Source organism: Chanodichthys erythropterus, chromosome 14 (genome assembly GCF_024489055.1).
Source record: "Chanodichthys erythropterus isolate Z2021 chromosome 14, ASM2448905v1, whole genome shotgun sequence".
Lineage (NCBI taxonomy): Eukaryota > Metazoa > Chordata > Actinopteri > Cypriniformes > Xenocyprididae > Chanodichthys > Chanodichthys erythropterus.
This window is the reverse complement of record NC_090234.1, coordinates 45,899,479-46,043,657: the sequence shown is the minus strand read 5'-3', so window position 1 is coordinate 46,043,657 and position 144,179 is coordinate 45,899,479. Positions and strand designations below refer to the sequence as shown.

Here is a 144,179-nt window from a genome sequence, read left to right as displayed (position 1 = left end):
AGCAAAGAACCGATGAAAATGCCCTTCATGTTGCTGTAGGCCTCTTGACAGCCTCGAAGACCATTTTTCTCTTTGTCTTATCAAGTTTGGAGGGATGCGCTGTTGTTGATATTGTCACTGTTGTGCCATACTTTCTCAAATTGTTGATGACTGTCTTTACTGTGTTCCATGCTATATCTAATGCCTTGGAAATTTTTGTGAAGCCATCTAAAGAAGCAACTAAAGAACATGACAAGACATGGCACTTTGCCACATAGCCCTGGGGCCTGTACCATGAAGCTGGATTAGCTGGCTAGCCAGGTAAGTTTCAGATTAGTTTGCGCCAATCCTGGGTTTTGGGTACCATGAAAGTAACTTGACTTTTAGCGGTGTTCATCACCATGGTAACTTGCGCTCCACGACTAACCTGCTCCGGGGCAGGTTATGTTCTGGTTTAGAGATTTCAAACTGAAATTGAACCAATCAGATGTAAGCTAAGTGACACTGACACACTCAACACAATAAAGTCACTCCCCCAGTTTCTCTTCCTATAGTAAAAACACTATATAGTAAAAACAAATGATGATGAAATTGTCTGGTTTTAATGATAATTACTTTACTTTAATGATAATATGATTTGTATAATTATATGATCTATATGTTTTATTAATCCATTACACACACGCATGTTTAGTTTAACAGTTGTTATTAAGCATTTAGTTTCAATGAATATTAATATATACAGATCATATGTAATATGAATAAGGTGTAAATATACTCTTTAAATATGACTACATGTGACCTTGTATGTTTGAGTCTATATCGCTATAATCAACTATATAAACTAACTTCACAACTTTCACTTGCACCGATAGAGAAAGATAATTTCTTTTATTTGTCCTCTTTCACAGAAGTATTTTCCATTAGTGTAAATGCATTTAAATTCTTCATTTTCAGCAAAAGAGTTTTGAATCGCACTGGCTCTCTCGCGAGAAGTGAATCATAGTTTATCTCTGTTGCAAGGCATGTGATTGGCAGTTTGGCACTGATGTCACGCATTCATGTGCACGCACTCCACAAACTCAGGATCAAAGCCTGAGTTGACAGAGAAAGTTGATGATCGGCATCATGGTGCCAACAAAGAGGGATTGGAGTGGTTTGGTTTTGTCAACTCGAAACTAATCCTATAACCCTGAGTTTATTCAACTACCATCATGGTAAAGGCCCCTGGTGTTCTCCTAGCTGTCACGTTGCCAAACATGTTGGTGAACCAATTTTGGGAGTTGGACATGGCAGTCTGTCTCACATTTCAGGCTGAGATTGAGAGGTGACGTTGTTGCAATTTATCTTAAGCCCCATAGTTTTTGATAAAGCAAAAAGGTTGATGGACAAAACAAAAAGTACACACAACTGTATAATAGAAACCTACAGAACAGTATCTGGACCAGCATAGTGGAATATAAGTGGAATATAAAATAAATAAGCATAAGCTGGTGAGTAGCATTCAACAACACACCATATGCTGGGTAGCAATGCTGGTCTTTGCAACAAGCTGTTTATTTATTTATAGTTTGTTGGTTTGTTATTTGTTTGTTTAGCATTATACTAAGTCCGTTATATACTTTCTCATGTTCTTGTTTTGTGCTGTTACACACAAGAGTCTTATTTTCTCTTGAAGCTAAGTCCTCCAGCTTGAAACTCTCCAAACACATTTCTCTGTGGGTTCTGTATGAATTATAGATGAACGAACATTTAAACAACAGAGCACTGTCCCGTAATAGAACACATTAGAGAGTCCTCAACCCTATAAGGTTATGTACTTTTACCAGAAATTCTCTCTTTTGTATTCACTTCATCCCTGTCTCTCAGTCCATGTCTATAAATTTTTGATGTTGTTGGAAGAGTAAGAGACCTGGTACATTCTACTAGCTCCACTGTTAATATCCTTATAGAAATTATTTAAACGGTGAGCTAATTTAGTTTGTTTTCTTTTGTACATTATAGACTTTTTGCTTTCTATTGTTTCAAATTAGCTTCAAACTAGGTTTGTCATGTTCGTTTGTATAAACAACACGGTAAATACTACTTCACCATCTGGCATATTGAACACTCAGAACTTTTTTTTTAACATGTACCTTATCTTAAACTCAAATCTCAGTCAGTGACAATGAGTCATAGTGTCCTGCTGGACTAAGATCTCATGCATCTGTAATGGTCAGGCAATTAACCTTTAATCCATTTCACCAAGGGGGAAAATAAAAGGAGCGGTTTGTGGAAGGGGTTCCCATTGGAGACTCTTTACTGGATACATTAAAGTTCTATTTTCTTTCAGACCAGTTCTGTGTTTCTTTAAAAATAATCCACGTCTTGATGTATACTGCCTCTGCTGATTCTGAAACCAATGAGATTGCTTGCTCAGCATTTAAATAGATAAGTGAATGGGCTTTTATTATTCCAAATCACTAAACAATGTCTCTTGCAATTGCAAGAGCAATAATTTTAATAAGGTAGCCTAAAATTTTTCTGACAAACAAATCACTCACAAATCAGAAATTAGCAGCACAGCAATTACTGACACAGTAACAGGTAGGCTATTTAAATAAAAGAACGAAAAATAAATTAACAAACTGTAATAAATAAAGAACACGCCGTCACAGTAAAATTGCACGTTTGAGTTTTAACAAGCTCGCAGTAGATTCATTTTGATTGATAATAATGGGTAAAATGGCTAATACATTTTGTTTCTATTATTCTATTTTCAACAATGTCAAAGCAATGCAGCTTAACCCAAAACACAAGCTCATGCGGTTGTGCGCTTCAGGCAGAGAATTCTCCAGTTGCAGGGAACACATTGTTAGGCTACGAAGAATCAAATATATTTAAGTATAACAAGAGACTTCAACATTCCATCCTATTAAAAATGGTTTGGCTATATAAGATAATTGTAAAATTATATTTCGCCAGATTTTAAGTGTAAACATATTGAAGAGCGAAAATTGAAAAAAAATTGACAATCGAATACCAACCCACCAAACGAATATGCGAATAAACGGATATTTGGGTCCAGCCCTAAAGATTTGTATGTTACCCTGCGGTTTGCTGTTTGTCACATGAAAATACTTATGGATGCAATGTCTATTAATGCATCAGCATATTTTACATTCATGCTTTTGTGTTGGCTTGTATTATGGCATTCTATTTTTTTTCCTGCTTTTTTGCATGATTTATGTGTCTGTTCATGCAGCAGAATATACATGTTCATAGCTAGTCCATACTTTCTCTGCAGCAGCAGCCTAATGCATGTGCGATGGTCATCTTTGGTGTCAGCTCTAGCGTAGGCATCGTGGCGGGCTTGGGCTCCTTGTCTGCGGTGGTCTCTGGCATAGGCTCCGTGCAGGGTGTGGGAGGCAGCTGGCTGGGCTCTGGATCTGGAGTGGGGCTAGTGATGTCCTGCTCTGCAGGGAAGATGGTGAACTGTGATCCGTTGTTCACCAACAACCACTCCACAAATGTGGCGAAATTCTCAGAGGAACAGCTCTGAGCAGTCCTGTCTCGGATCGCTCTCTGAGGCTTGAATAGTAAAACACTCAAAGTGGGCGATCTGGGTAGTGTATGAGGCACGCCAAGTTTAAAACTCTCCTCGTGTGGTCCTCGAGGCTCTGCTCCTCCTGCTTTAAGCAGAGCAGGCAGACTGCTGGTAAGTCCATTATTTAAAAAAAGAAAAAATGCATCAAAAAATCTTATCTTGTGGTTAGGTCTTCTGTAACGTGTTGTGGTTGTAATGAATAGAGAAATAAATTAAAACGATCTTTAAATACGGGACTGTCCTCCAAAAAAAAAAAGAAAAAACGTTTTGAAGTTATGCGCCCTCTAACGTAAAAATAATGACAGTGTCGTTTTACATCTGTCGTCATGAAATGACGTATGACTGTCATTACCAATCAAAATGCGTGTTCATTTAAATGCAATGTGTGGACTTTTTACACCATTTCTCCTATTTCCATTTAGCAAAACTAATTTGTTTTGATAACGACTACACCCACCCCATCCCTACACCTAACCTTAGTGATTTATAGTGCATATACACTTTATGAGCACGTGTTCCCTGGGATCAAACCCACGGTCGCATGATCACATGATAGTATATTGTTATTGCAGTGCTCTGCCAATTGAGCTACGCAAAACCTGAAATATAATGCAGATAAAAGGGAACAATGCATTAAAAAAAAAGTGTCCTGTTGTCGATAGGGGCGCCACTTTAGTAAATGCTCCTATTGGTCGTATTTGAGGGAAATGACAAACGACCTATATGGTCGTATTGGTTGGAGAACATGTTGTTAAATACAAATACTCAGGGATACACAGGAAACAACTCTAGGGAAACACAACCACACACAAACGAGACCGACGATGATTTGAAGTGTGTTCTGCAGAATACTCTTCCGTTTTCAAGTTACACCAGGATCCTCTACCTCTGGTTCCCCTTCCACACATATCAAGGGAATTTGAGCCATCATCCTCTGCATCCTCCTGAAATTTGTTCAGATGTGGCTATTAAAACCCGCTCCTCCTGTCCTTGGCTAGGTGTCTACACATCCTAGCTCAGCCACTATCATCCAGTCAAGTGATTTGCTGCAGCAAACTTCCATTTTCCACGAAAGAAAAGCAAAATCCAGCTCTCTTTTTACTCGATTCGCAAGCTGGCCAATTGATCTGTTGCTCCTCGCGCTCCCAGTCTCTTCCAAGCATTTTCCCCCAGATGATTTTAATGATTTTATGCCTAAGCGGTATACTTATGATAGACCTTACATTGTTGCATTATGTCTTCCGAATTGTATTTCCACACACAGCATGAAGGTAAAAGATCTATGTTTTTTTTATTATTATTTTTTTTATTTTTTTATGAATGAACTGGTATGACATCTGCTCCAAATATTATAAAGCTCAGGATAGCTTTCGTTAACTCTAAGTAATTTCACTTTACCATCTAATTACTCTTCACTTTACCATCTAACTACTCTTCAACAGTGGACTAGACAACATGTTTCAAAAATACATTTTCATCACTGCATCATGTTTGCAACACGATCGGATCCCGTACAGTAAGTCTATGTATCGCGTAATGTGCATAGGCTTATTTGAATCAAGATGAACTGCCCTAAAATACTGCTCTGTGAATTACTGTGCTTTACTAATGTTTCATGAACTTATGAACTAAAACATGGCACAAAGCCTAACGAGTATACTGTCTACATTTGCGTATGTGGCTTTGCATTTTTTTTTTTTTTTTACACAAACTCAGCGTAGATTTATCAGGTAAAATGGTAATTGTTTGTTTCTTTTCATGCCATGAACATAAGAGCATTTCTTATACATCAGCAAACTTAAAAGCTGTTGTCATATTGTTGGTCATATTCCCTATATTCACTGTAAAGCTAAGTGTAACAAAGTTCATTTGTCAGGAAGGAAGAGGACAGGGTTGGCTTGGCTACTGACTGCTTTTATCTATACAATCATAACAAAAAGGTGTGCAGACAGGCACAAAACGGTCACAAAATAATCACAGTGTTCACTTCAGTCACAGAATAGGAATCCAGGAGTGTTGCAGCCAGTAGTCCTTCTCTCTCTCACTCGCTCCTGCTTCTCCTGGCGTTAAGTACTCTCTCCACGCCAATTACTGAAACAAGAGACAGGTGTTCGTTATTTGCGCTTAACCCACTCACTCACCGTGCGTCTCCCGACTCTCTCCCCCGCTGCAGACCTCGCTGAACCACGCCCCCCTTGCCACACTAATATTCTAAGACTCAATCCCAATTCTACCCCTTCCCCTTTCCCACGTAAAGGGGTAGGGGTGTCTCGATTCTCTTTTGGCTGGAGTGGTAGGGGTAAGGGGAAGGGCCAGGTAGCCCTTCAAACTAAGATTTTTCGGGACCACACTTCGAATGAAGGCATATGAGAAATTTTCCTGCGTACACAACTACCGTGCTGCTAGAATCCGTGTAGTGATCATGGTAGTGATATTTCAATACAGGATCGATTACTTGTGTGTTACTTGTCTGCCAGTTTCTCCGTAGCTTGCTAAATGCGCTATTTGAATGATGTGAACACAACTGAATAATACAGTTAAAAGAAATGTCATCTTTCATAGCACAGTCACTATTTATATATTGTATCGTCTGTAAACTCTTGCATTACCAAGGCAACAACTGACTCGTTTGTATTACTTTGCAAAGAGCTCCGTTATCGCAGCACCACAGTAGAAAACAAAACCATATCCGTACCAGCCGGCTCGGCACGGATTGAAACTTGGCCCGATGGAAGAGCGGCTCCACCAGTCTTGTACCAGTCTTGTACAATGATACAGTCTCTGTATCATTCTGTATCGTCTTGAGAAACTGAAGGCTCATACATTTTCAAACTGAAACCGAGTGCTGTTTTCTTAAGTTCAAAATACAGCACAAAACATTGGGAGTGAGTAATGTTAACTGTGCTCGCACCTAACTTCTGTTGATATGCGCACTTTGTTGCTGTTCATACTGGTTAAATGTTACAGGACACTAATAAAATAAACTAGGTATGATGATGTGTGTAATGGTGTAGTAGTGGTGTCCCATTTCTTAGGGGAATATTTTCACCCCTACACCTTGCCACTCTGGTTTAAGGTAGCAAGGGGTAGGCGAAAGGGTATAAAAGAGAATTGGTATTGGGCCTAACTCTTAAAATGAGATTGCCTGTTCAAACAGGTGACAATGATTCTTTTAGATATACAAAGATGGTGCACTCATTACTTATGAATGGTATAAATTGCAAATGGAATATGTTGGAATAAGAACCAACTGGTAAAGTCATTGTGTCACTGCAGCTGCAAAGCTCCAGTTGCTATACAAAAAGACAGTGTTCTAAAACGCATGAACTGCATTTGCTCATTGGCTCGTCCAGCCCAAAATATAAGCTTTTTAACATTACATTTTTGGGATGGTTCATGTCAGATTTGTTGCCGAATTGAATTGTGTTATTTAAATATGCTTGCAATTTTTGCAATTTCAGGATTCTCCTCATTCAAATAGATATGACTAGGATGGATTCAAATAGGATGCCGTGATAGCTGCCCGGTGACATCACAAATATGGCTGCCAAATGTGAACAGAATTTCTTTGACCGATTCTTCACTCCTACCCACTGCTGATTTACTTAGCCTGGCCCAAACACAACCATCTCCGCTCCTCTCCATTTTCCTTCTGCCTTCTTCCCAGCCATCTCCTGAGTGGCCATGAGCGTGAGGCTGCCGCTGCAACAAGGAACTGCTCTGGCTCCTCCTTTGCCTCTACTTTCTTCCTACAACTTTCCTTTCAGTAGCACTAAACCTAACGTGAGGCTGCCTCCACAAACAGTGCCTGCCTCTTCTCTACCCTTCACTAGCTATCCACTACCTACATCAATAAAAATTCCATCTTACACCCTTTTTACAGCTGACCCACAACACTGCTATGGAACTTCTGCTTGTCTCATTTTCAGGAGCCTAGTTCACTGGATTTTTGGCCCATTTATTGAGCGTTTTAAAGATCTGACCCTTCTAAAAGAGAACCGATAGCATCTCTGCTGGTGGTCGGAGTACCGTTTGCTTTCAGCTACCGGTACATTTCACTAAAATGTTCGTGAACGCAAATTAATCTGGGTCCTCCTCACTTTTTTCCATTTGTGAATTCCATCTGGTTAGGTCATCAGATGCTTCCGTACAAATCTTAATTGTCACGGCTGCTGCTTCTGACAGATCTCTACAAATTGTTCATTTACGACATACATGTGCCAGCCACATCCAAATTGCGAGAGAGAGCCTCTCGTGTTAATTTCGTGTTAAGCCCACAAGACAATATTTATTGATGTTCTTAAATCACTGTGTGAATATTTCCATGCTGATGTCATCATTGCTTCGTGCAAAAAATAAACATGATTCAAGGAAAACAATCCAAAATAAATGTGACTAATAATAATAATTTGTGATCTCCCCTTTTAGACTGTATACAAACAGCATCAGTAAATCAGTGCTACTGCATCATTCTATTTCTAAAGATAGACTGCTCAGTTTGGGCTACAAGCTGGCCTCATGCTGCAATGCTACAAAAGTTCAGCTTGTGATTGGAATCTAAAAACGCTATCTTCATAATGCCATATCTACACCACCAGTGCTTTAATTTATAACAAACACATTTGCTAAGACAGACAGCAGCAGTACAACATCTAAGGGTGTGTTCACACTTATAGTTCGGTTTGTTTGGTCCGGACCAAAAAAGAAAAAAAAACATTTAGTCCTTGTCTGATTAGCGTTCAGATTGGCAATTTTATCACTGAACCAAAAGATACTGAACCTAAAGGCACAGGGATACATTTACAACCTGATTGGTCTGATTTTATGACACATTGCCTATTTTGAGATGGAACTTACCGAGCATCCAAAATAATGCTGTGTGCTGAGATAAATGCACTTGTTGTGTGTGTGTAGTCTGCATATGATGGTATTTTGGCCAGCTAGAAACTTGTGAAGAGCTTATAAAATGTGTAAAGGAGTCAAAATAGCGGCGGAAAATCAAGCATGTCTGATGCCTGTGATGGGCAAACTCAGGACTAAGATGAGAAAAAAAACATATGTGTGAGGATTCTGTCCTTTTTCGGGTCTCATCTTCCTGTTTTTCATCCGTTTACATGTCTTTGGTCCGTGTTGTGTTCATATATCATTCGAACCGCACCAGAGTTCATTTGGAAGCAGACCAAGACCCATCTTTTAAGCGGATCCTTGTTTGGTGCGCACCAGGGTTCGGATGGCAGCGTTCACACATGTTAAAATGAACTGCACTAACGGCAATCGCACCAGGGTTTGTTTTAATCAAACCAAACTTGACAAGTGTGAACACACCCTAATGTTATGAGAAGATGAAGAAATACATACACTTAAAGCAGCCTGTATCATCATTACCTGATATCTCACCTGAGATTTCTCCCTCTGCTTATCATGGCCACTACCCTGTGGGGTAAACAATGGGCCTCCAAAGCATTCTCTTCTATTTGCAACAACTCCAATGCAGTCTGTTGCATCAGCAGGTCTTCCACTAGCAATTGCTTTAGAAATAAAGCAGAACATATAGCAGAATTTAAAAAATCAATCGCACAAATTCTGCCTTCAGAAATTTAGGACATTGTCTCCATATGCAATCTCGTCATGCACCCCAGTGCCACTCTACGTGGATCTGACATTCCAATAAATAATCTTCTCAATCATCTCCATTTTTTTTCTAAAACTAATTTTTTGCCAGCAGAGCCCCGCTATTAATAGCTCGCAAATTCCCCCCTTATCAAAAGCATTCAGATATCTGAACCCAGCTTCTCGTTTGTCACTCGTAAAGTAATAAGCAAATGCTTATTCCTCCTCCACAGGAAATCACTAAGAAAACATCACCAGAACAATCAACATTCTTCAGATTTTTCAGATGCTCCAAATCTACTTGCAATTCTAAATTCGATCCACAGTGCAGATCCATTTGTCTTTCTCCAATCTCCAAGCATTATACAGTGACCATCCACAATATCAAGCATAGCAAATCAGATCAGTTCATGAGCAGCCATTCAATTTTCATTGTTAATTTACCCATACCCCTCCAACCTCAATGACAATAATACTCCCAACTCTTTTGAAACATTGGTTCCAAAACACTTTCCAAACAGACTTCAGTTCAAACACATTACACATACTCAAGGCTCATCAATTACCCATTCAATAATGTATTGCTGTGTACCTGTACCACATGAATCAATAACTCCTCCTGCTCTCCTGTTTTCTTCTGCAATTGCAGGATTTCCACCTCCATCCTAAAAGCTCCATCAGCCTATCTCCATTCAAGTTGTGCAAGACCATCTAGCATGGGTTTCCCTTCAGGCTCTCCATTTAGGCTTTTATTTCTCACTGCTGCAGCAGTGATTTCCCACACTAAATATATATATATATATATATATATATATATATATATATATATATATATATATATATATATATATATCACTTCACTGCCTCAGCAGTGATTTCTCCCCTCATTATGAATAATCTTTTAGCATGCACCAATACTAAATTTTCCATATATTGTTAACATTGTTCACAGCTTATAATAATTCATTTAATGCATCCATTGTTTCTTAAGTAAATTAATACATTTTTTGATAATTGCACTTGTATTTGTATATGTACATTTCTGAAATACATTACTTGGACATAGTGACCTCTGATAACAGATCACTCTAAATTCTAATGTAGATGCATGAATTTCTGTAAAGTTGCTTTTAAATGATGTATTGTGAAAAGCGCTATACAAATAAATGTGAATTAATTTGAATTTTACTACCACAGCACGTATTTTGGCTTGTGCTACTGCAACCGCTTTCAGATTAAACTTTTTCCCACTGCCACAGCAGTGAATTTGGCCACCACTCCAGCATCAGGTTTCAGACTAAAATCTTATCCCCCACTGCCGCAGCAGTGATTTTGGCCACAGCTCTCTCAACAGCCTTCAGACTAAAACATTATTATTCCCCACTGCCGCAGCAGTGACTTTGGCCACTGCTCCTGCATCAGGTTTCAGACTATGCTTTATTCCCCACTGCTGCAGCAGTGATTCCAGCCACAGCTCCTGCATCAGACTATACTTCATTCCCCTCTGACAAAGCAGTGATTTTAGCCATTGCTTCCACATCAGGTTTCAAACAAATACCTTATTCCCCACTGCCGCAGCAGTGATTTCGGCCAGCAATCTCACATGAGCTTTCAGACTAAAACTTTATTTATATGTACCACATCAATGATATCTCCCCCACCGCTCTCTAAACTTATTTCTCACCTTCACACCAGTGATTTCAGTCTCCACTCTCATAGCACTTCTCCAACTAATCATCTGTAGGAACAGAAAAGTATTCTCCACCTTTTAAGTCTTCTGTTCTTATATTGCTGAACTACTCTTAGTTGTCTGCCCAGCTTGCTGTCTTTGTAAATATCTTTTTGGGGATTTAACTCTGAGGTTGAGCCGACAGCAAGCCAAGTTTGTTTTACCATTAACCATTCAGACTGAATGGGCAGGCAAACGTGTGAAATGTAGTTCCAAACATAGGTTTGGGAGGAGCCTAAACTTTCAGTCCTGTCAGTCATCATTATGAGCATATATAAGCAGCAGTCACCACGTCATCCCAGCAATTCCTCCAGCATCCCTCTTCCCTCCCATCTCCCTCCTCTATTTCTCTTATTCTCCCACTGCGCAGTACTGTTATAGGGGGGTTTAACTTTGAGCTTGAGATGAGCCTCAGGTTCGAGCCTCCTTCGAGGACAGCAAAAAAAAAAAAGTTTGTTTTACCATTAACTATTCAGACTGAATGGGCAGGCGAACTTGTGAAACAGACTTAACAGTCAGCTGCAGTCTGCAGATTTAAGGCTAAACCGAGTTCACAGAAATTCATAAAATTGATTTTTTTGAGTCCCCAGAGAGTAAAGGCTACATTAGACATTATAGGGGTTACAGAAAAGCAAACTCAGACCCCACCCCTGGAAGTGAAGTTTGCATTTTTGGAAAGCTTGGATTAAAAAGACTGTCTTATTTTAGCCACTGTGCTGGAACGAGAGCTGTTATTAGTGTGCAATTACCCCCAATCCCCTCCATCCCTTCTCCCTTTCTCTCTCTCCCTCTTTCTCTCACCATCTGCCCTCTGAACATCGCCAACAGATGGGGGAACAAGCATGATTTTGAGCTTTTGGGTCTGACAGCAGAAGCATTCCTAGGGGCTATCAACGAACACTCATAAGTAACTAAAATAGTAATTGATCTAATTAAATATTACTGTTATATGAGGAAAATGGTCATACTCAGAAAATATTCTCCTAACGTAGTATTCAATATAAATATTCCACATTTCCACAATCCATGGTAAATTACTACAGTTCGTTGATGATAAATGTGTAAGTGTGGTGATTTTGGGATTTCTATCTTCATTCATGGCACTGTGTTTCTCCTGTTTTCCTCATCAGTCTTGTTGGTAATGTTGAGGCTGTTTCATCTGATTTAAAACAGTGCTATTTGTGCTGTATTTGTTGTTACTGACCAATAAACAACTTCAGATGATACAGTGACAGAGCTGTCTGAATGAATCCAAACCATTTCAGATTGTTATGCGTTTGGCCAATTCACAGAAAAGAAAGAATCGAGACAAAAGAATGATTAATTCACAAATGATTGGTATCGCTGGTTCAGTCAACAGAAATACGGGACACACAAAATAACTGTTGAAATATTCGGACGGAAAATGTTTCTCGGGCCAGTCAGAGCAGCATGCGTGGTACGAACAGTGCAGCTACAGGCACCACTGTGGCCACCCAACCCGATCACATGAAAATGTGTATCAATAGTATGTGTGTGTAATCTCGTAGAAAATATATGGAAAAAATTAGTTTTCGCGTGCATAAGATACACACTTTATTGCATGCATATAATACGCTTGGTAGTCTTGGGTAGGATTAGTAGTGTGGAGTTTGTGCGTATTATACGCCATAAAGTGTGTATCATACGCACGCCAAACTCATTTAAATTTAGTCGCACCACCAGGAAAAGAGGAGGAGGGAGGATGGGCCGAGGTCCTCTCGGGCCAGATGAAGATGATTGGTGGGCCGGACTTGGCCCGTGGGCCACCAGTTGAATAACCCTGCTCTAGGTACTCTGGATATCTTTGGGATGAATTTGAACAGTGAATCCTTGTTACCAGTGTCATTGTCTAGCTCGCTGTTGCAATTCATCCCAAAGGTGTGGGGTCTCAGGTCCGGACTTTGTATAGGTCATATTACCAGGATTGGTAAACAAATTTTAATAGACTTGTCTGTGTATGCAGGGTCAGTGTCATTTTGGAATGTATATACATTATACATATTTTGTGCATGTTTTTTGTCAATTATGTGCATTATTGTCAATAAAAATGTTTACATGGACTAAATTTGAGAGTAAAATGGGCTAAATGGTTGAATATGACAAAACAAAATAGTGACGAAAGTAAAAGGACATTTTTTTCATGAGACAAACTGAGTAAAACAAAAATCTTTATAAAAAATAACATTTCTTACATACTGTAAGAAAGGTCTGTCTTTAATAAATCAGAAAGTGAAATACTCAGCAAACAGCACTGCAAATTGCATAGCTTTGAAAAGCTCTATGTAAAGACCTGTATAACACACAGCTACTTATAATAGCTTAATTACTGTCATGTTTGGTCTGTGTTTGAGTCCAGTTTGTGTTTGCACTGTTTTCTGTTCTGTTTCCTGTGTTCACAGTAGTTTCTATGATGATTCATGGTTTGATTCTCTGCACCTGTTTCTCTTTTCCTTTCATTGATCTATGTTTGTATAAACAGCCCTGTGTTTATGTCCTTTGTTCAATATTGTCTTTACTAAAGCTGTGTTTCCACTGAAATTAGCCAGAACAATTTGTCCTAGGAACATTTTCCCCCAAACTTGTTGCTGTCTGCATTTCTATCGTGGTCTAAAGTACCTCTAAGATTAGGTAAATTAGTCCGGTGATGTAGGACTGCGTGCAATTCTACAGTTACCGCTGAATTTTGTCCTCCGCTTATAAGCTTAATAAAGCCTGAAATTCATCATCGGTCGTTGGTTGTATTTTATTTTTTTTATTTTTTTTTTATAAAAATTGTTGATTTGAATAGCAAGTAACTCTTACTGCACACACCACAACAGACTTTTAAAAATGGTGATTTGAATAAAATGCTGCGTGAACTCAACCAATCAGCATGTTCGGTGCTCAAGTCCCACCCCAATTACTACCTTGTGAGCAGGGACTTTCTGAGGGGGAAATTTTTTACCCGGAACTTCATTTAGACAGTGGTCCCTGCGGTCAAAGCCCACAGAGTACCACCCCAAAGTCCCTAGTTTCTGGTGAAAGTTCCTATGGTGGAAACACAGCTAAAGTGGTTGTTCTGTTTGCCGTGATTTGTAACCTGCAATCTAAGAAGTTTTCATTAAAGGCAAGTGAAGGTGAGTAAATATTGACTGAATTTATATGTTTGGGTGAACTAACACTTTAAGCCCCCCAAATAGAAATTGTATGACATGTATGTATGCATTTACAGGTGCTGGTCATATAATTAGAATATCATCAAAAAGTTGATTTATTTCACTAATTCCATTAAAAAAAATATTCATATTATTATATTCATTCATTACACACAGACTGATATATTTCAAATGTTTATTTCTTTTAATTTTGATGATTATAACTGACAACTAAGGAAAATCCCAAATTCAGTATCTCAGAAAATTAGAATATTGTGAAAAGGTTCAATATTGAAGACACCTGGTGCAAAACTCTAATCAGCTAATTAACTCAAAACACCTGCAAAGGTCTTTAAATGGACTCTCAGTCTAGTTCTGTAGGCTACACAATCATGGGAAAGACTGCTGACTTGACAGTTGTCCAAAAGACGACAACTGACTCCTTGCACAAGGAGGGCAAGACACAAAAGGTAATTGCAAAAGAGGCTGGCTGTTCACAGAGCTCTGTGTCCAAGCACATTAATAGAGAGGTGAAGGGAAGGAAAAGATGTGGTAGAAAAAAGTGTACAAGCTATAGGGATAACCGCACCCTGGAGAAGATTGTGAAACAAAACCCATTCAAAAATGTGGGGGATATTCACAAAGAGTGGACTGCAGCTGGAGTCAGTGCTTCAAGAACCACTACGCAGAGACGCATGCAAGACATGGGTTTCAGCTGTCGCATTCCTTGTGTCAAGCCACTCTTGAACAACAGACTGCGTCAGAAGCGGCTAAAGAAAAAAAGGACTGGATTGCTGCTGAGTGGTCCAAAGTTATGAACTCTGATGAAAGTAAATTTTGAATTTCCTTTGGAAATCAGGGTCCCAGAGTCTGGAGGAAGAGAGGAGAGGCACACAATCCACGTTGCTTGAGGTCCAATGTAAATTTTCCATAGTCAGTGATGGTTTGGGGTGCCATGTCATCTGCTGGTGTTTGTCCACTGTGTTTTCTGAGGTCCAAGGTCAACGCAGCCGTATACCAGGAAGTTTCTTGAGCACTTCATGCTTCCTGCTGCTGACCAACTTTATGGAGATGCAGATTTCATTTTCCAGCAGGACTTGGCACCTGCACACAGTGCCAGAGCTACCACTACCTGGTTTAAGGACCATGGTATCCCTGTTCTTAATTGGCCAGCAAACACGCCTGACCTTAACCCCATAGAAAATCTATGGGGTATTGTGAAGAGGAAGATGCGATATGCCAGACCCAACAATGCAGAAGAGCTGAAGGCCACTATCAGAGCAACCTGGGCTCTCATAACACCTGAGCAGTGCCACAGACTGATCGACTCCATGCCACGCCGTGTTGCTGCAGTAATTCAGGCAAAAGAAGCCCCAACTAAGTATTGAGTGCTGTACATGCTCATACAGTACTTTTCATGTTCATACTTTTCAGTTTGTCAAGATTTCTAAAAATCCTTTCTTTGTATTGGTCTTAAGTAATATTCTAATTTTCTGAGATACTGAATTTGGGATTTTCCTTAGTTGTCAGTTATAATCATCAAAATTAAAAGAAATAAACATTTGAAATATATCAGTCTGTGTGTAATTAATGAAAATAATATACAAGTTTCAATTTTTGAATGGAATTAGTGAAATAAATCAACTTTTTGATGATATTCTAATTATATGACCATCACCTGTATATTATACTGTAGTAGTACCTTGAAAAAGTAAACTTTAAGAAATAAGCACCTTTTAATTGAGCATTTGTGCCTGATACACTAACAAAAAGGATTTACAAAAATCAAATTTACATTTATCAGATGATTTTATCTAAAGTGAGTTACAATGCACTTATTACAGGAACAGTCCCAGTGGAGTAACCTGGAGTTGAGCTCAAGGACACACTGGTGGTGGTGGCTGTGGAGATCGAAGCAGCAACCTGAACCACCTTATCAGTTCAGTGGTTTAGCCCACTACACCATGAAAGTAATAAAGCTAAAACAGAAATTGGTGGAAAAATGGAAAAATGGAGAGAGAGAAAAAAGAAACGGAATGCTGACATGAATTGTAAAATGTTTTAATCTGTTTAAATGTTTTACAGGTAGTCATGCTCATGGAGGGCAGGCACACAAATGTTTGGAGCAGACACAGCAGCAGCCTGATTATCCCACACATCATCTCCCATTCTTGCTTGAAGGTAGTGGATTCAGATGGGCCGATCTTACTTATCCTCTGGATCAATAATGTCCCCATTGAGAAGAGGAGCAATGAAGGACATGATGATGAAGGTGGGCATGGTGGTCAACTGCTTTATCAAAATAAAGCTGCAGAATTGGCACAGCTGTATTGAGATGGCAATAGGATGTAGGGTTCACCGCCTGTAAATACTGACTGTGAGAACAATATGTTTGAATAAAGCTTTGTTTCATGTGTTGTTGACTTGTATATGTAGTCATTTATTGTGATGGTTACTTTTATTCATTATTTTACTCATTTATTTGTTTCGTATTGTTGTAAGTAAATAAAATATAATTATTTTATTAAATCATGCATTAATTCATTGCTCAACTGAAAATTGAGATCGGCTGTATTTGTCTAGTGTGTATTCATGCATAGCTATGTCATATGACAAAACAAATGACATTTTTCTTGTTTTACTAAAAAAGTATAAAAAAAAAATAATAATAATAATATAAGTATTGGTCGGCATTCATCGTTATTATTGTGCATAAGTGTTGGTTTGGGGTAGCAATGCAATTCATTCTGGGGTCATTATAATTTTTAAGGAGTGATACATTTTTAGAGTATAAAATCAGCAGTCTTGTCCAAAAGGTGGGATCTTCGAGCAATGTCTCCTTTGTGCAGACATTGCAAACACTGAGGAAAACTACTAGGTAGGGTTGTCGAGTTACTGGTGCTACAAGGTGTGTTTTTTTTTTTTTTTTTTTTTTTTTTTTTTTAAATTGCAGAACTTATAATTAAATACAAGATCAGGGAAAATACCATGGTGAAAATACCATATCTTTAACAATGAACAATAATAATGGCAAAAAAATAAATAAATGTGTACATCATAGTATGAAGGTTATGTACAAACATATCAAACAGTTTTTTTTTTTTTTTGTAAGCCTGAGGGATGAAATGAGAGGTAAATTCAACAAGAAAAATAGGAAAACATTAAGGAGATTTAAGCTAATTTTGCTTGAGGATGAAAAGTTTGCATATAAAATAAAGAAATTAACAACACATTCAAGAGATCACAATTTTGGGTTTTCGTAATAAAAAAATATCTTTAAGGATAAAACTGGGTCACATTAGTAAGGTTAAAAATATAAGAACTTAAAATAACCCCAAATGTATTTATTATACTACAATCACAAAATAAATGGGCAGCTGTTTCCTCCTCAAGACCACAAAATGAGCAAGTTTAATCAATATCAAATATTTACAGATAGATGAATTAAACCTGTCACTCATATGTTTTAAGTTGTTGCGCTTGTGATAACATCGTAGGTCACATGATAATGTCAACATGGCAGTTAATGTCCGGATCGCATTCATACTCAATGAAATCAGGCTATATAGTACCTATATAGTACTCTTACTCAGGCTATATAGTACTCTTTTAGCGCTTGTTAATTAAGTACTTATTGAAATTAAGTGCCTACTCTGTGAGTATGCTGTTTTGGACGCAGCCACTGTGTCAGATAAGATAGACATACAGTACAAAATGTGCAGAGACAATCCCCATTCACACTGATCTGCGAAAAATACCAAAAACACTGTATGCCTGGCCAGTAGCTGGCGATGTAACTTTGTAAGAAACACTAAACACATCTGAACACACAACAACTGAACACATAATGTTGATGATTCACATGATGTCACCATTTTCACTAATTTGTGTATTTGTAGTTTACACAGAGACAATAACAGTATCATTTTCAAAAACATGCACACTGAAACCCATTTTCAAAATTTTGCATTTTCAGTCCCCAAAAACCCAGATATCATGAAAATGAATGGCCAAAACACAAAAAAGTTTTCCATTTTTAGTTGAAAATGGTGTTGTGTAAACTGCCCCTAAAGCTTTTAAGCATCCTAAACTTGATGGCAATAAAAGAGAGTAAAGGACTGGGTTTTGAATACAATTAATATCAGATACAGCAACTCATCCCAGGAAACACCCTTGAAGGATAGTGCATCACTGAGCTACACACAGACAATATACAGGTATATAGACTATTTGGCATCACTAATTTACCTGTCCTCCATGTTTTTGGGTTTTGGGAGAAACCAGAAGATCTGGAGGAAACCCACACCAAAATGGGAAGTACATACAGACTACACACAGAAAGGCTTTTTTGATTTAGCCATGACTCAAACAGAGGATCTTCTTTGCTGTGTGGTGACAGTGCTATCCATTTACTATTACCCAATTGATGCTTTTCAAGGGCAGGTCTATGTCTATCAAATAAAACAACTCCCTCCCTCGCTCCCTCGCTGACTTGCCTAATAATTTTGGAATAAATTAGTTCACAGTTTAACATCACACAAATCAGAAAGTGCGAGTTTTTGTATTTGGTTATGTTGAAACACTAAATATAATTGTCACAGTCATCAGCTCAGTCACCCTCAGCACTACACTTCCCATCATCCTCTCTGGCTCACACCTGTTCTACTCCCAAATCACCTGCACATGCAAGCCATTGCCCTCATCATGACTCCCTATATCTGCAGTTACTTTCCTTATCTCAGATGTTGATACCTACTGGTCCACATTTTCTCACTCCTCACCTGATCACCACACATATTGTTCACATTGTCATCCATACTCGTAGATCCTCTGCTTCTATCCTGATCATCCGGCTGCTTCCCATTCACCTCTAAAAAGGACATCTCAGTTATGTTAGTAACCCTAGTTCTCTGAAAGGGAAACAAAGACTGTTACTACTGAGTTAATTACTTTCAAATTATTTAAATTCCATCTACTCACCTGTTTGATTCATCTAATCTCTGCTACCAGTGTCCATAAAGATTGTGAATTATATTACCTGTGTTGTCTCCTTCCTTCTGTTTGATGACCGAAGACCAGACCACAAATATGTATTGTGCAGCTGAATACATTGTGCAGCTGAATACATTGTGGAGGATCTAATGTGCTCTATTTATCAGGATGGCTTCAGTACTGAGAGATCTACCTGGAATGACCGACGACATGGATTTATTCTGGAGTGGGTTGGATTTGCATATTGCTCTGCAGATGACAGACTGATGTCTGAATCTCCCACTATCTCGCTATTTGGACCTGGTGCTGTGGATGTGTGGTTCCACTTACACGGTTGAGGAGGTTAGTGGAGCTCTGCCTCACTTCTTGCGTCTGTAGCTCCATATAGCTCTGTTTTAAATCTCTATTTACTATCATTCCTTGATTTTTTTTTTTTTTTTTTTAATATATATATATATTATGGAATATATATAATATATATATAATTATATATATATATATCGAAATATAATTTACTCATGACCATATATCGGATATTGCCTATCTATGTCTAATATTGCCTATCACATTAATCTGACATCGCTAGCTTTTTTTTTGTTGTTTGTTTTGTTTTAATCTAAATCACTATCACAACACGTTAGCATTTCGCTAGCCTAGTGGTTTCCAACCTTTTTTACGCCAAGGCCCCCCACCTCTCCAAATCAATACTGCACGTGTTATTACTTTTCCACCCCATGTTATTATTTCTTTACAGAAGAAACTCACCAGCCACCTAGTCACGTTTGCCGGGAGCCAGAGCGCCTGACATCAAAGCAAATTTAAAAGTGCTGGCTAATGTTAATCGTAAATACTCTGATTATTATTCAATTCGGCAATATTAATGTTTGACTTTGCCAGTCAGAGATCACTAAAATTAATTTTAAAGAGGTGTGTGAGCTTGGAAGTACGATATCAGACACTGTAATTTGCTCATGCCCTCTTACAGTTTGCCAGAGTGATGAGATACTTGAGACTGTCCTCACTCAATGGCTGGCTGCCTAAGTGGTGTCTGCAGAATGATATAGGGTTCATATACAATTGAAAAGTTTTTGAGGCAAACCTGACCTGTTGAAAAGAGATGGTATCCATCCCTCCTGGGATGTTGCTGCTCTTCTCTCTAGTAACATGGCACAGAGCTGAAACATAACAAACTGCGGCCCAGGTCAGGAAGCAGACAGACTGGTTAAACCGACCTTCTGCTAACTGTCTCACGTCACATAACTCAGATAAATCCCAACACATAGAAACTCCTTCACCTAGATATTATCACATAGAGACTGTGTCTGTTCCCCGATTTAGTAAATACAAAAAACTCCAAATTTTTGACCAAATCAAATTAAGGGTTAAAATTTAATTGATGTTCAACAAATAAAAATAAGATCCATTATTTCAAAAGCACTAATTGTAAATATATGATCACAGATTATTATTAACTAGATGTGCTATGTTTGACAGAAACCTGGTTAAAACCAGACGATTACATCACTTTCAATGAGTCCACACCTCAAGGTTACTGTTATAAACGCAAGTCTCGTCTGAAAGGCAAAGGGGGAGGTTTTTATGTAATTTATAGTAATATCTTCTGTATTACTCAAAGTCTTTAAAATATAATTCCTTTGGAGTGATGGTGCTTTATGTAACGTTATGTAAGCACGCTACAGACTTTATCAAAGGATTTGCTTATTTTCTATCAGAGTTAGTACTGGCAGATAAAGTCCTAATTGTTGATGATTTTAATATCCATGTAGATAATGAAAAATATGCACTGGGATTGGCATTTACACACATTTTAAACTCTATTGAAGTTATACAACATGCCAGGACCGACTCATTTTCATAATCATACTTTAGATCTAATATTGTCACACGGAATCAGTATTGATGCAGTTGAAATTCTGTAGCAGAGCGGTGATATCTCAGATCATTATCTAGTCTTGTGTATACTACATTTAGCGAAGGCTGCAAAACCACCTCCCTTATACAAATATGGTAAAACTATAAAAAATCTTTCTAATCAGTTGAATCTCCTTAGCATACCAGATAGCTTAGAATAACTCAATATTGCAACATAATCTTGTTATGATATAGACACGGAGGCAGAGATAAAAGCAATCCAGGTGAGTTTTATTGAACAATATGTAGAACACAGAGTGGTAATGGCTGTTATCAGGTTCTTGAGAGATGAGTATAAAGTAATACTGTCCTTGTATGGTTTGTGGATCCAGAAGCTGAGATGAGATGGAGGGAGACGTTGGAGACACTCACACACACAGAAGGGTAAGCACACGAAGGGACCAGGAGACGAAGGAGATGAAGGAGATCGCTGGAGCAGGTAAGTATGTTGAAGGGGAGTTCTTATGGTAAGCATTAACATGAAGTATTGCAAACGAGACCGGACAGTGACTGTGTGTGTGTGTGGTGGCTTTGTAGTGCTGGTGATTGCAGAGTGAATGAGATGCAGGTGGCGGTGATTAGTACGCTGGTGATTGGGTGCGTGGGTACTGTGGTGAGGTGGAGCCTGGCGTGTCTGTGACAGTACCCCCCCTCCCACGGCCCGCTCCTGAGGGCCGCGGACCCCGACGTCGTGGTGGTCTTCCCCTGGGTCGCGGGGCAGGTCTGTCTGGATGGTTGGTATGGAAGTTCTGTAACAGAAGAGGATCTAGGATATCGTTCCTGGGAACCCATGAGCGTTCTTCGGGACCATAGTCCTCCCAGTCCACGAGGTATTCGAGTTTACCACCACGGCGCCGGGAATCCAGGATCTCGTGGACCACGTAGGCTGTGCCGTCTTCTAGGAGAAGTGGAAGGGGGGTTCGGCGGCTGCCACGTCAGGCTCTGTGGAGGGAACAACAGAAGGGTGGTAAGGTTTGAGTAGGGACACGTGAAATGTAGGGTGAATTCTGCTATACTGTGCCGGGAGTTGGAGACGATAGGTGACGGGGTTGATCTGCAGACGCATCCTGATGTCCCGGGTGGACAGCCAGACCTTCTGCCCCAGTTGGTAGTCAGGAGCCTCGGAGCGACGAAGGTCGGCTGCCATCTTGCATCTGCGCAGGGCTCTCTGCAGCTGGTGATGAGCTGAGTCCCACACCCTCTCGCTCTCCCGGAACCAGTAGTCGACTGCCGGAACGTCGGAGGGTTCCCCGTCCCAGGGGAACATCGGGGGTTGGTAGCCGAGTACGCACTGGAAGGGTGTTAGTCCTGTTGAGGCTTGGCGGAGGGAGTTCTGTGCGTACTCGGCCCAACCCAGGTACTGGTTCCAGGAGTTCTGGTGGCCGTGACAGAAGGTACGCAGGAAGCGGCCGATCTCCTGGATCTTCCGTTCCGTCTGCCCGTTCGACTGAGGATGGTATCCAGACGATAGGCTGACGGTCACACCCAGGAGGGAGAAGAAGGCTTTCCAGACGTGGGAGACAAACTGGGGTCCTCTGTCGGAGACGATGTCTTCAGGTAATCCATAATAGCGAAAGACATGATTAAACATTAGTTCTGCGGTGGCCATGGCGGTAGGTAGACCCTCCAGGGGTATTAATCGGACATTGAGAAGCGGTCCACTACCACCAGGATGCATGTGTGACCGTCAGATTCGGGGAGATCGGTGACGAAGTCCACTCCCAGGTGTGACCAGGGTCTCTCAGGAACGGGCAGAGGAAAGAGCTTGCCGGTGGGAAGATGGCGTGGGCTCTTGGAGATGGCGCACTCCCTGCAGCCCTGCACATACCTCCTGACGTCGTTGGCCATGTTGGGCCACCAGAAGCGTTGTTTGAGCAACGAGAGGGTCTCCTTGACCCCCGGGTGACCAGTGCCAAGTGAAGAGTGAACGCTGTGCAGGAGTGGAGTGCGACGTGCCCGTGTGATGTACTGCAAGCCCGGTGGGCAACCCGGCGGAGTGCGTGTGGAGGCATTGGCGGAGGGAATGGTTTCCTCGGACCACTGGATTGGGCTCACAAAGATGGACTCCGGCAGAATAGTATCAGGCTTTTCGGGCTTTTCCTCAGGAGCATAGAGGCGAGATAGGCATCAGCTTTCGTATTCTTAGAACCAGGACGGTAGGAGATGGAGAAGTTGAATCTAGAGAAGAACATAGCCCAGCGAGCTTGGCGAGGGTTGAGTCTCTTAGCGGCCTTCAGATATTCGAGGTTCTTGTGATCAATCACGTACCCCAGGAACTGGACGGAGGGTTGGTGAAATGAGCATTTTTCAGCCTTGAGGAAGAGATGGAACTGCCGTAAGCGCTGGAGGACCTCCGCAACGTGGTGGCGATGTTCGGCCAAGCTCCAGGAGTAGATGAGGATGTCATCTATATAAACCAGAACGGACTTATGGAGAAACTCCCGGACCACCTCGTGGATGAAATCCTGGAATACGGAGGGGGCGTTGACCAGGCCATACGGCATCACGAGGTATTCGTAGTGTCCTGTGGGCGTGACAAAGGCGGTCTTCCACTCGTCCCCCTCACGTATCCGGATGAGGTTATACGCGCTGCGGAGGTCCAACTTGGTGAACACAGTGGCACAGCGGAGATGTTCCAGGGCCGCTGGGACGAGGGGAAGTGGATAGCGGAACTTTATGGTTATCTTGTTGAGTGCACGGTAATCGATGCAGGGCATCAAGCCTCCGTCCTTCTTTGCCACGAAGAAGAAGCTTGAAGCAGCAGGGGAAGTAGACGGGCGGATGTAACCTTGTTCGAGTGCCTCTTTGATGTATTCCTCCATGGCCTTCTCCTCCGGTATGGACAGGGGGTATATGCGTCCCCTGGGCACTGGTTCACCCGGCAGCAGATCGATGGCGCAGTCCCATGGCCGGTGTGGAGGAAGCTTGGAGGCGCGTTGTGGGCAGAAAACGTCGCTGAAGGGGGGCGTAGTCAGGGGGAACATCCACGGAGCGCTTCTCAACAGGGCTCTCGATGGACGTGGCATTCACGAGAAGAGGCTTGGAGAGTGGAGATTTCGGAACAGGAAGCGCTGGGAAGCAGTCTGGGAAGCAGTGATCGCCCCACTTCAGGACTTCGCCCGTGCGCCAGGAGATGTTGGGGTTGTGTTGTTCCAGCCACGGACGCCCTAGAACCACGTCAGCGGTGGATTCCTCCAGAACCAGCAAATGGATGTGTTCAGTGTGCAGGATTCCGATGCTGAGTTGAAGTGGACCCACGCAGTGACGGATGTGTCTGCGGCTTAGGGGTTTGCCCGTGATGGAGTGGATTTGATAGCTCGTCGGTGAAGGAGAGATCTTAAGGTTGAGTTGTCTACAGAGGGTGCCTGAGATTAAGTTTCCGGCTGACCCTGAATCAAGGAGCGCCACCACTGGAACAGAGATGTTAGCAGCAGTAAGGGTTACAGTTGTAGTGAGTGGTTTCATTTTCTGAATGGAGGGAAATATTGCACTCACCACGGGTCGAGGAGGACGTATTGGGCATGTGGAGAGATTATGCCCCATAGTCCCGCAATAGAGACAGAGATTCAGGGCCAGCCTTCTTTGTCTTTCGTTTGGGGTGAGACGCGAATGATCTATTTGCATGGGTTCGGTGGCTGGTTCTGGGGAGCTGACGGGTGCGGATCGACTGAGGAGGTTGGTGGTGGATGACTGGCCCTGGTGTTCTTGAATACACGACTGCATACGGGACCCCACGCGGATGGCGAGTTGGATGAAGCGTTCTAATCCCATGGAATCCTCGTATGCAGCGAGATGCAGCCGCACAGAGGGTTCCAGCCCCTGACGGAACGTGGTGATGAGGGCTTGCTCGTTCCATCCGCTGGTGGCGGCTAGCGTTCGAAACTGCAAGGCATATTCGTTAACAGAGAGGTTTCTTTGCTTTAGATTATAAAGTTTCTCACCAGTCGAGGAATCAGTCAGAGGCTTCCCAAATACTTCCCGGAAGTGGGAGATGAACGCCGAATAGGATTGGACGACTGGGCCTTTCTGGGTCCATAGCGAATCTGCCCATTGCAGAGCCTTCCCTTGCAGTTGTGAAATAATGAACGCTATTTTAGCCGTGTCTGTGGTGTAGAGGTGCGGCTGCATCTCCAGGACCAGTTCACATTGGAGAAGGAATCCGCTGCATTCCTCCGACCGATCCAGAGTAGGCCGCCGGTTTGGCCATGGGACTGGCGGTGAATGCAGGTGAAGGAGCGGTGCTGGTGGGTGCGGAGACTGCCGTGTTGCGGGATGACGATGTTGAGGGCTGTGGTGTGAGTGCTCGACGCAGCACGTCCACGAGTTCCTGGAATGGATCGTTAGTACTCATGCCGTTAAGTTGTTATGGTCCGGTCTTCTGTTATGATATAGACACGGAGGCAGAGATAAAAGCAATCCAGGTGAGTTTTATTGAACAATATGTAGAACACAGAGTGGTAATGGCTGTTATCAGGTTCTTGAGAGATGAGTATAAAGTAATACTGTCCTTGTATGGTTTGTGGATCCAGAAGCTGAGATGAGATGGAGGGAGACGTTGGAGACACTCACACACACAGAAGGGTAAGCACACGAAGGGACCAGGAGACGAAGGAGATCGCTGGAGCAGGTAAGTATGTTGAAGGGGAGTCCTTAAGGTAAGCATTAACATGAAGTATTGCAAACGAGACCGGACAGTGACTGTGTGTGAGTGTGGTGGCTTTGTAGTGCTGGTGATTGCAGAGTGAATGAGATGCAGGTGGCGGTGATTAGTACGCTGGTGATTGGGTGCGTGGGTACTGTGGTGAGGTGGAGCCTGGCGTGTCTGTGACAAATCTATTGACTCTCTTTTCTCCAGCACATTACACAGTTGCTCTTTTGTGCTTAAAAAAAAAAAAAGATTAAGGAAAATAGTCCAACGGTGTGGTACAATGAGCACACTCGGGTCCTTAAGAGAGCAGCCAGAAAAATGGACAATGGAAAAGAAAACTAGACGTTTTGCCTCTCATGGTAACAAAGCGTTTTTGCGTACAGAAAGGCATTAACTGCTAGATCTGCTTATTTATCAACTCTATTAGAAGAAAACAGTTAGTTTGTGCATTCATGACCTCGAGGCTAGATTATTGTAATGCTCTATTCGGTGACTGCCCTGCACGCTTAATAAATCAACTACAGCTGGTCCAAAACACAGCAGCTAGAGATTTTTCTAGAATCAGAAAGTATGACCATATTTGCCTGGTTCTGTCGACACTGCATTTGCTCCCTATTAAACGTTGAATAAAGTTTATAATCTTGCTAATTGCTTACAAAGCACTAAATGGTTTAGCTCCCCAGTACTTGAGCGAGCTCTTAACGCATTATAGTCCTACACGTCTATTGTGATCTCAGCATTCTGGCCAGTTGATAATACCTAGAACATCAAAATCAACCATAGGTGGTAGATCCTTTTCCTATTTGGCAAACAAACTTTGTAACAGTCTTCCTAGCATTTTTCGGGAAGCAGACACACTTTGTTAGTTTAAATCTAGAGTAAAAACACATCTCTTTAACCTAGCATACACATAACACCTTATCAATTTATGTTTTCACATCCGTTAAAGGATTGTTAGGCTGCATAAATTAGGTCAGCCGGGAACCGGAAACATCTCCTATAACACCCGATGTACACATTATTAGTCTCTGTTTATCCCGAGGTTTACCAGTTCCTGGTAAGACCTGTGCCTAGACATGACCACAATGCATCCCTGAAGTGTCAGCAGATTGTGTCAACTATACCCTGCAAAGGCATCATCGACATGACAGCCAGTGGCACAGATCCTCAACAAAACCATTTCCATACCGGCGTGACAAATCCGTTCTTCAACCAGATGGAAATGGAATAAATATTTTGACTGTTCAGATCCCGATCTGATTTACGGCCCATAATGCTGCCTAAATCATAATCATGCACTGTTCGTTGTTGGCCAGAGGAGAACTTACATTAGGCTTACATTATAATATAATAAAATAATAATATAATATTTAAGTATTTAAACTGATATACAGTATTATATTATGTATTATACAGTATTATGCTTCCATTTGTTTTAATATATTATAAAGTGAAAACAAACTGAAGCATTTAAACAGATCTGATAGCTAAATATTTTAAGAAATGTGAACGTTAACTCTTTTATAGTTATCTATTTAAACTGAGGTATATCACTGATGTATTTTGAGTTTGCAAGCTACACCTGTTGTGGGTGTGTGATTGTAAATGTCTCAGTTTTGTTACCATTCTGTGCCCACCATCCGTTATTTCCACCATTTTTCATTAAAACATGGCATTTTATTTCACATTTCTTTTCGTTTCGCGTTGCCTCTCGTGTTGAGGTATTTAGTCCGCAAATATTACAGTATTCTTACTGCGACAGATTTGGCTTAGGCCTGCTCACACGTGCTCAGTCGTTCTCTATGGAACCTGTAAACCGCATTCACTGGTTCTAACTCTATAGCGACAATAACTCTATAGCTGTTGTCCAGAGCACTGCAATTATTTCTCATTTAAACTACTACAATCAAATGGATTTCCCCACACATGATTTTCATGTCTGTCCTCTGTGCGGCAATTATTTATTTTGCGTTGCCGCGGCTTCAGAAGTGCGCGGCCGCGCACGCGCACAGCTCAGAGGGAACATTGACTGTAAAGCTGCTTTGACACAATCTCCATTGTAAAAAGTGCTATTTAAATAAATGTGACTTGACTTGAATAGTGGTGATGAGATCCCACAGTGGCAATCTTCCCAATTTATTCTTCCTAGCTCATCATCTCTCTCCACTAAACCAAGCCCCCTGACAAGATATAGCCATGAGTCACCAGTCTTTCCTCAGGCAAGGAAATCTGTTTCGAACAGCACGGACCTAACAGCAAAAGTAAGGGACCCTTCCTTCATTTCTGTTTGGACTGCTTTAAAGAAGTTCCCCATTCTTCGGTCCCTATCTTTAGAGTCCAATCCTGAGATACTTCCTGTCCGTGAGTCCATTCCAGTGGATGTAATCTCCACATCAGTTCCAAGGAGAGAAAGTCATCAGTCCCATCATGTCATGGCCGCCATTCCAGAATCTCATTCCATCATGGCCGCCATTCCAGAGTCTCGTCCTGTCATGGCCGCCATTTCAGAGTCTAGCCTGTGTTGGCTGCTGCGCCTGAGCCCTCAGCCAAAATGGCCGTGAGCTGCCGGCTCCTCCCTGGCTCCCTGAAACAGCTGGTGCCTCCCTGGCTCCCTGAGCTGCCGCCACCTCCCTGGTCACCTGACACATCTCCAAGACAATCACCAAATACATTGTTCTCACCAACATTCATCCTCATAGATCCTATCCTAATCATCCGGCTGCTTCCCATCCATCTCTACAAAGAAACAGAGACTATTAATACAGATTTAAGTTCTTTCAAATGATTTACATTCCATATACTCACCTTTGAGTCACCTGATCTTAGCTACTAATGTCAATAAACATTGTAAATGATATTACCTGTGTTGTCTCCTTCTGTATGCTGACAATAATAGTAATATAACTGTTGTAAGGTCAATTCAAAATATGTGTTCATTCATTAACAGATTAAAAAAAAAAAGGAAGGATGAAACAAATAACACCCATCTCCCAATCACTTGTCAATATTTATTTTACTCTGCAAAAGTGCAGCGTTAGATACTGTAAAGCATCACTGCCATCACATACAGTACTGGAAGTTAGTACTGCATAGGTTCTATGCATTTTAATGAACTTAATGAATTTGCAATTCACAAAAAAATAAAAAATAAATAATAATAATAATAAATCTGTATTGAATCACCTATTGCAATTTTAATAGAAAGTATTTGCACCTGGATGAATATTAAATATATTTTGATTGAGGGAGCATTTACACGACACCATTTTCAACTAAAAATGGAAACTCTTTGGGGCGGTTTCCCGGACAGGGTTTAAATTGAGCCAGGATAGGCCTTAATCCAGAATAGTTAATCGTGGTTTAAAAAATGGCTTTCTCAAACACTGATTAAGTTCAGATTACTAAAACCTGGACTATGGAGTCCTGAATTAAAATAAACTAGATTAATTTAAATCCAACTGTGCTAATCTGAATTAGTATTAGTGAATTAGAGAGGCTGCCTGTAAAACATGGAATACAAAAAAAAAAGAAAAAAATCCTGGAAATCTGTTTGTAATGGATTCCCTTTAAATAGATGAATTCTAAATATATATAATAATCATATGATTATTAATTCTTTTGTTTTGTCCTTTACATAGCAACAAACTAAACATAACTATTTACATATGTGATAATCGGTGTCTAGAAATGATACGGATTTGACCAAAAGCACTATCATAGTGGTTGTTTCATTATATATGTATTTAAAAAACAAACAAACAAAAAAAACAAAAACAGAATAATTCTTGTTAGCTGGTCCTCAACCCAAGCACAAGCTCAACACTTCACCACAACGGTAATCACCCAAAAAACATTAACAACATAAAAAAAAAAAAAAATACATGATAGAATATTAAACAATAAGAAGTCTCTCCATATTCTCATCTTTCTAAAAAAATGCATAAAATAACACTTTTTCAAAATTTACTCTCCAACTTCAGCCCGGTGCAAAGCATGATGGGAAGTGAAAGTCCTGTTTGATTGGGTTACTTGACTGAGACACGTTATTTTAAAATGAAAACATCAAGTGAGTTCTAGTAACCATTTCATTTTTACACACTATTTTTAAGAAATCCTCAATGGCGAAATACATGACTTGAAAAAATATTCTGCAGTTGTATTTGAAATGTTTTAACTAATCATCTTGTAATGAATGTCATTTCAGTTCTACTTTCTGAGTATGAATTATCATATGCAGTAAAAGACAACAATACTCAAGCACTGTAAAAGGTTTTGCTACTAACTAAACTGACTGACTTCTCTTCATATCAGTCTCTTCAGACCTTACTGTACATGATTTATGAGCTTTAACAACTTTTGACCTCCTAACTGAACTCCTTTCCACAAACCGATCATAGAAATAAAAACAGAAAATAAAAATGGTAACACTTTACAATGAGGTCTCATTTATTAACATTAATGTATTAACCAACATCAACTAACAATGAGCAATATATTTGCTACAGTATTTATTAATCTTTGTTTGTTAATTAATAAAAAAAATGGTCATTCATTGTTAGTTCATGATAGTTCACAGTGCATTAACTAATGTTAACATGAAACCTTACTGGTTGTGCTTTCATATTGAGAGATATCTGTATTAATCAGGGAGCCGCTTTCAAAATGCGGGGTATTGAAATCGCGTTTGAATGCGCGCTCGTGTTTACTTTCACTTTCACGATCGCGCGTAACTCTATAAATATGGAGCGGCGGCGACCGTTATCCAACTGAATTATTTATTTATTTTTTATTTTTTTTTAAATACAAAGCAAAATGACAGGAGAGGCGTAATGTAAACGAAGCGGTGGCATATTCTTTCCTAATCATCCTAACACTCTGTCATGGCAACATCACAAGACTACTTTTCGCCCCAACGAGAAATCTCGTCACATATTAGTCCCGTGAGATCTCGTGCCACGAGATCTTGTCACACCCCTATCTGTTAGTATTTGATAGAATCCATGATGCCATGTATCTGAACAAGATGTCCAGGACCTCCAGCAAAAAAAAAAAAAAAATAGGCTCACAGCATTAAAGATCCAGCAGCATATTTAACCGTGAACTGAACTTTTAAACCTGCATCCTGGTAGGTTTAATTTAAGCCTCAATTTAGGAGTAGCTCTAGTCTTCAGCTTATTAAAATCTGGACTAGACTAAGTCTAGGACTATTTTAAACCATGACAGAGAAAGCAAATTTCTGTTATTCTGGTTTAAAGGGCCATTTTATCCAAGGACTAGGCTTAATCTCTGTCCGGGAAACCTCCCCTTTGTGTTTTAGGCTTTAATTTACACAACAATGGTGTTTTGGGGGCCTGAAAATGCAAACTTTTGAAAATGGGTTTCAAAATGCACATTTTTGAATATGATACCATTATCGTCTCGTGTAAACTACAAAGATACCATGAGAATGCGTTTTACGTGTTTAGTCTTACAGGTGCATGGTGTTTCAGTGCAATGAAGTGACGTTGCACTGGCCTGCCATGCATAATACAGCAGTTTTAGTCATTTTTTGCAGATCTGTGTGAATGGGGATCATTTTGACAATGTTGTCGCCTGTACACAAAAAACACAAAGGTAAAACTTTTCTGTTTTTAGTATATCATTGTCGTATAAAAATGAAAACCTAAGTTTTTAATCATTGCGTTTATATAATTGCTTGGCTATTATGACGCTAAATCACATACACTACTAAAAGAGTATGTATGCACAGTCATATGTACAGCGATATATACATATCGGTACAGCTCTCACATATTTATGTCAAGTTTTTAAAAAAAGTAAATTCAGGTATATGTCATATATATATATATATATATATATATATATATATATATATATATATATATATATATATATATATATATATATATATATTTGATTAAGGGAGCATTTACACAACACCATTTTCAACTAAAAATGGAAATAGTCGATTGCCTTTCCTCACAGAGTTTAGGTGTATTCGACTTGATGCAGCGCTGTGCAGACTGATTGGTGTATGACATCAAAGAACTACAAGAGCAGTTCAAACCACAGAGGCTTCAAACAATCATCACACCTGGAGGGTGTTCCCATAGCATCAGCTACTGAGACACCATCAAATGAATCTATGAAAGGGTACTCATGATCTACATACAGAAAATAAATGAACATGAAAAAATGCTACATGTGATAAATGTAAATAAGGTTTTTAAGTTTTTATTTAAGAATCTGTACATTTACATGTGTAGGTGCCTGAGTTCATGTGTTTGTGTGTGTGTGTATAGCTGCATGTGTACTACGCATACGTAATGTGTGTGAGAGAGTGTGCATGTGGAAAGACTTAGGGACGCAGGTGCACCCCCATCTGTACACTCCACAGTAAAGAGTGCAGCTGCTGTAAATCAAATATTCTCCCACATCTCTGCAGCCTAACTCAGACTAATAACATGTACGTCAGAGCGGCCACACAGAGGTGCCCTTACAAGGGACAGGATGAGGAGAAGAGAGATGAATAGGAGGGATGAAAGGAAAGAAAGAAGTATAGAATGTACAAGAGAAGATTAAAGAATAACTAATGATTGATAGTATTTGTGACATAGCTTGTGATGCCTTTATATTAAACAATTATAAGTGTCATTTAATGAAAACATCATCCATATTGCACATACACAAAGATCATGCTTGTTCTGAGCTTTCAGAAAATAACTGATATTTCTCTGTTGATTTGAAAAAGAATCCTAAAATGTACCAGTTAATGCTATGTTCCACAAACAGGGTATGAAAATATTAAACTAAAAGTCTCTTTTTTTTTGTATATTGTTGTTGTTGTTGTTGTTGTTCAACAAAGTGTCAGTGAAAAGAAATACTTAAACTAATATAATAATAATAATGCTAATTCTCAACCAGAAGAGGTCAAACTAATTATTATTATAATGGCTTTTTTATTTAATCTTTATTTTTTATATAATAGCAATTTTGCCAAAATCTGGAACATTATGTCTGGATGAAGTTTAAAACCCTGATTTATGTAATTTCATTATTTTCTAGCTATAAACATCAATATAGCTAGAAGTAAACAAGTAATAATGCATAATAAAAAATAAAACGGTTAACAAACGGTATAAATTGTGTAAAAATTGAGAACATTTAATTAGATTATTTACTTTGTAATGGAAGTTTGATATAGTTTTTTTCTTTTTTTTTTTTACACAAATAATGCCACAGCACAGCAAGATACAACAACATAAGAAGCTTTAGGGAAAGTGCAGACATCCGCCTGCTTCCTACATGTTGAGTCTTGAGTGATTCAGTTTTAGGGCCAATCCATTCTGAATGGAAACTACTAAAAGCAAAACCTATTTAGATGGGAAGACTTCTCTTGATGCAACATTTGACATGATGCATTTCAGCAGAGCACCTAATTCAGCAGATGCCATATAGGTAGTTCAACTTTACATCTCTGTCTCAAGGACAGACAGAACAAAACCAAATATGTGAAAGATGCTATTTGGAACATACCAAGGCCTGAGTAGATTAGAAAATGTAAATCCATGCAGGTTACACTCAGCAGTACGTCAACAAGGCAACAAAACAGCCATACACGGCACCTGACACAAAGTCAACACTTGGAGCTGCTATTGCTGAAATGAGGAATATAATTTTTGGACTGCAAATTAATGTCTGACACATCAAACTATTAGTACAAAGATACTATATGTTAATTTATATTAATTATTTGTGTTTAAAAATGTTGTTGATTGGTGGATAATGGTAGTCATTTCCTGAACAGAGAAAAACTTAATGATTTGATGTAGAGTAAAGCTTCCAAAAAGTCTGTGCCACCTCATAACGAACAGAACTGCATGGAGACACGAAGATTGAGGGTTCAAATGCAATGTTTTATTAAGGGGTACTCCGCAAATAAGTCCAAAAACAGTCAAATGGTCACACACAGAGTGGGCAGTCCAAACAATGATATCCAAAACACAGGCAAATCGAACAAACAAGGGAAAACACAACAAAACCAAGAAAACTGGAAAACCAAGGCTAGGGAAGCAGTGTTAAAGGAATAGTCCACTTTCAAATAAAAATTTCCTGATAATTTACTCACCCCCATGTCATCCAAGATGTCCATGTCCTTCTTTCTTCAGTCGAAAAGAAATTAAGGTTTTTCATGAAAACATTCCAGGATTATTCTCCTTATAGTGGAGATTATTCTCCTTATATTCTTCAAAAAGCTTACACAAAATGTCCTACATCTTCCCTATTCTATTTATGGAAAGAATGTGCCAGTTACGTTTTTTCCGTAAATTTAATTTGCTGTCTTGTATCAGTAGTAGCACAACAACAACAACAACAACAGCAAATAAAATTGTTATTGTTACAATGAATAAATAATGAATCAAATTTAATTGTTAGTATTGTTGTGGTTTGCATGCTGAATGTTGATGTCTGTGTGTGACTCAAGCAAGGTCAATTGCAAAATATTGTCACAACTACAGGGGGGTTATATCAAACCAATTAAAATGTTGACGTTTCACAAGGTGTTTATGACTAGACTGGGTAAACCCAGCCTGATCTGCCAGCGATTTGATTCCACCCGGCAACTCAGTCTCGAAACCCGTACATTCATTTCTACTGTAGTAATTTTTACTTTGTCCATCCAAGGACACAAAGTAAAACAGGGATTGGTACTCACGTCACCGCTGACGTTGTGATTTTTGGATCACACGTTTCTTAAGGTGTGGTTATTAGTACATCAGATGACCACTTCCCCCCTAGTTCAGGACACCAGTCAAGGTCTTTTACCTTGGTGGTATGAGAACACTGTCAACAGGGGTTTTTCATTTATTTAGAGTTAACGTAAAGTGGTCAGCTGATTTATCTGAAAGATTGGTGAAATTGCTAACTTGTAGAGCCTTTTCTGTATTATCAGCACAAGGAAGACACAAGTGTAATAAAATAAATTGTATTAACAAAAGATAAACAAGAATGACTAACACATCTACTAAATGAATACCATGAATGATAAAGAAATAAAGTGCATAAGATACATAGAATACAAGTGATTAAGTTGGGTGTGGCTATGGAAGAGTTATGTTATCTTATGGAATGATAAATTATTATTATGATATTATTTTCAGTTTCTCTGAAAATAATAAGGTGGAGAACCTTATTATGCAATGAACAAATAAACGAAAGATTATTTGTGATTAACTAACATCAGCTATAATACATCTAATGGGAATTAGGTAATTATATACTGATGATATACAACAATGCCAAGGTCTCTGGAAAGAGGTTTGGTTAAGTGATATTTACGTTCCACTTGGTCGAGTCCGATGACGGTGACGTCTTCCACTGGTTGTGCTGGGTGACAATGCAGTGGGAAGAGGAGCCAGTTTCAGCAATCTTGAACACGAAGCTCTGTGGGATGCTGATCTCCGGGAGCACCAAAGGGTCCTAAAATCTGGAACACGCAGGATGAGGCCCTGGTGTAGGTGCAGAAGGTCCTTAACAATCAAACACGCAGACGAAGGTACCTTGGAGTGAAGATTTGCTCTCCTGAGCTTAACCTTGTTGCAGATGTTGTCACTGTCTCGCTGGATGGAAACTCTGAACGTAGTGTTTGTTGATGTCTCTTTCCTCACAAGCTGGAGGCTTAGAACATGGTCGTCTCTGTTGCTGCCTCACAAGCTGTAGACTCAGATCATGGGATCTGTTGTTGTCTCTCTGGATGGACCAGAGGCTCAGAACGGTGTTGTATCTGTTAATGTCTCATTCCTTACAGGACAGACTCAGAGCGGTATATCTGTTATGCCTCAGCATCGCAAGCCGGGACTCAGAAGCTATATCTGTTATGTCTTCCCCCTTTGAAGGGCAGACTCAGAACCGTGTATCTGTTGTGTCTCACCTGATGGGAGACTCAGAACGGTATATCTGTTATGTCTCACTCCATACAAAGTTGAGGCCCAGTACAAGGAGTTTCTGTTGAAAGGGTACCTTTATCCCTTTCCGATGAGGAGGAGATTGCAATTAGTTGCTTCTCCATTTGAGTGCTGTGATTGGCCACTGGCATCAGAGGGGACACACAAAGTGTGGCCCACCCTTCTCTTCCCTGTGGAACTCATTTGCGTAAAGCACAAAGTTGGAAGTCTTTATTGTGTCTTTAAAGTTTACCAACGCATTTCTCACTTTCCAAACCACCACCAGAATACCTTTGGCAATAAACAAATAGAGACTAAACATGATGGAAGAAGATTGAACTGTCATTCAATTCAAATAAGAATACTTATTTCTGTGAATAAGTTTGAAATGGATGTGTAGTTTGCATCAGTTCTAAGGTTTTCAAATATAGTTTTGAATGGATTTGGATGGATCTTTGTGATCTCTCTTTGTTTCACCCATTGCTGCTAAGGTCCCGAGGAATTTTTATGGCAGTATCTGGCCAACCTTAGGAAGTATTCTCTAGATGGGTGATGGGCAGAAACTGCCTGTGGACCAATGAGAAGTCCTGTCCTTCCCAGGTTTGGTACAAGAGGTCTTCTTCTTGCCCTCTAAGAGGTGTCTGAATGTTGTCCTTACATCTTTATCTGATGGCGTTGGACAGTTTGTTTGTGTTAGTCCACCAAGATCCAATCAAAATGTAGCAAACCTTAGTCCGCTGTTATGGACAGAGAGGGGCCCGGCCATAAACTGGGCCCTAGAATGTGCTGTTCACTACACTGATTGGTTCCTGCAAAAGTGTAACAGGAGCAGTACAGACTGGCTTATCCACCTTGCTCGCTATTGCGGGTATAACATGATGACGATAGAGAAGCAACGGCAAGAACGACCGGCAATCCAATTCCTTTTAACCTCTCGACGATGCTGAATGACTTCTTTAGTTTAGCAAACAAATCGGTCGAGTGGGTGTAAATACCACTCACTTTCATGTTTTTTTTCACAACCTGCAAAAATCACTCGATGCCATTGCTGCTACTGCAAACCGCTGATCAATGCTACAAACCAATACAAACTATAAACCTGTCTGGAGTTTTCGGGTCGCTTTGCAAAGTACGTCACCCGGATCGTTGATCTGATTGGTTGAAGGACTATCCAATTGCGTGAATAATGCTCGTTTATCACACCTCTTGTGCAGTAGAAAATACATACAGACTCTCCAGACCAATGTTCAATTTTAAATTGAGCTTGGTGTGGTGATAGCCAGACAAGTTTATGACATAAGTATTAGCAAAACTCTGGAACAGTCTTCCTAGCGTTGTTCGGGGGGCAGATACACATAACACACTATCACATTTAAATTAAAGGACTGTTAAGCCCTGTTCACACTGCCAGCAACAAGCAGCGACAGGATCCCATTCATTTCAATTGAACGCTGGCAACATCCGGCGACGAGCGACTGTGACCGTTGGCGTCAGAATGTAGGCATGTCAAGCGATGGGAGGCATGTGACAAAAGTTCAGAAATTTTAACTTTATGCAAATGAGGAACGAATTTCGCGAGCAACAACCAATAGAAGTGAAGGCTCTCTCAAGTGCAGGGAAGACAGAGCAATTTCACTGGTTTGACTGTACATACATAGTGAGTTTGATTCATACATTTTGTGCTGTTAATTATATGATGCTGTGAGCAGTTTAGCACTGCTGCAGTTCATGTTACAGTTTTCCCTGCATTGTTTTGATTACTAGGGACAAGAAAATTGATTATTTGTCAAACTCGAATAACATAATTCCTAGTCAAATCAGAATGATTTCTTTGTTCCCTTTCGTGGGAACTATCAACGCTACGTCGGATGACGTGATGGGAACCCTCTGTATTTTGTGTTCGTGAAGCACCTCTGTATCCAACCAATGAAAAGACGTGACGTCAGAGACGGGTGACGTCACAGATCAGGAAGCTATAAAGCACACCTGAACACAAAGCACGCCAGCTTCTGTTGTCTTCAGCAAGCGCTCTCTGTATCTTGTGTGTCTTGTGTGGTGTTGTTTGTCTTATTACATATAAACAAGTCAAGATCTCTTCGTCTGAGGACAAGAGTATCTCACACCAATCCATATATTTATATATAAAAAAGACACGTATTATGGCGAGAAACAGCAGTGAAATGGGAGTCAGCCCAGGCAGCTCTCGAGGGAGCGTCTGTGTGCACTGTAAAAACTCGCTCTCAGGACACTGCTCCAGTGTTCCCCGCGGATCGGGTCCCGCTTCTGCTGAGGCAGGGTGGAGGCTCCATTCGTGGGGTTCACAAATGGATCTGACAGAGGGATTAGAGACGGGCGCGCCTTTTCTCTGCCCTCACCAGCCAGGTTCAGCGCCGTCTCCCAGGTGGAAGCACGCTCTGCGGTTTCTTCCCACGGGTTGAGGCACCGATACTCACATGTCCAGCTCTGAGGAGGTGGATATTGTGATATCGATCTGAGGATCGCCACCTCACAGTCACACACACATATCGTGTTTCAAAATCACACGTTTATAACAAATCAATCGTGAACAGCAGTTTGATTTTCCCCCTGTGCTAAACTACAAAGCGAGTTGGGATACACACGATTTATGTGTTGTTTGCTGGGAGTGGAGCGTGCACGTCAGCTCACAACTGACAGTGACAGTGTTCATTCATAAAAATATCCCGAAGAAAAGTATGCACTAGCGGGAGTTTTGTAGCTCCACTCCTGTTGGCTTTATTCTTTAGGGAATAAAAGTCTATTGCAAAGCTCGAATCTCGCGCTTGCCGAGGCAGCGCGTGGATTGAGTTTTCATTAAAGTATATAGCTCAGATCTTGCGCTTGCCGAGGCAGCGCATAGACTGAATTTTCATTAAAGAATATATGGCTCGGATCTCGCGTTGGCGAGGCAGCGCGTAAATTAAGTCTGCAAGAATGAAAATACAGCTCGGGTCTTGCGTTTGCCGAGGCTGCGCATATATCACGTGTCTGTAATTATGCATGTGTGTGTATGTGTATGTATATATTAAGGGATCTGAGTAGACGGGAGTTCCCTTTCTCTCTTTCCCTAAAATACCTTGCGAATTATTACAAGCTATAAATCATTTTTGGATTCTAAATATATTCAGTCTGTTACAAAAAAATATATATATTTATATAAGTACTGGCTGCATTTAATTTGAGGATTAAATGAAATATTGAATACATTCAATTCTGAGGAATTTAAAAGTCCGGAGGTAGGACGGATCTGAGGACCGTCATTATCTCTCGGAAGGCTTCAAAGAAGAGGTCCTGACATTTATAGTGCAGGATCTCTCGAGGGCAGCCCCTTCCGGGGGGATTCAGATATCGGGTCCTCCTCGGTGCCCTCAGGGGACCGTTCTGTCAACCCTGCCACCAAGCGTGAGTCAGGGCACAGCAGTTTCCACCGATCCTCCGAGGAGGGTCAGCCAGCACATGATTCGTCTGTCTGCCGGTGCGCCGCGTCAGATAGACAAGCCAAGCACTCAAAAAACACCAGAGACCAGTCTTGAGAGACTGGTTCCCTTAGTAGAATATTTGGAAGAGTGGAAAAATCTCCCGAATGTTTCGAAGTGGGTGCTGCTCATGATAGAACAGGGCTACAGAATTCAGTTCGGTTCACGACCGCCCAAGTTCAATGGGGTGCTTCCTACGGTGGTAACCCCAGAGCAGTCTCTGGTGATGGAGCAAGAAGTAACGACGCTTTTGCAAAAAGGGGCTATAGAAAGGGTTTCCCCTCCAAGCAAAATGTCGGGCTTTTACAGCCGCTACTTCATTGTTCCGAAGAAGGATGAAGGGTTGCGTCCGATCATAGATTTACGTGTGCTAAATCGATCCGTAAAGAAGCTGAAGTTCAAAATGCTTACACTCAGACAGATCATCCCTCAGATCAGGTCCGAGGACTGGTTTGTAGCGATAGATCTGAAAGACGCATACTTTCATGTATCCATCCATCCTTCACACAGGAAGTTCCTCAGGTTTGCTTTCGGGGGCGAAGCTTACCAATACAGGGGTTCTTCCATTCGGCCTATCCCTCTCACCCTGCATGTTCACGAAGTGCGTGGATGCAGCGCTGGCTCCGCTGATACTCCAGGGCATCTGCGTGCTGAACTATATCGACGATTGGTTGATATTAGCTCAAACAGAACAATTGGCAGTTCAACATCGAGATGTTGTTCTGTCGCACATGAAGAGGCTTGGGCTGAGGCTCAACGCCAAAAAGAGTGTGCTGGTCCCGAGTCAGGTTGCAAACTACTTAGGTGTAATCTGGGATTCCACCACGATGCAGGCGCAGTTGTCCCCTGCTCGTGTGAGTTCCATTCTCGGGCCGTGAAAGGGGTGAAGTTAGGCCAGTCACTCACTGTAAAACAGTTTCAGAGACTGGTGGGTCTGATGGCAGCTGCGTCCAACGTTATTACTTTTGGCATTCTGCACATGAGGACCATCAGCGCTCCTGGCACATACATCGGCTGGAGATGATGGCGGTGTTTCTTGCATTAAAACACTTCCTCCCAGACCTGAGAGATCACCATGTGTTGGTCCACACGGACAGCACTGCGGTGGTCTCATACATCAACCATCAGGGTCGCTGAGAGCAGCTTACATCCCCGGGCGGTTGAATGTGGGAGCGGACGCCCTGTCGAGGCAGGGCGCGAGACCGGGGGAATGGAAACTCCACACCGAGGTGGTGGAGTTGATATGGAAAACTTTCGGTCGAGCTCAAGTCGATCTATTTGTCACAGAGGAGTCAGCTCAGTGCCCTCTGTGGTACTCACTTCAGCACCCAGCACCTCTAGGGCTGGATGCCATGCTACAGACGTGGCTAAGGCCGACCACAATATGGTTTTTCGGACATAATGTCTCTACTTCACGGCACTCCCTTAGAGCTTCCTCTCAGGCAGGATCTCCTGTTTCAAGCGGGCGGCATGATTCTCCATCCCCGCCCAGAAATGTGGAAACTGTGGGCCTGGCCCCTGAGGGGGCAAGGCTCATAGGAACTGGTCTCTCAACCGAGGTTGTGGAGACCATCCTTCACTCCAGAGCTCCCTCCACGAGGAAGTTGTACTTATATAAATGGAAATTGTTCTCTGTGTGGTGTGAACAGCATAATTTGGACCCGGTCCATTCTTCTGTCTTTGATGTGCTTCAGTTCCTTAAGGAAAAGTTCTCGGAAGGTTTAACCCCTTCCACGCTGAAAGTATATGTGGCCGCTATTTCGGCTCATTATATCCCTGTAGGGGGCTCCTCGCTGGGTCGAGACCCCCTAGTAGTACGCTTCCTCCGTGGTGCACTCATGTTGAGACCTGTGGTGTGCACAAAGACCCCGACCTGGGACCTCACTATTGTGCTCCAAGGGCTGGCTGAGGCTCCCTTCGAGCCAATAGAGGACGTGTCAGACAAGTTCTTGACACTTAAAACTATCTTTCTCCTGGCCGTCTCTTCTTTGAAGAGATTTGGTGATTTACAAGCGCTGTCAGTCGCTCCATCTTGTCTTGAGTTTGCACCTGGTATGGTGAAAGCCATACCAGGTGTTCCAAAGGTCCGACGAGGGTCCCAGGCCCCATTGTACTTGAGGCTTTCTGCCTGCCTTCTTTCGCAAACTTGGATCAGGAAAGGAAGAATCTGCTTTGCCCTGTAAGAGCATTAGATGTGTATGTTTACAGAGCTGCCCTGTGGAGAAAAACAGAACAATTGTTTGTATGTTATGGGTCCCCTAAGAAGGGGGGCCCAGCATCTAAACAGCGGATGAGCAAGTGGGTGGTCGAGGCCATCTCACTTGCGTATGACATGGTGGGGCACCCGTGTCCTTTGATGGTGCAGGCTCACTCCACGAGAGGTATGGCCGCGTCCAGAGCTCTCCTATCTGGTGTCTCTATGGACGACATTTGTGGTGCGGCTGGATGGTCATCCCAGCACACCTTTATCAGATTTTACAATCTCCACCTTAACATCACTCCGGGGGTCAGGATGCTACAAGATAGCAGCCAGGCACTTGGAGAGACGGCGTAGTTGGGATTGCGTTCCCATCACGTCATCCGACGTAGCGTCGATAGTTCCCACGAAAGGAAATGTCTCGGGTTACGAGTGTAACCCTTGTTCCATGAGTAAGGGTACGAGACGCTACGTCACGTGGCCGTATCTCCTGCATACCTGGTGCGCTTGCTTCAGACATTTTACAGAAGCTGTCGTGCTTTGTGTTCAGGTGTGCTTTATAGCTTCCTGATCCGTGACGTCACCCGTCTCTGACGTCACGTCTTTTCATTGGTTGGATACAGAGGTGCTTCACGAACACAAAATACAGAGGGTTCCCATCACGTCATCTGACGTAGCGTCTTGTTCCCTTACTCAGGGAACAAGGGTTACACTCGTAACCCGAGACGTTTTGTATATCATTTGTGATTGCATTTTCTATAGATAATATCAGACGTGCAGTCTACCAATGACATTAGAGCGACAGCACTAGGAACGCCCACAAGCGACTTCACAGTACAGAGACTAACGACATGCAACGACAAAGTCGCTGGCGGTGTGAATGGGGCTTTAGGCTGCATAAATGAGGTCAACCGGAACCAGGAACACTTCCCATAACATCTGATGTACTTGTTACATTGTAAGAGGAATGGCTATGCTAATATTAGTCTGTCTGTCCCATTCTTATCCTGTGGTTACTGTAGTCAGCCAGAATCCGGTCCATATCCAGACCAGATGGTGGACCTGCACCTAGAGACGACTACAACAGCCCTGAATATCAGTGGAGACCATGACAACTAGAGTCCTAGAGACAGACCCTCCTGTGAAGACCTTTTCAACTGGACAGCCATTGGCACAGATCCTCAGCGAAGACCACGAGAACCAGACAAATCCTCTGCACAGACTCTATGGCTAGCTTCAACTCCTTCTCCCTCCACATGAAGGTGTGATGTACCCCGATCTTTAAGCAGAAGGAACTGGATGAAATATCCTGAATGATATGATATCAATGATATCAATACACAATTTGACTTGTGATGCAGCCTGAAATTAAAGCACACCATGTTCGTTCATCTGGCCAGAGGAGAACTGGCCCAACTAAGCTTGTTTCTTCCAAGGTTTTTTTCTCCGTTTTTTTTTCTTTTTTTTCTCTGTCACTGATGGAATTCGGGTTCCTTGCTACTGTCACCCTTTGGCTTGCTTAGTTGGGGAAACTTAATATTTGGCAATAATCTTCACTTGAATACACTGACACTATTGGATGGGAACAACTGAGCTGGATGATAACATCCCTGTTTTCTCCAGAACTGCTTTACATATGAATTGAACTCATTCTATAATCGATGAACTTTGCACAGTTATTGAACCATAGTGAATCAACACTGAACTGATTTCAAACGAATCATAACCATTTACTATTGTATTTTTAGAGCTGGTTATAGCAGAATTGAATTCTGTTTGCATTAATATTTTTATTTTTTTTTCCTTTTAATCACTGTAAAGTTGTTTTATGAAACAATCTGTATTGTGTAAAGTGCTACATAAATAAAGGTGACTTGATTTCTGAGAGACGCACAGAGATAGCAATGCGGCTATTTGGTTTGCAATTGTACTGTGCTCATTTCATTCATAGAGTTCATTCGCTTCACACACTCCTTATTGTGTGGTGATTTTAGAGGCTTAAGTATAATATTGTGCTGTCCCCTGGCTCACCTGTTACAGCAAACATGAGTGAATGCGTCTGCCAAATGTTATTCCTATTATTCGGTAGAATTTGTTTTTCGTTTTGAAGCCATTATTTGTGAAATTTCCAAATAAGATATTTGGCTTTGGGCTCATCCCTAATACAGATATTTAACAAGCAAGCAAATACTGTTTGTCACTTAGAGGACAGATAAAGCCATTTTATTGTGTTTATTTTGGTTACAGTTCATCACTACAGTAAATTGTGCAGATATCCCCACACACTCTTTTCCTCAGCTAACACCCAAATCTAGCATAAAAACTAACCAATTATGGCTATAAACATATGCTAGCATTTCCTAAGAATTTACATAAAATATTTACCTCAATAGTCATGGTGTGTATTGAGGATTTGTACATATCATTCCACTTAAGCATAGTAGTAAAGCAAAATCACCTCTTTACCTCACACTCTCACTGCAACAGGAAATGTAAGACATTGTATAATATAATATAATAAACATAGAATGTCTCTTATAAGAAATGTTTCTGATGAAGGATATTATACTACATTTTGTTTGAGTTCTCTTATCATATTGACCAAGCGGCACTGAGTTGTTTCAGTGTAACACTCTACGTCTCTTTGTTTGTGGGGTTCCAGACCTGAGTATGTGACATTCACTAAGAATGTCTATATTCCACATGAAATGTATCTTGTGAATCTATTGTTTTTCCCCTTTCATGTTTGTTATCATTGTAAATGTCTCAGTGAGATTGGTAAAATGGTCTCAATTTCACTGCAGTCACTGGTATTATGAGAAAGATTCAAATCTTAGAAGAATTCTGTTCTCCTTTTTGAGTGGGACCTCTTCAAGTTATCTAATAAAACCTCTCCTCTCCTCTAAAACCAGGTGTTGGTGAAATAAATATTTACAGTCCTTTTGTTCTGGTATGGGTATTTAAGGTAATGTGGTAGAGCAGCCATTTGGGAAATTCTGTAGCCAGAAAGCAGTCCTGGGTGAGTGTCTTAAAAACACCCACACACCACTGTGTGTCCCACGGTCAGGTACTGTATGCATTTCTTACTCTTGAAGTCATCATTGAGCAATTGATGTTATGTATCTATTATTTCTGAATTGGCTTCTATTTTTCTAATTGTGTAATCAGCATAATATTTTCACCTGACAAATAAAATGTTCTTTTTGATTCATTGTATTATTCTTTAATCACTATTTCAAGTAGATTAAAGTGGAGTCTGGTGTTACCACAAATGTGGTCAGGATAGATCATACTGAATTCTCAGTGAATGGAACATGGGGCACACCATTTGAGACTTTATACAATTTCTGACTATCACTGACTTTTGTTAAACTGACTTTTGCAACTTACAAAAACTGTAAGTTGCAGTTTTCGTGGCCAACTTAAAGGTAAATATTCCCCCTACATCCTCTGTCCAAGATCAGAACTGACGAGTTTGTGTCTGTGAAACTACGACCGGTCGGCGCAAGTTCTCTATGCAACATCGGTTCCCTAATGAACAAATAATTGAAAAATAAGGGATACCCAGAATAATCAAATATCTAAATTAATACATAACCAATAGTTATGTTACCAGATTAAGTGCACAGTTAAAGTAAAATTTTACTAATTCTAAAAATTAAATTAACTTCACAGGAGCGCTGAAAAGACATACATGCATTATACCTTTGCCCAGGCCATTGGATTCCACCGTTGGGCTGATGGGTGGTGATCCTTACAAAATAAAAGTGGATTGGGTAGAGGAGTCATGTAACATTGCCTGTTTTTTTTTTTGTTTTGTTTTTTTTTTCTTCTGTATTTTGTGTGATATTGCTTAAATAGATCATTCCAAACATGGTTGACAACAATGCTGCTGACTCATTGTTAGGAAACTGTGTCATTTGTTTGATAATTAAGAGGATAATGAACTTATTCACACTACGCATGCATTTTCAAATGTTCTAAATATTACCTACTATATATGATAAAAATGTATTTACCTTAAATTTGCTTTTCAAAAGTAATTTCACAGTTTACTTAGCTTCATGTTTCCCCTTAAATGTTTAATGGTTTTTATGAGGAAAAAGTTGAATTTGTCTTTGTTGCCACACTTTCTATTTAAACTATATATATATATATATATATATATATATATATATATATATATATATATATATATATATATATATATATATATATATATATATAATATTTTTTTTAACTCTGTAATGCTTGAGCAAAGGTACATTTCTATCATTATTTCACCTATTTTAACCTTATTTTTTTTTTATTTTTTTTTTCTTGCCACAAAGCACAATAATATTTTAATGCATTTCAAAGTATGAATGAACTTACCATTCACTACTGAAACTTTTCTCTTATTCGTTACTGATTATCCAACTGCTAATATCAGATTTGTCCAGTAATAATTATGATAAGGGGGATTTTATGGGCAATTTCCAAGTTGTCATCTCATATTTATTATAATTCCGATAACATATAAAGGCCACCTTGCTGAAATTACCAGGCACTAATTGCAGTGTTTCCTGAGAATGACCCAGCTCTGAAATCAATATAACTAATTAACAGACAGTTCATTAATGACTGATTGAATGGTTTTATAGACAGCATTTAATTAGGTATTGGTTCCAGCCTCAATTCTCATTCTTTTGTACATTGATAATGACCACAGACCTGCAATGGAGAGTCAGAGTGATATAAAAGAGTGGTCTGACAGAGTGCCTCTATTTAGTGCTACAGCTTATCGCTGGAATGGATCTCAATCCACCTAGCATCTATTATACAGCAGTGATTATCTTTAAGGGTGCAGGTGTACAACACTCAAATTACACACTTTTTTTTTTTTTTTTTTTTTTTTTTTTTTTTAAAGATGCTGTGGCTAATGGACAAAAGTGTAGGGATCTCAATGGCAATCCAGGCAAAAAAAAAAAAAAATCTCTTGGGAGAGAGGTGCTCAGTGAGGGTGCATTAACAGGATTTAGACACCACCTCAACACTTTAAAGGATCAGCCAATCAAGACTTCTAATGCTCGGTTCTACTTCACTGCTTGCACAGACGCCGAATTTTACATCTAGAATCTGAAAGAACGGTGGGGGTGGGGGTGGGATAAATGAACCTTCCTTTAAATCCTTTTCAATAAAGGCAGAAGGTGCACTTAAGTCCAGGGTAATTAAAAGTTGAAGAGGCAGAATCAGTTATGTCATTCCTTGATTCTTCACCCAACTTATAATAAGGAAATAATTTAATAATGTGGATAGTGGGGATTATATTGAGCCCTAATGTCCTGAAAGCACATCAAAGACTGTGCATATGTAATATGCTTTAAAACCTGTTTGCTATAAATGATATTGAAATGTCCAATAGTTAGGTTGTCACCAAAAAGAGAAGTACAAATTATTCACAAAATATCCTCAGCTGAGTGTTCTGTAAATGAAATGCATTTTGCGTGCTTTTTTTTTTTTTTTTTTTTTTTTTTTTTTGATATTGATGAAATAAAAAGTACATTCACTGTTGAGTGCAAGAAACAGAATGATTAGTCAGATTACAACTGGCACCCCATACCACAGAACCACAGTGTTTACTCTTTTTAGATAAATAAACCTAAGAATGTCTTAAACTGGGGTAAAATGTGTATTAGACGTCCCAAGTTTAAACAACAAATTTGTGTTGAAATTCCAGGTAATTTTGCTAAATGGTTACACTGATTTTGATACTTATCATCCATTCAGTTATTGCTCTGTTACAGTAAAAGGAATAGTTCATCCAAAAATGGAATTTCTGTCCTCATGTTATTTCAAACCCAGTGATGTGAAGGAGAAAATCATCAGCATGGAATGTAGCGTCAATTTTTTTTGGACCATTTTTTTAATGTATCTTTTCTTTTTCTTTTCTTCTTATTTAAACTTTGACAGCCCCTGGTCACTGTCTGTATCAATTCTATTAAAAGAGGCAGCATGGACTTTCTGCAAAGCATCTACTTCTGTGTTTCTCAAAAGAAAGCAAGACAGCTTTCAAACAACCTGAGGGAGAGAAACAAAAGCATTTTGGGGGGAACTATTCTGAATAAGGTGACAGATACCAGCTTTTACCAATTGATTTCCCTATTTTTTGTCCTTTTATGATATTATCAGTAAATATAAAAGCCATAAAAAGCTTTCCACAATTGACAGTTCTCAGTAATATATGTACTATTCTATATAATTACTTATCGAATATATATATATATATATATATATATATATATATATATATATATATATATATATATATATATATATATATATATATATATATATATGCACATGCATTGTAACATAAGCTCAGTATAGAGGTATTATGGTAAACAAATGCTAATTAGCCACGTAGGAGGAATTGTCCGCTATATCACCATATGGCTTGCAGAAAATAATATTTGCTAACATTTCCTTGGCAAATAAATATGTACAGCTTGTCATGCCATCAGAGGGAGAGAAACATTTTAACATGCACTTGAGGGTGTCATCCATACTAGATTGTGCTTGTAGTAACAACAACCTGAAAGAGCCTGTTCACTGAATATGAACCCACCACAGGAACAGATGCTCTGAATTACATTATCCTATATTAGTACTGCATATACGGTTTATCTGTCTATATATGCACGCTAAATATCTTGAATTATAAGAGGGCCCTTTTGAAAGTTGCTGAAGAAGAAAGTATCTATGTGAAACGATCAGAATTCATCTTTCGGAGTTTGGGTGGCAGGTGTCCATCCATGCGACCTCCTCCCCCAGCCAGTCTCTGCAGTTTCGGCGGCAAGTCCGCAACTGATTTGCTGATGGACTCTGTGGCAATCTTAGTCGCCTTGGTAACCTGCTTTTCCTCTGAGACCCCAGGCACAGAACTGATGCGTTGAAGCTTCATGGGCATTTCGCCAAGGCTGTATGTCATCTCTGATGTGGTGGAACTCATTCTCAGGAGCTTCCTGGGCAGTCCATCTCTACCTGTCATTTTCTGTAACTTGGTTGGTAATTTAGTGGTGCTCTCTGGATCCTCCAGCAGCTCTAGACAGTCCAGGGAGCTGTTCTTCTCTCTACTATTGCACAGAGATGGGGCCATGAGTGGAGAGGACATGAGTAATGCCTCATCCTGCTCCTTTGCGCTGTAGGGAGGTGTGTGAACCTCAAATGTAGCGTGGAACTGAGAATAATCGACTTTAAAGAAACCCTCCTCCAGAGAGATAACCGGGAAGAATCTGTGGCCCCAGAGCACCTCGTCCTCTGTGTACGACGTCCGCGCTTGACAAGTCATGCCTGTGAGAGAAGACACAGGAACAAATGGAAGAATGAAAGAAGTGGTCAAGGATTAATCCATTAAATGGAATTGGGAAAAGCATTGCTGCACTCTAAAGAGTATTATACACAACTCTCTTGATTAGTACAGTGCTTGGAAGGCAGAACTGTATTGATATTCCCTAAAACATCTGGTTAAGATTGGTTCTAAACGTCTAACCCTATACGCATTAAACATTAAAAATGTTTAAAGAAATGACTTGACCCTTGGCTGGAAGATACATTGTGTATAAATATTATTTCAGTAACAAGTTTGTCCTTTTGTGGTTTGACAGCTGAAAGTATATGCTATAGAAACTGCATAATATAAACCATCTTTTATAATCTTACAGTTTGTGCTGTTGCACCTTTGTTTCATACACTACACTTCAGTGGTTGTGTGCGGCCAGCCATTTCACCACTCATACACTGTTAAAAATAAATGTAAATTTACAGGTATTGGTCTGTATTTTTTTACAGATTTTTTTCTGTTTTCTCATTATACATTGAAATACCTGTTGTTTTACAGATATTTGATGTAATTTAATTTTCAGCTATTAAATTTACAGGGAATTGCATGTATTTTAGCATTACATTAAATTTCTGTTTTTTAAAAAAAATGTTCTGTATTTTTTACAGAAAAATGTGTAATTTTACATAAAATGTTGATTAATATTTTACAGATTTTTTCTGTAAAAATACAAAAAAGGGAATGAATGTATAACTACAGAAATATGCAGTCATTCAACATGTTTTTTTTTTCTTCTTTCATTTAAGAGTAGCTAATGTGTTGGTTAAAGTTAGTTTTTTTAAGGTTCAGTTATAGTATTGGTACATACAGTAGGTGTGTAGGGGTTCTATATATTATGCATTGTATTACTAAAATTTTAACCTCATCTTGCAAATATGCTTATTTTGAAACTGCTGATTGGCCTTGACTTATTCTCCCCTAAATTTTCTGAACACATCTATTATTGATATGTACATTTTATGTTTTTCCAAATCGAGTTGCAAATGCGCAGCTTTGTGTGTGTGTGTGTGTGTGTGTGTGTCATAGACTGTGGTGTGTGTACGTGCGTGCGCGCGCGCGCGCGGGGGGGCGTCTGCGAGCACGCGCGACGCAGATTCAAATTTGCCGCCGATAACTTTTCCGTTAGTCCCGCCTACAACAGTTCCTGGAGTAGTGCAGTGATGCAGTGATGGAAGGGCGAGCGCGTTATTGAATTTATTTCAGACTACGCTTGTGTGTCGTGAGATTAAACAGTAGTGTAAAGCAATCCTAAAGAGCAGTCGTGAGCAGGAGTATTTATTTGAACTCATCCGTCAATCCATTCTTCGGGAACAGTGTGAGGAAAAACTATCACGTCCTTTCAGCGAGAAGACCACAGCGAACATCATAGCAACCGATCACTGGCTGAGGTTAACGTTAAGAGTTTCATTCTAACGTTGCATGTGTGTGATATTTTATGTATTGTGGCTACACCTTTGTATTGTTTATAGTTTCGAATCTAATATAAATATTTCTAAACGGTGTTCACACAAATGACGTAAGGTAACTGCCGTTGAAAGCAAAACAACTGCAGCAGGCATCTTTCAATTTTCCATCTGTTTTAAACCAAGAAAGATTAACGTTAGTTATTAATAAAGTCCATTCAGTGTTTATGTCTTCGTTCAGATGTGGTAGTACCGCCATTATTTAAATCTCTTTTTATAAACTCTGCAGTATACTCATACTATAGGCCTATACAGGAAAGCAGATAAGAGTACAATATGAACAACATAATAAATATTATGAGTGCATCTGCTTGCAAACGCGAATAGTATGCATATATTAGTGTAATAATAAAGTATAATAATAAAAAAATCTTACATGACCTGAGTAAATTGTCATTACTGAATCATAAGATACATTGGATAGTTGGATATAAAAATTTCAGATCAAAGAAGGTTGAGGTTTTGCATTGTCTCAGTAAAACATATGCTGGCATGTTTGAATGAATGTAATAGCCAACTTTTTATTTCTTTATGATTTCATGTAATGTGGAAAGACTGGAGATCTACAGCAGCATTACAGTACAGGTGTGGAAAGATTACTATTCTTATACAACACATTCTTTATTTACATCTTTTTATGCTGCTATTCTGAACAGTATTTTTTGTTGTAATTGTAACTAGAATCATTCAGAAACATGGCTTTTCCTATCACTGCTATCCTCACACACTCTACTTTTCATTCCAGCCAGATGATCAACCAGTAGCTGCTCGCATCTCAGCCTGCTTGATGGAAATGTCCGACTTTCACCTGGATGACCTTTACCTTCAACTCCACCTTGCCAAGACAGAAGTGCTCATGGTTTCAGCCACCCATCCTTTGTGTTATAATTGATCAGTTAAACTTCACAGACTACAGTGCTGGAACTGCCCGATCTTGCATATTTGCCCAGTACAACATTGGGAAGATCAAGCCATTCTGTATGCTACACAACAGAACAACAACTGGCTCTCAAAGCCTGTACCTAAACTCTCTGCTTCAGACTTATTATACGCCCTCCAGAAGCTTGCTTTCTGGAAGTGAACAGCATCTTGTGGTGCCATCCCAAAGGGGCACAAACTCACTTTAACTGACCTTTACCTGGACTGTTCCATGCTGGTGGAATAACCCAAACTAACTATCCCAAACTGGACTAACTCAAACCATTTTCAAGAGACTGATAAGAGAGAATGCATCTTTTTTTTGTGAACAATTGACTGGTTAATACTATCTTTCTGTTTAACTGAAAAAATAAATAAAATAATAATAATTTCTATGCATACTGTGCTACACTAACTGGAAATTGTCATTGTACTTATTGTTGCTCCCATTGTACTCCTTGTAGTCACATATATGTCAGAGTCATCATATATGCATAAAATAACAGCAATATTACAGTACAGAAGTATACAGTAATTGTCTTTTAATATAGATGTTCTATATACTTGTTATGGTACAGAGACACGGAGGCAGAGATATAAACAATCCAGGTGAGTTTATTAGTTATATGCAGAGCACGGGGTTATGGTAAGCAGATAATGAGTACTGGAGAGATGAAGGGAATGTAATACTGTCCTGATAATGTCTTGCAGATGTTGATGAAGAGATGGGATGGTTGAAGCTGGCGGAGACACTCACACACACAGGCAGGTAAGCACACAAGGAGGACGGGAGACGAAGGAGATGGAGGAGACGACTGGAACAGGTAAGTATAGCGTTTGGAGTCCTTAAGGTTAGCATACATGGGTAGTAGTGCAAACAAGACCGGACAGTGAGTGTGTGTGTGTGGAGAGTCTTTGTAGTGGTGTTGATTGCAGTGCTGATGAGTGGCAGGTGGTGGTGATTAGTACTCCGGTGATTGGGTACGTGGGTATGGCAGTGAGGTGGAACCTGACGTGTCTGTTACAGTACCCCCCCTCCCACGGCCTGCTCCTGAGGGCCGCGGACCCCGACGTCGTGGTGGTCTTCCTCTCGGGCGTGGGGCAGGTCTGTCAGGGTGATTGGTATGGAAGTTCTGTAATAGGATAGGATCAAGGATATCATTCTTGGGGACCCATGAGCGTTCCTCGGGACCATAGCCTTCCCAGTCGACGAGGTATTCAAGCTGACCACCACGGCGCCGGGAATCCAGGATTTCGTGAACCACGTAGGCTGTGCCGTCCTCCAGGATGAGTGGAAGGGGGGGCTCGGCGGCTGCCACGTCAGGTTCTGTGGAGGGAACAACAGAAGGGTGGTGAGGCTTAAGCAGTGATACGTGGAATGTGGGATGGATTCTACTGTACTGTGCTGGGAGTTGAAGACGGTAGGTGACGGGGTTGATCTGCCGGATGATGGGGAACGGGCCAATGAAGCGGGGACTCAGCTTCTTGCAGGGCAGACGCATCCTGATGTCCCGGGTGGACAGCCAGACCTTCTGCCCCGGTTGGTAGACGGGAGCTTCGGAGCGCCGAAGGTCGGCTGTCATCTTGCGTCTGCGCAGGGCTCTCTGCAGTTGGTGATGAGCTGAGTCCCAAACCCTCTCGCTCTCCCGGAACCAGTAGTCGACTGCGGGGACGTTGGAAGGTTCCCCATCCCAGGGGAACAGTGGGGGTTGGTAGCCGAGTACGCACTGGAAGGGTGTCAGTCCAGTTGTGGCTTGGCGGAGGGAGTTCTGTGCGTACTCGGCCCAACCCAGGTACTGGTTCCAGGAGTTCTGGTGGCCGTGACAGAAGGTACGCAGGAAGCGGCCTATCTCCTGGATCTTGCGTTCCGTCTGCCCGTTCGACTGAGGATGGTATCCAGATGACAGGCTGACGGTCACACCCAGGAGGGAGAAGAAGGCTTTCCAGACGTGGGATACGAACTGGGGTCCTCTGTCGGAGACTATATCTTCAGGTATTCCATAATGACGAAAAACATGATTAAACATCAACTCAGCAGTTGCCATGGCGGTAGGTAGACCCTCCAGGGGTATCAGGCGGCAGGACTTTGAGAAGCGGTCTACCACCACCAGGATGCAGGTGTTACCGTCAGACTCAGGGAGGTCTGTGACGAAGTCCACTCCCAGGTGTGACCAGGGTCTCTCAGGAACGGGCAGAGGTAGGAGCTTGCCGGTGGGAAGATGGCGTGGGCTCTTAGAGATGGCGCACTCCCTGCAGCCCTGCACGTACCTTCTGACATCGTTGGCCATGTTGGGCCACCAGAAGCGTTGTTTGAGCAACGAGAGGGTCTCATTGACCCCCGGGTGACCAGTGCCAAGTGATGAGTGGGTATTGTGCAGTAGTGGAGTGCGACGTGCCCGTGTGACGTATTGCATGCCTTGGGGGCAACCCGGTGGAGTGCGTGTGGAGGCATTGGAGGAGGGTATGGTTTCTTCGGACCACTGGATGGGACTCACGAAGATGGACTCCGGCAGGATTGTTTCAGGGTCTTCAGGCTTTTCCTCCGGGGAATGGAGGCGAGACAGAGCGTCAGCTTTGGTATTTTTAGAACCAGGGCGGTAGGAGATAGAGAAATTGAACCTTGAGAAAAACATGGCCCAGCGAGCTTGGCGAGGGTTGAGTCTTTTGGCAGCTTTTAGATATTCAAGGTTTTTATGATCAGTGAGAACTTGGAATGGATGAGTAGCCCCTTCCAACCAATGCCTCCACTCCTCGAGGGCAAGCTTGGCGGCCAGGAGTTCGCGGTCACCGATGTCGTAATTGACCTCCGCCGGGTTGAGCTTGCGGGAGAAGAAGGCGCATGGATGGAGTCTACTAGGTGTCCCCTGCTGCTGTGAAAGAACCGCTCCCACTCCGGTGGTGGAGGCGTCCACTTCCATGATGAATGGGAGCTCTGGATTAGGGTGGACGAGGAGGGGAGCGGTGGTGAAGGCTCTTTTAAGGGTCTCGAAGGCGTTGGTGGCTTGTTGGGACCAGGACAGAGACTTGGGCTGGTTACGGAGTAGGTTGGTTAATGGACTGACGATGGTGCTGTAGTTCTTGATAAACCGGCGGTAGAAGTTGGAGAAACCTAGGAAGCGTTGGAGTTCTTTGATTGAAGATGGAGTGGGCCAGGACTGAATGGCGGAGACCTTCCCCTCGTCCATCCGGATGCCACTGTGATCTATTACGTACCCCAGGAATTGGACAGAGGGCTGGTGAAAGGAGCACTTTTCAGCTTTGAGGAAGAGGTGGAATTGCCGTAGGCGTTGGAGGACCTCCGCAACGTGGTGGCGATGTTCGGCCAAGCTCCGGGAGTAGATGAGGATGTCGTCTATATACACCAGAACAAATTTGTGGAGAAACTCCCGGAGCACCTCGTGTATGAAATCCTGGAATACGGAGGGGGCGTTGACCAGGCCATACGGCATAACAAGATATTCGTAGTGTCCGGTGGGCGTGACAAAGGCGGTCTTCCACTCGTCCCCCTCGCGTATCCGGATGAGGTTGTACGCGCTGCGGAGGTCCAGCTTAGTGAACACAGTGGCACCACGGAGATGTTCCAGGGCCGCTGGGACGAGGGGAAGCGGGTAGCGGAATTTAATGGTGATTTTGTTGAGGGCACGGTAATCAATGCAGGGCCTCAAGCCTCCGTCCTTCTTCGCCACAAAAAAGAAGCTTGAAGCAGCAGGGGAAGTAGACGGGCGGATGTAACCTTGGTTGAGGGCCTCTTTGATGTATTCCTCCATGGCCTTCTCCTCCGGTATTGATAGGGGGTAAATGCGTCCCCTGGGCACTGGTTCACCCGGTAGCAGATCGATGGCACAGTCCCATGGCCGGTGTGGAGGAAGCTTGGAGGCGCGTTGCGGGCAGAAAACGTCACTGAAGGGGGCGTAGTCCGGGGGAACATCCACGGAGCGTTTTTCGACAGGGCTTTCGATAGAGGTTGCATTCATGGAGAGAGACTTGGAGAATGGAGACTTTGGAACAGGAAGCGTTGGGAAGCAATCTGGAAAGCAGTGGTCGCCCCACTTCAGGACTTCGCCCGTGCGCCAAGAGATGTTGGGGCTATGTTGTTCGAGCCACGGGCGCCCTAGAACCACGTCAGCGGTGGACTCCTCCAGAACCAGCAGATGAATCTTTTCAGAGTGTAGAATACCCACGCTGAGTTGAAGTGGTCCCACACAATGACGGACGTGATTACGGCTCAGGGGTTTGCCCGTGATGGAGTGGATTTGATAGTTAACCGGAGACGGGGAGATCTTGAGCTTGAGTTGTCGACAGAGGGCGCCGGAGATGAAATTTCCTGCAGACCCTGAGTCGAGGAGCGCCACCACTGGAACAGAGGTATTTGCAGCAGTAAGGATTACAACAGTTGCGAGTGTTTTCATTTTATGAATGGAAGGAAAAAATCGCACTCACCACGGGCCGAGGAGGACGGGTTGGGCATGTGGAGAGAACATGCCCCGGAGATCCACAATATAGACATAAGTTAAGAGACAATCTTCTTTGTCTTTCATTGGAAGTTAGACGGGAGTGGTCGATTAACATTGGTTCGGTGGCTGGTTCTGGGGAGCTGACGGGTTCAGACCGGCGGAGGAGGTTGGTGGCAGGTGACTGGCCCTGGTGCTCGAGGAGACACGACTGCATACGAGAACCCACGCGGATGGCGAGTTGGATGAAGCGTTCAAGTCCCATTGAGTCCTCGTATGCAGCGAGATGCAGCCGCACGTTGGGTTCCAATCCTTGAAGGAAAGAAGTGATGAGGGCTTGTTCATTCCATCCGCTGGTGGCGGCTAGCGTTCGGAACTGCAAGGCATAATCATTCACAGAGAGATTTCTTTGCTTTAGATTGTAGAGCTTCTCACCAGTGGAAGAATCCTTCAGAGGTTTCCCGAAGACCTCACGGAAGTGAGAGACGAACGGCGAATATGATTGTACAACAGGGCCTTTCTGAGTCCACAGGGAATCTGCCCATTGCAGGGCCTTACCTTGCAGTTGCGAAATGATGAACGCAATTTTTGCTGTGTCGTAAGTGTAGAGGTGCGGCTGCATCTCCAGGACCAGTTCACATTGGAGAAGGAATCCGCTGCATTCCTCCGCCGATCCTGAGTAGGGCGCCGGTTTGGCCATGGGACTGGCGGTGAATGCTGGAGAAGGAGAGGTGACAGAAGGTGCGGAAGCTGAAGTGGTGGATATTGATGGTGAGGATGGCTGTGGTGTGAGTGCTCGGCGCAGTGCGTCCACGAGCTCTTGAAATGGGTCGTTGGTGCTCATGCTGTAAAGTTGTTATGGTCCGGTCTTCTGTTATGGTACAGAGACACGGAGGCAGAGATATAAACAATCCAGGTGAGTTTATTAGTTATATGCAGAGCACGGGGTTATGGTAAGCAGATAATGAGTACTGGAGAGATGAAGGGAATGTAATACTGTCCTGATAATGTCTTGCAGATGTTGATGAAGAGATGGGATGGTTGAAGCTGGCGGAGACACTCACACACACAGGCAGGTAAGCACACAAGGAGGACGGGAGACGAAGGAGATGGAGGAGACGACTGGAACAGGTAAGTATAGCGTTTGGAGTCCTTAAGGTTAGCATACATGGGTAGTAGTGCAAACGAGACCGGACAGTGAGTGTGTGTGTGTGGAGAGTCTTTGTAGTGGTGTTGATTGCAGTGCTGATGAGTGGCAGGTGGTGGTGATTAGTACTCCGGTGATTGGGTACGTGGGTATGGCAGTGAGGTGGAACCTGACGTGTCTGTTACAATACTACGCTTGTATTTCCTATAATTTAAGTAAGTTGACATACAATGTCTTATATACAATGACTAATACTGTATGTGCATGCTTTGATTAAATGTATTCTGTACTATATTTTGTTAATTTAACAGAAATTGGTTGTAAATGTTGCTATTATGCATTTCTAAGTAATTAATTCATAGATTGGAGTTGTGAGTGGTTCTGTAAAAATAAAGATTAATACTGTAAATTGCAAACATTTGTTTTGAATTTATGTGCTAATTACATTTTTATAAATAATTTCTTAGTTATTTTACATGGAAAATCTATATTTAAATCTATATAGTAAATAACTAGATGGACAGAGCAGCTTGATAAAATAACTCATAAAAACCTTCAATTTGCAGAGATTAACCTGAAAATTTGTTGTTTTCTATGTAATCTGACATAATTTATCAGTTTTTTCATGGTTTTTCATTTATTTCATTTCTTACATTTGCATACTGAATTGTGAAGTGTCGTGAAAAAGGCAAACAACAAGTTACAGAGCTTCCGGCTATCAAATTATCATACTATCAAACTATCAAAGGAACAAGAAATAAAAAAAATCCATGTACTATAAAATTACTAGACCATTTTTGAAGGTGCTCAAAGCGATGTCACACGTTTTTAGGCCAAAACATTTTTTGTCACATACAGCAAACATCTCCTCACTATCTGCTAGCTGCCTGTCCCCTGAACACACTGTAAAAAAAACACGTTCTCTGTAGTCTCCACAAGCTCTGGAAACGGCAATAAAAACAAACTGGTGCAGCCTGGACCACAAAACATAATAAACATGCTCCAGCCAATAACCGACAAGAATGATTTTAAATGCGCGGTTATGCCTGTTTCAGAAAGCATGGAGGGGAGGAGGAGGAGGAGGAGGAGGAGGAGGAGGAGGAGGGAGGGTCTAGCTAGCCTCTGTTTTGTTTGACAACACTTCGAACATCAACAGGAAGTTACTCCACCCAGGATCGCTTAGAGCACCTTTAAGATGAAAATGTTTTGCACTGTACATCAGTGTGCTCTGTACATTCAACTTAGCAGCATTAACAGCAAGTCAAAGAGGGCAAGCTTTCAAATGAACCATACACTTTAAACACTTACGTTATGTTCTTGTGTATTTAATTCAACTGCTCAGGTGATGTCAATAGTATGACCCATTTCAGGGGGGTCTAACATTACACATCAATCAAAGCTATATAAATTAAACTTCATATTTGGATGCATGGATACCATTTTTTAAGGACCAAGTACGAGTACCGATACTTTTTTCTGGTACTCGCCGATACTGATTTCGATGCCTATACATATATTAATTTCTCTCTCTATCTTTTATTGTTTTTTGTTTGTTTGTTTGTTTGTTTTTTGGTGATGTTGCAGTTTTCCAAGCACAACACAGTGAGACTAATGAATGTAGGACAGCTTCTTTATTATTACTCTAATGAAAAAAGTAATAATTTGTATGTGCTTGTCACAAACTTAAAGAACAAAAGTTTCACAGTGTCCAATAACCTTCAAAGGGCATAATTACAAATATATAATTGTTGTTATGCAAAAAGAAATTTACAAACAAATTGCAAACAATACAACAAATACTATAGAGATACAAATTAAATAAAACTTGTTTTTCAGATACAGTAGGTTTATTTACCATGTGTACATTTATTTAACATATTTTGTTGTTTTATGAACATTAATGACAAATATAGGCTACGGTCCCTTTAAGAACAAATCCATGGATACTGACACATATCCTGTTTACACCAAGCGGCAACCTCTTGTGAAGCCAATACGGAAGTGACTTAAACTGTGATTCATGGACTGGCTGCTAGGAACAAGCTCCAAAAGAGAGCAGAATCTCATTGAGATCCATGTTAAATTGGCCAAGTTTACAGCAGAAAAAAACATGTTTACAAGTTGGTTCAAATTGTGGTTTTGGTCTATACTGCTAATTTTGCCCTTCATGACAACTGTGAGGGGGGTGAATTTTTTTCTAACTCAGTCTTTTAAATTATATTAAGCCTTAAATTTCTGCATAATTAAGGGCATGGTCACTTGAGTGACAGGTAGATGCTGCTGCTGTCTTTGAGCCGTCACTTTACCTCAGTTAATTCCAGCCGCTGAATTTGGCATCTTAGCCGCATTTGTGCTCGATTATTTTATACAATTAAGAAATATGGCTTGCTGCATAATATTCGAGACTGATGTGTGTCTGTGTAAATGTGCATGCATGCGGAAGAAACAGAACACATGTTGTTGGATCGTGGCATTGGCTGAAAGTTTTGTTTGTGAGATTTACTACAATGACAATGTCAAGTCAAGTCAAGTCAAATTTATTTATATAGCGCTTTTACAATTGGTAATTGTTTCAAAGCAGCTTTACATATTAGAAGCACAGAAAAAAAGGGAAGTGGTTAAAACTGTACAAACAAGCGTGGTAATATGTAACATATACAATGGCGGGAGGATATCAAAATCTGACAGCACTGCTTGGATATTATAACTAAAACTGCTGCGCTATTTTGAAAAAATATACTTTGGACACAGGCTCATTGTTAGATACGATCGTATACAGTTTTACAACATAAACGCTGCTCAGATTGCATCCTTTCTTGAAGAACGATGACAGAGAGCAGATCATTAAAAAGAAATGTTATGCAAACAGTGGATAATATATCAATATTTCATGGACAAAAAGTACTGTTTTTGTTTTGCAATGGACATTTATATTTTACCCAAGTGCCACAGATTCATCTCGCGATCTCTATTATAAAGGTATGAAGTCCCATTTTAATTTTCCATGTTGTTATTTGCACACCCAACATAAATTACTGGTGTTTGAGCATCTATATCTTAAAAAAAACACCGTAGATTGACAGTAAACCTTTAGAACTTTCTGATGATAAAACTTATCTTCATTAATAATTTAGATAGTATCTAGATAGATAGCTCCTTTGCTTGCTAACATGGTCATGTCGAGCTAGGCGGGCGTGGTTTCAGCAACCAATCACATCAGCTCAAACCACCTCCCCGCCTCTTTGCCCATTTTCAGTTCGCAATGTGTGTGTTGTCATCATAAATTTTGAAGTATTTCCACCAGTGGCGTAACTGATAGTAGCGACAACGAGCACTCAACATGATTTCAAAAACAACACATTCTAGCGCCAGATCGCCTATTATTAACTCAAATTGATAATCAACTAGAGGTGTTTCTTTTGTATTACATATCCGTGCCGTGAGAGGTTTCAAAAAGTGGTCGGGACAATATCGACCCTTTCAAAAAGTAGTCCCACCCCTCCCACCCGTAAATTACGCCTATGATTTCTACACCCCTGAGGCTGACATTGTTTCTGCTGCTGCCGCCGGTGTCTCTGTGCACGGAAAATTCTGTCAGTTATGTCACGCAAGGTATCGGTCTTTGGTATCGGGGGTATTTTTACATGTACACGAGCTTGGTATCGGCCGATATCGGTACTGGTATTGGTATTGGTGCATCCCTAATATTTACAATTAAATATAATGTACATATTCAAAAGATACATTTTGAACTCCTCGTATTAACACTTTTATAGCATGCAATTATTTCTGCCTGTTATCACCCTCTACTTTAGTCATCTATTTTATGGCCCAAGCACTGATGGAATGGAATAAAACCCTAATGGAATTGCTCCTTTTATTATTATTATTCTTTTCCCCAATGAAATGCATTTTTGAAGGCCTAAACATGCTCTAAAACTTTGGAAACAAAACTTTGCACACGTGCCAGAACTGGTGAAAATTTACATCTGTTATAGGTTTCAGAATTGGGTGGTTGGGTGGGGCAGAATGGCTCAATAGTGCCACCTATAAAACTTCAACAGTGAGCGCCCCCAGCTATATTTGACGTACGTGTATGAAATTCGGTTCATACATGTGATGTCCCATTACCTACAAAAAAGTCTGGAGCGAAGTCCTAAACGCAACAGAAAGTCAGCCATTTTCAATTTCCTCTGCGATTTTTGTGCAGTTTTTGACATTTTCAGGCCTTGTACATTCACAAACTCCCTTTGTTTGGTTTGTGTAATCAAAAGGCCATTGTGACACAAGATTTTACAACAACTTTTGCTAAGTGCTAATGTATGCGATTAACACCATGAAACATGAAGTTGTTGTAACTCAGGCATACTGTGTCCGATCTGCTCCAAACCTTACATGTTTGATAATAGTCCTAGTCTGTAAACATCTACATGACAATATTCAGTTACAGTCAAAGCACCACCTGTTGGCAGCAGGAAGTGTGGTACTTTGAAATGACTTTGCAATAATTCTCCTGTGTTTACTCGCTTACATGTATATCGCCTACTGTTCACTGTTTCACCGCAGGTTCAATGTTCAAGGCCAATGGGTGGCAGTGAGCCCGGTTGCAAGGGCCCTTTCATCGCTGCTTGCAGCTTTATTTTATTTTTTTTCCTTTAAGACTGTTCATTATTTTAAGTCAGTTACATAAAAACGTAGCTTGGTCTAATTTGATGCCAAAAAGCAAATCTGATTACCTCGAACTAAATGCTAGATGGTCTACTAGTCTACTAGTTCTATTCTAGTTCTTAGGACACAGTCTTGGCTAAGTTTCTGCAACTGGCCCCTAGGGGCTTTATATCTTTTCTGATCCAAGAAACCCCCCAACACCCAGACTACAACACCAGCGACAATTCTGCCCACACTGAAAGGGTGACATGGTACATTCATAGCCAATTAGAAGATATTTTATGTTTATTTTATGGCTATACTGAGCACAATGAAGCATAAATATAATGCAATGATTCGTTTAAACCAGACTTATAGAACAAATGATGGCAAGGCAATTTTATTTATATAGCACATTTTATACACAATGGTTATTTAACATGCTTTACATAAAGAGGAAACAAATACATAAGAATAAAACTGGATTGCATAAGAAAAAGAAACAAAAATCAATCAATAAACAAACTGAAATCAAAAATATTTAGGGAAAACAAGTTTGAAATATGTTAAATACTCTTAAAATAATAAAAAAAAAAAGTTGTATATCAGTGGTGCAAATACAAGTGGTCTTTTGCCTCTTATGGAGGAAAAAAAAAAAAAAACTACGAAACCTCTAACAATAATTGCCTGGGTCACAACAAGCCATTAATGTAAATCTTGCCAGCCTCACTTTCTTTTGTCTCACAGTGTTTAAATATTCAGGCACCATCTTTACCTTATCAAGCCATAACAAATAGAAACAGATCAGCTTAGCTGAAAAAAAATAATAAAAATAAAAAAAATCTGAAAATCAGATTAGCTAAATGTCTCTCTCTCTCACTCTCTCTCTCTGGACCTTATTAGAGTGTTGAAGATGTTTTGCTTTGAGAGATTAATTGTCATATTTTGATCCACAGTTTACATGCATGTTTTAGTGCTTTATGTAGCCTATTTTCACATGTGGAGTTATGCATGAAGGGACTGCACTAGATTAGAGGGGGGGCCCAAACAAGCTGCAGGCGGGCCCTGTCGACCCCCTTCCCTGCTCAACGAGAAATCGGAGTGTCGCGCTACACTGCACCACTAAACCCATACGCAACAATTTCTTGCCGCACTGCACTGCACCACTTCCCCCCAGCATAAAATCAGAGTGCTGGGGGGGCCTATAGATAGGTCTGTGCCCAGGGCATGACAGCATCATAATTCATCTCTGAATGCATGCAATGTAAATGTGCTAACAAATCCAAACAGTCTTATATACATATGAAATGCTTCCAAAGACTGAGGATTTGATGTCTTTTTGGTTATCTTTGTTGTTCTTTTTTATAATGGAAGTGTAATAATACTGTAGTAATAATAAATAACACAAGTTAAAATGACGAAGAGGCTTATTTAAATTCTTTATATCACAGAAATTTCTGATATATCCTGATTAGACCAATAAAACAAGGGTCACATGAAATGAGATCAATATTTGTTTCTTTTAAATGAACAACATCCAGTTTGAGCTTGCTTATATCTGACCTCAATAAAACATGTACAATGTCTGTCATGAAAAGCAAATGTCCTCAATACAAAATGTAATAAGGAGGAAGAGAATCAATAAAACTCTTACAAGAACGGAAGCAAAAAGCCTGTTATCAGCACGGCCCAGGCTGCCTTCAGTCAGCTAACTTTTGTGGGCCAAGTATTATAGTCTTCTGTTTTTTTATGTGCAAAATGGCATTCTTAGTGGACAACCCTGAACTCATCAAACATGTTACAAAGGTGGATTACAGAAAATTCATGTGTACTGAACGCTCTGTTTATTTGCCTGTTCATGAGAGTAATATACTTTGTTTGCTATATAACTTTAGTTATATTATTGCACAGTGTTAGGTAATGTTATTTAATTAATGCATTAACTAACAATGAGCAATACATTTGTACAGTATTTATTAATCTTTGTTGATGTTAGTATATAAAAATACAATTATTAATTGTTAGTTCATGTTAGCTCAGGTCAATTAATATTAACAGATACAACTTTTGATTTTAATAATGTTTGAATAATTTGGAATTGAACAAACTAAGATTAATAAATGATTTAGAAGTATTGTTGCTGTTAGTTTATGATAACTAATGTAGTTAACTAATGTTAACAAATGGAACTATGTTGTAAAGTGTTACCATTACAAGAGTTAAGGTTTTGGGGCTTTGTTCAAATCAGTAAACCTACTTATAAAGAATAGTAACAGCAATGCTTGCAAACACCGATAATGATGTCAATCAGAAGCGAAAGGGTTCATGCAATCAAAACTTCTCAGGTTATGCATGTAACCCAGTTCCTTGAGAGGGGAACTCAATGGCATGTCATGGCTTGACGCTATGGGAACACTTTGAGTGAGCTGGTGTCTGAACAATGTGTTTACACGCACCATTCGGCAATTGGCTGTGTATGATGAAGTAGCAACGTAGCATAGCATGTAGACTTGTGCCGATATTCGGTAATGCGATAAATCGCGATAATTAATATGCACGATATTGTAATCGGCGGCACTTCAGAATACCGTAAATAATAATTTATTACCAATTATTAATTTTTTTATAAGGCAATTAAGAATACTTTACCCATCAATCGTATAAAATGCACAACACCGCTGTATTCTGCGTCAAAAGGACACGCGCTCAGATGTAAACAATCCCAACATGCACGAAAAGCACATGGCGGAACCAGTGAAGGAGACGAGCTGAATGAAAGTGCGCGTTCACTCTCTGACAGCAGAGGGCGCTGATGGAACAGCAGCGTGCAGCGGTTACCACGGAAACCGTGCAAACAAAGTAACTGCGCTAGTGAAGTTTTTAAAATGTTTCAAACAGCCATTCATTTTTTTGTAATCTCTGTGTTGTTCATCACAGCACCAAATACTGAATACTTAAAAAAGACTTAAAAGGATATTTATTTTCAAACCTAAACATTTTTATATTTTAATCTGGACTACAACATGCCCTAATGATTAGAAATGTTCTGATTATTTGTTATTGTTCAGTAAAACATACAGCCTCATTAGTTAACATGGTAATTCATTATCACTAAACTGACAATAAAAATACTTATAAAGTATTAATTATTATTAATTAATGTTAATTTCTTAGTTACTATTTAATAACATTACTAAAATCAAAATAACTTATTTAATGGACCTGAGATAAAACTAACAATGATCTGTTGTGATTCTAAACTAACATTAACAAAAAATAACACTTTCTGTATCAAATGTAGCTGTTGCTCAATCTTAGTTAATGCTTAAATAGAGTAAAGTGTTATCTGTTGTTCTTTATAGCCTAATTTTTTTGCATTTTAATCTGTTTAAATTTCAGTCAGAGTTGTTTTTGTTTTATTACAAAAAGAGTTCTTAAACCTGTTAAACTATGCCAAAAATGGTTTTGCAACTTATTTCAATACCGTGATAATACCGTATACCGTGATAAAAGCTTAATCAATTAGTCGCAACATGAAAATTTGATACCGTCACATGCCTAATAGCATGTCACTGAAACTATGAAAAGATGCCAGCCCGGCATGTTGCCAGATTCTAATTGTCTGAAGAAAACAAACAGGTGTGGCCGGCGGCATGGCAGCCCGACAAGGTATCTCATCTTCCTCTCAGGGAAGCAGGTTACATACGTAACGTCTCGGTTACATAGGTAACCCTCGTTCCCTGAAGGAGGGAACGGAGACGTACGTCGGACAGACCGACGAATAGGAATCTCGCTAGAGAGGCCAATCTACTTCGAGTGTAACTAAAACGAGCCAATGCACATTGGCATGCAATCATATGCATCAGCTGCTCGCCTCGCAGCGCGGGTATATAATGAGCAGCAGGTGCGTTGCATCTTCAGGTTTTCGCTGAGGAGCCGAACCCAGCAGGCGGCAGCATCAGCAGGACAACGCCTGTGGCGACGGGACGTACGTCTCCGTTCCCTCCTTCAGGGAACGAGGGTTACCTATGTAACCGAGACGTTCCCACTCAGTCGGTCACGTTCGACGTACGTCAGACAGACCGACGAATAGGATTCCCTACCAAAGCGCCACAGGAGCTGCCCTCTTCCAGCGCTCTGTCGTGAGCCACCTGAACCCCCTTGCCTAAGGACGGTGGGACCAGGCTCACACAGAGAGGGTCGATCACTGCTGTTCCCAAAACCCACTCAGTGCGACAATTGGATAATGCTCGGAAAGCGTAGCCTTACATGCGATAAGGAACGCTGCGGAAGCCATATCCTTCCCCGAAGGAGTTATATGGATAAGTACATATGGACTAACCTTGTAGGTTGTACAACATATGGAAGAACTGGGGGACTCCACTCGGTGAGAGATGGGTTCTCCCAGAGGGAAAGACACGGGCTTCGTTTAGGAGCAGCCGTGGAAAAAGCCATATGGGATCCCCGTAGGGTCACACATATGGAACCCAGCCTAAATCCGGTTCTCAAGGATACAACGGAGTATAGGCCTGGTGCCAGACGCTCCGCCACGTCGGCTGCCGAAGGGTAACCGGAGGACTCAACAGAGTCTGCCCGTAGGGACTCTCTGGAGAATAGAACGCGCATGTAGCGCAGCAAGCCGACACTAAGCCGGGGCCTCTCCGTGCCTCTGACCTGAGGCGAGAACACGGGAGGAGACCGGCTCGACACGAAGGCTATAGTATCTAGCGAACGTGTTAGGTGTCGCCCAGCCCACAGCTCTACAAATGTCTGTTAGCGAGGCGCCACGAGCCAGCGCCCAGGAGGATGCCATACCTCTCGTGGAGTGAGCATGCAACCTGAGCGGGCAGGGCACGCCCTGAGCTTGGTAAGCCAGGGCGATGGCATCCACTATCCAGTGGGCCATCCTCTGCTTGGAGACAGCCTTTCCCTTCTGCTGGCCTCCATAACAGACAAAGAGCTGGTCTGAGGTCCTGAGGCTTTAGGTTCTGTCTATGTACAGTCGCAAAGCGTGGACTGGACAGAGTAAAGCCAGGGCTGGGTCTGCCTCCTCCGAGGGAAGCGCTTGCAGGCTCACCACCTGGTCCCTGAAGGGAGTGGTAGGAACCTTGGGCACATAGCCAGGCTGGGGTCTTAGTACCACGTGGCTATCACCCGGCCCGAATTCCAGGCACGATTCGTCGACCGAAAATGACTGCAGGTCCCCTACCCTCTCGATGGAGGCCAATGCCACCAGCAGCAAAGTCTTCATAGACAGAATCTTTAAGTCTGCTGACAGCAAAGGCTCAAAGGGAGCAATCTGAAGTGCTCTCAGCACCAGAGTGAGGTCCCAAGAGGGTATGGAGGGGGGACGAGGAGGATTTAACCGTCTCGCCCCCCTAAGGAACCTGATGACCAGGTCGTGCTGACCAACAGATTTGCCATCTAAGTGGTCGTGGTAAGCGGAAATAGCAGCAGTATGGACTTTGAGGGTGGAGGGGGGACAGCCTACGCTCCAACCCTTGCTGCAAGAAGGAAAGCACGACTCTGATCGAGCATCTTCGGGGGTCTTCCCGGCGAGAAGAGCACCACTCAACGAACAGGTTCCACTTTGAGGCATAAGCACGTCTCGTAGACAGTGCACGTGCCGAAGTGATGGTGTTAAGTACCTCAGGGGGTAAGTCACCTAGAACCTCCGCATCCCGTCCAAGGGACCAGACATGGAGTTTCCAGAGGTCTGGACGCAGGTGCCAAAGAGTGCCCCGTCTCTGAGAAAGAAGGTCTTTCCTCAGAGGGATGGGCCAGGGAGGGGCTGTCGCGAGGAGTGAGAGTTCTGGGAACCAGGTCCGGTTGGGCCAGTAAGGCGCAACTAACAAGACCTGCTCCTCGTCCTCCCTGACTTAGCACAGGGTCTGTGCAAGTAGGCTCACTGGGGGAAACGCATATTTGCGCAGGCCCCGGGGCCAGCTGTGAGCCAGTGCATCTGTCCCGAGTGTCCCCTCGGTCAGAGAGTAAAACAACTGGCAGTGGGAGGTTTCTGGTGAGGCAAACAGGTCTACCTGAGCCTCTCCGAATTCTCTCCAGATCAGCTGAACCACCTGGGGGGTGGAGTCGCCACTCTCCTGGCAGCGCAGCTCATGATAGCTCGTCGGCCACACGGTCTAGCACACCGGGAACATGAATGGCGCGAAGCGACCTCAGATGCTTCCGACTCCACAGGAGGATATGGGCGACATGCAACGGGAGCGTAGACCACCTTGACGGTTGATGTACGCAACGGTCGCAGTGTTGTCCGTACGGACCAGTACATGCTTGCCCCGAAGCAGGCCTTCGAGGCGGTTCAGAGCAAGGCGTACTGCCAGCAACTCGAGGCAATTGATGTGCCAATGCAGATGGGGTCCCGTCCAAACCCCTGAGACTGCATGCCCGTTGTACGTGGCACCCCAGCCGGTGGCAGAAGCATCTGTGAAAACCACAGCATGCCGGGACACTTGTTCTAGGGGCACTCCTGCCCGGAGAAACAAAGGGTCCGACCATGGACTGAAGGTTTGGCGGCACTCCTGAGTGACTGGCCCCCGGAACGCGCCGCGCTGCCACGCCCATCTCGGAACTTGGCCGTGAAGCCAGTGCTGAAGCGGTGTCATATGAAGCAGACCGCCATATGCCCCAGGAGCCTCTGAAAGAACTTCAGTGGGACCGCTGTCCTGCCGTTGAACGTATTCAGGCAGTTCAACACCGACCGAGCACGTTCCTCTGTGAGGCGTGCTATCTGTTCGACCGAATCCAACTCCATACCGAGAAAAGAGATCCTCTGCACTGGGGCGAGTTTGCTCTTTTCCCAGTTGACCTGAAGCCCCAACTGGCTGAGGTGACTGAGCACCAAGTCCCTGTGTTCGCACAACTGATCCCGAGACTGTGCTAGAATGAGCCAGTCGTCTAGATAGTTGAGAATGCGAACACCCTGTTCTCTCATAGGAACAAGGGCTCCCTCCACGACTTTCGTGAAGACGCGGGGAGACAGGGCCAGCCCGAAGGGTAGGACTCTGTACTGATATGCTCGACCTTCGAACGAATGGTCTGTGTCACGGAAGAATCGAAACATGGAAGTACGCGTCCTTCAGGTCGATCGCTGCAAACCAATCTCGGGGACGGATGCACTCGAAAATGCGTTTCTGCGTGAGCATTTTGAATGGTAGCTTGTGGAGGCTCCGATTCAAAACTCGCAGGTCCAAGATCGGTCTTAACCCGCCACTTTTCTTGGGTACAATGAAGTAGGGGCTGTAGAACCCCGACCTCAAATCGGCTGGAGGGACCGGCTCTATTGCGTCCTTCGCCAGTAGGACTGCGATCTCCGCACGCAGGACAGGGGCATCGGCATCTTTCACTGTAGTGAAGAGGACCCTGAACTTGGGGGGGAAGCCGGGCGAACTGAATCGCAAAGCCGACCCTGATGGTCCAAAAGGAGCCAGCGAGATGGACTGGGGAGCGCTAACCCGGCTCGCAGAGACCGTACAAGCGGGACCAAAGGGACCACCGGTGTACCCGCAGCAGGGCAGCGAGGTGGAACACAGGGACGCTCTCTTTGTGAGGTGGCCCGAAGCGCCATCACAGTGTGCTAGGCAACACTTACCTGGCTCCACGGATGGACAGAGGGAGCAGTCTAGGCTTTGGCTGCCCGCTGCTCGCTGCTGTCCGCTGGCGACAGAAGAGGGGGATGAGAGTGGTGAGGTTTTTCTCCTCCCACTGCTCTCCAAACCCTCTTCAGACCTGGAAATGGAGGAACTGCTCTTTTAAATTTGGGTACCACTGCCTCTTGGGTCAGTGGCGGAACAGAAACAAACCCAATAAAAGGATTTACCACCCGGCCCTCCTCCAGGGGTGGAAGAGCAGCCCCACCCATCTCTGGGTCGCCCGTCTCAGGGGTGATTCTCACCAACCACTTAAACAGCTGCAGAGACGGGAGGCCATCAACCATGAAGGACTTGAGAAAACCTGCAAGACCACAGGCTGGCCAGCCATTGAAGGAACTTTTGGTGTATAGTCCGGTCTGGGTTGCAGACCTGGAGCAAAGTATAGGCAGGAAGAAAGAAAGCACACTCTTCTTGGTGTTCAATCTCAACCCCAACTTCTTCATTTGAGCAAGCACAACATCTCAATGTTTTCCCGTCAACTCTTCCAATTGGGCCAGTATCAGTCAATCATTTATGTAGTTAGTAGGGGTGACCCTGAATAGTCGACGATTCAAATCTTCAATAGGAGGAGCCTGATTCGACTACCAATCTCACAGTTGAATCTTTGCAGAGGTGTTATTAGAAGAGATATGGGGGCGCTCAATATCTGATTGATTTTACATAGACATACTGGTTCTTTCCCAATAGGTTAATATACAGCATATTATGTTGATACCATAAATAAAAATGTGAAAAGAAAGAAGCTTTTAATACATATTTTTAATGTGCGTGAATAAATCCAACCACCCCTGTGACCGATTTAAGTTTCACTTCCATCATCCGTGACCTGCAGAGGAGCATCTTTGCGGCAGGGATTAAATCTTTAACAACGTCTTGGATAAAGTGTACAATTGGATGCACTTTGAAATGGTAAAAGATGTTCCAAAAAACGTATGATGCAAGTTGTGCCAACAGCTCATGTCCTAGAACTCAACAACGACAAACACTGCGCCACGCTTCTGCTTGCCAACGTTAACAAGCTGACTATAGCGCGCTATTTGAAAAGACTCAAACGGACACAGGCAGATCGTGTGAAAGACTGGGTTTTTATCTCTCAATCAGGCAGGGTAGCTACAAATGATTTCAAACTATTTTAGACGGATGTAATTTGATTTTTGAATGTTCAGCTAAAAAGATTGCCACTCCAGTTCAGTGTTTATTGTCTCTGCAGTTAAAAAGACAAAGTTGACAATTCTGGCTATACTTTCGTTATTTTAATAATTTCTTTAATTTTAATTTATTTATTGATCACTCTGGGTTATCTAATTTAATTATTTGTGGCTTGTGTTTTGATGATATATGTTACCCTGCACTTCAGGCATTTTGCAGTTTGACTCGGTCATATTTCTGTTCTAATTCAATTCTGTAGCCTTAATTAATGTTTGATAAAAAAAAAAAATAATAATAATAATATATATATATATATATATATATATATATATATATATATATATATATATTTTTTTTTTTTTTTTTTTTTTTTTTTTTTTTATTTATTATTATTTTTTTTTAATTAATTAAATTTTTTGGTGCATCAATGTTGCGCTGTAGAGTTAAAGCTTGCTTGCAGTTTAGCCGTCGTAATTTGATTTGCCGACATATGAAATGTGTATCTGCAGTGTGGCTTTTCTGCAGTTATTTTTATATATATTGTAAGGTTTATTGATCCAAAATGTTTTTATTCATTTTCTTCTATATCTTTGTGTGGTGTTCTGTACATCATGGCAGTGAATGTTTATCCACATTAAATTTCATTTGTTTAAAAAAGATAAAATCATTGTCAGTTTCGTCTATCACTTGACAGGCAGTTTTTTCGGTTTATTAGAAAGGCGTTTCTCTGTGCTGTGTGTGAAAGAAAATAAAAGTTGTCTTAAGCCGCGCCCTTGGGTAGGCTATAGGCCTTAGGCCTACTTCATTTTCGTGTACCGCTCCATCTCGTGCACAGTTCAGCGCGCGGCCCTTTCAAAGTCCGTGCGCACTCTCTAGTGGACTGCTGTTATTCAAGATCAAATCCCCCCCCCCCCCCAACATATATGATTCGACTATCAGTCGAATATAGGCAATCTGATTCGACTATGTAAATCCGTAGTCAAGGACACCCCTAGTAGTTAGCAAACACGCACTCACACATGTGGCTTCTGAAGACAAAGAAACTGGCGACAAGCTGGCATGGTGTCTATTTAATGTGCCATTGATGTACTACACTACGGTGCTATGTCATCGCGTTCAGCCAATCACTGATTGGTGTGTGTTAACACGTGCTTCAGACACCGGCTCATGCGAAGCGTTCCCACAGCGTCAAACCATGATGCGCAGTTGAGTTCCACTCTAAAGAAAACTACAACACTGTGTTTCTATGGAAACCTAATCTTGCCATGTGCACATGCATAGCTCTTGCATCCAAAGCTGTTCTCTCAAACCCATATGCTGATGCTCCCATTAATAAACATAGACTGTTTACCTGAAATCTGCAGCAGGACAGTCTGAGGGTTATAACCACTATTTCCCAAAGCAATGAAAACTGCTATGTGTAACAGTGCATTTTGGACAAAACAGTGCATTCTGCATCAAGTGCATCCAGTTGCATCACATATTACACGTTTGTGATTGTGTTCAGCTGGACTCAGCGCTAGCTGCATTGTGGGGGAGAGCATACTGTAAGAGTGGTAAAACTCCTCTGTGCATTATGCATACAGTATAAATTAATGAATGACCCTGTCAGCACTGTGGATAACAATCAAGTCATCTGATGCCCTGTGCCCCTCCTCTGACCATGTAAACATACACAACATGATTTAATTTCTAAACTACCCAAAGATGAAACTCAGTAAACAACACAGTATAAATATTTTCCTTAGGGAAAAAGGGAACTTTTTAAAATTTAAGAATCTGTAATAATTGCTAAACGGAGACTTCCCCAAAGCCACTTGAAGGCAAGCCTGCAACCTTAGCCAAAAAAAAAAAACAAACAAACAAAAAAACGCTAACGCTGGTATGCAGGGAAGGAGACCAGAGGCAGTTTTCTTTAATGGATGTCAATGGAGGAGAGACTTCACTACACTGAATAAACTGCTTTTGTGAGGAAATAGTTTATCATTTAATGAATTGACTGCCTGTACACTAATCTTTAACATGTTTTATGTTAAACAATACTTTTTTTGGGAGATCTATATGTAGATTTTACTATGAGAAAAATGTTATTTTATAAGAGAAGGCAGAGTAGGGAATGTCGCGACAGGTAGGACTCACTTACGGCATTATGACCAACAGCAAATGTGTAGTAATATTTATTAATAGGCATTGTGTAATATTGTGAATTGTAATGACTATGACTGCTGTATGTGCCTATGATGCTGATGTAATACATTTGAATGAATGAAGACAAAAAAATGAATAATTAATTATAAATATTTTATTATATTGTACAAACCCGATTCCAAAAATGTTGGGACACTATACATATTGTAAATAAAAATAGAATGCAATGATGTGGAAGTTTCAAATTTCAATATTCCAAACCCCATACCGTCAGAGATGCAGGCTTCTGAACTGAGCGCTGATAACAACTTGGGTTATCCTTGTCCTCTTTAGTCCGGATGACATGAGAGGCTCTTTTTATACCCAATCATGTTGCCAATTGACCTTATAAGTTGCAAATTGGTCCTCCAGCTGTTCCTTATATGTACATTTAACTTTTCTGTCCTCTTATTGCTACCTGTCCCAACTTTTTTTGGAATGTGTAGTTCTCATGAAATCCAAAATGAGCCAATATTTGGCATTACATTTCAAAATCTCTCACTTTCAACATTTGATATGTTATCTATATTCTATTGTGAATGAAATATGAGTTTATGAGATTTGTAAATTATTGCATTCCTTTTTTATTCACAATTTGTACAGTGTAAAAACTTTGGAATCGGGTTTATATGTTGTTTAATGTAAAAAAATGTATTCTTTCTATGGCTTCCAGATTTCAACAATTACAATACAATTACATTTTTAGTGACATTATCACTGCTATGTATGTATATGAGGTGCCTCATGTGATCCAATGTTCCAAACCCCAGACCCTCTCATCTAATAAGACAATCTCTGAACTTCCCATGTACTCATTTGAATAAAAACCAACTGGAGCTAAGTAAAGGAAGCAGGGTCTTGTGTGTCTGTGAGGTTAAAAGCAAATAAATTCAGCAGCATATATATATATATATATATATATATATATATATATATATATATATATATATATATATATATATATATATATATATTAATAAGAATCAAAAGAGATAAAAAAAAAAAAACAGAGAAAAGAGCTTGACACAGAATTTCAATGTCAATAAATAAATAAATAAAAATCCCAAAAGCCTTCACAGAAGCTGAGCACGAATGCATCCTGAGATCCTAAACATTTCATTTTTGACAACTGTTTTATGATAGAGATGTTAAGTGACCAACGTAATATCCAAGGATGCAACTACTCTTTCACCATTTGCAAAAATATCAATTAAGTGTTACATAATTTGTAGCTGTCAATTTAATGGGACAAGAAACAACAGAACAATAGAAATAATAGAACTATTATTTAAAAATAGTTCAAATGCATTTCTGTCAGGATCACTATCGTCAAAGATGACTGGCAGTTAGTATACAGTTTGGATTGGCGGTATGGTTCTGTTCTGGGCAAAAACTCCCTGCCCATCCATGTAGCCTAGCTTGGATAAGAGCAGGGAGAGCAGCGATAACCCCCCTTAGGGTAAACAGAACAGCACCAAGTATTGCAATATCTTTAATTTTCTTAATGACAATAATTATTGTAACATACATGAAGAAATGAGTTTGAAGAAAATGAATATCAGAAGGTCAAGTCCTGACTAGACGAAGGAGGAGCTGTGGACGGAGGAGGGTTATTAGCTCCTGAGCTGGCAATAAAGCTGCTGATAATACAGAATGGACCATATATATAAATACGAATGTGGTGACAGGTGTCGTATTCCTATAGGTCAGTGTGAATCAGCTAAGTGTCAGCTGATGCAAGCTTGACTAACGTGACCTGCCAGAACTAACGCTATACGCTTGATTACTCTGCAATACATTTATTTTTATTCTTTAGGTGTTGCTTTCTTTCTTTATTTCTTTTTTTTTTTTTTTTTTCAAGAAATCCTAAAATCTGTGTGTACAAAATCACTAAAGCAGAAATAACCAGGAAGCAAGAATTTACATTACTTGGGATTCAAAGAGAAAAAAAAAAACAGCCGGAAATCAAAGGTGAATGGAGCTGACACACACAAATCCAGTCCTTCACACCTGCAGACTAAAAGCAGAGGAGTTCCCTTGATAATGTGAGGTGAGGATTCAGTCTTTTGGGATAAGGACAGCATAAGGATAAGTGCAGAGTGCAAGCAGTAAGAGGCACTAGGATGAAAGCTAGCAAACCGGCATTAAAGCAAAAAATAAATAAATAAAATAAATATTTACTGTGGAAAAATATACAAGGACTGAGGCTGACATTCGGCCTGCATCTCCTTTCTGCACTATATTCATTCTTCCATTAATTCTATTTGAATGTGAATAACATACACAAGGCTTAACCATCAAAAATAGAGCCAAATGAGGTTCTATGGTATAGAGCTCCCTATGATTGAAAGTGTGAAAAAGATGAAGATGAACAGAGGAATGGTCTTTACATTTGCAGTTTTCACACTCTGATTCATCTCACTGTCACACACACACTCACACACAGAAATGAGGCCATGGGCCTGTCCTGAGTCCCAGAGGTTTTAAGAGAAGTCAAGTGTTACAAATATGAAGAAGAAAGAAAAAATCACTTACGTGAACTTAGCAAAGAAAACCAAAACAGTGATGCTACACAATGATGCTGTTTCTATCATGATTACATATTCTTTCATGATTTCACATTACAAATGTTTTTGATATGTTTGCCCTTTTGCCACTTTATATTGACAGTGTAAAGAGAGAACAGGAAATAAGGAGAAGAGGTTGAAAATGGGGTCAGATTTCACAAATGAGTAGTTATGAATTTACTTGGAAAAGTTTTGGAAAATGATCAAGACTATTACAAATTAAATCAGTTTGTAATTATTATGTGGGACTACAGGAATATTTATTTTGCTGTAATATATCAGCACTACCTAATAAAATAAAAGCTTTGAAATTTTAGTCATGTGACTATTGGCATACTGGAGTCCAAATTATAAAGCATGAAGTGTTCTTCGGCGCTATAGTCTATCTAAAACTATTTCAAACTTTTTTTTTTTTTTTTTTTTTTCTTTCTTTCAATTATTATGTATATAGTTTGTTGTTTACGTTGCCTGGAGAGACTACATGGGATATTTATCCTTAAAATATTTATTTGTCACACCACAGGGCAATCGAAATGAACTACTATCGGGGGAGGTGAATAAAAATATTTTAAACTGAAAGTAAACAATTGTATTATTAATTACTCAATTACAATACAAGTTTAAATTGCAAACATATTGTTTACATAATGTAAATAAGGCCATGCATTTTTGTTTTCTATCTTGCTGTCTCATAACTTTTTTCTGTGGTCCTGGCAAAACAGAAGCTGTTTACTCATGATTTTGACTTAATTTTCTCTACTTCATTCACCATTTCTCTGGTCAGCCACAAGACATTTAATGTAGACATCACTGGAGCTGGTTGGCAATGAAACTGACCCCTTGTTCAGAATCACTGTAGTGTCCATGGTGAAAAGTTGTATCGTCCTTCTCAAATGATGTGGAAGTGAATTATCATTATTATTTTTTAAATTGATTAGTTGGGAAGATGATGTGGAAGTGAATTCTCAAATGATGTGGAAGTGAATTATCATTATTATTTTTTAAATTGATTAGTTGGGAAGAGTAATAAAACAGTAATAATAGGAGTGTTAAAAGGGGAAAAAAAATAGTATCACATGCTACACAATAATTACATGTGATTGAAATTCAGTTTCAGTTTAAGCCTGCTTTTGGTATTGCTAAGCAATATCACACAATCAAGAAAGATTTTGTTCTGGATGATTATATTTTACGGAAGTTAATATTTTGCTAATATTCTGAACAAAAGCACAATTGTGATATTGTCACGGGTGTTTGCAGGAATACAGATGAAGACGATGAATAAAGTTCCAAAACACAAAATTTGGTCTCACTTTATATTTGGTGGCCTTAACTACTACTGTATGTACTTACATAAAAAAAATAAGTACAATGTACTTATTGTGTTCATATTGTATTGCAAATTGTGTTGTATTGTATAGCAGCACTTTTGCTGCTATTGAGGTGGGATAGGGGTAAAGTTAGGGACAGGTTTGGTGGTAGGTTTTAGGGTGGGTTAAAGGATGGGTCAACAGTGTAATTATAAATGTAATTACAGAAATTACAGATTTAATTACATGTAGGTATGTTTTAAAATAAGTACAATGTAAAAACATTCATGTACACAATAAATGCATTGTATCAAATGATTCATTTAAATGTAAGTAAAATTAATCATTAATAGTAGTTAAGGCCACCTAATACAAACCCGATTCCAAAAAAGTTGGGACACTGTACAAATTGTGAATAAAAAAGGAATGCAATAATTTACAAATCTCATAAACTTATATTTTATTCACAATAGAATATAGATAACATATCAAATGTTGAAAGTGAGACATTTTGAAATGTCATGCCAAATATTGGCTTATTTTGGATTTCATGAGAGCTACACATTCCAAAAAAGTTGGGACAGGTAGCAATAAGAGGCCGGAAAAGTTGTACATATAAGGAACAGCTATAGGACCAAATTGCAACTTATTAGGTCAATTGGCAACATGATTGGGTATAAAAAAGAGCCTCTCAGAGTGGCAGTGTCTCTCAGAAGTCAAGATGGGCAGAGGATCACCAATTCCCCCAATGCTGTGGTGAAAAATAGTGGAGCAATATCAGAAAGGAGTTTCTCAGAGAAAAATTGCAAAGAGTTTGAAGTTATCATCATCTAGAGTGCATAATATCATCCAAAGATTCAGAGAATCTGGAACAATCTCTGTGCATAAGGGTCAAGGCCGGAAAACCATACTGGATGCCCGTGATCTTCGGGCCCTTAGATGGCACTGCATCACATACAGGAATGCTACTGTAATGGAAATCACAACATGGGCTCAGGAATACTTCCAGAAAACATTGTCGGTGAACACAATCCACCGTGCAATTCGCCGTTGCCAGGTAAAACTCTATAGGTCAAAAAAGAAGCCATATCTTAACATGATCCAAAAGCGCAGGCGTTTTCTCTGGGCCAAGACTCATTTTAAATGGACTGTGGCAAAGTAGAAAACTGTTCTGTGGTCAGACGAATCAAAATTTGAAGTTCTTTTTGAAAGGACACCCCAAGTTGTTATCAGGACTCAGTTCAGAAGCCTGCATCTCTGATGGTATGGGGTTGCATGAGTGCGTGTGGCATGGGCAGCTTAAACATCTGGAAAGGCACCATCAATGCTCAAAGGTATATCCAAATTCTAGAACAACATATGCTCCCATTCAGACGTCGTCTCTTTCAGGGAAGACCTTGCATTTTCCAACATGACAATGCCAGACCACATACTGCATCAATTACAACATCATGGCTGCGTAGAAGAAGGATCCGGGTACTGAAATGGCCAGCCTGCAGTCCAGATCTTTAACCCATAGAAAACATTTAATAAATATGAAGATAAGACAGTTGAGCAACTAGAAGCATATATTAGACAAGAATGGGACAACATTCCTATTCCTTAACTTGAGCAACTTGTCTCCTCAGTCCCCAGACGTTTGCAGAATGTTATAAAAAGAAGAGGGGATGCCACACAGTGGTAAATATTGCCTTGTCCCAACTTTTTTGAGATGTGCTGATGCCATGAAATTTAAAATCAACTTGTTTTTCCCTTAAAATGATACATTTTCTCAGTTTAAACATTTTATCTCCTTGTTTACCTTGTTTCACTTGGAATTACAAAAGATTATGGAGGTAAAATAGGTTGTGAAAGGCAGTTCACGTTGGTGTTAATAATAAATGTTCTGGCATATGACGAATCTACATTTGACTTTATGTAATCGGCTCTGCTGGTGTCCCATTAAAAACTTTCTTTGACAATATACATATCCAGACTCCAGCAGAGCTGCAGGATGTCTTTCCCATTTTTTATGATATAATCATAATATTAAATTCACTCCCATGTCCTATTTAGCACAGCAGGACAGGGATATAAAAAATAACACTGCAAGTTTAGACAATGAGGTTAAGAAAGTCTCAATGAAAATCACTAACATTAGGAACAGCTAATGTTACTACTTTAAACAGGCTATTGATTCCTGCACCTATAGACCCAACCCTTTCTTTTTATTGGAGTGGTTTTCCATTTGAGTAAAGCTGAAGAAGAGCGAAGGGATTTGTATGTATGGTGTCACTGGGATAGGCAGAGAGAGACACAGAATAAATGAGGTTGTAGATCAAGTGAGGTCAGAGAAAAGGAGCGAAAAGAGCATTCCTTTTCTCTTTTCCTTTGACGAAGGCTTTTCCAGGGCTCTGACAGGCGTAGCATAACAATAGGACAGAAATAGCAACTATCTTTCCCAGAGGATCACCACACAAGGAGCCACTCCAGCCAACAAAATGTTCATGAGCCCATGTGTTTATCTGCAATCGATTAAAGTGCTCTTCAGGGGCGTTCAAACACAATCACTCAATAGTACTGAAGACCCAAACACAAAAGCTACAGTTCTAATTTGACCAAAGGACAATACAGACATTTATGTGATAGTCATCAAACAATACTTAACCCAGAATGCCACAGAAATTAATATCAATTGTTTTAAGCCTGATCTTATAAGACACAAGTATTATAAGATCGGGTTTAAAACAAATTGATATAGTTGTCAGGTTTGATCTGTGTTTTAGTTTTGTTTTTGTTGTTCTTGTTTGGTTCAGCACTGTTTCCAGTTCAGTCTCATGTGTTTGTTTATGTTTCCTTGGTCCATTAGTTGACATGGTTTTTGATTTGCCCTCATGTGTTACACCTGTGTCTATTTAATTATCTTGTTTAGTTCCAAGTGTTTCTGTGTGTATATGTATCTCATTTTCTTTGTCAGATCTCGTCAAATGTATAGTGGTTGTTCTGTTAACCATGTTTGTGTTTCTTGATTGCCTGATAAGTGTTTATCAGGGCCAAGCAGGACCCTATTATTTTCCCCCAACATGTTAAAAAACTTGAAACTTTGCACAAATATTGGAATTGTTGGTCAACCTGTTCGTTGAAGGAAGCAGATCACATAGATGTGACTATTGCGAGTCAAAGTCATAGCGCCACCAACTGGCAACATGAAGTGTTACATTCAAAATGCTTATTTTTACATGATTTGCTTAATACTTCGTCAGAATAATGTCAAGACACGGCAAATGTAGACATGCAAAAGGGTTCTTGATATCTTAAATACTGGTACCAAGGCAACATATCAAACTTTAAAAATCTTTTGGGGTTATTTTGACACTCTTAAGGTGATGATACAAGGGCAACTTTTTGAGCAATGTTGGTGGGCAATGTTGCTTGGGCACTTTCCCACTGAGAATAAGCAACACATTAATATCTGGATATGTTAGATCGGTTGTGGGCGATTGCTCAAAACTTTTTGAGCAACATTGCTCAAAAAGTTGCCCCGTGTATCATCACCTTAAAGCTTTGCCTATGTCTACTGGCTAACAGCTCTGATGTGTTTGTAGAGTTTCATGCAATTTGAAAGATGCTAAAAGTGATGATTCATGTGGCAACTTTTTGAGCAATGTTGCTGGGCAATGTAGAAAAGTGCCCAAGTGCTCAATGGGAAAATGCCCAAGCAACATCGCTTGGCAACATTGCCCGACAACATTGCTCAAAAAGTTGCCCTGTTTATCATCATCTTTAGAAATGGGTGGGAATGTGGGGCACAAACTCAGACAAGTTTCTAATTTATAGTCATTAGCTCCAATAAACAGAAAGTAAGCTATTTTTGATTGAATTTGGGTTTTTTGAAAAATCAGGCTGTGAACTTTGCTACTCCTCTAAGGGGATTTATACAATTCACACCAAACTTTTTCAACACAATGCCAAGACACTGAAGATGCTAAACTGTGAATGAAAACTGGATATTTCAAATAGGGTTGCCATGGTGAGGGATTACATTTATGACAAAAAGGGGAAGCAGGAAGAGAATGGTGCTATCTGGTTGAAATAAATTAATAAATATTCTGGCTCAACTAACGTAAACAGACTCCAAATGAGCATTCTCTCTCTCTTTCTTTTTCTGTGTGTGTGTGTGTGTATTTTACACTTTTGACGGTTTAGAGTTTAACCCATTCAATCCTGTTTAGTTTTGCCTGCATTATAGGATAAGAAACCTCTAAAGGTGAAGATACACGGGGCAACTTTTTGAGCAATGTTGCTGGGCAATGTTGCCGTCAACGGGCAACCTGATGAGACACAGGGCAACTAATTAGGGCAACAGACAGTTGGCAGCAACTAATCAGAGAGGAGCAAATCTATTGCCAACTCAATAAATACTTTATTATAAACACTTGTTAGGCACTTTATTTCAACTTTTGAAATATTTTCTTCATTTTTATTAAAAATAAATGTGACAGGAAAATGGAGAAGAGCGAGTTCCGCAAAAGGCGGATTCGAACATGCGTCGATCGCATCAAAAGCTATTCATGTGTCAAACGCCGTACAGCCTACACTACTACAGCCGTTAAACAGACCCCGTCTTTTTAGTATTTAACTGAAATCATACAATGGCTTCATTACAGCATACGCACATTACTTCGGACAGTTGTTGGTATTTTAAGCAATATATGAGGTAAATTCCATGTTTTGGGTTGATGCATGACAACTTACTAGCATAAAATGATAAAAGTTCACACTCCTTTTCTCCGCTCCGCTCCGCTGCCGCTGAGTGGCCGCCATCTTGTTTGAATTTTTCTGAAATCTCCAAACCGGTCACGTGATCGGCTGCTAACATTCAGATTGGAGGATTTTAAAAAAATTGCCCACGACCGATCTAACGTATCCAGATATATATTTGTTGCTCATTCTCAGTGGGAAAGTTCCCAAGCAACTTTGCTTGGCAACAAAAGTTGCCCCGTGTATATATATATATATATATATATATATATATATATATATATATATATACAAACCCAATTACAAAAAAGTTTGGACACTGTACAAATTGTAAATAAAAACAGAATGCAATGATGTGGAAGTTTTAAATTTCAATTTCATTTTATTCAGAATACAACATAGATGACATATCAAATGTTTAAACTGAGAAAATGTATAATTTTAAAGGAAAAATTAAATTAAATTAAATTTCATGGCATCAGCACATCTGAAAAAAGTTGGGACAAGGCAATGTTTACCACTGTGTAGCATCCCCTCTTCTTTTTATAACAGTCTGCAAACGTCTGGGGACTGAGGAGACAAGTTGCTCAAGTTTAGGAATAGGAATCTTGTCCCATTCTTGTCTAATACAAGCTTCTAGTTGCTCAACTTCATCTTTATGATGTGCCAAATGTGTTCTGTGTGTGAAAGATCTGGACTGCAGGCTGCCCATTTCAGTACCCGGATTCTTCTTCTACGCAGCCATGATGTTGTAATTGATGCAGTATGTGGTCTGGCATTGTCATGTTGGAAAATGCAAGGTCTTCCCTGAAAGAGACGAAGTCTGGATGGGAGCAAATGTTGTTCTAGAACTTGGATATACCTTTCAGCATTGATGGTGCCTTTCCAGATGTGTAAGCTGCCCATGCCACATGCACTCATCCAACCTCATACCATAAGAGATGCAGGCTTCTGAACTGAGCGCTGATAACAACTTGGGTTGTCCTTGTCCTCTTTAGTCCGGATGACATGGCATCCCAGTTTTCCAAAAAGAACTTCAAATTTAGTTTCCTCTGACCACAGAACAGTTTTCCACTTTGCCACAGTCCATTTTAATGAGCCTTGGCCCAGAGAAAACGCCTGCGTTTCTGGATCATGTTTAGATATGGCTTCGTTTTTGACCTATAGAGTTTTAGCCGGCAACGGCGAATGGCACAGTGGATTGTGTTCACTTTCTGGAAGTATTCCTGAGCCCATGTTGTGATTTCCATTACAGTAGCATTCCAGTATATGATGCAGTGCCAACTAAGGGCCTGAAAATCACGGGCATCCAGTATGGTTTTCCGGCCTTGACCCTTACGCACAGAGATTGTTCCAGATTCTCTGAATCTTTGGATGATATTATGCACTGTAGATGATGATAACTTCAAGCTCTTTGCAATTTTTCTCTGAGAAACTCCTTTCTGATATTGCTCCACTATTTTTCGCTGCAGCATTGGGGGAATTGGTGATTTTATATATATATATATATATATATATATATATATATATATATATATATATATATATATATATATATATATATATATATATATATATATTTAGTTTAATAATTAGGTTAATAAAATAATAAGATAAATACTTCTGGACTTACACTATTTTGATCTGAAAATGATAACTTCACACTTAATTGAAAGTGATCTATGACATTCTATGAGATGAAGTTTCCCTAAAGCCACGAGGGTGGTGGTGGTGCTGGGGCTTGGGCCTGTCAGTGCTGTGCAGCTTGCAGCTATATTTTAAGTTTGTTTTCATTAAACAACTGCTTGCGAATAGATCCAGCAGTTTATTTTCATTTGTGCCTCAACCCCTTGCTGACACTAATACAGATAGGTCAGAGCTTATTTGAAATTTATTTAGAGACCATTAAAACATTATAGGTTATGTGTAATCAACAACTCCAAGCTTATGGAGGACCAAACCTGCAGATATTAAAAATGAATAAATGAATAAATAAATGAAAGAATAAATAAATATATAACTTAATAAAAAGATAAATAGGTAAATAAGTGTGATAATACGAAAATAAATAAATGTCCTGATAAAATAAATGATTCATTTTTAATAAAAAATCATTTTCCCCCCCTTAATTTCTTTTCTGTGTTTATACATTTTTCATTTATTTTTATATTTATATATTATTTTTACATTCATTTTTAGATTTATTTATGTATATATGTATTCATTTATTTTTAGATATTTATTCCCACATGCATTTATTTTTAGATTGATTTATTTATTGATTCATTTATTTTTACTTTTCCGTGTGTAACATGGAAATGAGGAAGGCGGTCCTTCTGTAGCTTCAGTGCATCATTGGTTAACAGCTCACGCACAGACTCATCAGGCCAGCTAAACGATAGAGATCGGAGTTTTCAAAGAAAATGGCACCAGCTGCAGAGTTGCAAGTTATTTTTCACCTAATGTTATTCGATTTGTGCCGAAATATTTAAACTATATTCCAGAAATAAAAACACGAAGCTAAAGCTACTTATGTGATCCCCAGCATCATCATCATCATCGAGTCTGGAACCGTCGACTTCAGACGCTAGAGTGATGACGCCTAGGTTAGAAGATTGTTGATACCTAGCTATAACTTTAGCAAAATGAGAAATAACATTAATGCCGTTAATGCTTTAAATTTGGAGCACGGAGAAAACTTCATACGACGATCAGATGGTCTCATATCGACATTGTTAACGTGCGTAGATATATGAAGAAGAGCCAGAGGAAACCATGGGACTGTCAGAAGTTGGAGCAGCATGTAGAGGGTGTAGTTGAAAATGACTGGAATTATTTTAAATTCAGCTTTGTAAAAAAAAGTGATAACTTTGTGATTTTAGAAAATGTATCATTTAATATAAGTTTCATAAAATCAGTTGTAAGAGTTGTTTGTTGTTATCAGGAAGCTAGAGAACTTTTACTGACCTTCATGCAATATTTGACCATTTAATTCTCATATGCAATAAACCAAGATGGAATTAATTTGCAAACTTGACATGACTTACTCTGTTTAAATCAGAAGACTTCATTCCTTTAAGTTTTAAGGGGAATCTACAGAGATTACATTATATGGTTTTATAAGAAATTACTGACTGTTAACATCTGGCCACATTGTAAAGATTAAAACAAAACTTCACAAAAGATAACATCTAATCATATTGCAAAGGTTTATAGAAATAACTTTACAGATAAGTAACATCTGGTCACATTGTAAAGGTTTATAAAAATGACTACACTATTTACACTGATTAGTTAAATCAAAACCACAGCACAGATGTGGACCGCACCTACAAATCACTTATTCATCCTCTACATCAGAAATCATGTTGCTTAGAAGGTTACACAGGATCAATTCTCTACATTTTATCAATTTTAGAGGTGAGGATAATTGGAACTGTTGTAAGAAAGGATTTTGAAGTTGTTCAGTCGTATGACCACTTGGCGATGCGTATAGTTTCGGTGGTGTCTTCTTCAGAGAGTCTCTCTTGGTGAATGCTGGAATGATGAGTTTCATCTTCCTTTCATAGAGCAACTGAATGAAATGCATCCAATGTCAACCCTGTGTGCTGACAAAGATGGTGCAATTGATGGTGTACAATGGCGCCGGCTCAACGCATTGTGTTCTCATCTCAGATGTAGGTGGCTTCAGATTGAGATGTGATTTTGAAGTGTAGTTGTGGTCAGAGACAGATGGATCCTCCTGATGTGTTTCTGCATCACAGTTCAGGGCATGTGGATGTGATCATCTTCACAGTTGATCACTGACGCTCATCGATGCATCTGTGGAAGAATATACAACCATAAAAATGTTTACATTAGTAATAGTACATCATGAGAATATATGATGGCACTCATACTTGAACAGAAAAGTGTGAGAGACGCATTAAAAATGAGTTTATACACAATCTCTAACTCTAGTGTTAATACTTAAGTCAATATCAATATGAGAGATGTAGCTAGATTGCCTGCAATCATATGCAATCTCTGTAATTTACAGGAATAATGTAAGCTACTGTAAGACTAATGTACTATAATACTACAGTAAATAGGTACCACTGTACTATCGTAAATATTAAATATATTGGTGGCAATGGTAATAGTGCAAGATTCATTGTGTTTTGTGAATAATACTGATTTAAAATTCATAGAAGGGACTTCACAAATCTAGCATTAGGTTAACAAGCACATGGCTAGCAAACTTAGCTTACCTGAATCTGACAACCTGTTCAGCAGCCGCCGTGACTTCTTTACTGGAGCATCATAGCCGACACATTTCTCGGGTAAGGGTGTTCGTCAGTCAGCTTCCCGTCCATGAAATGCTACGAAAACACATACGGGCGCTTGGGTGGGCACTTCAAGTTTAGCGCCTTCAGCCAGTGCCTCAGGTGCTTCTCGTCTTAAGGTGGAGGGTGTAAATCATAAAGTGCAGCGCAACACTCCGACCGCTTAATCTAATATAAGTTACCGTTACAGCTATAGGATTACGGCTAGCGACTAGCATTAGTTCCCTCTCAGCCAGAAGTAAGAGAAGTCAAACGAACGCAATGGTGTCACCCTTGTTGTCGCGAACATAAACTGATACACACGCAAGAGCTGTCACTACAAAGCCAGAGTAATCGAGCGAGAGCTTCAATCAATGATGAACCAATGGTAAGCAAGCCCTATGAGCAAGACCAACCCACCTAATTATCATACAAGACAAAGAAATGTAAAAATAAATACGAAAATAAATTTAAAAAGTTGAAATAAATAAATGTTACAATAAATTAATCTGGAAAAAAAAATATATTGGAATAAATAAATATAAAAATAAATGAATGCATAAAATAAGTAAATATAAAATAAATGGAAAAATAAATAAAATAATAAATAAATAGAATTAGAAATAATTAAATCATAAATGCAGAAAAATAATAAATTAAGGGGAAAAAATGAATTTTATTAAAAAATAATCATATTTATTGGTTTATTCTCCTATTATTATTTATTTTCCTATTATCACATTTATTTACCTATTTATCTATTTATTAATTTATCTATTTATTTATTTATTCTTTCATTTATTTATTCATTTATTCATTTTTAATATCTGCAGGTTTAGTCCTCCATACTGGGGATGGCTCTCCTTCTTCTCTCTCCCTCAATCCCCAAATTACTAATGGCTCTGGCTAATGAATAACCTGTGAATCCCCAACATCCCACCTCCACTGATAAACACTTGGCTCCAATGTTCCCTTGGTTCCAATGTTTTGTTTTTTTTTCTTGCTGAGCAAAACTTTTCTCTGTTGAGCGCACATTTTGGCCACCTGAGCAAAAACATACTTTATATTAAACCTGTACAATGAACATAAACACACATAAAAAATGGTTTTATCATGCAACTGTAACATTTAACTTTAATGTGCCTTTTTATATATTTTATTTGACCCTTGATGTAACTTAGTGATATATTAAATAATATGTTTGAAAACAAGCAGTTCAGTCACTAAATTAAGCCCATTTTAGGTTACTTGAGATTTTTTCACATTGCTGTATTAACTGTACCAGTTTTTACCAAGAAATTCTATTAAAAATAATTTCTGTCCTCCTGCAGGACAGTTCAATTCTTTATAATAATATAATATGAGCAGTTACAGTGATGGTTTGGAACAACCATAATGTTTTTTGTACAGTCAATTATTAGCAACAGACAGTGTTAAACCATCAAAATTACGTTTATTGCTTTATATACCAGGAGGTTTCAAGATTTTTCGTGGCAAGGAGCCCTAAACAATCCCCTTGAGATCATTTTTTTATTAGGCTTACATTATAATATAATATAATAAAATATGATAAGTATTTAAACTGATATACAGTAGGCTATTATATCAGTTTAAATGCTTCCATTTGTTTTAATATATTATAAAGTAAAAACAAACTGAAGCATTTAAACAGATCTGATAGCTAAATATGTTTAAGAAAAGTGAACGTTAACTATTTTATAGTTATCTAAACATCCCTGAAACCCACACCACCACCACACACACAAATCTATTTAAACTGCAGTATATCACTGATGTATTTTGAGTTTGCAAGCTACACCTGTGGTGGGTGTGTGATTGTTAATGTCTCAGAGTTTTGTTAGCATTCTGTTTTAGTATTCTGTTAGTATTCTGTTAGTATTCTGTTTTGTTAGCATTCTGTTTTATTGACGTTTTATTTCACATTTCTTTTCGTTTCGCGTTGCCTCTCGTGCTGAGGTATTTAGTCCGCAAACATTACGGTATTCTTACCGCGACTGATTTGCCTCAGGGCCAGGCAGCTCACACGCGCTCAGTCGTTCTCTTTCTATGAAACCTGTAAACCGCATTCACCGGTTCTAACTCTATAGCGACAATAACTCTATAGCGGTTGTCCAGAGCACTGCAATTATTTCTCATTTAAGCTACTACAATCAAATGGATCTCCCCACACATGATTTTTATGTCTGTTCTCTGCACGGCAATTATTTTTTCTGCACGGCCGCGGCTTCAGAAGTGCACGGCCGCGCACACGCGCAGCTTAGAAGGAACATTGCTTGGCTCTCCATCCAGCTTGGTGACAATTACCGACCAACCCTGCATACTTGGAAAGCTTCCTCCCAAAAGCCTCTTCCAGGCTGTGGAAGATATAAAAAATGACTACTCATGTTCACAAGTCTTTCATCTTAAGTCAGAGTCAGAAGTCTGAAGTCTTTAAGCTGGAGTCCGAGTCAAGTCTGGAGTCTTTATCAATGGAGTCTGAGTCAAGTCTGGAGTCTTTTGTTATGAGTCCAAGTTGAGTCTTAAGTCATTTCATGCCTAAAAGAGAAATGAAAAAAGAAAAGAAAAAAAGAAAATCCTATTTTTATTCTAGTTGTGTTATATAGACAAAATATATGATCTTTCTATTAACTGTTTTGTTTGTAATAGAGGTCCTAAGATGTAAGGGATAATGCAAATACAGCTTGTTATTTTATAATCCATTACAATGTACAAAAAATTCGTACTGGCAACAAGATTAGTAGTCATTTTTTAATACAGTCGCTAAGTGGACAAACGCCTTATACTACACATATACTACAAAGATTGATAAAACATAGTGCTAGGTTTAAAGGCTAGATTTTTCTGTTCATGTTTTCAGGCTGGCAATCCAAAGGAGCCATGCAGCTACACCACAGTATAATAGCTAGCTTTGTATTTTAATGTTACTAACCTTTGTGACTAACCTTTGTGGATGTTGTTGTTCTGGCATCTAGCTGATCTGACATGTCAATAAACCCAAATTAAAGAACATTTGGCACGGTGGCTCCCATCATGTTTCATGGGACTCTTATGACATTTCAGAGTTAACGTGCAATATACGGACATAAGTAATGGAATTCTATGATAAGGCATAAACGTATTAAAAAACTATTCAAATAAAACACAAATTATTTATTTTTGATATCAGGAAGGATAAAAGACTTGAGTTGTTTTTTTTTGTTTTTTGTTTTATATTCACGAGTCCTTTTTGTCGAGTCAAGTCTGAAGTAATTTCAGGTCAAGTCCGAGTCAAGTCTGAAATCTATTAAAATGCGACTCGAGTGCGACACTCCGGCTCTGACAAAGGCAGTGCTCTGCTTGGGCGGACCTTTTAGCATATGGCTTCAACAATGGTTCCCTTTCATGGGAACATCGACGCTGCGTAGTCACTTTGGGAATGCCTCTGCGTTATTACGTCTTGAAGCACTCGTGAAATCAAACCAATAGTGTAGCGGGACGTCAGAGTGGGTGACGTCGCGGACCAGGAAACTATAAAGCACCCCTGAGAACAAAGAACGCCAGCTTCTGCGTCTTCAGCAAAGCGCTCTGTGTTGTGTGTCTTATTTGGTGTTGTCTGTCATTATTTGCAGCAAACAAAATATCTCTTCGTCTGAGGACAAGAGTGTTTTAGTCACCAAGCATATATATATATATATATATATATATATATATATTATTTTATATATTGCAAAGACACGATTATGGCGGAGAAAGACAAGCAGCAGTTTACGAAATGTGCTCCTCCCTGCCCTCGTTTCATCACGGGCGGGGATACACATGATATGTGCGTTGCTTGTATGGGAGTGGATACCATTTGGCCTGCTGCACATGAGGCCCCTTCAGTGGTGGCTCAAAACCATGGGGTTTACTCCAAGGGGAAACCCTTTTCGCACAATCAAGGTCACGCGGCGATGCCTTTGTGCCCTGGCGGTGTGGAAAAAGCCCTGGTTTCTATACCAAGGTCTTGTGCTAGGAGCTCCTTGTTGTCGCAAAATGCTAAAGACGGATGCTTCTCTCACAGGGTGGGGAGCGATCATGAGTGGTCGCTCAGCTCAGGGTCTTTGGGAGGACCATCATCGATCCCGGCATATAAATCAGCTGGAGATGATGGCGGTATTTCGAGCACTCAAATACTTCCTCCCAGACCTCAGGGGCCATCACGTGTTAGTTCAGTCAGACAACATGTCGGTGGTCTCTTATATCAACCATCAGGGGGGTCTGAGGTCTCGCCAGTTGTGCAAGTTAGCTCATCAGATCCTCCTGTGGTCCCAGGGCAAGCTTCTCTCGCTGAGAGCAGCTTATATCCCGGGACATCAAAATGTGGGAGCAGATATCCTGTAGAGGCAGGGGCCGAGGCCCGGGGAATGGAGGCTCCATCCAGAAGCGGTGGAACTGATTTGGAAAAAGTTTGGTCGTGCACAAGTCGACCTATTTGCCTCGAAAGAGATGTCTCACTGCCCGTTGTGGTTTTCTCTGAACCATCCAGCCCCTCTGGGGTTGGATGCTATGGTACAGACGTGGCCGAGGCTGCGTCTGTATGCATTTCCCCCGATCACTCTGCTCCCCGGAGTTCTGGAGAGGGTTCGCCAGAATGGGGTCCGTCTAATATTGGTAGCCCCATTCTGGCCGGCCCGAGTATAGTTCACGGATCTAGTATCCCTCTTAGAAGACTCCCCCATGGAGATTCCTGTCAGACAAGACCTCTTGTCTCAGTTGGGTGGCGCAATAGTTCACCCACACCCAGAAATATGGAAACTGTGGGCCTGGCCCCTGAGGGTGCAGAGCTCGTAGAATCTGGTCTCTCAACTGAGGTTGTAGAGACCATTCTCCACTCCAGAGCTCCAACCACGAGAAAACTGTACGCATATAAGTGGAAACTGTTTGCTACTTGGTGTAGCCACTCTCAGGTGGATTCGGTCCACTCTTCTATCAGTCAAGTACTGCAATTTCTCCAAGACAAGTTCTCGGAGGGTTTAACTCCTTCTACATTGAAGGTTTATATAGCCGCTATTTCCGCTTATCACTCTAAAATAGAGGGTCTTTCTGTTGGTAAAAACCCTTTAGTTGTACGTTTTCTCCGTGGCACCCGGAGGCTGAGGCCTGTTGTACGCACAAAAATGCCTTCCTTGGACTTAGCCATTGTGTTGGAAGGGTTAGCTGCGGCTCCCTTTCAACCTCTAGAGGAAGCATCTGAGAAGATCCTTACCCTCAAAACCTTATTTCTTCTGGCCATAACATCCCTCAAAAGAATCGGGGACTTACAAGCACTATCGGTTGCACCTTCATGTTTGGTCCCTACCAATGTCCCAGGGCCTATTGTGCTGCAGGCCTTCTGTCCTCCACCTTTTACAAATCCGGATCAGGAGAAACTGAATCTGCTCTGCCTGGTGAGGGCTTTAGATGCGTATGTCCACAGAGCTGCCCTGTGGCGAAAGACTGAACAACTGTTTGTGTGTTACGGTTCTCCTAATAAGGGAGGTCCTGCGTCTAAGCAGAGAATGAGCAAGTGGGTGGTCGAGGCCATCTCTCTTGCTTACAAATCGGCCGGACAGCCCTCTCCTTTAGCTGTCCGGGCGCATTCTACCAGGGGTATGGCTGCCTCAAAGGCTTTGATGTCGGGGGTTCCCCTCCAAGACATATGTGATGCTGCTGGGTGGTCTTCCCAGCATACCTTTGTCAGGTTTTATAACCTCGATTTGGGCTCCACTCCAGGGTCCTCAGTCCTGTCATCCTGAAATAATAACACAACAGGCATTTGGTCTTATGGCCTAGTTGGGATAGCGTTCCCAAAGCGATTACGCAGCGTCGATGTTCCCATGAAAGGGAACGTCTCGGGTTACGTCTGTAACCCTGGTTCCCTGAATAAGGGAACGAGACGCTGCGTAGCTTAGCCATACTCCCTGCACGCCTGTGAGCGTCTGCTTCATCCATATCAGAAGCTGGCGTTCTTTGTTCTCAGGGGTGCTTTATAGTTTCCTGGTTGGTGACGTCACCCGCTCTGACGTCCCGCTATACTATTGGTTTGATTTCACGAGTGCTTCAAGACGTAATCACGCAGCGTCTCGTTCCCTTATTCAGGGAACCAGGGTTACAGACGTAACCCAAGACGTTTTCAGTGCCTGATCATGCCTCTATCGGTATCTTCCTTCTCCTAATGCCTTCAAACAGCAGCTAAGGATGTGCTCCAGGGTTCCACGTTTGGAGCACAGTGGGTATGCTGATGACTCTACTTTGCTCCATATGTGAAGATTCAATGGACATTACACTGCCTGAATAAGAAATTTTATGCGCTTTGGGTCAGCTTTCCACAGCTCTGTACAGGTCACTTTCCTCTCAACTGCATTCTCTCACCTTAACCAAGCTCCCTGTTGCTTCATTCCCTCCACTTTGCAGGTTACCTCATCCTGAACTTGGCAGTGCCTTTCCTATCCTCTGTTGATTTGTGGTGTAGGGGATCAAAGCCCCGTATAGCTTTGTGTGACTACTTCCACCAGCCTCTTGTTCTGCAGCCTTGCATCTGCCTCCTTAACAGCCTTCTCAGCCCTCCACTTCCTGCCAGCCTTCACTTGGATCCCTTGTTTAGCCACCTTTGGATCACTTGAGTCCTGGTACTGTACCACTTCTCTGGCTTTTGTTACCCTACCCTTTTGTTAGTTCCTCTTCCAAGGATTTTAAAGATAGTTCTTGGGAGAATGCCATGCTGATATACCCAGGCTTTGAGCTTCCCAGGAGGGCCAGACTTGTCCACAGATTTCAACCATTTTTTTTTTTTTTTTTATCATGCTACACTTCCCTAACTCCTTCTTTCTTTTCAGGTCACTGTATGTCTTCTTCATGTTGGTTTAGATCCCCATGTGAACAGTTCAGTGTCCCAGTATGTTTCTGCCCCAGTTTAAAATATTGCTGATGAATACAGTGCTGTGATTCTCTGTATTTTGATTTTCTGTGATTTTGCATATTTTATCAGATCTTTAACCAAAACTTAGGAATGCATAAAAGTGACCCTTCATTAACAAAACAAAAAACAAAAACAAACAAACAGAAAAATCAAGCAAAAAAAAAATAATAATAAATAAACAAATAAATAACAACAGCAATGCAATATATTCATCCATCTATCCTACAAACTGTTTGTCCTATGTAAGGCAATATTAAGATACCTCTATCCCGTATGTATTTCATGTAGAATAAATGTGTGGTTACACTGTGGGAAATAACAAAGATTACTGGAATATTTTTGACCAGAATATTTTACATATATAATATGCTTGATCAAACCAAAAACAACTATTTATGTCTTTCTAAATTAAAATGTCATGATTAATTAAAATGTGTTACATTTATTTAGTAATTTTGACATTTACCAGAAATCTCTAAGTGAAAATTGTTTCTACACCAATTTTGTGTACCCACCAAATGCTATGTGAAGTTCCTTAATGTAATTTAGGGAGGAGCGAGCCCATCTAATCTTCCAATCAACAGCCAGAGTATATAAGCAGCTGCTTACTTCTCTTCAGTCTCAGCTGTTCCAGCATCCCTCCACCTCCCCAAACTCCACCTTCATCTCAGGTACCTTGCCCTATGTAATCATATCCTATATTTATTCACTGGGGGGGTATATCAGAGCTCGAATTGAAGCTGCTTCATCGAGCCCCTCCTCAGTGGACAAACCAAATTAGCTAACATAATACCCTAAAGATTATATGGGCAAACAAACTTGTTAACTGTAGTTATTTGTGAGTGTTTCACAATGCTGTGTAGGAATTTAGAAATGCTTCAGTTTAGTGACATTTATAGGCTTTTGAGCATGAACTGTGCATATCAGTTCCTGCAACAGTTCCTAAGTCTTAAAAATGACACCCCCTCTTTTGCCTGTTCAAACAGGTGGCAATGATTATTTTAGACATACAAAGGTGGTGCACTTATATTACTTATGAATGGTAGAAATTGCAAAGGCATAGGAATAAGAACCAATTGTAAAGTCATTGTGTCACTGCAGCTGCCAAGCTCCGGTTGAAAGACAGTGTTGTGAGACGCATGACTGCATTTACTCATTGGCTCATCCAGCCCAAAATATAAGCTTTTTAACACTATTTGAGCATAAGAAACAATATTTTTGGGATAATTCCTATCAGATTTGTTGCCAAATTGAATCATGTTATTTAAATGCTTGCAGTTTTTTGCAATTTCAGGATTTTCCCTATTCAATAATATAGGATGTCCAAAATAGCTGCCCGGCAGTGTTGCAAATATGGCTACCAAATGTGAACAGAATTTCCTTGACTGACTCTTCACTCCTACCCACTGCTGATTTACTTAGCCTCACCCAAACACACCCATGTCCGCTCCTCTCCATTTTCCTCCTGCCTTCTTCCCAGCCACCACCGGAGTGGCCCTGAGCGTTAGGCTGCCTCCGCAACAAGGAACTGCTCTGGCTCCTCCTTTCTTCCTTCAACTTTCCTTTCAGTAGCGTTAAACCTAGCATGAGGCTGCCTCCACAAACAGTGCCTGCCTCTGCTCTACCCTTCACTAGCTATCTACTACCTTCATCAACTCAAATCCCATCTTACACTCTCTTTACAGCTGCCCTAGTACCAAATCCAACCCACAACACCGCAATGGAACTTCTGCTTGTTCTCATTTTCAGGAGCCTAAGCATGGTTCTCATATTGCTGGGTGACGTGGCAGGATGGCGCCTGTGTCGGCATGCCGTCGGCTGCTCCTCTGCCTACTAGTCTGGCTGTATGTGTGGTCCTCAAACTGTGGTGCCCTCTTGGTTTATGATCGGCAGTCTCTCTTAGATATTAGATCAACATGTTTTAACTTTTACAAGTCGGATGTGGAGTGTGTTTTCAACAAACCGTATGGGAGTGGTCAAAATAACATTCCGGAGTGTATTCGCCGCTGGCCTCTCAGTAACCCACGGAAGAAGCGCAAGAGGAAACGCGGGTCTCGGGGTGGTCGCACGATCAAGCTGAAAGCCCATCTGCATGCGGGCTGTATCCCAAGCCCCTTTTGCGAGCCGCTCCATGGTTAGGCTAGGAGAATTTTTATCTTCCGCTGCCTCTCTCCCCTGTGGCTTTCCTCAAGGCTCTATTTTGGCCCCCTCCCTATTTTCATTATATGTTGCCTCTTGGATCTATTTTTAGGAAACATGGAGTGTCATTTCACTTTTATGCCGATGATACTCAAATCTATTTACCTTTTAGGAAAAATGATCCACTGGCCATGACTGCTCTTTTATCCTGTCTAGAGTAGGTTAAATCCTGGTTATCTCAAATTTTTTTTATCCCTAAATGAGGATAAAACAGAAGTAATTGTTTTTGGACCTTCAGGTAATACGAAAGCATGTAATTTTGACCTGGGATCCCTATCGGCTTTTAGGTCTTCACAGGTATGTAATCTGGGTGTTATTTTAGATGACTCACTATAATTCGATAAACAGATTTCCACTTTGATCGGGTCCAGTTTTTATCAACTCCGTATACTTGCAAAAATTAAACATTTCCTCACTGTTAAGACCCTAGAGATGGCGGTGCATGCTTTTATTACGTCACGTCTCGATTATTGTAACTCATTATATTGTGGCATCTCCAAAGCTCAAATTGCCTGTCTTCAACTGGTCCAAAATGCTACCTCTAGATTTCTTTTAAAACAGAAAAAAAGCGATCACGCCACTCCACTTTTAAAGTCCCTTCATTGGTTGCCCGTTGAATTTAGAATACATTTTAAAATATTATTGTTTGTTTTTAAATCATTACACAATCAAGCACCTGGCTACCTATCTGAACTGATGCATCAGTACATCCCCTCGAGAAGCCTAAGATCTGGTGACCAGAACCTTCTTTTAATCCCTCACTCCAGACTTAAGCGTAGAGGTGACCGTGCCTTCTCTGTAATAGATCCTCGCCTCTGGAATGACCTGCCAGTGGAGATCCGAATGGCCCCTAGCTTGACCGCTTTTGTAATGTTTGCTCACGGCTAAACTATACTATGGATGTAATAACTGGAACCGACACGGAGCTTTCTTCACTGTGTGCTTTTATTAGCCTCACTCTCTCTCATCTTGCGGGATGCGAGATTTGCCCGAGGGCTACGGTGTCATTTTTAGGACATACAGTATCAGTCAGGATGTTACATCTCCCTTCTCCAAAAAAAAAAAAAAAAAAAGTAAATGGCATTACCCAAGCACGTACAACATTTTCTGCAAACATAACAATTGTGCTGAATGGATAGATAAACGGTCTGACAAATACAGTCTGTAGTCGTTAGCGTCATTGCTGTGATGTAAACAGGTACCAGGTAGCAGTTAAATGACATATGACATGTGCACCAATAAGTCATTAGTTTTAAGTCAGAAATAATGTTTTCATTTCCCATGTGATTCAAGTAACTTAAAGGTGAACTAGTTGTGTAAGAAAAACAGAACAGGCAGTTAAACTGATTGCACAGTGTTTCAGAGGTAGTAGGCAAGTAACAGGTATTAATAAAACATGAAAACACCTTTCTCTTGTTTCCATTTTTTTTTTAAGAGACAACAACAACAGCTGAAGTGCAACTTTACAATATTCTGATTTTTTTTATTTATTTTTTATTTTTTAGGGCAGCGATCCGCCTACACCCTTTTCATTATAGGTCAAGGATTTGTCTTGGCCTGGAGATGCAGCCAAACCTTGTCGTGTAATTGGGATTTTGTTGGTTAGTTGGTTGTGGATGGTCTGCAGGTTCGGGGTGTGGTGGCTGTGTGTTATTGATGTGTGTGTCTGCATGCTGTGTGTCTTTGGTGTCTTGAGCATCTCTGCTGTCACGGAGGTGCCAACAGTTGCGCCGGAGAGTCTGTCCATCTTCTCAAGCTGTCTGGCGGACATCTCGTCATGGATGAAAGAACATCATCTACAGCTCAATCTGGCTAAGACTGAGCTTCTCGTCTTCCCTGCCAATCCGACTCTAAATCACGATTTCAGCATCCAGCTAGGCACATCCTCAATTACCCCATCAAATTCGGCCAGAAATCTTGGAGTAATCCTTGATGATCAACTGACCTTCAAAGACCACATTGCAATGACAGCTCGGTCATGCAGATTTGCACTATACAACATCAGGAAAATCAGGCCCTTTCTAACAGAACATGCAACACAACTTCTGGTCCAGGCTCTGGTCATTTCTAGGCTTGATTACTGCAATGCACTTCTGGCTGGACTGCCATCATGCACAATCAAGCCTCTACAAATGATTCAGAACGCAGCAGCACGTCTCGTCTTCAACGAGCCCAAAAGAGCCCACGTCACGCCTCTCTTCATCTCTCTTCACTGGCTACCACTTGCTGCTCGCATCAAATTCAAGGCATTTACGCTTGCTTACAGTTCTACCACAGGCTCAGCACCCTCCTACTTCCACTCACTCTTATAAGTCTACACTCCTACCAGAAACCTGCGCTCATTAAAGGAGCGAAGGCTTGTGGTACCATCACAGAGAGGCACGAAATCACTTTCCAGAACATTCTCATTCACTGTCCCTTGCTGGTGGAATGATCTTCCTGCCTTCATCCGGAATCCCTGGCAATATTCAAAAGACAGCTGAAAACCCATCTCTTTTGTGAGCACTTAACCTCATCTTAAAAAAAAAAAAAAAAAAAAAAAAAAAAATTATATCCTTTCACTTCCTCTAATCCCTCTCTATTGTAGCTTAGGATAATCTGAGCACTGCCTATAACTTGTATTATGAGCACTTCTTGTCTATTTGCCTCGTCATGACGACTCGCTTGTTGTATTTCCTCACTTGTAAGTCGCTTTGGATAAAAGCGTCTGCCAAATGAATAAATGTAAATGTTCTGTCCGGATGTGGTAGCTCCTGTGTGTGTGTGCATGTTGTGTTACCGTTGCAGGTCTCCAGGAGCCATCTTCCTGACGGAAATGAACGGGTGTGCCAGCAGGTAGGTGAGGCAGTGGCCTGGTACCTCTGTTGAAGTATGCTTGTTGGCGGTGTTGACATGCCTTTCGTCTGTTTTGGACAGCTCTTTGAGATGCTACCTGTGGCTTCAGATGCCTACTGGTCGCTGGGAGTATGGAACGCAGTCGTCGGCTCATCAGAGGCTGGGCCGGTGACTGAAGGTTGTCAACTGGAGTGTTCCTGTACTCCAGCAGAGCGAGGTAGGGGTCTGTGTTTCCAGCTTTTGCTTTGTCCAGGATGCGCTTTGCTGTCTGGACGGTCTTTTCAGCAAGGCTGTTGCTCTGTGGGTAACGCGGACTTGTGGTGGTGTGGGTGAAGTCCCATGCGTTTGCGAAGCGGCGGAACTCCTCAGAGCTGTAGCATGGTCCATTGTCACTGATGACTGTTTCTGCGATGCCGTGACGAGCGAACGCGGACTTCAGTTTGGCAATTACTGCAAGTGAGGTGGTATTTGTGAGTTGCTCCATTTCAAAGAATCTACTGTAGTAGTCTACATTGACAATGAAGTTTTGAGTGTTCCATGTGAAAAGGTCTGTGCCTACCACTTGCCATGGTCTCTCGGGTATGTCATGGGACCACAGTGGTTCTTTGGGGTTAGCATCACGTCGATCCTGGCCTATACTGCACTGTTCTACTGTTGCTTCTATTTGTTTGCCCATCCCGGGCCAGAACAGGAGGTCTCGTGCTCTGTGTTTGCTTTTCTCCATGCCCATGTGTCCTGCGTGTACGCGCTGGATCATGTCTCCTCTGAGGCTCAGGGGAACTATAATTTTCTCACCTTTGAAAACTATTCCTTCCATCTCTGAGATCTCATCTTGGTGGTTCCAATATTCTTGGAGCTGTAGTATCATCCTCTGTAGCCGCGGTGGTGCTGCAGCCAGCGGTTTTCGGAGGATAGCTTCCAGAGGTTTGTAGTCGGATTCTACAATCACTCTCCGGCCGTACATGTTTTGTGAAAACGCTTACAGCCAAATAAATCTGCATAAACTTCCTTCTCTATCTGAGCATAATTCACTTCGGTGCTGTTGAGTGACTTGGAAGCGTAGGCAATGGGTTTTTTGTCCTGGAGCATGACAGCGACGAGGCCACATTTTGAGGCGTCTACTTGGAGTCTCAGTTCTTTTTGTGGGTCAAAGTATGCGAGCACAGGGTGGTCTGTTATCAATTTTTTCGTCTGTGTGAATGCTTTGTCATGGTTTTTGTCCCATAAAAACTCACTGTCCTGCTTCAGCAGTTGGAGTAGTGGTGCGTTTATCTCGGAAAGGCGTGGTGCGAATCTGGCCAGATAGTTAACCATTCGTCTTGAGCTGAATTGATTCCGAATGGTAGCCTCAGGAACCTGTATCTGCCGAATGGGGTGTTAAATGTTGTTAGTAGGGATGACGTTGTACTCAGCTTTATGGCCCAATAGCCTGATCTGGCGTCGAGGACGCTGAAGTACTTCGCTCCGGCGAGCTTTGTGGTGACATCCTCTAAGGTCGGTAAGGGGTAGTGTGGCCTTTTTATCGCCTTGTTGAGGTCTCTGGGGTCCAGGCAGACCCTCAGCTTGCCAGTCTGGGGTTTTTCTACAACAACAAGAGCATTAACCCATTCTGTGGGCTCTGTCACTTTGCAAATTACGTTGCTCTCTTCCATCTTGTCGAGCTCTTTTTTTCAGTCTGTCTCGCAGAGCGATCGGTACTCTTCGTGGTGGGTACACTACTGGTGTCGCGTGTGGGTCGACATGGAGGTTGCACTCCCCTGGAAACTCTCCTATGCCCTGGAATACGTCTGTGTATTCTTTAAGGAGGCTGCTAGTATCAGCTTGATTAACTTAAGGTCTAGGCTGGCTCTCATCCCTGGGATGGGGGGTGCTTTGGTGTCCACTATGTAGAATTCGAGCACAATGGAGGTGTTTTTATACTTGCACTTTAGATGACAGGTGCCTTTCACTTTCAGGAACTCACCGCCATATCCTGAGATTTTTTGAGTGGTTGGTTTTATGGCAGTGTCTCTGAACAGTCTTTCAAATATCTGTACTGGAATTGCATTGGTCTGTGCGCCAGTGTCGATTTTAAATTTAACTTTCTGAGTCCCGATTTCAATTTCAGCATAAGCTTGTTCGTTACATTTTCCTGCGTTTTCACTTGTGAGTCCGTCAATAAAAAGTTTGACCTGCTCATCTTCAGTGCCCTCATCCATCGTGTGAATCACTTTTTTCGTGTGGGTGTTTGTGTGTAGTTTTGACTTACAGGCCTTTGCAAAGTGGTTGAATTTTTTGCATTTCATGCATTGCTTGCCTTTAGCTGGACAGGCGCTGTCTTTGGACAGGCGCTCCATCTATCACATTGCTGTGGCGGGCTCTCTCGGCCTGACTTTGTGACTCGTGCGCGCTGATCTGTGTTCCGGTCTTCGGGCTATGGCGTGTACAGCGTTGTTATTGGGGTATTTGCTTCCAACCATCTCTTTGAGTTGGACTTGTGCTATCTCATGAGAACGCGCAATGTCAATGGCTTGGTCTAGTGTTAGCTCCGCAACGTGGAAAACAATGCGGTCTCGCACCATCTCGTCGCTGTTGGGGTATCCACAGTCCTTAACTAACAGCTTCAGCTCCGTGACAAAGTGTTCAAAAGTTTCCCCATCACCTTGTGTTTTCTCATGGAAACGATATCTTGCATATATTGGGTTAGACTTTGGTGTGAGGTAGGCGGTGTACTTATCGTAGTATGTTTGTAGTTTCCTCACGTCGTAATCTGTTAGTGTCCATGTTTTGAAAATGTCGCGCCCTTTTTCCCCGATCCATAGGAGGAGATAGCTGCATTTGTCCTGTTCGCATTTCTCCCGTAGAGGTCCGGAGAATATTAGCTCTGCGTGCTGTTTGAAACGCCGCCACGCTTCCGGCAAGTTCGATGATTTCCCAATCCATCTTGGGTGCTGGGACGGCGAAACTATCCATGTTTCTCTCGGGACATGAGTACTAGCCTCTGACACCATGTAGTGTTTGCTCACGGCTAAACTATACTATGGATGTAATAACTGGAACCGACACGGAGCTTTCTTCACTGTGTGCTTTTATTAGCCTCACTCTCTCTCATCTCACGGGATGCGAGATTTGCCCGAGGGCTACGGTGTCACTTTTAGGACATACAGTATCAGTCAGGATGTTACAGCTTTTAAGTCTCTTCTAAAAACCCATTTGTTTTCATTTGCCTACTAGGTTCTATACTCCTGCCTATTAGATTTTCTATTGTGTTTTATTTCTCTTTTTCTGGTTATTTGTCTTGTTATACCATGTTTTATGTGATTTTACTATTCTTATGATGCTGTTTCTCTTGTGAAGCACTTTGGTCAGTCTCGTGGCTGTTTTAAATGTGCTATATAAATAAAGTAAACTTGAAACTTGAAACTTGAATATATGCATGTATTGCCTCTGAATAGCGCTGGCTCCGTGGGCGTGGCCGCATTAGCAGATAATGAGCTGAATCACGGATTTCTGACGTGTCTCTTTTCATACAGATTACATAAACACAGAATTTTTGTTTTTGATTTGACTTACACGATTTACAAACCTTTTTTTAGACATAAGTCTAATTTTTTGTGATTAGTATTCACTAAGTTATAGTTCATTTTCTGAGAACTATCAGATTAAACTTTGTTCAGAGGGAGAGAACAGATCATACATCATTTTAGTTCCCTTTCGTGGGAACTATCGACGCTACGTCAATGACGTGATGGGAATCCTCTGCATTTTTGTGTTCGTGAAGCACTATTGTATCCAACCAATGAGAGAACGTGACGTCAGAGGCGGGCGACGTCGCGGACCGGAACCTATAAAGCATGCCCAGAAACAAAGAACGCTAGCTTCTGTTGTCTTCAGTAAGCGCTATTTGTATCTTGTCTGTCTTATTTATTGTTGTCTGTCTACCATCTCGCCAGAAAGTGATCTCTTTGTCTGAGGACAAGAGTTTCCAAACAAGTGAAATAAGCATAGACATATATATATATAAAATGACGGAGAAAGGCCAGCGTTTCACTAAGTGTGCACCTCCTTGTCCGCGATTCATCGTGGAGGGAGATACACACGAGATGTGTGTGAAATGCCTGGGAGTTGAGCACGCACAGGCAGCTCTTGAGGGGGCTGTCTGTGTGCACTGTGAGCGGCTCACTCTCAGGGCGCTGCGCTCACGCCGGGCGCTCTTTGAGGAGGGCGCCGCGGCGAGTGTTCCCCGCGGGTCTGGTCCCGCTGCTGCCGAGGCACAGCGAAGGCTGCACTCGTGGGGTTCACAGATGGATCTAGCAGAGGGGGGAGAGACGGGCTCTGCCTTATCGCTTCCCTTACCTGCTAGATCTAGTGTCTCTCCTTTGGTGGTGGAAGCACGCGCTGCGGTTTCTTCCCCGCAAAGGGAGGCACCGACACTGAATATATCTTCCTCCGAGGAGGTTGATGTTGAAGGTGTCGAGGGTGGTGATGAGGGACCGTCATCCTCATCTCCAGCCCATGAGGAGCTTATGGAGGTAGTGACCCGGGCAGTAGAAAAACTGAAAATAAGCTGGCCCACGGAGGAGAGCGTTCCTAAAATAAAAAGCAAGTTAGATGAACGCTTCCTCCCAGATAGGTCACTACCCCAGCGTCGGGGACTGCCGTTCTTTCCCGACCTCCACACCGAGGTGTCGAGGTCATGGAATAGACCCGTGCAGTACCGTGTCTTCAGCCCACAAACGACAATGTATAGTAATATTACGGGGCTGAAGCAACACGGTTATGGGGCGATGCCTCGGGTTGAGGAGACGCTTGCGAGCTATCTCTCGCCCGAGTCTGCATCGTCCCTGAAATCCCCGACGTTGCCCACCAAACCACTAAAACAAACATCGAGTTTGGTGGGCAAGGCTTACTCGGCAGCGGGTCAGGCTGCGGCATGTCTGCACACAATGTCTATACTGCAGGCATACCAAGCTGATCTGCTGGGGGAGATTGAGGAGTCTGGGGAAGCGACTTTTGATACAATTCAGGAGTTGAGAAAAGCCGCAGATTTAGCTCTCCGTGCCACCAAGGAGACGGCCAAGTCAGTAGGCCGTTCTATGGCAGCCATGGTGGCCACGGAGAGACATCTGTGGCTCAATCTCGCAGATATTAAGGATAAAGACAAACATATCCTTATGGATGCGCCGCTTTCCTCCGAGGGCCTGTTCGGTGACGCAGTTGCTACTGTCGTCGACAGGTTCGAGGAGGCGAAAAAACAGAAAGCAGCGTTCCAAAGATTCCTTCCCCGGAAATCTCATCCCCCTGAGGCTGCTGGGCGGGAGCAGCCTCAGCCGATAGCCGGCTCCTCGGGATACAGGTCCCAGCAGAAAGCTAGTGTGGCCGCCCGTGCTCCCCCGCGGAAAGCTTGGGGACCGGTGCGCGCTGTACAGCAGAAGCCTTCTGGGGGTAGGGCGGATCTGAGGACCGTCATTATTTCCCGGAAGGCTTCCCAAAAGAAATCCTGACGGTCATGGGTCAGGGTTTCTGAGGGCAGTCCCCTCCGAAGGGGTTCGACGATTAACATCTATCGTTCCCCATCGGTGCCCTCAGGGGGCTGTTCTGCCAACCCTGCCACCCAGTGTGCGACAGGGCGCAGCAGTCCCCGTCGATCCTTCGAGGAGGGTCGGCCAGCACATGATTCGCTTATCTGCCGGTGCGCCGTGCCAGATAAACGAGCCAAGTGCTCAAAAAACACCAGAGACCAGTCTCGAGAGGCTGGTTCCCTTAGTAGAATTTTTGGGGGAATGGAAACTTCTTCCGAATATTTCGAAATGGGTGCTGCTCATGGTAGAACAGGGTTACAGAATTCAGTTCGGTTCTCTTCCGCCCAGGTTCAGTGGAGTGATTCACACAGTGGTAGCTCCAGAGCAGTCTCTGGTAATGGAACAGGAGGTTACGACGCTTTTGCAAAAAGGGGCTATAGAACGGGTTCCCTCTCCCAGCAAAATGTCGGGCTTTTACAGCCGCTACTTCATTGTTCCAAAGAAGGATGGGGGGTTGCGTCCGATCATAGATCTTCGTATACTAAATCGATCTGTAAAGAAGTTGAAGTTCAAGATGCTTACACTCAAACAGATTATTCCACAGATCAGATCCGAGGACTGGTTTGTGGCGATAGATCTAAAGGACGCATATTTTCGCATTTCCATCCATCCTTCTCACAGGAAGTTCCTCAGGTTTGCTTTCGGGGGCGAAGCATACCAATACAAGGTTCTTCCCTTCGGCCTATCACTATCACCCCGCACGTTCACGAAGTGCGTGGATGCAGCCTTGGCTCCGCTGAGACTCCAAGGCATCCGCGTGCTGAACTATATCGACGATTGGTTGATTTTAGCTCAAACAGAACGTCTGGCAGCTCAACATCGAGATGTTGTGTTGTCGCACATGAAGAAGCTTGGGCTGAGGCTCAACGCCAAGAAAAGTGTGCTGGTTCCGAGTCAGGTTGCCAACTATCTTGGGGTAATCTGGGATTCCATCACGATGCGGGCGCAATTGACTCCCGCTCGTGTGACTTCCATTCTCGGGGCCGTGAATGGGGTGAAGCTAGGCCGGTCACTCACTGTAAAACAGTTTCAGAGACTGTTGGGTCTGATGGCAGCTGCGTCCAACGTTGTTACTTTTGGCCTTCTGCACATGAGACCCTTACAGTGGTGGCTCAGGACCAAGGGATTTTCTCCGAGGGGAAATCCTTTTCGCATGATCAAAGTCACGCGGCGGTGCCTTCGTGCTCTGGTCATGTGGAAAAAGCCTTGGTTCCTGTCCCAGGGACCCGTGTTGGGAACTTCATGTCGTCGCGTAATGCTTACGACAGATGCGTCCCTCACGGGCTGGGGAGCGATCATGAGTGGTCGCTCAGCTCAAGGTCACTGGGAGGTACACCAGCTCTCCTGGCACATAAATCGGCTGGAGATGCTGGCAGTGTTTCAGGCTCTGAAGCACTTCCTCCCCGACCTGAGGGGCCACCATGTGTTGGTTCAGACAGACAACACTACGGTGGTCTCCTACATAAATCACCAAGGGGGACTGCGGTCTCGGCCACTATGCAAACTGGTCAGTCACATCCTCCTGTGGACCCAGGGGAAATTACTCTCGCTAAAGGCGTCGTATATTCCGGGGTATTTGAATATGGGGGTGGACGCTCTGTCGAGGCAGAGCGCGAGTCCGGGGGAATGGAAGCTTCACTCAGAGGCAGTGGAGCTCATATGGAAAACATTCGGTCGAGCGGAAGTCGATCTCTTTGCCACAGAGGAGTCAACTCAATGCCCTCTGTGGTACTCTCTGAGGCACCCAGCTCCTCTGGGGTTGGATGCCATGATACAGACGTGGCCGAGGCGACGTCTGTATGCTTTTCCCCCAGTCTTTCTGCTCCCGGGAGTTCTGGACAAAGTCCGTCAGGAAGGGGTAGACCTGATATTGGTGGCTCCTTTCTGGCCAACAAGAATATGGTTTGCGGACCTAGTTTCGCTTCTTCACGGCTCTCCTCTGGAGCTTCCAGTCAGACAGGATCTCCTGTCCCAAGCGGGCGGCATGGTTTTACATCCCCGTCCAGAAATGTGGAAACTGTGGGCCTGGCCCCTGAGGGGGCAAGGCTCATAGAATCTGGTCTCCCAACCAAGATTGTGGAGACCATCCTTCAGTCCAGAGCTCCATCTACAAGGAAGCTTTATATGTATAAGTGGAAGGTTTTCGCTACATGGTGTAGCCATCATAGGGTGGACCCGGTCCACTCATCTGTCAGCTATGTGCTTCAATTCCTCCAAGAAAAGCTTTCAGAAGGCTTAACTCACTCCACATTAAAAGTGTATGTGGCTGCGATTTCAGCCTATCATGTTCCTATGGGTGGTGTCTCGGTAGGTCGAGACCCCTTAGTTGTTCGATTCCTTCGTGGCGCACTGAGGCTGAGGCCTTCAGTACGCCCAAAATCTCTGACCTGGGACTTAGCCATCGTGTTACAAGGGTTGGCTGAGGCACCCTTTGAACCTTTGGAAGATGTGTCAGATAAAATGCTCACATTGAAGACTGTGTTTTTACTGGCCATCTCATCCTTGAAAAGGATAGGTGACCTTCAAGCTCTTTCGGTTTCACCATCATGTTTAGAGTTTGCACCAGGGATGGTTAAGGCCTTTCTACATACAAGGCCTGGTTACATTCCTAAGGTCCCCACTAGGGTCCCAGGTCCTATCGTTCTGGAGGCTTTTTATCCCCCTCCGTTTACTGATCCGGATCAGGAAAAACTTAATCTGCTGTGTCCTGTGAGGGCGTTGGACGCTTATGTTCACAGAGCTGCCCTGTGGAGAAAATCAGACCAACTATTTGTATGTTATGGGTCCCCGAGTCGAGGAGGCCCAGCGTCCAAACAGAGGATGAGTAAATGGGTGGTTGAGGCCATCTCATTATCGTATAAAGCTCTGGGGCGTCCATGCCCCTTGGATGTTAGGGCACACTCAACTAGAGGTATGGCTGCTTCAAGAGCTCACATGTCAGGAGTTTCCTTGGCGGATATTTGTGGTGCTGCTGGATGGTCATCCCAGCACACCTTCATCAGATTTTATAATCTTAATGTGAGTAGTACTCCGGGTGCTTTGGTGTTACAAGATAGCAGCCAGGCACTCGGAGGCACGGCGTAGTGGGGACAGCGTTCCCATCACGTCATTGACGTAGCGTCGATAGTTCCCACGAAAGGGAACGTCTTGGGTTACGAGTGTAACCCTTGTTCCCTGAGTAAGGGAACGAGACGCTACGTCACGTTGCCGTACCTCCAGCATGCCTGGAGCGCTTACTTCAGACATATCACAGAAGCTAGCGTTCTTTGTTTCTGGGCATGCTTTATAGGTTCCGGTCCGCGACGTCGCCCGCCTCTGACGTCACGTTCTCTCATTGGTTGGATACAATAGTGCTTCACGAACACAAAAATGCAGAGGATTCCCATCACGTCATTGACGTAGCGTCTCGTTCCCTTACTCAGGGAACAAGGGTTACACTCGTAACCCAAGACGTTTTCTTTATTTTGCAAAAAGCACAACATTTTGTTTTTACTCTGAGTGTATACAAATAAAAGAAGATATTCTATAGTTTCAATTGATATATTACTTATGTCTCTATGACAAAAAATGACTATTTTAAGTCAAGTATTTTAAGTATTTTAAGTCGCGCCGGTGCGTTTTCAGACCTCAGGGAGTTAAAAGAGAACTGATAGCCTTTCGGCTGGTGGTCTGAGTACAGTTTGCTTTCAGCTACAGGTACATTTCACTAAAATGTTCATCATGAACGCAAATCACTCTCCTGACATTTTTCCTTATGCTAATTCCAACTGGTTTGGTCATCAGATGCTTCTGTACAAATCTTAATCGTCACGGCTGCTGCTTCTGACAGATCTCTACAAATTGTTCATTTACAATATACATGTGCCAGCCACATCCAAATTGCAAGAGAGAGAGCCTCTCGTGTTAATTTTGTGTTAAGTCCACAAGAATACAAAGTTCTGGCATGAAACTCTAATGGGCAGGTTATAGGTCCTTTAACACAACCTGCTAACTATCACATCATTATCTATAGGTCACAGATGATTGGTTCCTGCTGTATTAGTAGCCAATGAGCTTGCGTGCTTGATCTTTAAATACATGAGTTAGCATTGCTCCACCTTCCCCAGCTTCACCTGTATAGATCTGCTACGGTTATTCATGTACGCTATATTGTATTGTATGTCTTACTTGCTCACAGCAGCGTGTCGTGTATATATTGGCAGTAGCAAGTCCTGTACTTGCTCTGCAGCAGCAGCAATAATCAACAACAGCAGCAGCAGCAGCGTAGCAGATAAATTCCACCAAGACCAAATATATCTACACTGTCATATCCATTACCATGCCAAACACTCAGAGAGTTGTCATGACAGAACAATATTTATTGATGTTCTTAAACCACTGTGTGAATATTTCCATGCTGATGTCACCATTTCTTTGTACTTAACTGCAGCAGCAGAGATTTCTCCCTCTGCTTTTCATGGCCACTACCCTGTGGGGGAAAAAAATGGGCCTCCAAAGCATTCTCTTCTATTTGCATCAACTCCAATGCAGTCTATTGCATCAACCGGTAAAGTTCCTCCGAACTAATGCCATTCCTTAGACGGCTAATCTGGTCTTCCACTAGCGATTAGTTTATGAATAAACCAGAACATACAGCAGAATTAAAAATCAATCACCCAAATTTTGCCTTTCAGAAATTTAGGACATTGACTCTATATTCAAGCTCGTCATGCACCCCAGTGCCACTCTACGTGGTTCTGACGTTCCAATAAATAATCTCCTCAGTCACCTTAATTTTCTCTACAAACTAATTTTTGCCAGCAGAGCTCCTGCCATTAATAGCCCGCAAATTCAAATATCTGAATCCAGCCTTTTAGGCAGCCTTTACACTGCAGGTCTTGATGCAGAATTCCGATTTAGTGACTATATCCGTTTTTTTTTTTTTTTTGACAACCCGCTTACATCATCTTTTAAAAGTGACCCGTATCCGATATTTGCATTTACACTATACATTGGCGAAACAGCCCGAGATGTTCTGACCAAGAAAAGGAAGTAAAACGGCACGATATGCAATGGACGCAATGGATGCAGACAAAATGATTGTACAATGTTTTGCTTTCCGCACTAAAGGCCAGCAAAACATTGCTCTCGTAAGGCGGTGAAAAAAGAGGAGAGCCATTAGTGTCATGTGATCGCAGTTCGTGTCCACCTGAGTTGATGTCATTCGCCTCCGTCCCTTTGTCAATGACGTACGACATGCATTTACTGGGGAATATTCAATTTGACCGCTAACATGGCAGATGCAAATGCACGTATCTGAATCATATTAGATTTATTTGAATCACATGTTCAATGTTCACATGTCATATCTGATCTGTGCCACATGAGAGGAATGGGGTCACTTGAACCATGCAGTGTAAATGGGGCCTTAGATATCCATTTGTCTTTCTCCAATCTCCAAGCATTATATAGTGACCATCCACAATATCAAGCATAGCAAAACAGATCAATTAATGAGTAGCCATTCAATTTTCATTGTTAATTTACCCATACCCCTCCAACCTAACCAGTCTGTTTCCTTATTTTCAGCCCACAAAAGATTCAAAAATTGAATTTCCTGCTGATACCCTCTTTGTCAACAATAATAATACTCCCAACTCTTTTGAAACATTATTCTTAAACACTTCAACAGACTTTAGTTCAAACCCGTCACACATACACAAGCTAATCAATTACCCATTCAACAATTTATTGCTGCGTACCTGTACCGCATGAATCAATAACTCCACCTGCTCTTTTCCTTTCTTCTGTAATTGCAGGATTTCCACCTCCACCCTAAAATCTCCATTCAAGTGATGCAAGACCATCTAGCATGGGTTTCTCTTTAGGCTCTCCAGTTAGACTTTGATTTCTCACAGCAGTGTTTTCCAACACTAAATATCTATCAATTCACTGCTGCAGCAGTGATTTCTCCTCTCATTAAAAATAATCTTTTTTCTTTTTTTTTTTTTTTTTTTCACAGTTTATAAAAATTAATTTAATGAGACAATTGTTTCTGGTGTAAATTAATACATTTTTAGATAACTGTGTGATTTGGATATGTACATTTCTGAAATACATTGCATGGACACAGTGACCTCTGATAACAGACCACAATAAATTGTAATGTAGATACATTAATTTCTGTAAAGCTGCTTTGAGATATGAATATGAATTTATATAATAAAGTATGTATTGTGAAAAGCGCTATACAAATAAATGTGAATTGAGTTTTACTACCACAGCAGGTCTTTTGGCCTGCGCTCTTGCAAACGCTTTCAGATTAAACTTAATTCCCCACTGACGCAGCAGTGATTCCAGCCACAGTTCTCTCAACAGCCTGCTGACTAAAACTTTATTCCCCACTGCCGCAGCAGTGATTTTGGCCACTGCTCCCACATCAGGTTTCACACTAAAACCTTTTTCCCCATTGCAGCAGCAGTGATTCCAGCCACAGTTCTCTCAACAGCCTTCAGACTAAAACTTTTTCCCCACTGCCGCAGCAGTGATCTCGGCCACCTCTCTCTCAACAGCCTTCAGACTAAAACTTATTCCCCACTGCCGCAGCAGTGATTTTGGCCACTGCTCCCTCATCAGGTTTCAGATTAAAACTTTATTCCCAACTGCAGCAGCAGTGATTCCAGCCACCTGTCTCTCAACAGCCTACAGACAAAAAAAATATTCCCCACTGCTGCAGCAGTGATTTTAGCCACTGATCTCGCAACACCTTTTAGACCAAAAAAACTTTATTTCCCACTGCCGCAGCAGTGATTTCGGCCAGCGCTCTTGCATCAGCTTTCAGACTAAAACTTTATTTCTATCTACCACATCAATGATATCTCCCCAACTGCTCTCTAAACTTATTTCTCACAGTGATTTCAGCCTCCACTCTCGAAGCGGTTCTCCAACTAATCATCTGTAGGAACAGAAAAGTATCCCTCCACTGCCCCAGCAGTGATTTCTCTCTCTGTTCCTGCAGGAGCCTTTCATTGTCTCTTTCTCCCGCAGGAAATTCACCACACAAGCTGCCTTATTTTCCCCCCAATATGGCAACAGCAAAAAATAAAAATAAAAATGCTCATCTTTGCAGGGAGAGGGATTAAATCCTTTAAGTCTTCTGTTCCTATATTGCTGATGACTGCCCAGCTTGCTGTCCTTGTAAATATCTTTTTGGGGGTTTAACTCAGAGCTCAAGCCAAGCCTCGGGTTCGAGCCTCCTTCAAGGACAGCAAGCCAAGTTTTTTTTACCATTAACCATTCAGACTGAATGGGCAGGCAAACTTGTGAAATGTAGTTCCAAACGTTGGTTCGGGAGGAGCCTAAACATTCAGTCCTGTCAATCATCATTATGAGTGTAAATAAGCAGCAGTCACTGCGTCATCCCAGCGACAATTCTTCCAGCATCCCTGCTCCTCCCCATCTCCTCCTCTATATTTCTCTTATTCTCCCTCTATGCAGTACTGTTATAGGGGGGTTTAGGGGTGCTCAAGCTGAGCCTCAGGTTCAAGCCTCATTCGAGGACAGCAAGCCAAGTTTGTTTTACCATTAACAATTCAGAATGAATGGGCAGGCAAACTTGTGAACAAGAATTCAACCACAGGTGAGCCTAATTATTTATTACACAGGTGTCCAGCAGACAGTTGACTATAAAAGGGTGTTAAAACCCTTTCACATTTCATGCTGTCAGCAATGGAACCACATGGAAGAGAAATGTCACAAAACCTGAGAAAGAAAATTATTTCTTTACACCAGAAAGGTGAAGGCTACAAGAAGATCTTACTACTTATAAGTCAGAATACTTTATCAAAAGTGGTACAATTGCAACCATCTCACAGAGACGTCCAGGTCATCCATGGAAGTTAACACCTGAACAGGAGTGTCTTCTGATGAGAAGGGTTGAAGAAAATCAGCATGCAAGTTGACTGCAGTTATCTAAAGAAGTAGAAAACCAAACTGGGGTGACTATTTCCCATGACACAATACGGCATTCACTGCAGAGGAATGGCATGCATGGGTGTCGTCCACGAAAGAAGCCTCTGCTAAAGCCCAGGCACAAAAAAGCCCACCTAGAGTTTGCCAGGCTCCATGCTGACAAAGATGAAGACTACTGGGAATCTATACTCTGGAGTGATGAGACCAAGATAAATGTTTCTGGAACTGATGGCTTCCAAACATTATGGCGTTACAAAGGTGAGGAATACCAAAAAAAAAAAAAAAAAAAAATGCATGGTGCCTACAGTGAAACATGGTGGTGGCAGTGTCCTTATGTGGGACTGCATGAGTGCTGCTGGTGTCGGGGAGCTGCATTTCATTGATGGCATCATGAATTCACAGATGTACTGCTCTATACTGAAAGAGATGATACCATCCCTCCGTGCCCTTGGTCATCATGCTTTTTTCCAAAATGATAATGATCCTAAACACACATCTAAGGCCACTTGGATTTCTAAAGAAGAACAAGAAGAATTGTCTCCTTATCTGAGTGACTCATTGTCTCCTGAACCCAATCAAACAACTATAGTGAATTCTGAAGAAACAAGTTGAGCATCACTCTCCATCCAGCATCCAGTCTCTAAAAGAGGTCATTCTTAAAGAATGGAAAAATATAGATGTTTTAAAATGTCACCAACTTGTTCATTACATGCCTAAAAGACTTGGTGCTGTCATTAAAAATCATGGAGGCCATAAAAAAGTACTAGATGTAGTAGTTTTTGTTGTGGGTTGTATTCATTTTTGCATCACCCTGATTTGAGTAAAACTGAAAAATGTGTAATCTAAGTTATATTATTAACCTTACTTTCATGTTATAAGTTAAACAGATGTTATAGGAAACTTAGTCTTGTCAACATTTTGGAAATTGTTTTTGTTTTCGAGATTGTAGCATCTGGATCAGACACACAATTTCTCATTTTATTTAATGAATGATCCAGAAACTCTCCCTCACAAGTCCTGTTAATTCCACCCCCCACAACTGCAACACAGAGAATAGGTGTCATGTTACTATTTTATTGCTGTCAGGAATGTGCAGAGAAGATAGTGACTCTCATGATTTTCCTTTTATAGGGTTTATTCTATGTATTGATTCTCTATTTAGAACTATTTTGGTATTAATGTTTCAAAGTTGCAAATTTATAGGTAACTAAAATCACATGGGTAGCATGTTTGGTATCTACGGACTCCAACCTTCGTTTCCTATTTGGTAATTTATGTTACGTTACTAACTCTGTGACATGTTACTATTATAAGAATCTAGAAGGTTCTTCTCTCATACATTCAGTCCAGTGTCTTATGCAAATATCTTGCTACAGAACAAAGACTAAAAAATATTCCCTCTAAAGGGACAACTCCTTATTGGCACAGACACCTCAAGTAGGTGTGACATCTTCACCCTTTAAAATCACTGATCACAAGACCACGGCCTCTTCACTCTCTCTTTTCCTTTACTGAAAAAATGCTGATGTCAAGATGATGCCGTAGCCTACTAGAAGCTTCTAAGGAACCCCAAGTTTGTGCCAGTCTCCAGTCTAGACCTTCCATTCACCAAAGATCCACTGAATCCAACTGGTTCTCTTTCATCAAGACAATATCAGCAAATATCAATGGGAGCCTCCACAAATTGCTTCAGGACAGTTTACATTCAAATGAGACATGCAAGTATCAAACTTAGTTTCATTATTTGATACATTATGTAACCTTACCCCTTTTAAAGAAGGGCATGTTAGAACTAAACTGATGGTTTGCTCAAGGCTGTTGATCTGCTGAATTTCAAACAATGTTTTAACTTCTTGTTTTCCTGTATTCTGCTTCAGCTCTCTCTTTCCGTTGGTAAACTGTATGCATGTATGTGTGTGAATGTTAGAGTAGTTAAGTAGTTTAGTCTAGTTAACAAAGTCTTGTTCATGTCACACACAAAGTTGTTCATGTTTCATGCTCATATACTGGAGTCCCTAATTATGACGATCTTGACTACATGCTCTGAGTAGTACTTGACAATAAGATTGTTTTTTCCCATAACCTGGAAATGAACACTGAGGGTTCATTAGCCAAACATGTTAATTGATTGTAATATTAATTTTATTACATTACATCAATTTTATTAACTGATCCAAATATTTATAATTAATTATAACTAGTTATGATTAATTATCATATTTATTTTGAGCTAATTTGCTACAAGATATTGTTTAAAATGTTACTTTTCAAAGTTACGCTGAGCACTGTATAAAGTGTGTATGTTTGTATGTTTATTATTGTAACATTTATCGATTTAAAAAAAAGGCTTTTGCTTTTTCACGGGTTATGGACTGAGTGTTCTGATGTTTGCAGTGCAGGTGGGCTAATCGCAACATTTATGACTGTAAAACCCCATGAGCCCATCCCTGAACTCTGTACAGAACAAATCATTTATACACCAAGAACAACATCAGCTGCACTGCTGAGCCAATTATTTTCCTCTATCTCCTTTCTATGTGTATGACAGATCTTTGGAAGATATTTTTCTACACCAAACAGGGTTCATATGGGGTTGTGTGCCACTCTGCACCCTCAAATAATTTATCACCATTCAGCTCAGCCATAGCAAATCCCTAAAGACACAATTACTAAGCCCTTTTCACCTGAGAGACACAACACACACACACACACACAAAATATTGCTCCGCTCATTCATCTTCACTATATATGTAATTGGCTTGTAGTCAGTCTGTAATATGAAATACTGTACATCCAATATCCAGTGACAGTAAACAGAACATACTTTGCTTCAGACTTGATAAGGTATAGTAAATGTTAAAATTACGTGTTATTTTGTGTTTTTTGCACAATATTAATATAGGAGGAGATCTGTTAGAGTTTAATGTCGAAGTATGCAAGTTTTTTATGTTAAAATTCTCTTAACCCAGTTTATTGTACATTGACTACTACACAGAAAAATCCCCAGAGTTAAATCAACTCTGCTCAGAGTACATATGGTCCATCTCTAAATAGTGTTAAAGTAACACTGAAGCAGAGATAAAGTTAATGACATAATTAAGCAATTAATAAGGCTGTGGCTGAAGTCAGTTGTGGTTCTTGTGTTTCTCTTTTCTTCAGTGATTCTGCTTGTTAACAGCAGGTGTTCATCACTAATGCACAATCATCACTTAATTAATTGCTTAATTATATCATTAACTTTAACTCTGCTTCAGTGTTATTTTAACACTAATTTGAGAGGGGCCATATGTACTCTGAGCAGAGTTGATTTAACTCTGGAGATTTTGCTGTGTAGTAGTTTGCCATTCATGGGTTTATCTTGCCCAAAAGAATAAACATTGAGCCTCCCAGGCACCATCAAAACATTGAGAGTGGTCCGCTCAGATCTGTCAATGTCTTTCCAACTCAACCTATACAGGGTATGCACATGACGTCACAGTAGATGGGAGTCACTGCAGTTACACCCACTGACTGGCAAAAAGAGTGGCAGCGTTGGTGTTCAGCTTGAATACCACAAAAAACACAAAACATTGAAAATGGGAAAGAGTTTCGTAACTGACAGTACATAGAGATTTGGAATCTGACCATTTTTTGTCAGATATGTTGGATTTTGGGGTAAAATTATCATCAATTAAATATTTACCATTGTATAACTGTAAAGTTTTTGTTTTTTTTCAGCATTTATTAAAAAAAAAACATCCATATGATGAGCCTTGTCTTGTACAAAGAGGGATGTTTGGATAATGTTAGACAAAACCTTTCCTCAAATGAAATGAGTTATCCTAACTCGTTGGGTTTTACAGTTTATGCAGTCAAGGGCCACTAGCTCATCTCAGCATATCTATAATTCAAGCCATGGCTTTGCCAGCAAGATGTGCTATATTCCATCCATTGGTTTCATCATTTATGAAACTTCTTATCACTGTTTGCAGAACAGCTGAGGAAAGCTCAGAGCTCATTCTGTATATATGAGGGCCTTTATCAGGCTGATTTGAGAGCAGGGCTAAATTTACACTTTGCATTTAGGAGGGTTTTGATTATTCTTTGTGAAAGGATTTTGCTGCGGGCTACATCCCTCCAGAAAAGCATCAAAAGCCTTCACAGAGAAAATAAGCGGGAAATCCTCCTCATGAATGAAATGATAATGTGGACAGGGACACAAAATGCTGGGATATTTTAAATGGAAAATACAAACAAACAGCATGGATGCAAACAAACTGATGCATGATTGTACTATGAAGGACACAATATTACAATCCAAGAGAAGACAAGATTGAATAAAAAAGATGCTTGTTTTCAACAGAATGCAGAGTCTATCACAGAGCCCCTGAGCTTTAGAATATCTGAATCTTTTTCACTGTATATACAACTCTCCTACCAGATTACCATCGTTCTCAATCTTCTCCAAACAAAGGTCAGTGCTCTCAAAACAATTAAAACAGCCATCTGAACTGACTCTTAAGCATCACTATTGAGATGCTAAAGTTATCCCTAGACATATTGAGTCAAATCCATGCCACATACATTTGCAAAATGAGTATTGCAAAAGAAAATAAAGTTTTGCAAAAGAAAAATAAAGTATTGACAATTTTTTGGCAAACAAAAATAAACAGTCGCAAAAGATAAATAATGAATTGCGAAAAAAAAGGTTTGCAAAAAAAACCCAAAACATTGCAAAATATGAGATATAAGTAATCAGCTCTAAAATATGCTTAAGAACTTTTATCCTTTATCTCTGTAAAAGATTTTTAACAGCAATGTTTTGCAACACATTTTCCTTGGTGATACTATTTTCATTTGCAAAGCTTCTTTTATTGGTGATACTAATTCGTTTGCAAAGCTCCTTTTCATCTGCATTTCAGTTAAGTGAGTGCTCTTGGTATTGTTTTTCCGTCACTTTTCTGTGCGTTTCACTTTGTAGTATTGTTTTGACATGGGGGAGGAGTCAGGGACTTGGGCGTGTATAACGGGCCTGGGCATGCCTCCATCAAAGTTACAACACCAGTTTGAGACACAAATCACAGTCATCATGGCGGAGCAGAGGCATTAGGATGGATTTCAGGTAGCTATACAAAATTGGTCATTTTCTTTTTCGTCTTCTTCACTAGGATTAAAATGTGTATTGTTTCATTTTACTTGAATGTGCATGAACAGTGTTTGCTTAAGGTAATGAAGTTAGAGTTCAGTTAAAGTTACTCATGCATACTACATACGCAGATAAAATCATGACCTGTCCTTCATCCAATCATATGTATTACCAGGGTAGCTGGACGTCCCAGTGTTCCGACAGTTGTCTAAACAATGCAGTTATGTCTTGGTTTGAGCTATTTTTGTTAAAATGTGTAGCTGATGAGAAATTTCAAGCCATCATTACACAATCATTATTACACATGCATTATTACAACATTTTAAACGATTAAGCTACATAGAAACTGTACATAAAAAAAAAAAAAAAAAAACATACTAGTATTATTATTCCTCAATACTTTATTTTCTTTTGCAATACTTTGCTATTTTGCAAATATATGTGGCATGGATTTGACTCCATACTAGATGTCACTATATTGACGAAAGGAACTCCATTGCTTTCAGTGAGAAACCATTGTCATCATTAGGGCATGGTTATGCAATCATGAAATTATATACTGGGGTATAATTTTGCCATTATGGCATATATATTGGGCTATGATTTAAACAGCCACAATAATTGTATTTACATTACACTATTTAGATATTTTTGAGCACCTAACCCGACCCATACCTCTAAACTTAACCATTTGTGAATATCAAACAATATAAAACACAGATACAAAAAGACAGATACAACTACAGTCACAATTAAAGGAAAAAAATTTAAAAAATCCACGTCTTCCAAGACCAAACATTTGCTCAATAAGCCATAATTCTCAAATTACAAACACATAAAAAAAATTGCCACCTGCAGAATTATTATGTCAGCTTTGATTGTGAAATTCCATTGGCTCTTGTGTGTCTTGTGACCAAATGCTTCATGCAAGGTAAATTTCAGTGTGTTTTTGTACTAAAGCTTTTATTAAAGAATGAGTAATTAAGAAGAATACTGAATACTGGACCTGACAACAAAGCTGCTGCATTGAGTTAACTGCTGCTCATTTTTCATGCAAAGAGGTTAGCCAATCAAAAAAGAGGACATTTTCTTAAAGACCCTTAAAGACACAGCAGCAAAAACAAACAAACAAACAAACAAACAAACAAAAAAAGCTAAACTCTAAATTGTGACAAACCTTGACTAACTTTAAAAGTGGACCTCAGGGACAAAAAAAATAAAATGATGAAAAACAGTAAAGATATGAAAAAAAAAAAACATATTTTAAAGGTGCTGTATGCGATTTCTCAAATGTGTTGTTGAACACTGTTGACATTTGAAATCAACACAAACAAACACACCCCTCTCTTCATTGCTCTGCCTCCAAAACTCGCACTCCAATACTAACCACCCTGCACCAATTCGGTCTCGAACCCTGGCCTGAGCACTGCTGGAATGCGAGGAGAATGTACTACCAATAATACTAATACAAGATAATACTGAGTCCCAATTTAGCTATATATATATATATATATATACTGTACATAAATACTGTACTATAATATACTGTACATAAATATATAAAAACCGTAGACAGCTCAACCTCTCAACTCTCTCAAAAATGACAGAGTATAAAGAAAGGTGTTCCTCTAAATTCCCTGAACTAGAACACAATTCACTAAAATATATCTTTAGAATAGACTTTATCAGTGACAGCCTTCACAGTCTGAGGAGATTATTTTTCATGACATTTCAAAGAGTTTGTGTATTTTTATTTTTAAGAGCTCCTGCATTCACTGACAGAATTTCTCAAATCAGCATGACGGGCACAAAAAAATCTACCTCCAAAGCTTTTGTTGTTGTGTCAGAAATATTCAGGAATATTTGCTGAGTGAACTGAGAGCTCTCAAAATAGACATCTCATTGAAAAGTGCTCTGTAAGTGTTAAAATTCTTAAGGGGTGAGGTCTGATGAATGTTTCCTCATTTGACTGTTTCACATAGATCACACCAATATTAACAGTGGCTAACTGAAATGTATTTTTCAACATCCAATGCTAATACCTAGAGAGCAGATGATATTGATGATAATGAGCACAGTAGTGATTTTTTTTTTTTTTTTTTTTTGCACAATATGTACTTACAGAAAACTTTTGATAAATTTTGGAACTGAAACAAGGAGGAACTAGGCCTCTGTTAACACACAAAATGGGCATGATTATTAATATCAGATATTTGCACATTTGTGAGATCACCTACTCCTATTGTAGTTGAGGTTATTCTTCTACACACTGTAGAAACTGCCAATATGAAATAATAACTATCAATACTTGAACATAAACGTGCCTCTTTTCTGTATCTCTGAACTGTTTAACACGGACCTATGTCAAGGCACTTTTACCCTCTCTGTACCTCTGCCTCTTTCTATGTTCTGTCTGATGCAAATTCCTCCTTGGCTGTCTGAAAAAAGTGCTTTTCACACACTTTTCAGGGCTTCATAATAATCATATGTTCAAAGGCGGGGGGGGGGGGGGGGGGGTTGTTCAAAATGGGTTGCCATAGAAACAGTGTTACAGCCACCAGAAAACTGGATAGTCTTGGGATTCTGTACTTTCACTGTTCATCAGTTATTAACGTTGTTTTGTCCTCATGAATCACATGAGTCCCCTACAGCAGAAATGCTTGTCAAGTGATGTCTGAGATGTTGGGGATTGGACTCAATGACTTCTGCAGTGATTGAATCGATGTCAAAGATATGTGAAATATAAATATCACAAGTACAGTTGACATCCTTGATAAATATTATCAAAGATGACTGTAAAAATAAATCTGCATTGTTTATCCTTTTGATCTTTAATTCATAAAATTATCTAAAATCTAACCTTTCATTGAAGGAAAAGAATTGAAAGTGGGGGGGGGGGGAATCACATTATGAAATAAATGTTTTTCTCCAAATCACAATTATTGGCACCCTTTTATTCAATACTTTTTGCAACCTCCTTTTCCCAAGATAACAGCTCTGAGTCTTCACCTATAATGCCTGATGAGTTTGGAGGACATCCTGACAAGAGATCAGAGACCATTCCTTCATGCTGAATCTCTCCAGATCCTTCAGATTCCCAGCTCCATGCTGGTGCTTCTTCTCTTCAGTTCACTCCACTCATTTTCTATAGGGTTCAGGTCAGGGGACTGGGATGGTCATGGCAGAAGCTTCATTTTGTGCTCGGTGACACATTTTTCTGGTGGTTTTGATGTTTGTTTTTTGATCATTGTCCTGATGGAAGATCCAACCACGGCCCATTATTGGATTTCTAGCAGAAGTGGTAAGGTTTTGATTTTTTATCTGTTGGTATTTGATAGAATCCATGATACCATGTATCTGAACAAGTTAACCAGGACCTCCAGCAGAAGAATAGGCCCACAACATTAACAACGTTCGACAGTCACCTCCGATACCAGATTCTCTAAATTGTAATGTTGACATGTATTCTTTGTAATGCTGCTTTGAAATGATATGTATTGTGAAAAGCGTTATACGTAAATTAAAAAAAAAAGAAAAAAGAAAAGTGAATTAAAGATCTAGCAGTATATTTAACCGTGGACATGGGGTACTTTTTAATCCATGTGTACACCAAACCCATCTGGTGGGTTTGCTGCCAAAAAGCTCTTTTTTTTAGTTTCATCTGACCATAGAAGCCAGTTCCGTTTGAAGTTCCAGTCTTGTCTGACAACTGAGTATGTGGAGATTGTTTCTGGATGAAAGCAGAGGATTTTTCTTGAAACCCTCCTGAACAACTTGTAGGGATGTAGGTGCTGTTTGATATTTTTTTTTTAGGCTTTCTGAGACCCTAACTTCTTAATTATTGCCCTGATAGTGGAAATGGGGATTTTCAATGCTTCAGATATTTTCTTACAGCCAATTTCTATTTTGTTAAGCTCAACAATACTTTGCTGCATATCAGAACTATATTCTTTGGTTGTAATCATTGTGATAAATGATTAAGGGAATTTGGCATTTGTGTTTCCTCATGTTTATATTCCTGTGGAACAGGAAGTCATGGCTTGACAATTTCATGTTCATGATTTAAATATGAATGGGAATATACTTCAGAGATATTTTACTCACAAAAAAATTCTAGGGGTGCCAATAATTTTGGCCAACGTGATTTGGAGAAAAACATTTATTTCATAATGTGATTGACCCCCGACTTTCAATTCTTTTCCTTCAACGTAAGGTTATTTTGCTAAAATGAATTAAAGATCAAAAGGATAAACAATGCAGATTTATTTTTATAGTCATCTTTGATCATATTTACCAATGGTGCCAATAATTCTGACCACAACTGTAGTTCTTGAAGATTTACTTTTTTTTTACTCTGAACATGTCAGTCACTTGTATTTATATATAGCGCTTTTTACAATGCAAATTGTGCCAAAGAAGCTTTACATTGAAAGAGGGAACATAATTCATCTTCTAGAAGAAAACAGTGTTATTGTACACATACTTTAGACACACATACACATTATGATCTCAATTCAAACACCCACGTGATCTCATTCTGATTTGCCTGTCTAATAACCCTTTGACAAAATCGTACTAGAACATTCAAATCTGTGTTCACGCTGCCGCTGAGCCAAAGATTGCAGTTGTTATTTACAGGCTATGTATGAAACATCTTCACAAACAGTACTTTCAGCCACACAGTTGTATTATTTCTGTGTTATAAATATACATATTATTATAGAAGAACTGGGATAAATGCTTATATAAACACTGATGTCTACAGAAGCTATCAAAATAGAGTAAATCACCTATGGAAAGTAACATGGTGCTTCAAATAACGATTGTATCAATGACATCGTTATGCCACCAGGTGGCAACAAGTGACTGTTAGAAAAATATCTGTCATTGAAATATTAAATTCAAGAGATTTGTTCAAAAAAACGCTGATTAATTTTTTTGTTCCACTTTAAAATAATTACTATTAAATGCTATTTACATTAACTCCACCCACTAATGTCTGATTGGGCCACACAAGAAAGACACATGCCACTTAATGTCTGCAGTGGGAAGTATGGTGCGTGAAAGTGGCTTTTAATGCGTTCGAACCGAGTTCGAATCCGTGTTTTGCCGAACTCGCTCTTCTCCTTTTTTCCATCACATGTCAGATCAAAAGGCTTTTATTTTCAATAAAAATGAAGAAAATATTTGAAAAGTGGAAATAAAGTGCTTAACAAGTAAGTAGGCCTATTTATCAGGTAGGGATAGGGATAGGTATAGGGCGGGCTTTATTGTCCCAGTAAGGCAGCATCCATTTAATAATTTTAATAAATATAGTCATATACACTTATTATTGCATCCCGTAAATGTACAACAATGTTGAGAATTTCCACTATTTATAATAGTATTCCACTATATATAATATTTAAATATAGCTTATAAATAACATCTAACAACTATTTGCACTTATTGCAAGGAACTGCTACTTTTATTTACTGTAAATACATCGGTATTGTCACTTAGTGTAAATAGAATATACTGCTATTTTCACTTAGTGTAAATAGCATCTATACTGTAGCTAATAGTGTAAATAGAATGTAGGCCAACTGCTAAGAAAATATGCTAAAAAAAATGACTTTTTGTGTGGACTTTTTACACCATTTCTCCTATTTCCATTTAGCAAAACTCTTTCTTTTATTAATGACTACTATCACCCCAACCCAAACCTACCCTTAGTGATTTATAGTGCATATACACTTTGTGAGCACATGCATTCCCTGGGATCGAACCCACGATCGCATGATCACATGATTGCATATTGTTATATATTGCAATGCCAATTGAGCTACGCGATATGATGCAGATAAAAGAGTACAATGCATTAAAATGAAAGTGTCCTGTTCTCTAGAGGGGTGCAACTTTAGTAAAGCCTCCTATGGGTCGTATTTCAGGGAAGTGACAAATGACCTACAGTATATAGGCGTATTGGTTGGAGAACATGTTGTCTTGAAGAGAGACTAGGTAACAACTGAGTAATTAGTGATGAGTTTTATGACAATGTTCAGAGTAAAAAAGGCCATTTATTATCTCTCTGACACACTTTAATGTGATTAATAATTAATTTATAACTCTTTATAATTTGTCATAGTTAGTTAATAGTTCTTAATTAGGCTAATAACATTCTGTAATTATTGATTACCTAATAAGGAACTATCTCAGTCCTAAATTAGCTACTTACTGATTAATTCATTTTGTTTCCATATTAGTTAATAGTAGTAGCTGAAGTGTTAATGTCATACTACTCATTTGTCCTGCATTACTTCCTACATAGTAAAAGGGGTCATGACATGAGAAATCAAAATTTCCTTGATCTTTTGGCATATAAGAGGTCTTTGTATCATTAATACGCCCTGTAGTTTCATAACTTAAAAGTTCCATAACTTAAAATGCCCTCATCATCAATAAAAAAGCCTTTATGTAATCAAGCTGAAAATACTTCATTTGAATCCGAGGTAGCATGTGACATCACAGGGGCACAATCATTTGCATACGACTACCTCTGGAGAAAGACAACAACACCTACTTTTACATTTCATGTGATGGGAAAAGATCTAAATATAAAGCTATAATGAACACTTTTCAGGATTCGTAAATCTAACAAATTCGTTAATTCGTTAATAGTAAAAGTATCCGAGAGGGTTCCACATGTAATGTGTATTTCAAATGCAAAGATGTCAGCCAATCACAGAAGTGGGCGTTTACACTGAAGTCTCACAGCAGACAAACCCTTTCAAACAGAGTGTTCAAGCCAGAGGGCTAAAATCAGGATAGAAAAATGTGTTTTATTTCTAAATTATGGCAAGTTTTGATGTAAAAATCATACTTACATTATAAGTGCACCTCAGAAAACTCAGAAAAATCCACTTCAGGACCCCTTTAATGATAGTCCACTATTCTAAAGTGTTACCAAAACTACTACTACTTTTACTATTGTTTCTATTCTTTTTTTAGTATGTATCTGTGTGTATGTGTACAGTATGTGTACCAGAAACTGTGTATGTGTACCAGAAACTATGCTTCTAAGCACAAAGAGATGAACTGAGTTAGTGTTCAGTGAGATGCAAATTTTGGCTCTCTGTTTATGCCTACTGTTTAATATAAGCCAAAGTACCAATAAGTCTTCCAGTCCTGGAGGAATATACTGAGATATTGGAAAAGATACTGTATTTGAGACTTTCTTTGAGTTGTTGACAAAATGGCAATGAAGAGAACTAATATGATATGCTAACATGTAGGCAGTATCATTAATCTGGCATGTTATTAGTCACCTTTTTTATTTTTTTTATTTATTTTTTTTTTATTATTATTATTTTTTTTTTAAATGATCTAACACTGTTAGATCGAAAACTCATAGTGCTGGCCAACCTCTGATATGTCCACCTCCAAACATCCAACAGGACTATTTTATTTTCGATCATATCCCAACATAAAAGTTATCCTACGTAAATAGAACATAATTATGAAAACTCACAACCACCTGTTAAAATGAGCTTTATATATAAGATTTTCAAAAGCTAAGGCAAATGCAGTGTGTTTCTGAATGCATATAATTTATTTTCTTTTTCTTTCTTTCTTCCCCAAGAATATTTTCTGTTAAGCTCTGAAATTATTCATTATCTTAAGCAAAAAATAAAGGTGAAATTGTAGAACACTGAGAGCTAAATGGACATAAATAAACAAGAATCAAATAATATGAAAATCAAATATACTGTAGATCATACTGTAACTTTGATTTTAGGACATATACGTTAATTACTGAGCCCTGTTAAATGTTATTGTGCTTTTCATCCTAAGGGATACACACTGACACCAGACTGGTTTTACCAACTTCCCCAAACAGCATGTCTACAATTACACTTCATTGCTGATCAATAGAACACAATCAATCAAGTGCACTTCAAGGCCAGTGAGACCCAATGCCTCCTATTTTAGCTTTAACAGGATGTGGTAGTCTTTCTAAACGAATAAATAGTAAAATGTCCCTTGTTCTAGTGCATGCACCCTAAGGCTGGAATACACTGCATGACTTTTAAAATCAGACCAGATTTTAAAACAATAGTCATAATCGTACACTTGCCGACTTTGCAAATATATATACTAAACGACTAAGGATCACACACTACCATACATTCAAGCTGTTTAGAAAACAACAAACTCTCATTTCTAGGAGGCGCATTTAAAATGAAAACAATATGTTCTAAAATCAGCTCAAAGTATCAAATATGTCATATATCCTCTGATGGATGGAATGAAAATCTGAAGCTAAAAAAGTCTTTGCCCATCATAAACTATCAACTTCGGCTGCCCAAAATCTGCAGACTGGCTCTGACTTATGGCAACTAGCGTTGACTCATCCAGACTGTAAAAGTTGTATAGTGTATTCCAGCCTTTAACTTTCAGAGGCCTTTTAAATTTTAAATCAAAAGGCAAAACCAATGCATGTTTAAAAGAGCAGACAAGATAACTTACCAGTCGTTTCAACAATACCCTCCAGAATCACAACTATTTCAAACTGTTCTGTCTGCATGGATCGCTGCGAGAGCTCATAGAAGGGGCTTTTGGTGTCGATCACATGACAGATTGTGAGTGGTGACACGAGAAAGAGTTGGTCCGCTCCAGTGCTGAAGCCCACATCCAGCTCCAGCTGATCCAAGGGGAGGAACTCACCCTCAGGTGTCTGTCGGGACTGCGGGAGCGAGAAGAGAGGAGATGGGGCGTAAACATTGCTTTACAAACTGTACGGTGAAGTGAGCTGTGAGGGTAGACAGTCACTCATCAAAGGAGAGAGAGGTAGGAAATTAAATTAAAGCTTATAGTTTACAGTTAAGGAACAATTTTACAATTTTTTATACAAATCACTAGATTTAGGTTCATTTTTACTTTCTGAATTCAACAAAGATGTCAGGGAGACACTACGTAACATGTCTTCATGTTACTGTACAAGATTTTGGCCAGCATACTTAAATATAGGCCTGAATGCAATCATGCAGCCATCTAGGATGTATAGAGACTGAAAACATATTTTCTGATGACATCTTTAACATTTAAATTAAATAAAATCTCTCTCTCTCTCTCTCTCTCTCTCTCTCTCTCTCTCTGTTTCGTTTTTAATTAAATGAGAGGAGGTCAAGAATCACATCCAAGCATCGGCTGAGTCTGTAGATGAACAACAGATGGCAGAGTAACACTTTCCATTACAGTGCTCATATCACACATTTCAGGTAAATATAGATACAGCAGTATTAATAATGCTAATAAAGTATAGAAAATAATGATACGGTAGGTACACTTGGAATAATTAAGATTCTTTTAAGATACTTAATTTCTTTTAAATCTTAATAAGTCTTTTATGCTCACCAAGGCATTGTTTGCAAACAAATACAGTAAAACTAAAAGAAAAGAGCAATATTGTAAAATATCATCACAATTTAAAATTACTTTTTTAATATATTTTTTTTCTATTTGAGTTTTTTAAAATGTAATTTATTCCTGTGATGGCTAAGCTCAATTTCATAATTTCAGTGTCACATGATCCTTTAGTGCAAAAAGAAAGATTTTTCAAAAGAACAGCATTTATTTAAAATAGAAATCTTTTGTGACATCATAAACGTCACCTTTGATCAATTTAATGTGTCCTTGTTGAATAAAAGTATTAATTTATTTTTCTTTCTTTTTTTTGTCTTTTTTTTTTCTTTTTGTCTTTTTTTTTTTTTCTTACTTGCCCTAAACTTTTGAATGTGTGTATCACAGCTTCCACAAATACAATAAGCAGCAAAAACTGTTTTTAACATTGGTGATAATATTTCTTGAGCACCAAATCAGCATATCAGAATGATTTCTGAAGGATCATGTGACACTGAAGACTGGATGCATACTAATGTAAATAAGTATTGAATACAATATTTTTGTTACAGTTTCCATGTTAGACAGCGATAGTTGCAAAATCACACACACACACAAAGAATGTATAGCTTCACAACATTAGTAGGCAACAAATTGTGTAATTGTGCTGTTAAAGTCTATTACTCAGTACATACATGTCCTATTACAAGTTAACAATCTCTAAAATGTGCCAAAAGGCAGGCCCTTACCTTGAGTAATTTGCATCGGATCTGTGCTGAAACCATGTGACTGTTGCGCAGATTTCCCACCCTGAACATTAGCGTGAGTTTGCCATCACGCATGGAGATGACTGCGTTTTCACTAAACATCAGAGTCTCTGCTCTCTTCTTGGGTTGGGACATCTTAATAAACATACAGCCTATTAAAAAGGCATCCACTATGGAGCCCAGGATAGACTGAAATAAGAAGAGAATGATTCCTTCTGGACATTTATCTGTGATGTATCTGTGGCCATATCCTATAGTGGCCTCTGTCTCAATGAAGAAGAGGAAAGCAGAGGGAAAGTTATAGACGTTGGCCACGCATGGCGTGTACTTTTCATCGTGGGCTCGGTACAGGTCCCCTCTGATGTATGCAATGACCCACCACATTGAAGCCATGAATAACCAGGCCACTGTGTATGTGAGGATGAAGATGAAGAGGTTCCATCGCCATTTGAGGTCTACTAAAGTTGTGAATAGGTCTGAGAGATATCTGCTGGTCTCTCCACCCAGGTTTCCATGCTGGACGTTACATCGTCCATTTTTGTCTACGAATCGCTGCCGTTTCCTCTTCTTCTCCTTCTGATGGCTGGAGGATGTGGTGGTCACTACCTGATAGTCACTTCCAAATTTCTTACGAAGCGCAGACATTTTATCCTGCAGAGACAAGCGGTAATACTAACTTGACTGTCTGATATTTTAGCAGTGTATTAGACCTGTCATGACCTTTTCAGTGGATAAAGAGTTTATAAGTAAAAACAAGAACACAGAAATAGAAGAGACCGAAGCTAGTTGTCACATTAAGAAGAAGCTGTCACAAGGTCTTTATCTCTTACCGTACAAGCTTTTGAAAAGTCAAATAATAATAATAATAATAATAAAAATAAAACATGTAGATTGAAAGGCTGATATGTCAGGTCAGGCAAGTTTCCATGTGTTTTATACCTACTAAATTTATTCAATTGATTTATTACAATTTCACCAACACAGTGGTTTTATAGGTTACAGTTTATTTTAAGATGTCCCTGTCACAGTGTAATTACATACATATATACTAAGTAATATTAATTAACAAAGTGTACTATAGGTTTAGGGTTTGTTTAGGTTTATTTATAATTATTACTTATAATGCTTATAATTATACATACTTTTCTGTTATTATGAGAACAAGTACATGTAACATGTAAAAAGGACGCAAAAATAAAATGTTACCATATTGTTTGTGTGTGTGTGTGTTACTTGTTTTCCTCATTGGCTGTTTCATTAAGTGTTTTTGCTCCATAATTCTTTAATTGTTTACATTTTGCTCTGAAACCATTAAATAGCCTGTATAGTAATATTTCAGATAGGCTACGTGTTGTGGACGATGGCTTTTGTACTTTAGATAAAGGAAAGTTAAAGAATTAGCAGATTTCATGATTTATATATATTAAATATTAATTTAATATATTTATATATATTATTATATATATTATTTATATATATTAAATATTGTAGCGGTGGGAATGTTCAATAGCTTTTCTGTAGTCGTAAAACATAAACATTGACTTTCAAAATCTACCCTGAGAAACATTCAGTGGAAATTGTGACGATAGCCCCGGTCTAATAAAATCTGAAGAATAAGAATAGAAGAAAATAGTCTTACCTATATTTCACCATACAGTGATTTCTCCTCTATTGTCATTAGCTGCGTATCATCTCAGACTGTAAAGCGTGATTTAAAGGGAAGCAATCGTTTGTTTGTTTACGGAAAAGGTGTAAAGATACATGTTCCCTCGTCGGGGATGAAAGCATGAAACTCTCCACAGGCGCTGTCCAGCGGCTCTGGTCCTGACACACTCAGTGTGTCTTCACTCATCTGTTCATTTGAGTTTCACAAACCGAAGCTCAGAGTTGTGGATGATTTTCGTCAGTCTCAAATGGACAGATTAGCGCATTAGTCTGTCCAGCGATTTGCGCAACAATTGATGGATACAAAAACTAGTCGAGATGCGTTTCAACATCTGGCTAAATTTTCTCCACCTCTGTATGTTCACCAGTAGAACATATTCAACTTAATCAAATTATACCGCTCTGAGTGTGGTGAAACCAAACTGATGGTTATGAATTCATCCGGACGCGCCTCGGACAGACAGATTTTCACTATGTTTTGCTCGCAAACCCAAAGCTCTGTTGTTCCTGTGTTATCGAGCTCGTTGCAAGAGAATGAAATAAAATAGTCCAGATGATTGCAGGGACAGCCAGGTCGTGTCCTTCAGACCCCCAGGGTGAGTGTGTGAGGCTGCTCTTTGTCTCTTCAGTTCTCCTGTGCACTGAGCGTTTCTCTCGCAGCGTCTGAAGCTCCTCGGGATACTGAGGTGTGTTATTCAGCAGGGGAGGGCGGAACTTCACAATCACAATTCGCGTTTATTGGCTAAGGAAGTTATACTTGCAAGAAATTTGACTTTAGTTATTCGTAATAGTGCAAACGATCAAAATACATCACATACCAGTATTCAGTACATGCACAGAAAATACACTGCAATACACTATAATAGGCTACAGCACACATAGGCTACGGGATGTGTAATGGTGTAAAGTGAACAACCTTTTTAAGGCCAAACTCCTTGACCTCGGGCTTGATGAAAGGCGAGGGTTGAGCGAAAAAGACAACCGAGATTGTACTTCCAACTTGATGCCTTTAAATTAGGCTAATTGTATTTGTATAATAGAGATTTTTATTTATGTTTTTTCACAACTTTCAAATTGATGCAACCGAGAAAACTACTGTAAATTGTGAAACTACCATAACTTGTAAAATTGAAGCTTTTATTTTGCTGGAAACTAAATAATAGGCCTATGCTGTCGAGGAATTTACAAGTGTGCAACTCATGGTGTTTCAGCGTCTTATTTGAGACGATTGATGCACAGTAAATGAACCAAGCCGCTCTGAAACACTGAAGCAAATACAGTCAAGCAGGGCTATTTGTGTATTTATTTTTCTATTATTTTCAGGAGCTACAGGGACAGTCGCATGAATGCAATAAACAGTAGGCCTACTTAGTTAACATTAAAAATAAACCCTTTTTAAAACACATTCCTTATCTTAACTTTATGTATACATAATTAAAAAAATAAATGTTTTTTTTTTGTTTTGTTTTGTTTTTTGGTATCTATGATTCCATCCTTTAACATCCATGGAACGTTTTCATTGGACAAAAGGTAAATGCAATACACAGCACATCAAATGCATATGTGAGTCTTTTATCCACTATACCACTACATGTCTCAATGGTGCAGCAATGGTACAGAATTAATGAAGGCTACACTCACATGGACTATCCCAAATGCAACTAAACATCCTGGAGGTTTTTATTCTCCTTGCACACAGCAACAGAACAAATGTAGCATATTCATCTTAAGCAAATTATGGTTTCTGGTTACACAACAAATCAAACACAGTAATGCTCAAAGCCTTTGAGTCAAACAACAGAAGAGATAAAGCATGATTTACATTATAGTCTGTTGTCAAATTGCTATAATCTTTCTTTTATCAAGATCAAACATCTTGTTTTGTGTGTGTCTATTTATAGCTTGTGTGGATGTCAAATGTAATTTACCCATCAAAGGAGAGCGATGACCAGCCACCTGCCTGACATATCGCTGTAGTCTACCTGCCTAATTTGATTTGTGTTGACAGTCTGATTTACTGAGGCCTTGAGAGGATGTAGATTTAGACACGTTGAAAAATCTCAACACTTTCTGTATACATAAAAGCTTTTTGAATTATACCTAAGTGAGGCAGTCAGCTGAAATGATCTTTTCTATAAGGGAACCATTTGCACATGTGTTCTCTGAAATGTATAGGCTATATATTATTGTACACACATCATCCTGATTTATCAAGGCAGTAACAGCATATTTATACTCTAAAGTTGTTTTTCTGTTGGCTGTGTGTGTGTGTGTGTGTGTGTGTGTGTGTGTGTGTGTGTGTGTGTGTGTGTGTGTGTGTGTGTGTGTGTGCGTGCGTGTGTGTGTGTGTGTGTGTGTGTGTGTGTGTGTGTGTGTGTGTGTGTGTGTGTGTGTGTGTGTGTGTGTCTTTTGTCACAAATCAGGAGACATTTTCCATTTCATTACACCTTGAAAAATGAGCAGCAGCTCCTCCCATCATTCAAGGATAAATAGATTATTGATCTGTACTTGTTAAAGCAAGATGCAATAACTGCTGAAACTGACTCAGAAATTTAAAGGAGAAGCTACTATAAGTAGTAATATATAATAGGAGTGCTGTCTTTATGTCAAAGAGCTCACAAAGATAAAGACTGATTTATCTGTCTTTCTCTGTCTGTTTCTCCTTTTAGATAGAGACTGAAGAAGCTTCATTGACATGATGCATATTGTGCCACTGGGAAGTTGTCACAAGAGTTATATCTTAGTAATTAGAATGTTTTGAGTCAAAAGTCGAAATTACAGAAATGGCAGTTGTCTCTAGAAGTTTTTTTTTTTTTTTTTTTTTTTTTATATTGGTTTAAAACAATAAGTATTAAATTTCAATATCTTTAGTGATTTTTGACACCGACGCATTCAGATAAGTGTAAAACATCACTATAAACTATAAAGGGTCTACTTTTATTTGTGTACACTCACAATAACAACAAAACCTTGTGTTTTTGTAAAATGAAGAAACTAAACAGGGTGCCCTTTCAGCTGTCTCTGTCTCCACGAGAAACTTTCTGAAACATGTCTGAATAATGAACTGAAACTCAGCTAATACTTATCCCACAGACATGAGAGATATTCTCATGAGAGAGTGTTTAGAAAGCTTGAAGTGTCTACTTTAAAATGAAGTAAGTCATATTGAAAATATTCTTTGTTTATGTAATCTGTATGAAACCAACAAGAGGTACAGTGGCCACAGAGAGGCATCAGTGGGTGAACCTGGCGGACATCAGGGAGAATAAGAAGGGCTTTATCCTCAATGCCCAAGTTTCGCCATCTGAACTTTTTTGCACCTCTGTAGAGGTGGTGGTTGGAAAGTTCAGGGCGGCGAAGGTCACATTTAAATCTTGCATACCGCGCCGGTACGAGTTTTAGGTTCATGTTTTCTGTATGGTTCGGTGTGTGCTATATTCAGGGGAAAAGGACTACTGTCAAATAAAAATAAAGAAAATAAGAATAAATAATCTAACTACAAACAACAGCACAAATAAATACAATCGAGCAAAGATACAAATAAAATAAACAGTGCTTTTCAGGTTTTTCAGGTAGGTCTAACATTAGTTTTCAGGTACAAAAATTGAATAAAGTAATCAAATGTAAAATAACATTTCATTTTGATTGTATAAATTAAAGATTAATCCATATTAAAGTTACAAAAGGCAGGAGTGATTTCAAGAGCAGTGAGTGATTTCCTTGTCTTTTGTTGTTTGATAAACATTAAAAACACAGACTGCAGGAATATCAGGCTGCCGTCACTTTAAGACATTTAGTAGCTATGTCTTAAAGCTCTCTAGAGCTTTGGTTAGTGTTATTATCTAGCTTTATGCCTATAGAACAGGCTCTCCTGTGGAAGCTCCTTGATTGTAAGTATCAAGTTGTGGGGTTGAGTTTTGTAGGCCTTTTCTCTGGAGATTCACCCAGTTGAGGCCTCCATTCCCCCTTAGCTCAGACAGCAACCTGTCTTGGAGCAAGAGTCATTATCCATTCAGGCCTCCACCCTTGAAGCTTTGTCTCAGGTCTAGCTGATATTAATTCCCCTTGTTCATAGTCCCCATAGAGTTCTTTGCTCTCAGAGCTCTGTGCCCCTTGTGTCCAAAACCAATGATGCTCAAGTTGAGACGGTTAAGTACTCCCTCCAATTCAGCTAGGTTCCTAGCACTTCTAGCTAGTATGAGTATCCTGGCTCCCCAGAGTGCGCAGATTGATATCATGTTGCAGTGTCCCTGGTTCTAGCCCCAGAGCTTGGATGATACTCTACTCAGTCGAGCCTAGTTAACACTCCCCTCATTTGAGAGTACTTTGCTCCCTGAGTCTAGTCAGAAGGCCGAAGGGCTCTTGTGAGACCTCACTGGTAGATCAGCTTTTTAGAGCTGGAGGTACTCTCCTTATTAGGGACCATATGTAGAGTACCCAGCTTCAACAGTGCTTTGAAAAAGAAGCGCTTTGTAGATCCAGGGTAGAGCAGAGTAAAATACCCTCATTTGCAAGGGTAAGGAAAGCGCCATGCTTAGTCCTGCTTCCCAGGATGCCCGTTTCTTTGTCTGGTGTGAGTTGGTTACTGCCTCTCCTGCAGTCCTTCTCATTGGTTACCTCTCCTGAGGCAGATAATGTAAGAGACCTAAGAAACAGACAGGTTGTTGGCTAGACTTAGCCTCAAGTCAGACTGGGTAAGCCTCCCTGGTGGCTTTGGGGGTTAACATTATGTCCCCCTAAAAAGTGACTCAGAATAAGATATTCCCTTAAAGTACAACTTCCCAGTGAAGATGCTGGTTCCATGCCTTTGAGTGGCCTTTGACAAGTCTTTCCAGTACTATATGAAGGCACTTCCTCATTGAAGCGTATAGCTTGGGCAGTGGCCGTAGTGAGTACTGTCACTGACAGCCAAGTGTGTGGGGGAGTGGTTCTGGCATTTCAGTTGGAACTGCTTCTATTGTGCTTAGTCACCACCATTTTTTGGCACACACTCCCTGTCTCAGGATGCAGTGTGAGTTCTCTTTCAAAATGGAACGTCTTGGGTTACAACTGTAACCCTGGTTCCCTGAGAACAGGGAACGAGACACTGCATCTCGTGGCCATGCCTCCGGGCTGCCTGTTCATGATGAGTAAAATTAATCTTAATTCAATGAGATCACACCTATTTCATTTGCAGTGTTGGGGAAAGTTACTTTTAAAGTAATGCATTACAATATCGTGTTACTCCTTAAAACTAATTGTGTTACTTTTTATGGAAAGTAATGCGTTACATTACTTTTGCCTTACTTTTTCTCACCTGGGCTGGGTTTGATTTTTATTTTTTAATTACAAAAAAATTTATCAATTGTAAAGGTCCTTTCACACAAAAAGTGAAATGAATAGGCTAAAGGAAATGCAAATTCACTTCTGTACAGTAGAGAGATTGCATTATGGATTGCAGAAAAATAGGATAAACAAAAATAGTTTACATTTCACTCTTTTTATTCATTTTTGAAGAATACTGAATCTGTTTTTGTGCAAGTGAGATGAGCAAATGCATGCGCACATATATATATCGAATATATCTTCACACAGCACACACAACGCCTCTGCATCTTACTCCCAATTTCTTTCAACATGGGGGACAGGAGAGGTGTCAAAGTAATTTGCATTGCTTATGTGAAAAAGAAACTCAGATATTTGTTGTAAATTTAAAAATAATGCATTACTTTTTTTCTTTCTTTTTTAACCTTTATTCAACCAGGAAATTAAACTCTTGAAATTTAAAATCTATTTTACAATCTCTTTACTCATTACTTGAAAAAATGTAATCTGATTATGTAACTCATAAACTCTTATACAAATTATGTTACTTGTAATGCGTTATCCCCAACACTGTTCATTTTCCTGAACATAATTAATTCTTGTTGATCCAACCAGTGCTGTTGATTGATGCCCTTTGCAAAATTAAAGCTGCAAGCAGCGATGAAAGGGCCCTTACACCCGGGGCCCTTAGGAAAACAGTGAATAGTGGGCGACATGCATGTAAGCGAGTAAATACAGGAGAAATATGAATAAGTCATTTCGATGTGCCACTCTTCCTTCTGCCAACAGGTGGCGCTTTGACTATTACTGAATATTGCCATGTAATTGCCTTTAGGCCAGGACTATTATCAAACATGTGAAGTTTGGGGCAGATTGGATATTGTATGCCTGAGTTACAACAACTTCCTGTTTCGTGGCATTAATCGCATACATTAGCACTTAGCCAAGTGTTGCATGATTTAATGTGTTTCTAGCCTGTTTGGTACTTCATGTCATATTTAAATGTATTTCTGGGAGTGAATTACAGTGTAAAGCATGCCATTTCCTGTTGCCAGCAAGTGGCGCTATGACTAACTGAATATTGGCATATAGATGTATTTAGGCGAGGACTCTAATAAAACATGTGAAGTTTGGGGCAGATCAGACATTGTTTGCCTGAGTTACAACAACTTCCTTTTCGTGGCGAAACATCGAAATTTGTCAGGCCACCATGGACACGCCCTTCAGCGAAAACTCAAGATCTTCGCAATTGAATGTCACAAAGGCCTTTACATTAGACTGACCAAATATGATGTTGATCTGATTAAAGCTCTATGAGGAGTTTGTTAAAATATCACGTCTGGAAATGGCAAAAACAGCAAACATTTTGCAGTGAAAACACAAAATATCTCACTTCCTGTTGGGTTTTCAGATTTTGCACTTGGGACTTTTTTGTAGATATTGCGCTGTTATATGTGTCTAACGAATTACTTGTATGTGTAACGTAGCTTGAAAGGCACTTAATTGACATTTTGTAGGTGGCGCTATTGAGCCATTGACACCATCGGTGCTCGTGCCCTAATAATGATTTTAAGTTTAATTTTAAGTGACAGCAATTTCATATTTGGGTGAACTAACCCTTTAAGTAAAAAAAAAAAAAAAAAAAAAAAAAAAAGATTTGTGTTGCTTTAGCTCATTTTAATTAAGTAAACTGAGCAAACAGCTAAATCCAGCCAGCCTTTAAATCAATGTTGAAATATCATACTTTGCCCAGAGTGATGCAGTATAGATATTTTCCCAGCCAATTTAGCATTTTCTCAGTCTGCCTTTGAATGGATCAATATCAGTACAGAAGACAGTGGGAAGAATTCTTCATAGCATTTTAACTGACATATACTGGTGTGGAATAAAAGAATGTTCATATTTTTGAAAGTTTGAATATAATGAAAATATTTTACACATCGTTTGTCACTAGAAGTGTCCACATGCACCGCTGTTAACATTTACTCAGCCTATTGCGTTATGTAATGGGAAAATTTCAAGGAATATTTTGATTTCAATTATATACAGATATATCCAATTAGTATTCAGATTCTCCTGGCCTTTTCCTTTTTCTTCAGAGATAATGAACTTTCCTGTGGCCAGTCTTCTAAGTCTTAAATATGGTGAGATGTCAGATAAGAAAAGCAGCAGCCCCGGCTCACGGAAGCGTCAGTGTTATTAATGAGTTCCGGGTGAGAGCAGGTCAGTGTAACTGCTGCTCTTCCCTTCCTTAATGAGCAGAAGAGGTTCTGTTTGTCTTGAGTCTCTGCTAATGGAAGACTCTAAACAAAAGAAATTCACATGTCTCGCTGGAGCAGTTTAAGATCAGAGTGACGACAGCAAGGTATTTCTGAGACCTAGAGAGAAAACTTTAGCCTGATGCAGAAATGTTAACCTTAAGTATCTATACTGTTAAGCACATTTCTTACCTATGAAACTTATTTAAGCTCCATATGAAATGTATGACATAAATGTGTGTAATGTATCACAAACAAAACAACTTGAATTATTCTGTTTATACATTAACTCCCACCATCTAGCTTGAAAATTAAATGAATCGCAAGGACTCACCTCCCTGGGTCACATGACAGTAAATGAAAAAATTACTTTGTTGAAGTGACCATCCAGGTACCCTCGGCTAACAAACTTGTGGAAAGGCCCTTTGTGAAGGGATTCAGGTGTTCACTAACTTTTGGAATGCCCCTACATTTCCCACAACATCTGATGTACTTGTTACATTGTAAGAAGAATGCCATCTACGCTAATATTAGTCTGTCTCTACGCTAATATTAGTCTGTCTCATTCTTATCCTCAAAGCTGTCGTAGTCAGAATCCAGATCAAATGGTGGACCTGCACCTAGACACGACCACAATCCAGTCCTGAAGGTCAGCAGAGACCGTGCCCATGAGAACCAGACAAGTCTTCTGCACAGGCCAGCTGCGTCTCCATACCAACGTGATGAATCCAATCTTCAAGCAGAAGAAACTGGATGAAATATTTTGAATGATACCAATCCACAATCTGACTTCTGATTTGTGATGCAGCCTGGAATTAAACCACACCAAGTTGCTTCATTTGGCCAGAGGAGAACTGGCCCCCCAACTGTGCCTGGTTTCTTCCAAGGTTTTTTTTTTTTTCTTTTTTTTCTTTTTTTTTTTTTTTTCTTCCAAGGAGTTTGGCTTCCTTGTCACTGGCTTGATTAGTTGGGGACATTTAATATTAGTTAATATACAACATTATTGATCTGACTGCACTGACACTATTTGATGAGAAATTAACTGAGATGGATGATGACATCACTGTTTTCTGCAGAACTGCTTTATAGCCAAATTGAACTCATTTAATAATTGATGATGTTTACAACAGAACTGAATTAACACTGAACTGACTTCAGCTGAACAATGACACTTCTTTTTTTTCTTTTTAGAGCTTCTTTACAGTTGAATTGAACTATGTTTGCATCATTGAATCATTATGTTCATGTTGATCACTGTAAAACTGCTTTGAAACTATCTGCATTGTTTAAAGTACCATAAAAATAAAGGTGACAACAAATTCAATATATGATTGCTATATATATATATATATATATATATATATATATATATATATATATATATATATATATTACAACCCAAATTCTGGAAATGTTGGAACTTTTTTGAAATTTGAATAAAATGATAACTAAAAGACTTTCAGATCATATTAGCAAATATTTACAATAGAAAATAGATAACATAAGAAATGTTTAAATTGTGAAATTTTTATAAATTTATGCACAAAATGAGCTCATTTCAAATTTGATGCCTGCTACAGGTCTCAAAATAGTTGGGACGGGGGCATGTTTACCATGGTGTAGCATCTCATCTTCTTTTCAAAACTCTTTTTGGAAGTTGGAAGATGTCTGGGCATCGAGGTTATGAGTTTCTGGAGGTTTGTTGTTGGAATTTGGTCCCATTCTTGCCTGATAGGTTTCCAGCTGCTGAAGAGTTTCTAGTCATCTTTCGTTTTTCAAAAGTTTTTTTTTTATATATAACAAAGGAAGTTAAGGAGTGCCTTAATAGGAAGAAGTTGTCTTTTATCAATCAATAAAATTGAATTAAAATTGGTCCAAAATGAATTAAATTCTCTGTTGAAGGGGGCAAGGAAAAGACACATTGACATTATAGAACACAATTTTAACTCAGGGGATTCCAGAAAAATATGGGACGCTATGAAAGTAGTAACCAATATGGAAAAATCTACAGGTCCAGATGGAATTTCTGCCTTCTTGCTAAAAACTTGTGCCTATGAACTTACTTCAGCATTTTATCCTACTTTCAGAGATCTTTAGATTTGCATAGCATCCCTTCCTTGTGGAAAAAGTCTATAATCATGCCAGTTCACAAGAAAAATGGTCCACTCAAGAACTGTGATTTTAGACCTGTGGCTTTGACTTCAAACATTATGAAATGTTTTGAAAAATTTGTAATAAATGTTTTAAAGGATGAGGTTAAATCAGCCCTTGACCCATTTCAATTCGCTTATAAGGCCGGACAGGGCACCGAGGATGCTATTAATTGTATCACTCACTTGGTGAGTAGACATTTAGAATATACTCAAGCATATGCACATTTACTTTTTATAGATTTTAGGTTCGGCATTTAATACACTCCAACCTAACATATTTATTAGGAAGCTGACAGAGTTGAACATGAACCCCTTTTGTATTAAGCGGTTTTACTCTTTTTTTAACAAACCATACACAACAGGTCAGGATTAACAACTCTCATTCGGAGGTCAAAAACACTAATATAGGGGCCCCGCAAGGTTGTGTTAGTTCACCCATCTTGTTTATGTTATATACTAATGAGTGTGTGTCATGGCAGGATAACAACTTTTTAATCAAATTCTCAGATGATACAGAAATATTCAGTTTATTGTACAGGAACACCACATCTCTGCAGTATTTTGATGAAGTTTCAAGGTTTGTAGGATGGTGTGATGATAATTCCTTGATTTTAAATGGAAAAAGCACTGTTGAGATGATCTTCGGCCCCAGATCTGTGGGAGACCATAGTCCTTTAATAATGCATGGAAATATCATTGAACAGGTTTCATCATATAAATACTTGGGCATTTTTATATTGACAGTTCATTATTTTGGTCCTCCTACATTGACAGTCTGTGTTCTACATTGCAGCAAAGGCTATATGTTTTGCGAAGGTTAAAAATATTTGGGGTAAATCAGAAGATTTTATTTTTGTTTTATCAGTCTGTTTGTGAGAGTTTGATAAGATATGGAATAACAGCATGGTATGGAAACCTGACTGTCCAATCAAAATCAAAACTTGTACGACTTGTACACACGGCTCTAAAAAATGTAGGGTGTGATGAGAAATGATCTATACAGGAGCTATATGAGATATCTATTTTAAGACAAGCTAAGAAAATTGTTGCTGATGAGATATATTTTACATGAGGATTTTAAGATGTTACCCTCTTGGAGAAGATTGAGGATTTTGAAGTGCAAATCAAATCACTACAAAAATTATTTTGTGCCAACTGCAGTCAAATTATTAAATATGGAATTGCTTAAATGAAAGAACAGGTAGGGTATTGTTGTTTTATCTGGCTGGTGGTTATTAGTAATTTATTATGTTTGTACTGTTTATGTGAGTTTAATGTTGTACTGGCTATGTCATGGTTGTCCAAGATGAATTTCCCAGCAATGGGATAATAAAGTATATTCAATTCAATTCAATTCAATAAAGGTTTTAGAGCAACATATTCTCCCCTCCAGATGACGTTTATTTCAGATAAGGCCTTGTGTATTTCAGCAGGACAATGCAAAACAACATACTGCAGCTGTTACAACAGCATGGCTTTGTCGTAGAAGAGTCTGAGTGCTGAATTTGCCTGCCTGCAGTACAGATCTTTCACCTATAGTGCTTCATTAAATGAAAGATGAGCCACTGGAAACCTATATCAGGCAAGAATGGGACCATATTCCAACACCAAAACTCCAGAAACTCATAACCTCAATGCCCAGACGTCTTCAAACTGTTTTGAAAAGAAGATGAGATGCTACACCATGGTAAAGATGCCCCCGTCCCAACTATTTTGAGATCTATAGCAGGCATCAAATTTGAAATGAGCTCTTTTTGTGCATATATTGTAAAAATTTCACAGTTTAAACATTTGTTATGTTATCTATTTTCTATTGTGAATAAAATATTGGCTCATGTGATTTGAAAGTCTTTAAGTTTGCATTTTATTCAAAAACAAAAAAAGTCCCAACATTTCCAGAATTTCGGTTGTATAACGTGATATAATTAAACAATATCACATGAGCAAGAGAGCTACAGAGCTAGAGAGCAAGAGAACGTACAGTATGAGCGTGCAAAATGTGATATTGATTGTATCAATTGATTGATATTGAATGTTCATAAATCTAAACATTATTTATGTAGTTGTAATTGTAACGTAATGAACTTGAGGAGTGCTTCTTTTCTGGCCTCGGTATCGCCCTGTTTTTGTCTTTGGTCTCAACCCCTCAAAGTCTTGGTTTTGACTTGGTCTCAGTTTAGGTGGTTTTGACTACAACACTACCAGAAAGTATCCTCCTTAGAAGTTAGCTGACTAGGGCTAAGAATATGTCTATTTTTCTTCTTCTTATTTTTTATTTTTATTTATTTATTTTATAATGACACGCTGCATGACAAAGAATGACAAGAAACTCAGGTTTCTTTCTGGCAATGCATCATACACAGCATAACATACTGTAAACACAAACACATTCACTCAAGCGAAACAAACACATCACATTTCCTGGTAAGACTTTCCACATTATCTTGATCTTTGTAATGCTCAAAAACAGTCAGTTACAAATGTAATTTGACTGCTGTTATCTCTAAGATTCGCTCTTAAGTGGCGCATAAGGACAGTCTGAACTGGAGCGGTCCCCTATGAGCTCGACAGCATATGGCGTGGAGCATCTTGCTATTTATGGCCAGCCTCCCGCAAGAGCTGTGACAGGGGACTCTTCCAGCACAGCTCCAGCAGAACAATTATTTTAATTGTGCAGATTATCTGCCATCAGCGAGGAGCAATTAATGCATTTTAAACTTTCGCAGTTAACACAGCAGCCAAAAAATCTTACAAAGATAAGGGGGTGCTGTGAGTGAAGAATTATTTTGCAGTACAGACCATCTTTGTAAATGATACAGATTCTGTTAGAAATATTTTATCAACCATTTGTCATAAAAGAAAAAGAGCATGGAATACAGACAGATTGATTTAGGTGTAAAAAAAAAAAAAAAAAAAAAAAAAAGCACACAGAGCAAGAGAATGAGCTTGTGCAAAATGTGCACCACAATGTTAGGGTTTTCCATTAGCTGTCAGGGTGTTGTTATGTGGCTTCTAAGGTGTTCTTAAAGGTGCGTTTACACTGCAGGCAAAACTCTGCTCAATGCTGTTGACAATGCTAAAACACCTCAGTGCACAGCCAATACAATGGTCACATATACACGCAATTATACTTAAAGATTACAAACATTGTTTCCGAATGGCAAACTAAAGATACAGAGTCAATTTTGTAAACACAGTCTATTCGCAATGAAAATGTCCAAACCGCAATATGTCAATGAGTACAAACAGTGATTTATGCATTTAAACCAGCAGAAACTCTGCACAATCTACATATTTTGAAATGCCCAAGACAGACTTCACTAACTTAACCTCACAGCTACTGTATTAACTGCCATATGCCTTTTTTGCTCCTTATATGCATAAAGTTGAGCATTTCTCAATTTTTAGAGCTCTTGGCCGCTCTCAACGCTTTATCTTCTCCACTGTCAGTCCCACAAGTCACCTTGTGAATGTGAAACTCTGCTTCATTAAATGAAAATGCTCACTCTGCCCCGCTCATTCTGCTGCAGTGTAAATACACTGTTATGGTGCGGTCACTTTAGCAAAAATTTACTTGCAAAACATGTTCAGTATCCACTGTCAATGGCATAGGGATGTTTGAACCATAGCTCACACAGACATCACTTTCAAATTAAGCAGCACATTGAATTCATGTGACCAAACATGAGCTAAATCTACGTAGGGATTTTTTTTGCCCACATGCAAAACCCTTAATTGCACAGATTCCTACTGGAATGACTGAAATTTCACCAAGCAGCAGTAAATGTGACTGTACCTGTAGTGGTTGGAGCCCATCTCAAGTATATTTGATATTCTCATCTCTATATATGCGTGGATTCAACCTTCGATGCATGTCTAATGGAATTTTTCACCCATTGCATCATCCACCAGGAAAAGCAACTAAATATTCTACTTGTCAAGCTGTATGATTTGGGGAATAATTTATGTCAGTAGCACAAACACCACTAATTAGGTCTCTGCCATTCTGGGGCAGAAATCTCTGATTGGCTACCCCAATTCTATCTATTTCTGACTTCGATTTGCCGCCCCATTTCTATCTATTTCCAATCTTTGACAAATCCTATGAGAGCAATGACCCCCCTATCCCTCCTCTCTAAAACTGATACTCTACTCTCCAGAGACCAGGGAAAGAGATTTGTGTAACCCATTTCATAAAAATAGTCGGGTTAAGGCCTGGTGGGGGATCTTGGATTCATCTTATTAATATAATCAGCAAGGAGAGGGGACACAAAATGACTGAGTTCAATTCTCTCACAGCACTTCCATGCAGGGTCACTCAGCCAATCACTCCAGACAATCATTCTCTCGTTTCCCACCGTGTGCCTTAATCACTCTCATCAGAGTTATTGCATGAGGTTGTTTGCCTCCATTGTGAGCTCAGAAAAGGTCTATTAGAGTCTTCTTTAGTGCTTCTCAGAGACTGGTGGGGTAGTGTGGGATTAGCTATTTCAAAGATATTGGAATCCGTTGTTCTGTTGTGAAGGTATTGATTACCAATAACAGCCTTCTGGGTCACAGTTTCTCATCTTCACTGAGGAAATGCTGTACAAAACCTATTTTCAATCTTCTTTGGCTGTTTTGTTGATACTCTATCTAATGTTCTGTAATGTTGCAGTGGTAACTGAGACGATTATCTAAGGCATCTGCTGGTAAGTAAAAGACAATGCGTCCATAGCAAATTAGAAAATTTCAGACTATGATTCCAAAATTTAGTAGAGGTGTAACTGCTTACTTTTTTTTCAATGCACAGTATCCACTATAGTGCACAGGGGCAATTCACTAAAAATGAATTTGTGCCCACTGTCATTTGTTTCCCATGTTTCAGTTCTAAATGTGTAAGGTTGTGGAGAAAACAGCAGATTACCATCATCTGGCATACTTTACTGAGACTGTACAGCATCACTAGACCACTAACCTGATCTTACTAGAATCTTTTATTTTAGTACCACTGATAAACTATTATAGTTTGTATTAATATTCTGAAGTAGTTTTTATTTTTTATATTTTCTGATTTCATTTAATTAGTAAAATATTTAGTAATTTTACTGTGTAATTTTATCATTTTTATTATTTTTTTATGTCTATACAGTTCTTATTATTTTTTATTTAAGTTTTAGTTTTTGTTATTTTAGTACAAGTTAAACTAAAATAAAATGATAAATGATGCCTTGGAAACTAGCTGAAATAAACAAAATAAGATAAAAAATAAGATAATAAAATAAGATTTTTATATTTTATTTTATTTCAACTTTGTCTTATTTTAAGTAACATTTTAATGGTTTTAGTTTTAATTTAATGATAATAAAACTGATCAAAATGGATAAAATCTAATCCCCAAGAAATCAGATATCAAAATACCTTCTTATAAAAACATAGCATGAGGAAATGGCTCTGCATTCTTAATGAGATTCATATGGGCTGCACTCGGACTAACTGGCTTACCATGGTCCCTATCCGTGGTCCCAGTTATGTTTATCAAAGTGCCCAGAGAACCACTGAGTACTTACTGTGAACTAATACACACAGTGTGACAGTAGTAAGTCAATCTCTGTATAATCTCATAGAAATGTAATCTTTTGTATAATCTCACAGAAATACTGGGGTTCATTTTAAGAATGAGTCTCATGTCCATATGGGAACAAGGGAATGTCTTTGCCATACTGAGGATTTAGAGAATGTGTCCAGCTTCACTGTAGCTCAGGATCAGCCCTTCCCATGAGACTCACACTTGTAACACCCACTAATTAAAAATGCTTTTGTTCTCTGGAGCAACCGATCCAAGCGCCCCCACCCCAATTAAGAGCAGCAAAATTTCTGAGATCAGTGGGAGAGAGATGAGACACTGACCTGCCTGTTTTTATTTTATTATATTATTTTTTATATACATTTTTTTTAATAATCTCACATTTATAAAACCACAACACCTAAGGGAGATGCACACAAAACACACACACACACACACACACACACACACACACACACACACACACACACACACACACACACACACACACACACACACACACACACACACACACACACACACACACACACACACACACACACACACACACACAAATAACAAAATGTCCAGGCACTGTATTTATAATCATATCTCCCTTTGCTTTTCACTGTCTTTTTCTCTGGAGAAATAATCTTCTGCAGTTATTTTGCAGTGTTATTTAAAGAAACACAAAACAAGTCTAAACATGAAGCAGAGGGTCTTATTAACCAGCGCGTTGTAGAGAGGAGGTCTGTCAGTTCATCTGCTGATCTCTCCTCCTTAATATGGTTTAAATGTCATGTCAGGTCACATCTGACACCAGTAAGATCATCTATCCATTGAGATGACATTATGAACAAATTAAAACTGCATTCTCTTGGGGTCCCTTTTAATAGCTCCAAAAACATACCTAATGTAGTCATATCATGGCTTTTACTAATTTTAGCCTTTAACTTGAAAATAATTAATTACTGCTTTGTTATCATGGGTCTCATTAAGCAGATTCATACATTTAGATTCCTTTCATCCATTTTAGCAGATGCATTTATCAAAAATTAGTAAAAACAAACAATTTATTATAAAGTAGACAGCCATATAAAAAAAATACATGCTAATGAATTTCAAATTTATGATCATGTGGATTCCAATTAAAATGACTGGATTTTACAAAAAAATGCACAGAGCAACGGCATCTTAACAGTAGTGAAAATGCAGCAAAAGAAAAGAATGAAAAGGAGTAAACTAGTAAAAAAGTAAAGCGTAAAAAAGGTGTCTTCAGTGATGCTCATCCTGTGATAA

At 40.2% G+C, this 144,179-nt stretch overlaps 1 protein-coding gene across 1 annotated transcript; it reads right to left on the bottom strand.

Moving 5' to 3' along the window:
* Positions 1 to 48,005: 48,005 nt before the first annotated feature.
* On the bottom strand, positions 48,006 to 126,600 carry kcnj3a (potassium inwardly rectifying channel subfamily J member 3a). The gene is made up of 3 exons (XM_067409999.1): positions 125,938 to 126,600; positions 124,316 to 124,532; positions 48,006 to 48,598 (listed from the first exon to the last, which is right to left on the bottom strand). The coding sequence occupies exons 1-3, from the start codon at positions 126,598 to 126,600 to the stop codon at positions 48,006 to 48,008; spliced, it is 1,473 nt and encodes a 490-aa protein (XP_067266100.1).
* Between the last annotated feature and the right edge of the window lie 17,579 nt (positions 126,601 to 144,179).

What these genes read in the sequence shown, in the direction of transcription:
- kcnj3a (XM_067409999.1), bottom strand. Translation starts at nt 126,600, where the DNA reads ATGTCTGCGCTTCGTAAGAAATTTGGAAGTGACTATCAGGTAGTGACC. An exon ending in TCCGATGCAAATTACTCAAG is followed by an intron (nt 124,533 to 125,937) that starts GTAAGGGCCTGC and finishes TCGCTCCCGCAG; the next exon opens with TCCCGACAGACACCTGAGGG. An exon ending in GGGTATTGTTGAAACGACTG is followed by an intron (nt 48,599 to 124,315) that starts GTAAGTTATCTT and finishes CTTCTCTCACAG; the next exon opens with GCATGACTTGTCAAGCGCGG.